At 38.8% G+C, this 119,469-nt stretch overlaps 8 protein-coding genes and 1 pseudogene across 9 annotated transcripts; 5 read left to right on the top strand and 4 right to left on the bottom strand.

Moving 5' to 3' along the window:
- The first annotated feature begins 5,780 nt into the window (after positions 1 to 5,780).
- On the top strand, positions 5,781 to 6,767 carry LOC131330376 (protein FAR1-RELATED SEQUENCE 5-like). Its single transcript, XM_058363929.1, has one exon. The coding sequence runs from the start codon at positions 5,781 to 5,783 to the stop codon at positions 6,765 to 6,767; it is 987 nt and encodes a 328-aa protein (XP_058219912.1).
- Positions 6,768 to 14,197: 7,430 nt separating this feature from the next.
- LOC131322578 (uncharacterized) lies at positions 14,198 to 16,274 on the top strand. Its single transcript, XM_058353940.1, has 3 exons — positions 14,198 to 14,528; positions 14,797 to 14,864; positions 15,089 to 16,274. Exons 1-3 carry the CDS (start codon positions 14,337 to 14,339, stop codon positions 15,711 to 15,713), a joined length of 885 nt encoding a protein of 294 aa, XP_058209923.1. The 5' UTR covers positions 14,198 to 14,336; the 3' UTR covers positions 15,714 to 16,274.
- Positions 16,275 to 30,869: 14,595 nt separating this feature from the next.
- LOC131330364 (protein FAR1-RELATED SEQUENCE 5-like) lies at positions 30,870 to 33,113 on the top strand. Its single transcript, XM_058363921.1, has 3 exons — positions 30,870 to 31,030; positions 31,163 to 31,745; positions 31,869 to 33,113. Exons 1-3 carry the CDS (start codon positions 30,870 to 30,872, stop codon positions 33,111 to 33,113), a joined length of 1,989 nt encoding a protein of 662 aa, XP_058219904.1.
- Positions 33,114 to 43,438: 10,325 nt separating this feature from the next.
- Positions 43,439 to 47,700, bottom strand: LOC131336018 (syntaxin-71-like; annotated as a pseudogene).
- A 4,036-nt stretch (positions 47,701 to 51,736) lies between these two features.
- On the bottom strand, positions 51,737 to 53,068 carry LOC131330357 (uncharacterized). Its single transcript, XM_058363911.1, has 4 exons — positions 52,996 to 53,068; positions 52,527 to 52,941; positions 51,988 to 52,420; positions 51,737 to 51,883 (listed from the first exon to the last, which is right to left on the bottom strand). Exons 1-4 carry the CDS (start codon positions 53,066 to 53,068, stop codon positions 51,737 to 51,739), a joined length of 1,068 nt encoding a protein of 355 aa, XP_058219894.1.
- Positions 53,069 to 55,825: 2,757 nt separating this feature from the next.
- Positions 55,826 to 63,933, top strand: LOC131298007 (uncharacterized). 2 transcript variants are annotated; one of them, XM_058323273.1, is made up of 7 exons: positions 55,826 to 56,078; positions 56,207 to 56,334; positions 56,433 to 56,485; positions 58,789 to 58,847; positions 59,969 to 60,048; positions 61,524 to 61,600; positions 63,498 to 63,933. In XM_058323273.1, the coding sequence occupies exons 2-7, from the start codon at positions 56,251 to 56,253 to the stop codon at positions 63,499 to 63,501; spliced, it is 357 nt and encodes a 118-aa protein (XP_058179256.1). In that variant the 5' UTR covers positions 55,826 to 56,078; positions 56,207 to 56,250; the 3' UTR covers positions 63,502 to 63,933. The 2 variants fall into 2 exon arrangements, with proteins under 2 accessions (XP_058179256.1, XP_058179248.1); XM_058323265.1 differs by having other exon boundaries at positions 56,202 to 56,334.
- Positions 63,934 to 68,249: 4,316 nt separating this feature from the next.
- Positions 68,250 to 69,823, top strand: LOC131330350 (uncharacterized). Its single transcript, XM_058363901.1, has 3 exons — positions 68,250 to 69,065; positions 69,183 to 69,291; positions 69,687 to 69,823. Exons 1-3 carry the CDS (start codon positions 68,250 to 68,252, stop codon positions 69,821 to 69,823), a joined length of 1,062 nt encoding a protein of 353 aa, XP_058219884.1.
- Positions 69,824 to 95,869: 26,046 nt separating this feature from the next.
- LOC131330314 (uncharacterized) lies at positions 95,870 to 97,508 on the bottom strand. The gene is made up of 3 exons (XM_058363854.1): positions 96,937 to 97,508; positions 96,549 to 96,714; positions 95,870 to 96,448 (listed from the first exon to the last, which is right to left on the bottom strand). Exons 1-3 carry the CDS (start codon positions 97,506 to 97,508, stop codon positions 95,870 to 95,872), a joined length of 1,317 nt encoding a protein of 438 aa, XP_058219837.1.
- An 817-nt stretch (positions 97,509 to 98,325) lies between these two features.
- On the bottom strand, positions 98,326 to 99,629 carry LOC131330306 (uncharacterized). Its single transcript, XM_058363849.1, has 2 exons — positions 98,964 to 99,629; positions 98,326 to 98,409 (listed from the first exon to the last, which is right to left on the bottom strand). The coding sequence occupies exons 1-2, from the start codon at positions 99,627 to 99,629 to the stop codon at positions 98,326 to 98,328; spliced, it is 750 nt and encodes a 249-aa protein (XP_058219832.1).
- Between the last annotated feature and the right edge of the window lie 19,840 nt (positions 99,630 to 119,469).

The following is a 119,469-nucleotide window of genomic DNA, read 5'->3' as shown; positions in this document are numbered from 1 at the left end:
TATAAAGTTAGTGTAGATTTTTCTATTGGACTAGTGTAACTCAACCTTTCATATTTCAGAGATAAATCAGGTCAGTTACATGAAATATTGTGCATGCATTTGAACGTTCTTTTGAAAGCTGACAAGAGGAGTTACTTATGTTGTGTTTGGATAGGTTTTTGAGAAATTTTTTATGAGAATAATGATTGGAATAGGGATAACGAGTGGAGAGAGATGGAGAGAGAAATAAGAATAATGATTGGAGATAAGGGTAATGAGTGATAATTATTGAAAGTAGCGGTAATGAGTATTTTTTGAGTTGAATTTTTTTTTTCAAAAAGGAAAACGAACAAGGCATTAGCATCTTTTGTAAATCATATTTTGAAGATATAATGTAACTTCACTTTTGATTTATTTTGACTATGGATGATTGTAACCCAGTTAACTCTTCTTTCTCATTCGGTACTGATGAAAAATTGGGCCGTGGTGCCTTTAAATGTAACCCTTTTGAACTTGGTGAATTAGCATGGAAATCTTTGCGGATATAATAGCTATTAGAGAGGGTATTTTATTTATGAAAAACTATTATTATTTATGTTAAAAATCGATGACATGGCATATTGTGTAGCTTTTGTAGTACGTTACTATGTTGTATATGATGTTTTGTTTTTTGATCTACAATTGCTACGTTCATGTGTGATTATTTTCGTTTATGAAAAAATTAAGAAAGTTTCACATCGCAATGTAGAATAATTTTAATTTTTGACTAGATCAAATCAAAATTATTTAGATTTTTATACATTTTTGTACTACTTATATAAGTACTAGTTATATTGTATATAATATTAGTAAAATTATAAAATTTGGGGGTGGCCGGGGCCCCTCTAGGCCCCTATGCACTCCGCCATTGAAAACTTGGCAACCTTTTAGAATTAGGACGTAAAAGAAATTTTTTATGAACCTTTGAGTCTTGCCTTTAACCAAACCGAGGAGGAGAATAGGCAAGTGCGCGAGAGCTTGTTGGAACAACACGTACCGTCAAATAAAAAAATAAAAAAAAACTAAACGGCCCACACCACATGCTTTCCACATCTTTATCACACTTGCGCGTGAACTTTTCGCCATTGTTATTCAAACCATATCCTTCTCTCTTGCTGCAGTAGCAAGAAAAATTACTAGGTGAAACGCAGACATTGAATAACTACTCCAAAAGTTGAATTTAATGTTTGTTTCAATACTTTTGTTTGTCGTTAGTACGAATTTTTTGTTAGATTCGTCAATATTTTAGATTGATCTTTCGTCTCAATGTCTTTCGTCTCAATGAGCGGAGTTTAAAAAGTAACAGATTAAAACCAAAAGAAAATTATAATTCACTAAAGACCCAATAAAATTTGAAATTAGTTGTCCTTTATCTTTAGTGTTGTATTATCTGAACAATTAGCAACGTCGATTCATTTTTGTAAACTTTGATTTCTCTTGTCGAGATGAATGAATGATGAAAAACTAAAAAAAATTATCTCTTAAAAATAGTTGTGTTCCTTTTGGGTTTTTAGACCCAACTCTTTTGCTCTATCCACGGTCTCTAATAAGTTTTTTCTCCAATTAATAATACTCTCATTTCTCGATCTATTGCTCTTCACCCATTACTGCAAAAACCTCCTGCAAAACCACATCGAACAAAGCGGCATCCGTTGTTAAATAAATCCTTTTTTTTTATAGGCAAAAAAAAAATGTTTTAAATAAATCTTTAACATAAATAAATCCACTCAAAACTCATAGATCATAGATGCCAAACTCATAGATCATATGGTGGCGTACACTTTCATCTAGGATTGCTAAATGAAGCAAGTTACTTGAGTCTGAGCTCGTGTTCATTTGTTAAAAGCTTGTTTAAGAGTGGTTTGTCATATAATCAAAATCAATTAAGCTTTAAGATTTTTTAAAACTTGTTAAGATTTCAAACCAAACTTGAACACATTATATATTACTTGGCTCATTCGGCTTATTATGTATAGAAAATTCAAACTATTTGAGATCGGCTCATGTTTAGCTCGATTATAGATCATTTGAGATCAGCTTGACTATAAGAAACCAGGTAATAGGTGACGAAATTGATTTTCATCACAAATAGTACACATTTTGTCGCCACAATTGGCGGCAAATGTAATAAATTGGCGACGAAATTACTTTTTTCTCGCCAAATGTACCAAACCAGCGACCAATTTGTCCAATTTGGCGACGACAAATTTCGTCACCAATTTTGTTACAATGGCAACAAAATTAGACCTTCGGCAACGACATATTTCGTCCCTAATTTTGTTACAATGGTGATGAATTTTTTTGTCGCCAAAAGAATTAATTGGTGACGATTTTTTTTTTCATCGCCAATTTTGTTACACAAATTTTTTTTCATCAATCTAAGGCTCTCTTAGGACTCTCATTGAAAGCCTTAGAGCCAAAAAAATAATTATGCCCCTATAGGATAAAATGATTAAAAAAATAAAATCTTCGCACCGATTCAAACAGATTAAAAATTAGAGCACTTAATTTTTTAACCATAATTTCACTTACAAAACAAATAGACAAAAGACATTGAAAACAAAAGAAAAAACAAAAAAGACAGTAATCATCTTTTAATAGGTCAATTTTTTTCTCATTTTTCCAAACCCAAGTCCGAATATTGATGGATTTCGATTATTTTGTCAAAACAATCAATTGTAAGTTAATTTTTTTGCTTAACGTGTATTTTTTTTTCCTAACATGTATATTAATGGTAATGGTATCAGATGAGTTGCACCAATACTAATTTTTTATGTTTTAAAATTAATTAAAAACATAACAAATTAAAAAATAATAGATCTCCTCTTAGTTATCACATTTGATAGTACTGAAATCAAAAAATACTAAAAATAAATATTGATCATATATTTTATATATTAAATATTCCCAAATTATTATGAAATGTATTTCTAGAGAAGTTGGTAAGATGATTGCGCGCATGGGTTTGGTTGATCAAAAGGCCTAGGTTCAAAACCCAGGAGGTGCAAGGAGTGGGAATTTTTTTACATATCAAAATGGCATTAGCGACGATTTTATTTTTTTTGGTCACGAAATTTTTCGTCTAAATTTCATCACCAAATGTAACAATTGGCGACGAATTTTTTAGTCGCCAAAAGGAATAATTGGTGACAATTTTTTTTTTTGTCGCCAGGCTCTTCTGCAACCAACCTTTGCCGACAAATTTTTCGTCGCCAATCTATTTGGTGAGGAAATCTGACCTTTTGAGACAAAAAATTTTCGTCACCTTTTACATATTTTCTTATAGTGTATATATAATTAATGGACTTCAAGTTGGTTTTGTGCAGTTAGTAGGGCTGTCCATGGGCCCGACCCGACCCGACCCGACCCGAAAATAGACACAACGGACGGTTCTGATTAGTCATTCGGGTTGGATTCGGGTTAAATTAGTCGGGTTTCACATTTAGTCAGTCGGGTGTCGGATGCACCAGATCATTTCTCGGGTGACCCGACCCGAACCGACCGACTAATTTTATTATAAAACTAAAAAATAAACCCTATTATCTCCATTTCCACTTTCCCATCCCGACTCCCAGCGCACACCACTCCTCCACTCCTCCATTTCACCGGCCACTCCTCCACCCAACGAATGGCGTTCTCCTCCATCTTCCACCCAACGAATGGCGTTCTCCTCCATCCTCCACCCGCCGAACGGCGGCGTCTCCACCTCTTCCTATACGGCGTCCTTATTGCAGTTGTTCCCAGACATCGAGAAAGAGAAGAACGAAAATTTGTAGATCTGTAAAAGAACGAAGGTTTTTAGAAGGAGAGAGAATAAAGGTTTGCAATTATTTTCTGTAATCCATGAAACAAGCTCCACAATGATTCTTAGGACCGAAAGACTTCCTCGTCGAAGTACTGTTCAAACTTCAAAACCTTCTTCAGTCCTCTTATTTTTCTGAACCGTTCTTCGATTATTTTCAAACACTATTAATCTTTTTTTCGTTCTCATTTTCTTGTAGATCTATGATTGTTAACGTGATTTTGTAATATTTTGCTGTTAATTGTGATTGTGATCTGGTCTGTGATTTGGATTTCTAAATCTGTGATTGAGTTTGTGACTCCGTACAAACCCGTCGTCCGACCGAACCCGACCCGAACCAATGAGCAATCGGTTCGGTTGGAACCCAACAAGTATTTCGGTCGGGCTCGGGTGACCATTTTAACAATCCGACTAAAGTCGGGCCAGGTTGGACCCGACCCGAACCCGAAAAAACCCGACCGATGGACAACCCTAGCAGTTAGGTGCACAACACCGTGCTACGCGCCTCTGAGCCGTCAGATCGTGCATCCGACGACTAGGATCCCATCTTGGCAACCAATGATCGAGAGCCGTTTATTGTCAAGATGAGATCCAAGCCTCGGATGCACAATCCGACGGCTCGAAGGTATGCAGCATCGTGCTGCGCATACCACACTGCATTGCACCATCCCCCATTCGATAATTAATTGTCTCCAAAATAAGATAAGCATGAACATGCATATTTTTTTGAAACTCGTTAAGTTATCAAACTAATCTTTGATCAACTATTTGTTTGGCTCGTTAACTTGTTTATTATCCCTACTTTTATCTGAACTAATGAAAGTATATTCAACCAATATCAGGTCGAACACTCAAGTAAAGGAACATAATATATTTTGCTGGATCAAATATATATATATATATATATATATATATATATAGTTGTTTTCGGGTCCAGTCGCCCGGATTTTCTTATAGTCTGGATTTTCTGTCTAAGTCTTTGGATCTAATCCAAAGGGAAAAAAGGGGATTTCGCTACATACACCCCCGAGGCCCTTCCCAATTCCTCGTTCCAGAGAGAGAGAGAGAGAGAGAGAGAGAGAGAGAGAGAGAGAGAGAGAGAGAGAGAGAGAGAGAGAGAGACACCTTAGGGCTCGTAGCTCTAACGTTCGTCGTCTTCGATCTCAGCTTGGGTTCTTCGTATATCGTCGCCTCCTCTATTCTCTCTCTCTCTCTCTCTCTCTCTCTCTCTCTCTCGTTCTCTGTGATTTTCGAAACCCTTAAAGAAGAACTTCAATCTTCGATTTTCGAAACCCTAAAAGAAGAATATGGGCTGATTTTTGTGATTTTTTTGTGTGGTTTTCGAAACCCTTCGATGTGACTGATTTTCGAATGGGGTTTTCTACATAAATGAGAACCTAATTTCTTTTTCTTTTTTTTGTAATCTCTAGTTCAAAAGAAGAACAAGTTGATTGGTAGGTTACCCATAAGTGAAGAAATGTAGCTTATATTTGCTATATAGTTGGTAATGGTTATTCCTTCTAAATACATGCAGATTCCAGTAGCTCACAATTTGATAAAATGGAAGAACAAGATCGAACCAACGTTGATCCAACACCCTTGTTTCGAGCACCACCATCGAGGTATCTGTCTCCCTCTCTCAAAAATTTGTTGCATATTATAGCAAAAAGGGAGACACATAGATTGGTATTCATCCTTTTTTTTTTTTTTTTGCATTTTAGTAATTTTTTTCTATTTTGGTTTTTAGAACATAGTCTTTGGATGACATAGCACTATCACCGTCACCATCCCAACCGTGTCAATCATCTACAAATTCTTGTGAAGAAATTACACTCCTCAAATTAAAAATGAAGTAATACCGAAAATTAAACAAGAATTTCTCAACTTAGACGAGGTTTTGAAATTTTACAACAATTATGCTAGAAAAGCTGGATTTAGTGTGCGAATCAATTCTAGTAGGATGGGTCGGAATGGTCAAGTAATGAGGAAGGAGTACGCTTGTTACAAAGAAGGGGCGAGGAGAAATTCTGAGGCCACTTCACGGCTTCAGGGTTTAACTAGAGAAGGTTGTGATGCAAAACTTGTTGTCGTGAGAAAACGTGAAGTGTTTGTTGTATCCAAATTTGTCAAGGGTCATAACAACGAGCTTACGACGCCAAGAAAGGTGCATTTGTTGAAATCTCATCTTCAAGTGTCAGTTGCACAAAAAGCTTTAACGCAACAATTATCAGCTGCTAATGTGTCAACTTACCAACAAATAAGTATTTTTGAGTTGCAAGTTGGGGGTCTTGAAAATGTTGAATTTTTACCACAAGACCTTTATAATGATAAAAGAGATATGAAGAATGTAGTACATGGACATGACGTGAACATGTTGTATGAGCATTTCGAGAATGAACAACAAAAGAATCCAGGCTTTAGGTTTACATTCGAGAGAGATGACAAGGATAGAATGACTCATTGTTTTAGGGCGGATGCGACCTCTAGAAAGTCATATCAATATTTTGGGGACGTGGTAGTATTTGATACTACATACTACACAAACAAATATTTTTTGATTTTTGCACCTATATTGGGGGTCAATCACCACAGGAAGACACCATTTATTGGGTGTGCATTCTTGAGTGACGAAAAAACTGATTCGTTTGTGTGGTTTTTCAATGAATGGTCAAAAGCGATGCCAGGTGGACCACCCAAAATGATCATAACTGATCAAGATCCGGCAATGACAAAAGCAAATGCTTGTGATCTTCCGAATATGTTTCATAGATATTGCATTTGGCATATTATAAGTAAATTTTCTGAAAAATTGGGTGCACTGTCATATAAGGAACATTATGATGAGTTGAAGAAATGTATATGGAATTCTGAAACACCTGGAGAGTTCGATGCAAGATGGGCTAATATTGTAGGAAACTCTAAATTGTCCAACAATAAATGGTTGTAGGACATGTACGAAATTCGTGATAGATGGGTTCTTGCATATACGAACCACACTTTTTCTACCCACATGACTAGTAGTCAACGAGTTGAAACTTCTTATTCATTTTTCAAGAGGTATGTGTCTAAAGAAAATTTAATGATGGATTTTGTGATGCGGTTCAATATGGCACTTGCCAAAGTCCAACATAATGAATTCGATTTAGATCACAAAGATGTAAATGAGAAGCCTCTCTTGAAAACCTCGTGGTTGATGGAAAAGAAAATGAGTGAAATATATACATGAAGCATATTTGAAAGGTTTTAAGAGGAAATCTTTCAAATTAATGCGTATGTGGTTACGTTAATACGCAAGAATGAACATCGGTGTTTGTGGAATGTTCAGAGGGAAGAAATGGAAGGTTTGAGAAGTCGTGAGATTTCGGTGGACAAGTCATCGAACCATGTGAGCTGTAGTTGTAAGATGTTTGAATTCGACAAAATTCCATGTCAACACCTGTTGATGTATTTGTTAATTAGAATGCAAATTAGGAAACTTCCTACTGAATACATCTTGTAAAAGTGGACGAAAACAGCATAAGCGGACAGAGTTATGGATGACTTAGGTAGTGGTGTGAAAGAAATATGTAACAATTCACTTCTTGTGAGGCGACAAGGTCTCTTCCAACTTGCTTGTACAGTTATTGATGTTGTATTAGATGAAGAAAAAAGTGAAGTTGTGCGAGAAGCTTTGGAATCTAGTCAAAAGAAGATTGCATTGATGAGGAGTTCTTGCAAAGATGGTTCAACGAGTCGTATCCAAGTGCCTATTTCTCTTGGAAGCCAACATAGTTTGAAATAACCACTTCAAGTTAGGGCAAAGGGTTGTGGCAAGCGTTTGAAAGGAGAAAAAGAGAAGGCCTTCAAGAAGAGAACGAGGCAGTCGCATGACAAAAAGAATTGTCCAAAGTTTATGAGCATGTAAGTGGATGTTAATTTGTACTATGAATTTCATTGTTTATACATGGAATACATCTTAATTGTTGTCTTATTTTATTAGGTCTTCACAAGATGTTAGGTTGAGTGATGACGAGGACGATGACGATGAGTGTAAGCGTTTGTGGTATATCTAAGTTTAATTATTTAGTTGTTCTTGTCTTTTGTTTCGTCTATTGATGTTATTAACTATTTGGGTTGCAGGATGGATTAGTGAATCAAAGAGAGCATATGTAGTGCGACAGCGTGTTGAGGAACTTTTGAAGTGTTTCTGGCCTGACAGCTCAGGTGAGAGTTTAGACCTAATAAAAAACTAATATGTTTACCATTGTTGCTACCAAATGCATAGTCTACACGATAAATTCCAATTTTTTGTACTTCTAGCACCGGGAAGAATTCTCTATGATATGTCATAGTTTCCATACTGAAAGTTGATACTTACTCTAAATTAGATCAATTAGCCATTTTCAATCCTGTTTTGGTCTTGCAATATTTCTGTGGAGGATCAAAAATTTGTATAGCATTTCTACCGGATAAAGAAATTAATAGATTTTGTACCAGATTATTTATTTTACCTTTTTTACCAAATTAATGGTCTTGCAATGTTTTGTGCATGTTTCTGCTGACCTAAAGTACTAAAATATTAAGTTCCAATATGAGCAAGTTAATGTAATTACAAAGTTGTACAACTTTATCCACTTCCTATGGCTCAACGAGGCACCCGTTGGAGAGTTGCAGTAAGGATATATGCATCAGTTCAAGTACGTTATTGACATGCAAAATGGACAAGGGGCAGTCATTGATTCTAGTGCCCTTGGAGCAGCTCCTTCAAACAAATTAGTGTTTCAGTATGTCCCTTGTGTGTAAAGTGAATGATTATGTAGAAGGTGAATGTGTTAATCTGAGGATATTGTTGCTTTGGATGTACACTTGGTTAATTGGAGTTGGTTGACTTATGAACAGGTTTTGGATAGTGTTGCTTTTAATGTGCACTTGGTAAACAGAGACAATGGGTTCTGAAGTTGAGATTGGATTTTTTAATGCGATGACAAACTAAGTAAAATGATACGATCTAAAATGATTGCGCTCTAATTTTCACTTGTAAATGGGGAGTTAACTGCCCACCTACAAGTCTGAATACCAACCTCTCTGCGTATTTTGATTGAATTGCTTCATTAGACGATTTGCAAACAATCTGTTCCCCTAAAGAAGCACATTGGGCAATGCTGTCCTGAAAGAAGCACTTTGGGCAGGTGTGCTTCGATGTGCCTGATGTTGATCAGAAAAGGAAAGAAAAATGGAGGCTGTTTTGGTCCAAAAAGCACACTGGGCAATTCTATTTTTGAATGTAGTGTGTATTTCGATACTTATTGGTGTTCATTAATAGTTTTAATCCATCAAACTACACCCTCCAAAACTTTTATTTCCTTCCAAAATGCTCTTCCAAACCCCATGACAACCAAGGAACTTACTACAGTTAGAAACTTTGACATTCTTAATATCATTGCTGAGACAAATGCAAACAACCAAACCATCTTATGATCCAAACACTGCACTATATTTTGGTTTAGTTCAGTGGACATTGTCTTCAAAGCCCGACCAAATCGAACCATTAACAAACGTAGATTTCATGCAAGAACTAGATTTCATACAAACGTATAATACAATATCTGCCATCACATTCTACCAGTTACAACAAATTCCAACGAATACATACCACTACCAAGGCTAGCCCACTTAAGAATTGAAAGACAATCACCATGTGTTTTAAATTAGCCACAGTGACTTCAATGACTTCAACACGTGCATCATTCTTTAGTAGTTTCACCTCTGGTACAGCATCTGGGTTGGGTTCGTGACACCCAATTTGATAGTACCACTCCTAGTACTCGCATTTTTCTTTATCATTTGAATTCTTTGGACACCTATAGCAGAGCCTTTCAGGATTCTTTTCTGACTCTGAAATATGCACAGCAGCTCTCAATCCACACCAACACGTCTTGTTTTGAAATGTAGGGTAACGAGATTGAATGCTACTCCTATTGCTTGAATTGGACATGACTTTTTTAACATAATTACTGCACACACTCACACAATGTCTACACACACTCATACAAATGTCCAACACAACTAAAAACTAGAAGTAACTCATATAAAAAATTTAGAGAAGAAGTTTTGACTCAGAAATTTTTCATCATAGCCAAATAAAGTGGCTCAGATAAATGAAATGTTCAAGACACCACTTTTTTAAGGCACTAAGGCGACAACATTAGTTGCCAATTGACCATCTAATGTTTCCAGGCCTAAGTACACATTGCGTGTTAATTTATATATATTCAGTTGTTTTTAGATCCAGTCGCCCAGATTTTCTTATGGTCCAGATTTTCTGTCTAAGCCGTTCTAATCCAACGGCTATGAAATAAAAAGGGAAATTCACTACATACACCCCTGAGGCCCTTCCCCATTCTTCGTTCCAGCGAGAGAGAGAGAGAGAGAGAGAGAGAGAGAGAGAGAGAGAGAGAGAGGAGGCGACGATATACGAAGAACCAAAGCTGAGATCAAAGACGACGAACGATCAGAACTACGATCAACCCTAAGGTCCAACACAGCTAAAAACTAGAAGTAACTGATATAAAAAAATTTAGAGAGGTGGTTTTAGCTCAGAAATTTTTCATCATAACCAAATAAAATGGCTCAGATAAATAAAATATTCAAGATACCACTTTTTTAAGGCACTAAGGCGGCAACACCATCTAATGTTTTCAGGCCTAAGTACACATTGCATATTAATTTATCATCATAGCCAACAGATAGGGGAAAACAAATCTGGAAATAGGAGCCAACTCTCCCAACGGCTTAGAGCAAAAATTCAGACCATAATAAAGTGGCTCAGATAAATGAAATGTTCAAGACACCACTTTTTTAAGGTACTAAGGTGGCAACATTAGTTGCCAATTGACCATCTAATGTTTCCAGGCCTAAGTACACATTGCATGTTAATTTATTATCATAGCCAACAAAAAGGGGCAAACAAATCTGGAAATTAGGGCAACTCTCCCAACGACTTAGAGCAAAAATCTAGACCATAAGAAAATCCGGGCGACTGGACCTAAAAACAACTGATATATAGCGGTGATCAAGTGAACACTGATATACAGGCCTGAACATTAATGATACACTGATAACACTGCACACAGTAACACCAAAAAGATACCACCTCAAAACTGAAAGTAAATAATTTCGGAGAGGGGCCTTTGGCTCAAAAAATTGTCATCATAACCATTAATTAGGGGCAAAACAATCAAGAAACTAATTTGTGACGTGTGTCGTAACCAAGAATTAGCAAAATTTGTGTGTAGTGTTATCATTCTCTGGCCAAAATCAGCATAAGTCACACACGAAAACCAGTCCAAATAGCAACGGATCGAAAGTATTATGGTTCATAAAATCCATAATTCTGGTATTAAAACTTTAGGGTTTCCAAAAATGCCCCAAATCGGATATCATAGATACAAGCCCAAAATATTGTTAGGGTTTCGAAAATCAGTCAATCAGTAGAAATCAGTCATCCCGAGATCGAAGGGTTTCGAAAACCACACAATAAAATCATAGAAATCAGCCCATACTCTTCATTTAGGGTTTCAAAAATTGAAGATCGAAGTTCTTCTTTAAGGGTTTCGAAAATTAGAGAGAGAGAGAGAGAGAGAGAGAGAGAGACCTTAAGGCTGATCGTAGCTTTGACGTTCGTCGTCTTCGATCTTAGCTTGGGTTCTTCGTATATCGTCGCCTCCTTCTCTCTCTCTCTCTCTCTCTCTCTCTCTCTGTGTGGCTAGAGCAAGGAATTGGGAAGGGCCTTAGAGGTATATGTAGCGAAATTCCCTTTCTATTTCACAGCCATTGGATTAGATCCAACGGCTTAGACAGAAAATCCGGACCATAAAAAAAAATCCGGGCAACTGGACCTGAAAACAACTCTGTGTGTGTATATATATATTGCATTTTTCTAGGAAACTAAATTGTATGTTTTGAAATGCTTGTTTTAACAAATACAATTCCAAGTGTCCGAACCAGTTAATTACAAATGACTTGATTAATTTTTCAAGGCCCAATCCCATCTTCCATTAATAGAAAATCTACGGGACAAAATTCCTTTACCTCCATTAAAATTGACATATAGCACACCTAAAATGAATGAGGGCTAGTTACCATTTGCTCGAAACATTCACTACAAGAAAATCGAAATCTAATAACGGTCAAAAGTGTCACTAAAAAATACAAATAGCGTTGCTAAAGGCTATACGAACGGTTTACCAACCATCAACCAAACTGTCACGAGATATTAGTCGGTGTAGAGGTATAGCGACGGTTTTGACGAGTATTGGTACAGATTTTTTGAATAATCGTTGCTAAAGGCAAGTTTTTTTTTAAATCTTGGTACAGTATGGCATGGCGGCCACATGACCTCCATGTGTTGTCTGCATGGCCCTGACGTGGCCTCCACTTGGCGCTGGGGTGGCACACGTGTTGCCTATGTGGCACCCGCATGGCAGCGCAACAATTTTTACTCCTCCTCGGAATCGAACCCACGCGCGCGAACCAGCTAGGCTAGCCCAGCACTTGTGTAATTTCAAGGACCTACTAATATTTATATTATACAAACCGGATTTTTCTTAATCCAATTTTTTAAATTCGGTTTATACTATACAAACACCTACTATTTTTTTTTTCCCGATTGGAACCGTCTATTTTTTACATAGTAAAGAGTACATCCTTCATACCAAGATTGAAATTAATCGGGTATCGTTACACACTTGATCGGGCAAAAATTTTTATTTTACTAATGAAATTTTGTCTCAATAAAGAAGTTTTTAAAACTCAATCAAACTAAATTTTTACGAGAATGATTTAATCAACAAGAAAAACAAAATCAATGGTCTCGATCATCACGGTTGTGTCGTGGTCGAGTGGCTATTGTACATTCAAGTACAACACAAGACGTAGTTTGTTATGAATTACATTGAACATATATATTTTAAATGTAATTACAAACTCAATTTTTACAATCGTCAATCTAAACCATGGGGATTTCACATCTCACTAATTCCATCACTGTCACCAATATCGAAGATTGTCGGATATCGGCGATCGCCTTATTGGACCACATTTGATGCATCCCGAGACATTAAAGTATTCGATTGTAAGACCCGACCCCCACCTGAGTCATTTTTTTCCCAATCGGAACCGTCTATCTTTTACATATTAACGAGTACCTCATTCGTAACAAAAATAAAGTTATCGGGTTTCACTAAACACTTGATCAGATAAAAAAAACTCATTTTGTTAATGTAATTGTGTCTCGATAAAGAAGTATTCTAAACCCGATTGAGTCAAATTTTTACGAGAATGATTTAATCAACATAGTAAAAAAGTCAACCGTCTCGATCGTTAGTTCGAGTTCTAAAAACCGATCGCATGAAAGAAAATTGGTTTTGACGGTGTAAAAATCTACTAATGGTTAATGAAAACCGTCGCTATAGTCCGGTATATAGTAACGGTTATTGGAACCGTCGCTATAGTCCAGTTTTTAGTAACGGTTATTAAAAACCGTCGATATAGTCTTGTAATCTAGTAACGGTTGCATGAAAACCGTCTCTATAGTCCTATTTTTAATAATTTTTTGCAAACCGTTACTATACACCATCTATACCGACGATTTTTTCAAGCATTACTAAAAAAATTGTTGGGAGATCCTAAATTTCTTGTAGTGATTTTAGATTTTAGAACCATAACAATTACTATCACGTTAGCATTTGTTTGAAGTTACATTTGTTGGGAACTCCATTTTATGTACGAATGTGGAGTAATATTTACCGCCCAAATTAATATAACTCTCCTAAGTGAAAACATTGGATATAATCGTCCCAATCTATTTGTTACTAAATTTTAGAACTGCAACTTATTAAGACGGCACATTGGTTGCTATGGGAAGATATCCAAATAAGTAAATTAGAACAACAAATACATCTACAAATATTTGAACACAAGATGCGCGTGGTCCACTTGCTAGAGGTGCAACGGATGGGTCTCACTCATTCACTATGTATGTGTGCACAAATCTAAGTGCGTGAAAGTTGCTCGGACACCTTTTATCATTGCAATTTCAAAATGCAAAAGAGATCACTAATGTCCGTGTTTTATTTTTTATTTTTTTTCTGGAAGTGATGCTATTTTGAATAGACCTTATCTCCCTTTTAATGCTACTCCATTGCTAGGAGTATTTAAGATAAAGTTAGAACACGTAGGAAAGGAAATTGACCTACCGGTAATAACACGAGAATCCAAAGGGTGAGGACGTAATCTCAAATACCTAATTGTTAAAAACACATGAAAGGCCGAGAGTAATTAATAACCAACGAAATTTAAAAAAAGAAAAGAAAAGAAAACCTTCCTGTCTATCGAGTTCTGTGAGATCTACTGCAAACAGTCGTAAAAACAATACACAGAATATACATATAGAGCGACAAAAAACTGTCGGGGAGAGAGAAAGAGAGAGAGAGAGGAAACCAAATTTAAGGACGCCCGATCTCCCTACTCCGCCGCCATGAGAATCAGAAAACACGCCAAGCTCGCCGGCCTCTCGTTAACCGCCACTTCTCCCAGCGGCTTCGCCTCTGATCTCACACCTCACGGTAGCAGTTATCGCTCCCACTGTCCTCATCACATTTGCCAGCTCAATCAGTCGCCGTGGGACGTTCTATCCTTCCCTCCAGATTCACCTTCTTCTCCTTTCCAAGTAAGTCACCCTCTCTCCTCCTCTCTCTCCTCAACTAATCTCCGCATAAAAAAAATTATAAATCTCTTCGTTTCATCTGTGCATTTCCTCCTCCATTTTAGGGTTTTCCGAAAACCCTAAATCACTTCATTTCGCATCGTTCCTTCACTCTTAAAATACTCGATTACCCGAATCCGCTATCCCCTTGCGTTTCTTTTCCGCTAAAATGAACTGTATGGAAATATTATCCTCGGTTTTGATTCGATTATCGTCTATTTATTTTATGCAGGTGGATGGAGAAGAGAGTAATTATTCTGCTAATGGAAGCTCAGCAAATTCCCTCGGAGCCGTCGAGAGGTAAATCCGGAAACCGATTCGAATACTTGCGCAAATTTGAGCTGACTTTATTATTATTTTTTTGTCCCTCTGTCGGAAATATTAGGGTTTATATTTTGTCAAACTTGCGTTCGTAATTTATTTCCCTAATAATACATACTAGGCGTTTGATTAGTCGAAATTACATCGTAATAAGTAGATTAGTATTAGTTCCTTTGAAATAGTGGAAATACTCTTGGCTGCAGTGTGGCGTCCATGAGAATATCTATGGACAAGGAGGATAAAAACGTCAACCACAATAAAAACGGGATTGGGCTAGGGTTCGGAAATGGCGGGACGATTTCGTGCTGTAAAACCGTTGGAAAGGGCTTGAAATGTAAAATGGAAGCGTGGAAAGGGCATTCTCTTTGCCAACACCATTTGCCTCATCAGTTGAGAGTTTACGACAGCTTGTCTGCCCACCCTTCTGCAGCTGCAAAGAAATTGGAGAAGCCCGTCACTGGCCCGATCCGCCGCCGAGGTCGTCCCAGAAAAGTACAAGTACCGCCCCCTCCCCCTCCCACAGTGGTGAACCCGTACGAATTTTACTACTATTCTGGGTTTGGGCCGCGGTGGGGCAGGAAGAGAGGCGTGTCGCATATAGCAAAATCTGAAAGAGTGGAGGAGATGGAGAAGGAGATTAATGTTAGGGAAAGAGTCCCACATTCCTCCATATTACTATCATCTTCTGAAATGGCCAGTGACGAATTTGATTGTGTTGAAGACAAGAAGGAGGACGAGGAAAATAATGCGAATGCGAAGAAGAAGAAGAAGATGATGAGAAGAGGGAGGAAACCGATCAAGGCTAGGTCGCTCAAGTCTCTCATGTGAAGGAAGGAGGAGTGTGCTAGGCTCTGTGTGGATCTGTTTGTTTTTTGGGAAAATTAAAAAAATGTGTTGTTGGTTTTGTGTTTGTTGAAAAAAAAAAAGAAAAAAAGAAAAAAAAAAGAGTACTTTAATGTTAGGGTATCCAAAGTTATTACTAGTATTTAATTTGTTACTCCATTTCGGGATTATGTGAGTTTTGTGGTCGGTGAGGATAAAATTTCCCCGTGTAGCATCATGACACAGTAGAGGAGATAAGTAGGGTGTGTATGTGATGTAGGCCTAAGCTAGTTGTTTCTTATCTTATGTTTAATATAGTCCCTGTCGTTGTTTAAGTTGAAGGGTAGTTCTGTAATTTGAACTGTGATTCAATAAATGTGAAGGTGGGGACGAAGGGGGAGAGAGAGAGAGAGAGAGAGAGAGAGAGAGAGAGAGAGAGAGAGGAATGATTTGGGCTTTGGGGTTGGTTTCAATATGGTAAGTAAATGTTGCTTTAAGTTTTGGTGTATGTTAAAGTATTGGTAGGGTAAAGTTAATTTTACATTTATTTACGTTTGGCTTCTGTAATTTTCGGTGGGTGAGGTTAATATTCCCCGTATCATGGAAAAACTATTTAGTAATCTTGGGTAATCCCTTCACATTTCTCACCACCCATCTCTAACACACAAATTTGTAAGACACACTACCAAACGTATAGAATCCATATAAGTATGCGTGGTGGAGAAAAGTGTCAGGACATCACGTAACAAGGTGCCTGTTTCATGACCTCAATGGGCACGTGGACCTAATTGTTTCGTCTTCTCTTTCCTTTTTTTCTTTCTTCGTCTTTTTGAAGTTTACATCATCTAGTTGTTTGTTACGTATGTTACGGTAGTTCGAACCCAGGGCGTGCTTTGTAATGTCAGTTTGTTTATTTAAACAGAGATGATATTGGTACAGACATATCAGCACATACCCCGCGTACAAATCAGTTTTGAGTCCGTTTTGGGTCTTTAAAATATGATCCAAATTGCTTATTTTATTTAAAATATTTTGTTCAAGGTTCCTGCAAAAAATAAGTAAATCGAATATCGGTCGAGGCATTTTCGATGCATCCAATTTTGTCCCAGAATTCAAGGTAGAATTTTGAAGCAAAATTGGATAATCGCAAGCACCCTTAATGCTATCCGGTTTAGCTAATTTTTTTGCAAAGACTAGTATGCTTCGTAGACAAGACTTGTTCCGTACTTGACCCTAAATAAAGTATTTCAAACAAATGAGCGGATTAAATTATTTTTTCGGAACTCAAAATGGGCTCAAAACTAATTTGTACACACCATGGTACAAATTAAAATCTGCACCTTTATCATTTCTATTATTTAAAACAATTTTGCTGTCTAAAAAGACTATTTTTTTCTTCTTCTCATCTTTTCATTCAAAAGACATGACCCAAAAAAAGCTTCCTATGTAACGCCAAAACGGTGTTAATATTGTTGCTTGTTTTCTCTATTTCAAGTGAAATACAAATTTGCCCCCATTGAACAATTTTTCTTTCTAAAAAATTAGCAGTTTTGTTAAATAGAACGAAATATGATGCCTTTTAGAGGAGGCAATCTGATCAATAAGAGCATTTCTAACCTTGGTTACAAACTTGAAGATGTCCAACCATGTTAGTCTTTGAAAGAAATTTGTCATTCACAAGATCTTTTATCTCCAACTATAAATTGCCAAAATTTTCTGTAGTCCAAAAACGAAAGCAACCAAAACAGTCTCAAATCTTTTTTTGGTCAAATGGTCATATTTCCAAATTAGGTAGTAAGGCAAACGCAGTTCATGCCAACTCCCCCGAGTTACTCTTATAATGGCAAAAGAATAGTAATAAAATTTAAAGGAAAAAAAGAAAAAGAAAAAGGATAAGCCTTAAAAGCCCACAGGATGCTGAGTGCCTGTTGGGATGGGTCGGAGCCATAAAGCCCACGTTTTTGCTCAATGGGCCTTCAGCTTCTTCTTGTATTCTGGACAAAAAAAATTTGTCATTTATTTCGGGTAATTAAACAAGTCATTTACACTATTTTATTTTATTTTTGACTCGAGTCATTCACACTATAGATACCGAAAGAATTTTTTATTTTTTTTACCATCCAAAAAATGCAGATATTATAAATAAGAAAATAGTATAATAAAAGCGGACACTATCGATCCAAAAATATAAAAACAAAAAAGAAAAGTCGTCTGGAACCACGACGCCGGACCCAGACCCGTCGAACACACTTGTGAAGAGGGGTTGGAGAGGCCGAAGTTAAGAGGCTAGGTATGAACAAAAAGCAGACCCTCCTGGCATGGATGACTCACCACACCAACTCGAACTCGTTCCACTGCAAACTGAAGGCAGCAGACGACGTCTTCATCGCCAGTGAACTGATTCCAATAAACCAGACCTAGAACCCTAGATTTGGCTCTTGAGTTCACAAATAATTGGGAGAGTGGAAGGTCTTATCTCCCGAATGAGAGAGCCTCAACCATCTCACAACCATAGGCGTAGAGGAAAACAAGAATAGAGCAGAAGTCTAAAGATGAGAGATTGAAAGAGAAGATGGATGAAAGTGCAGGAAAAGGGGGAAAAAAGGAAGGAGCGGGGGGATCCACGCAGAGCTTCTCTCTCTAGAAGCGTTCTTTCTACACTTCCTTCCTGCTCTATTTTAGAAGTACCGATAGAATTGGAACAGATGGGTTACCAACGAGGCTTGTGGGCCCACTCCACGTCCTGCATAGATGATTCGAGCCATTCAATAATTTAAAAAAATTCGAGTTGGCTCGTGAAAAATCGGCTCAATCCTATATATATAGATGCTCAATTGAATCTTTTATTTTTTCATTCAGATTTCAGGAAAGATTGGATCGAGCACTTATGCATATCGGATTGAGCTGATTTTTTGTGGGTCCACCTATTTTTTAAAAAATTATTGAACGGCTCGAATTATCTGTGCGAGATCCGAAATGGGCCCCGCAAACCTATCAGTACCCCATCGGTTCTAATTCTATCAGTACCTAATGCCATGGCAGCCTGGCAGGCCTCTCAAATACAGTAAATATAACTTCTCGTGCGGTAGTAACTAGTAAATGCCAATGGATCTAAAACGTATTCAAATTTCGATGATAGGATTTGAAACTTATTTTTATATTGTTTGTAGAATGAGATAGGGAAACTTAAATAGGGATCATTCTTTATATAAATACTTAAGTCCTCATCTAAGTAGGTTTAAAAACTTATATTTCCATCCTCAAATTCAAGTAAATCCTAAACTACCCTTTATCTCCTAAACTTTATAGTTTTTCACCCTCATTATCTTTTCTAATTTATCTCATTCTCTCTTCTATATTTCTCTCCTAATCTTCTCTCACCTAAAATTTAAAAACAACATTAAAAATGAAACTAACATCTTAGTAGGTTTAAAAACTTATATTTCCATCATCAAATTCAAGTAAATCCTAAACTACCCTTTCTCTCCTAAACTTTATAATTTTTCACCCTCCTTATCTTTCCTAATTTATCTCATTCTCTCTTCTATATTTCTCTCATAATCTTCTCTCACCTAAAATCTAAAAACAACATTAAAAATAAAACTAACATCTACCAAACATGAAAACGAATACGTATTAATGATATATTACTTGAAATCCTACGTGAATTTGTTATGAATACGCATCATATAAAATCGTCCTTACGAAATTACATTAAATCAAAATCATGACAAAATTTGAAGAAATCAAAACCCAAATACTAAAATTATGACAAAATTTGTGAATATCACTATAAAATAGAAAATATCATGAGTACGCATCATAAAATTGTGCCGATGAAACTACACTAAACCAAAAAAATTCGAAAAAATTGAAACACACATACCGAAATCATGACAAATTTTGTGAAATCACCATAAAACATAAAAAAAAATCATGAACACGTATCGTAAAAATGTGCCGAAAAACTACACTAAACCGAAAATAATGATAAAATTCGGAGAAACCGAAATACATACCGAAATCATGACAAAATTGGTGAAATCACCATAAAAAATAAAAAATAAAACATGAAACACTTATCGTAAAATTGTCTTGACTCAACTACAATAAACAGAAATCGTGACAAAATTTGGATAAATCAAAACTCATACACCAAAATTATAACAAAAAGTAGTGGCTTATCTGCCGATCTTCGAAATGGTGGGCGTGAATGGATCTAGATCCAGATCTAGCCATGTCCTCCTCGACAACATCGAGGCACACTACCGTTGATGAAGCGTTGGGGCCTTCCGTCGTCAAATTGCCGATGTGAAAAGAGATCTGACCATTTCAGTTCTAACAAGCATTTAAATCAGAAAATATAAACGCAGAGAATGACAACCATTCTTTCTTTGGAACCCAGAAAGCAAAATTACGATTTTAACAGGTAATATGCTCCAAAGTGACCAGTGGTTTAAGGGGGGGTGGCAGCGAATGGTGGTGTTGGCGGCTGTTGCAGTTTTCCTAGGGTTGGGGTTTTTCTTTTTAGGTTTTGTTAATTTGTTTGACCCAGTTGTTTTGGGTTGAGGTTTTGGGTTGGATTAGTTTCTTACCAATTTTAGAAATGTTTTAGAGTTCTTCTTTCTGATTTGAGCTCAGTTTGTTGGACTTAAATCAATTCCACAGTGTGATTTGGAGAAGAGAGTTTTCGGTGATTAGGCCGGTATATCCAAATTCCTATTATCTCTTTTTGAGTTAATAAAATTTATTGTTTTTGTTGGAAAAAAAAAAGTGACCAGTTCATTAAAGATATCAAACAAATCGATGGAAAAGAAAAGGGACTAACTGATTGCCTAAGCTTATCTCACTCTCAGTGTCTCACATCACCCACCAATTTAAGTAATAATCTAATTAAAAAATTGCAGATATTGAAAGCCCACCACGATGATAACCCACAAACCGCATAAATGATGAAAGAGAGTGTCACGCTAGTCCTGAAATCGGTGGAGCCAACGTTGACACCAGAGGGAAATGTGACTGGAGCTGTAATGCCCCGAATTTTGAGTACGTTAAATAGACAATTTTATTGAAAACTTCAAAATCGAGTTTGGCTCATTATTACATCACAACTTCCATAAGATTACTTTCATTACATAAGGGAGGAAACTAGAATTCCTATCTACAGCTCCGCCTGCTCTTCCATCATAACCAGCTCCTCGGCTCCGAAAGCCTCCAAGGTGTAGAGTTCATCATACTCATCTACAAGATCTGACACATTATACCGGCGCCGCCCCCAGTATAATATGTCAGGGTTACAACAGTAACACCATGAGCTATAAAGGCTCAACAAAATAATCCTATACCCACTAACCCATAACTTACACATAGCAGGTCTTAGATACAGTACACTAACTCATGATTGTCACACAACTCACGTATATTCAATATAACAATGACAATGACACATCCACATTCCCTAATTTAACGTTGGTGTCGGTGATATCTGTGTTTCTCCTACACAACTCATCGTAGACTGTGTCTAGTTTTCATTTTTTCAAAAAACATTTTTAACACACCCAACCTCGATTCCGTCGCTCCGGATTTCCGAGTATCCTCACAATGGTTCTGCTGCTCTGAGTTCCCATTGGCACACAAAAATATTAAATTTGGCATTGGCTCCTCTCTACGGATAACCAATCCATAATTCAAAACCCTCGATTCCGCCGCTTCGGGTTCCCGAGTATCTCACAATGGTTCCGCCGGTCCGAATTCCCATTTGGATTTTCAAAAATCATTAAAACAATTGTGTTGGCTTCTCTCCGCGGATAACCAAACTACAATTCATCCCTCGGTTCCGCCGCTCTAGGTTCCCGAGTATACCACAATGGTTCCACCGCTTTGGGTTTCCATTGGGTTTTCGAAAAACACACACACACCACACAATGAGCAAGTCCGGCCACACTGCGGTTTCAAAACCATACCTTATCTTTAACACACCCTAGGTGTCATGTTTCTACTTTCTCAATTTCTGTGTCTCGTTACATGCTTGGACTCCGCGGTAGTACTCTTCACATACGTACACATAAATCATTTATTATAATCTTGAGATCAAAAACTTGTAAGATCATCCAACTCTATATTACTTATCATGCTCATATTATCACGTAGTCATACTCAAATATTTAGCATACAATATAAAGCATAGTGTCACATGGACGAACACCTTTGAAGTGGATACCACTTTTGCTTTATCAAACATCAAACAAGTAATCTAAGTAATTACATATACATGCTCATAACTATCCTTAAGATCAAAATACGAATACTTCCATTCAAGTCTATGTTTCCAAAATCCGTTCTCTCTTCCTTTTTGAAAAGTTCAAAACAACATATTTTTCCGGAAAGTAAAGTCGAGTTATTCAAAATAGTCATATTTTCTTTCAAACCTTTAGTAAAATACTTTTCAAGTTCTCATGCATTTCAAACAATACAACGATATACATATTTTTGTTTATTTATATTTAGAGGTATGGGGTAAGAATATTCTACTTATACTTAGTGTTAGAGAGTAAGGACATTCTACCGTTCTTCTTGGCGGTAAGACAGTTACGGAAAGGTAAGTCGACTATCGGACAAAGTAACTTCCTATTGTAAGCTTCCGATAGTTTCGAAAGAGAAAGGTTTCTCTCGAAACTAATTCTTGACTAAACTACTAAACTTTTTGGATCGAGAGGGTGGTCGAATGGTGGTTTAGTAGCGGCCTTGAATGAGTTTCTTGAAGAACTCAAGAACAAAGCAAGAACACAAAGATTTCTAGAGAGAGAAGTTGAAGGGTGAAGGTGTGAGTTGAATGGCATGAGGGGGATCCTATTTATAGCAAAAACTTGGCTCCCTCTCCCTCTCTTTGGCCGGCCTCCCTTTCTCTCTCTATCTCCCACGGATTTGGTCCATAGTCTTGTCAAATCAAGCATTCCAAGCATGTCATGACTTCTCTTTTCCATATTAGGTGTAAGACTAGGTAATCATGAAGATTTTTTAAGGTTTAAAGCAATCCTAGGTGATTATAACCTAGGTTGGCAAGTCTTACAAGTCTAAGAGGTTAGCCTTCCATGTTTAGTCAATTCTAGGTCTAGGTTGTAGTCAAAATCTAGGGTAATTAAAAGCTACGTTCTAGAATGATTAAATGCTAGATTTGGTGCTTGAAGTAGTCTAAGAATGAGTTGTAAAGTAGTGTTAGGGTTGTGTGTAAGAATGGACTAAAGGGTAGCTTGTGTAAGTGTACAAACATATGCACACACCTAGAGGTGGCAATTCTAACCCATATTTCTTAATTCGCCCAAATCCGTCATCTTATAAGCCAACCCAATCTGCCCATATTGTGTAATAGGTTGATATTGGTTCAATCTATGTCAACCCATATTTTTATGGGTTTAGATGGGTTGATAGTGGATTTAATATGGGTTAGAATTAAAAATGGTTCAACACCCCTTTTTCTCTCTTGCTCGCACTGTCTCCCGACTTCTCTGATTTACTGACTACAATCAATCCAATTCACCCATCTCTCTCTCTCTCTCTCTCTCTCTCTCTCTCTCTCTCTCTCTAACTATTTCGGCAACAAAAAGACAAAAATAATATAATTACAAGACCAATCATTTGAGCTCCTCTCCCTCTTTTGGGCTCTTTTTTTTTGTCCTTATTCAACTTTTTTGCTTTTATCGTTTTGCGACAAGTATTTTACGATTTTTGATTTGCTCCAATCAAAAAAGTAAAAAATTATGACTTTTACCCAAATATTTTTAAATATATCCAAGATAAAGCCCAAAAAATCAGTTGTTGGGGTTTATTTTGAATATTACAAAAAATATTAGGGTAAAAGTAAAAAAAAATTATTTTTTCGATTCTCTCGTCAAGACAAACTAATAGGGATAAAAATTTTATCGCAAAACAAACAAATACAAAAAAAATTTGAATAGAAACCAAAAAAAAAAGTCACTTGACTTTTTAATCCAAACCTAAGCGGTGGTTTCGGCGAACACAACGAAGACCGAAACTGTACAATCGGTGCAATCATCGCCCTCCAAACAATTCTCTAATGCGGCCTCTGACTCATCGTCGAAGTTACGTTACTGTTTGGAAATGGAAAAAAAAAAAAAAAAAAAAACCTAAATTTTTAAAGCTTTTTCAGCCTCTAATTGTTTCATTTTTATTCAAAAAAAAATTAAATTTTAATCATAAAATTTTACTTTTTTGAATCCTCGACAAATCAGAGAAGGGGGGAAGAAGAGAGGGGAAGAGGAAAAAAAGAAAAGAAAGGGAAAACGGGTCGGATTTGTCGGGTTTGGGTTTGGCTTGACTCATATTCGACCCGACCCGTTTTAACCCGTTTACTTTTTGACCAATATTTGACCTGCCCATATTTGACCAACGACCCATTTCAACCCGCCCAAACCCGCCTGTTTGCCACCTCTACACACACCTCACCATCTCTCTCTCACTCTTGGCCTCTCTCTCTCTCTTTCCTCTCTGCATCTCTCTCTCCCTCTCCCCCCCCCTCTCTCTCTCTCTCTCTCTCTCTCTCTCTCTCTTTCTCTCTCTCCCTCCCCATGTGTGTTTAGATATATATATATATATATATATATATATACTAGCGCATGCCCGTGCCTGAAGGCAAGGCTCAGACATTTAGCACACCAAATAAATACTGAACATCAAATTCAACCAACTAAGATGCATAGAACAAACTCAAACTCATAAAACTTGATCAAATCAAAAAACACCATCCAAAACACCAATGAAAATAAAAAACAATACACATTAACGAAAATGTGTGCCTCGAGGAGACATCTAAAAGGAAAACATGAAACATGTCAGGTCTAAAAATCTTCAAGACTATTATTGATCATTTTGAGCTTTGAGGCTTCTCAATCCTAATCCTAAAAGAGAATGATATGTCAATAGAAACCGAGTTAGTATACCAAGTCATTTGTTTAAGGGATGATATATAATAACACCGGAAAACTTATTTATAATACTCTGCAACTCATTCCAAAATGATATATTATATCAAAAATCCCATTCTAACATTTCAATATTTCAATTGGACGAAAGCCTTATTAAACTTAAATTGAGATGCATATAGCAAGTGGGGGTGGTATTATCCCCTCAAAATCAATTGAGATCCACGTAAGCTGGTCCGATCACCTTGAGTACATTACAAAGCAAACCAAATTAAATAATCTCTTGATTTATTTTCCTACGGTTTAAAAAAAGAAGCTTATACCAAAATTTATGGCACAAATTGGATGCTTCACATCAGTGCCAACAACTACATGGGACATTCAGTGCATTCGATTGCCACTTTCAATCTGCTTAGAACCATTGAGAATTGGAAAAAGTAATTAAAAGACAATAATGATCAATAGATTGGGCACATTTTAAAATAGTGCTATATGTTTAAAATTTGTCGGGTATTGGCATCTTGTATTGACTATTTCTACCTGGAATTAAAATGGCCAAAAATTAAGCTCCATTAACAACTCTAAAGATGATTTCCGATGTTACGGCAACAAAGAGCATAATGCATGTAATACCAAAATTAGGGTAATGCCTTTCATTCAAGAAAACTCCGGATTCCTTTCAATAAATAAAAAGAAAAAAAAAGGGCAAGAAAGAATGTAGTTCGTCATATCACCTAAATTGCACAATTTGTAGTCAATTTTCGCTAGAACTCCATGAACAACAAAGAGGATGTACATGCATGAGACATATTTTATAGAAACAATTGGCAACAACAAAATACAATTAGAAGGAGAACTTCGATTTGAGTAGAGAGAACATACATAGATTAAGAGAGTCAAATTTTAAAATGATACATATAGGATAGGGGAGTAGATGAAAACGTCAAAATAATAAGATATCAGATTTATAGCTTGATATGGCCTTCAAAACACTCAAATTTCATTGCATTGGCAATCCAAAGTCGGAAATGTTTGATTGAACCCAATCAAAATTTTCCTTCTTGTGAGACCATACCATGAATTGAAATTTTCCTTCCTATGAGACCAAAATTTGGTTTATTACCATAATTAGTCAATTAAAAAAAGATATGTATTAGTCGATTACCACCGAGTATTATATTACCATAATCAGTCTCACCAAGTATCAAATTTCCGAAATATTAATGAGAAATTTCTGGAATATTAGCACATTATTAGCAAATTTCCGGAATATTAGTGAAGGGTGGCTAATTATAGCAAAAAAGAAAGGGTTTAGGATAGCTTAATTAATTATAAATATTACCATGATTACTCTCAAATTTACGGAAAATTTTCGTAGAGATTATGATTGATAGCTTATTTAATTATAGATATTACCATAATTACTCTCAAATTTACGGAAAATTTTTGTATCTAATTTCCGGAATATTAGGCATGATTGATTCAAAGTCATGTAAAAGGATTCAAAGGCATATATTTTCAATCCAACGGTTGAAAAATATGTACCAATCCAACGGTGAAAAATATATACCACCCTCCCATATTATATAGATACACACACACACACACACTCTACTAGGGGTATGATAGGCAATAACGCATTTTCAGGGTGTAAACATAAGTATTCAAACTCATATAGATATGCACCTAAATAAGTCCTCCATATAGGATGCCTATTTAATTTATTCAATAAGATAAGAAAACAAATAGGAGATTCAACTTATGTAAAATCTTCCATCTAATTTCCTTTTTAGTATTGAGGCCTAGTTTTCCAAACTATCCAGGTTTTTTTTGTTTTGTCCTTATTCATATTTTTTTCACATTTGTTAATTTTAAGTCAAAATTTTGTGGATTATAACTTTTACCCATTTTGTTTTTAGCCAAAAAAGGTGAGCTAAAACTTGGATATTTTCAAAAAAAAAAAAAGGGTAAAAAACATACTACTTTTTTTTATTCCTCCAGTCGAGACGAACCAATAATTCACAAAAAAACAATTTGAATAAGGACAAAACAAAAAAAAAACCAAGCTTATTTTGGGAAACTAGGTATGATTTTAGATTTTGTTCCAAATGGAGGATATACTAGAGGTGTATGTATAGTGTTATATAGAGTAAATAAATAAAGCAAAACAAAAAAAAAATATTGAGAGAAAGCAATACCAAAATAAATGAGGCCTTCCAGTTTGAAAATGCATTTTCTGATTATTATATGTTTCTATTTTCTTTCCATGAACAAATGTTTTGATCTTTTTTTTTTTTTTGAAGAACAAATGTTTTGATCAAAACACAAGACATGGGCCAATTCTGAATATATTGGTTTTATGGATGCTAAACGATGGATCAAGTAACCAACAAGGACAATGGTTAAAGAGAATGAGAGAGATAAGGGAAAGGAAGAGTTGAATAAGGAAGAGGGCATTGAGGATCTTTGCTTCCTAAATTTGACACTATTTAAGTAAGGTTAGCTGTAAGGGGAAATCTATAGAATATTTTCAAAAGCAAGGGAGAGCAGTGATATTTTAGAAACTTTGGGGGAGGTTTCTGAATTTGTTAAAACCTCAGGGGATTTCAGTGAAATTTTCCCAATTTATTATAAAGTGGATTACTTTCATTTATAATCTCTTTTTTTAAAGTAAGTAGAAATAAGGTTACTAATCTTTCGCAATAAATAAGGTACCAACTTTACATATATAGAAACAGAATAATCCATTACGAAAAGCATTAAAGATAAATTAATATAGAAGTATAATAGTAAGGTATGGTCCTTAAGATAATTCGGTATTGATGGAATGTAAAAAAGAAAAGAAAAGAAGGTAAACTAAAACGTGAATATCTTATAATTGATCTCTTACAATTCCAGTTTCTTGTTTTTGTATGTTTTTATGTGATCAACAAGAACGACAATGCGATTAGTAAAGATGCAGCAACACTTCTACGACCTGACATGTTTCATTTGATCTAACATGAACAATTTTCAATTGATCTAACATAAACACTTCTAACTTGACATGCTTCATTTGATCTACAAAATAGAAAGTCTGTACAATTATCCATTTCATCTTGTCGATTTTTTTCTTACTTCCTTTCTTTTTAAAAACAAAGATACTCCATAAAAGTACCATAAAGAAATATCTAAGATTGTCCCATAGAGAGAGCTATCTGCATCTTTTTTGTTTTATTATTAAAAATGCTAAAAATATTGGTAAACTTTACTAATTTATTTTCTCAAAATAAACCTTAAACAAGAGTTCCTTGTTATAAGGAAGCTCATCTATTTCGCAATTACTGGATTATCTTTCATTGCTAGTAAGAAAGTTCAGATATAATAACAAGGATAGTGCTTCAGTGTCTTCCTCCGTTTTGGAGACACCGTAAAAAATGGCATGACAAAATCATTTGAAGTATAACTAAAATCATTTAATGTATAACTAAGGTATAACAAAAAAACTTGTTACCTAAAGAACCGGTAAAAAAACAAAAAACCTTTTACCCCCCTCCACCCCCACTCCCTTAACCACGGTTAACAATATTATGTTGTACGTCTCATCTTCTCTTGTTTACAACTCGATCTATCTTTACAATTCCTTTATCTCCACGTTCATCTCTTCTCTCTTCCTAGACATTCAACCATTCAACTTCATCCATCTCCATCCAACTCTTCTCTTCCTTCGTCACACGTTACATCCACCTGTACGTCGGCACCTCCCTCACCAGCAACCAGCAACACCAACGACGATGCCCCCATCAACAACTCCTTCGATCCAGACCGCAACCTAGGTTCGACGAAAAGAAGGCCGACACATCTCGTGGACCTCAACCCAATATTTGAGTTTGGGTAAAAATTTATTCCCTGTTTTTAAGAAGTAATTTATTTACATTAGTTAGAATCTGATATTTTGTGTTAGATCTATTAGATCTATTTGTTGAAATTAAATTCTTTCACTGGCCATTTTTGTTGGAATCTGAAATATTGACTGCCCATTTTTTTTACTGCACATTTATTTTCCCATTAGATATTGTATTTGTTGAAATTTAAAATTTGTGTTTGATCTTTTATTTTTACTGCCCATGTTGGAACATTGTCCACATTGAGTTAGGAAGTTAAGATTTTGTTCTTGTGGTATTGATATGTGTAGTTGTTAAGTGGATTTGTTTTACTGAATTGGATTCATCAGTATTTATTTTTAGAACATATGGAATGATGAATGTAGATTTTTGAGATGTTGTGGTTGTGTGGATTGTATGTTGTCCCTTGTATGTTTGATAGTTCAGAGGTGGTTTACATCCCTTATGATTACAATTTTTGCATATGCTGAATTCCTCTTTTGTGAGGTATATTTTTCAGAATTTGTGGTTTGTGGGTCAGTGTATTTGGTGTATGGAGGAGGAATTGTTTGGTTGATAGATAAGCTATTAAACTTTTTGGAATAACTGGCATACATGAATTGGAGGATAACTTGATGATTGATGATGGTGTTACTCTTTCGCTTTGGATGTTTCCTGTAGCTACTCATTGAGTGGTCTAAACCCTTTCAAAGAATGACTTAGGAATTGGCTACTTTATAATCATTGCCCTAGTTGTCTATGTAATTGATTTGTTCAATTTGACTGGTCCTTTCATGTGAGTTCATGGGTTATGCATTTAATTAGACATTGATAAGGCTTTTTTGATTTTGGTGTTTGTAGGGGAAATCGGTTTGTGTAGTATGGAAAAATAGCATGAAACATCAGGAATTTGTAAATTAGTTGATTTTGGGTGTAATCAATAAGAGGATCAATTCCGCTGAGTTTTGGGTCTATATATGCTAAGTTCCTTTATTGGTGGATTTGTGTAGTATGAAAATATAGCATGAAATATAAGGAATTTGTAAATTAGTTGGTTTTGGGTGTAACCAATAAGAGGATCAATTCCGCTGGGTTTTGGGTCTATATATGTTATGTTCCTTTATTGGTGGGTTTGTGTAGTATGGAAAAATAGCATGAAATATCAAGAATTTGTAAATTAGTTGATTTTGGGTGTAATCAACAAGAGGATCAATTCCGCTGGGTTTTGGGTCTATATATGCTAAGTTCCTTTATTAGTGGCTTTGAATGGCTATGAAAATTAATTTACCCAATGTTTAAGAATAATTACCCGGTGGTCTTTGGAAATTGGATTGTGTGGCCATTGTTGTGGGTAACTTGAAGAATTTCTTAAGTTCGATTCCTATTTGCGTATAGATTTTTGGGTTTAGTCCGATTCGTAGCATGTGTCTTTGGCTCTTTGCCCTTAATTTTTGTGTAATAGATAGTACTTTTCACTTTCTATAGTAGATTGTTGTTTCCATTATGTGATTTGGTGATTGTGGCGAAGTGTGGTAACTATTCCTGCTTGATTGATACTCTTCAAAGTTTGAAATGGATGTGTGGCTGCTATTAAGTCCCTTAAATAAGCTAGCAGTGCTGTGATAGAGTAGGCTTCAGCTCTCTATTTTAGGATTGCGAACCTTTGACACCGTTCTTTTGCAGTAAAACATTTGCCTACACGCGAAGTCACTTCCCAAGAGTTCATTGTCGACATTATTTTCTAGCAGAAGAGATACCCTTAGGTGAGGCCCCTAAGCCCTTATGACATCTTATATTATTATTTTAAGATGCATCCTTGACAAAGGTGTTTACTGGTGCTTCTCCTGCTCTTGCTCTCAGTTTGTCATGACTATTTTTAAATTTTTATGAGATAAGAGATAGAACAAGTCTCTCTCTATACAGATCCTCCCTCTCATAGCCATCGCTCACCTCACAAAATCTTGCATGTGTTTTCTGGATGAACATTGTTTCTATTTCTCTTCCTGTTTCTAAAAACATAACCAGATGCCCATTTAGGTTCTTCGTGCATTTGGCTTGAGTGTAAGAGAGACCATGTGGTCCATGTGCGTACAAATTTACAAATTCTTGCAATATCCAATACGTTGATAAGATTTGATAACAATAGTTTAAACATTTAACGATTGTTTATGTGTTTCAAAGCTATTTAGTAGTACTATGGAGTCTTCATTTCTTCCGCCAAAAGCCATAGCTTTTTGATAGTACATGGTGTTGGGCTAAGTTTTTGGTTGTGGTCTCTACCACTTACTTGGCTTATTTATAGTTTTAGCTAAATGGGATGCTTTTATGCTTAGGCTTCCTTAACTATTTTCAATGTATAAATGGTAAACCTTTTAAGTCTTATAAATGATAAATGTTTTTCTGACCATTTTGTATCCATTTGTTTGGACTCGAGCTTGCATCTTTTTCCAAGTTTGGCGATCACTTTTGTTACCTCTCATTTGTATGCAACATATGTCACCCCTATAAGTGGTCTTGTGGAGTAAAACTTGTAGCAATGTGGTTTGTGGTATTATTATTTAGGTGCGATGGAAACTCCCAATAGGAGTACCAATAGCAAGGGGGTGTCGTATGATTGAGAATCCAATTCTGAGTCTTAACTCTTGTCTAGTAGGGAAGATTCTCACAGTAATACATTTGGAGATAATGATGTTGAAGGGGAAGAGGAAAGGTCAGTTTTCAGTGTAGATGATAGTCTTCGTTTGCTGAATGATACGGAGATTGTGCAAATGAAATTTGTTTATGAAGAAGAGGCTGGTCTATTCTACAATGCATATGCCAAGGCAATGGGTTTTAGTATACGCAAATTTAAAAGTAAACCACATAGAGGCAATGAAGTGTATGTAAAGTGGAGGGCTTGGGTTTGTTCTAGGATAGGTAAAAGAAACAAGAAGCACTTAGAACGCACTGAACGGAAACGACGTCATAGAGCTGAAACAAGAATTGGTTGTGGTGCTAAATTTCGGGTCTGTTGTAAGAGCAATACCATCCAAAATTATGTTGTTACAGAGTTTGTGAGTACCCACAACCATCCCTTAGCAGCACCGCATTGTGTTCCATTTCTTCGATCGCACAGACACATGGGTGATGCAGATGTAGCTCAAGTAATGGCCATGCGGAATGTAGGCATGAAGCCATCCCAAATTATGGACAATATGACAAGGCAGTCGGGGGGTTTCCAAAATGTGGGGTTCACTGTTTTAGATTTGCACAACAAATTACATAAGGATCATACATAAGAAATAAGAAATGGGGACACTGAGGGTGCAGTGGGATACTTATCCGCTCAAGTAAGCACTGATTCACTATTTTTCTTCAAGTACACCGTTGATGAGGATGATCGGTTGGAGAAACTCTTCAGGACAGATGAGAGGTCTCAGATGGATTATACCGCATTCAGAGATATGTTAGTTTTCGACACGACCTATTGGACCAATGTTTACAAGAAGCCATTTGTCATATTGGCGGGTGTGAGTAATAACTTTATGACGACCATATTTGGCTGTGCGTTGTTGTTGAAGGAGACAGAGGAGACGTACAACTGGGTTCTTGCAACGTTTTTGGAGGCCATGGATGGTAAACGGCCCATCTCTGTGGTCAGAGATGGTGGTTTTGTGATGCGCAATGCAATTAGGAACATTTTCCCAGATGTAAGGCATCGCTTATGTTCGTGGCATTTGGAGCGAAATGCCGCTAAAAATGTTCATAGGCCGGAATTCGTGTTTGACTTTACCAAGTTGATTCAAATGGAACGTGAGGTTGAAGAATTTAAGAGTCTTTGGGCTAACTTGCTTTCACACTATGGCCTAGAGACAAATGATTGGGTGCTAGAGATGTATAGGGGCCACGAAAGATGGGCGGAGGCATATCTCCTCGGCCATTTCTTTGCCGGGATGAGGACGACTCAGCGATGTGAAGGTATGAACTATTATTTGAATCAGTTCTTAAAAGTACGGCCACGACTTTTTGAATTTGTCCAACAGTACCACCGTGGTTTGGCTAGGATGCGAGCTGCCGAAGCAGGGGCTGAGACAGTAACGAAGCACAGTACCCTTGTCTTGATCACGCAATTGAAAAGCTTAGAGAAGAACGGAACCGAGGTGTACACACGATACATATTTAGATTGTTTCGGGATGAAATACAGCTCACGTCTGCATTGATTGTGGCGCGTCGCGTTGATGAGGTGGAGTGTTGGTTGTACTTTATTGAAATGTACTCCCATCTAGAATCCAATTGGACGGTTGAGTATTATCCAATTCGTAGCAAAATGAATTGTTCTTGCTTGATGTTTGAGTCATTCGGTCTACCTTGTTGCCACATGATTGTGGTCATAAAATATGAACATATATCGACCATTCCCCCAAGTTTAGTCATGCGAAGATGGACAAGGTATGCTCGGCCTGCAGCCCAACAACCAAATGTTGGCCAAATCTCTCGCACTATATCCCACATGGCTAGGTATGGGATATTGAGTTCGGGTTACAAATTGATGTCATTCTATGCGTCGCATGCCCAGAACTCATTTGAAGATACTAGGCAAGTGGAGCACGAAATGACATCCTAGATGAGGAAGCGTTGGGAGATGAGAAAGAATAAGAACTGCAATACAAAGATTGGTGAAACAAGTGATGGCGAAACTTTTTTTGGTGTGGGCGATCCACTTGTGGTAAAGATCAAAGGTAACCCAGGGAAGAACTCCTCTACCCAACATTCTCAAAATCCTAGGAAATGTAGCCACTGTAAGTGCCGAGGTCGTGATAAGAGGACATGTCCAAAGTTATCATCAAAGCATCCAATTGATGACTATTTAGTGATATTTTTATATTTGGCTGAAGTTGACGTAAAACTATATTGTTCATGAAACTTATAAACTTAAGGCCTCATTGTTTGACCAGCAATATCCTGAATTTATTCACTTTTGTCTTGTAGTAGTAGTAGTTAGTAAGTTCAATTACTAAGTTCTGTTGGAATATTCGTATTGTAGATGTTCAGATGTTCATACAAGTCATATTATTAATTTGTTATAAATTATCACTTACATGTCATACGATACGATATTTTGTGGTTACATCTCAAATAGAATGTTTCATACGCTGACTGTTATTTTATTAGTCATTTTCTTTGGGCTAGTTGATTTTGATTTCGACTAGTTGACTTTGTGTGATATATGTGAGTGTCTTTCTTAATCTGGTCAATTGGTTTAATCTCTTACTTGTCTTTGTTACTTGACATTGTGCCCCATTAACCTTTTCTAACTTTTAAGGCATCATTTGTATTATTCCACCCCAGGTATGCTTGCAATTTGTATAAATTCAACAGCTTAAACATATGGGTTCGACTGATTAAATCTATTTGATATTGTTGTTTTGCAGCATCTTCAAATGACGGCTACGAAAAGGAAAATTCTCTCTTTGTCTCCTCCTCCTACTTTACGTAGATCGAAACGACTTGCTGAGTGTAAAGATGCACCACCAATATCAGTTGGCCAATCCAACGATGGGGGGGACAATGAGGAAATGAATGTCGGCTCTACTACTGACTCTGATGAGGAGATGAGTAAGAGTTTATCGCACGGTGATAGTGAGAGTGATAAATAGACTGATGGTCAGAATGATGGTGAGACTGAGAGTGATGCTGAGACTGATGGTGAGAGTGAGAGTGATTGTCACTCGGGACCAATCAAGCTTCCGAACTTGTCCAACTTTGTATCACGGCCAGTAATTGAGGAGAGGAGTTTGGCGCTTGGGAAGTTGAAGAAAATTATGCGCGTTCCCGACCTTTTAAAAGATTCAGGCTTAAATCCTATTTACATGTACAGGGGAAGACAAATTGGACCTTTGTTCGGGAGTTCTTTGCAGGAATAGATCCGTTCAATATTGACAAGGAAAAAATGATAATGGTGTCCAAAGTACGGGGGCATACTATTAAAGTAACTCCGGACAAGCTTGCGGAATATAAACACATAGCCCGACCTCTTGAGACAAAAAAACAATACCCCTATCTTCCTAGCGTTGAAACCCCAAGTTATCATGACGTTTAGAAGACCTTATGCCATGGCAGTTGGCCATCTGAGGACAATCCCAACATCCTTTTGAACGGCTTGAAGAAAGACTTTGTTCTCCTCCACCATATCTTTTGATGGAATGTGAAGCCTAAGTCCCCACGTCGTGAGCTTAATTCTAAGCAGGCGATGTTGCTACATGCTGTATACAATGGGTTCAAGCCAGATATTGCAAGTATGTGGTGGGACACAATATATGAAGCTTGGTCCAACAACCATCCCAAAGCATCCCTCCTGCTTGGCCACTTGCTCATCGAATTTGTGCATCAGGGACGGAAATTACCTGACCTAATGCAGGACAAGTTTAGAAAAGAAGCTACAGTTATAGGTCATGGTACAATAGGCAAATCCGAAGGCCAAAGCAAGTGGCATCGAAAGGCTAAGAACCCTGCTACTTTGGAAGACATTCATGAATTGCTGGAAAGTGTGATTGAAAATCAATTTGATATCTATGGGAAGTTGAAAAAGCAGGAGCGCGCTGTGTGTCCTCCTTCTCATGTACATGAAGATGCAGGCAATTTCAATAATGAATGATGGTGACGGGCCTGACAAGTTTGTTGACATAATTGGTTTTCATTTTGTCACTTAACAAAACTTAATCCAAACTTTTAACTTTTCGGAGTATTGGTGTTTTCCTGGGATGACTACGTTGGTTAGCTACTAAGTTTAGACTTTATTAAGTAGTATGTGGTATTATGTAGTATGTGGTATGGTATTGATGGATGCAATTATGTGTTAAGGTGGAACTAAACTATCAGGCAGGGTTGTTGGCTACTTCATGTCCATTATGAAGTTCTGTTATGCATTTTGGAATGTTAAACTACTAAATTTCGTTCTTGTTTCAGTTCTGAGCTTATAGGGCTGTTAAACAACTTAGTTGATGTGTTTGTTTAGGACCTTTGACTTTGTTATTATGGTTAATGGGTGTCGAATTTCTGCGTCAGTTTTTATGGGTGTCGAATTGTTGCCTCGGTAGGGTTGTTTAATTTACTTGGAAAATTTTCTTTCAACTTATGTATGACTGATTGGGTTATCGATTGTGGTAGTAGGTCCTATTCATTTTTTTGAACGTATTTCCCGTACACATCGATTGTGCTACCACTTTTACGTTGAAGAGGTATAAATGATTCTAAGATAGAAAGTACATATTCAATCACTGGTTCTTGAAGTTTTGTAGTACAAATTTTAAAGTTACTCCAAACCGATTCGTGTCATATCCTAAGTTCAGGCTGGTGATTGAAGAACATCTATCCCTGTTGGTAGTTAAGTATTGCATTCATTCATATGTTCAAATGAAGAATGAATAGAAAGAATTTACAGATTAAAAACATTTTGTGAAATAAATAAAATATTACAATAAATGGATAATCCTCAAGTGACATATTGTGAATTATAATAAATGGATTTACAGCTTAATGTGAAGCAGTTGGATAATCTTGAAGTGACATATTGAAGAAGATCCTTAAATGGACTTACAACGTCATGCGAAGTGGTTGGAAAATCCTCAAGTCACATATTGTGAATTACAATAAATGGATTTACCGCTTAATAATTGTAATTAGATAATCGTCAAGTGACATATTGAAAAAGATCCTTAAATGGATTTACAGCTTCATTCGAAGCGGTTGGATAATCCTCGAGTCAAATATTGTCAATTACAATAAATGGCTTTCATGGTTTTCACACTTATATAGAACTCGATTTTCGAAGTTGTGAGATATGCTCAAAATGGGAGGTCTTGGGGAGGACCTAAGCAGTAATCCCATTATTGAGCAAATGAAAAAAAACCGCCTCCTTTCCATACCAAATGAATCGTGCAACGCTTTTGAGCATAGAATTGAATGAACAACTCGTTTAGGCCGACACGTCCATGCTGCTCAGTAGGTCGCATGTCACCATTAACCAAACCCTGCAATATAATATAATGTTACCAATTCAACAGACATAGATAGAGAGCAAATATCTCATAATTAATGTATAGACCAAATAAAAATGGCCCATGCAAATTAAGTAAGCAGCTTATAAAGTAGTCGGGAATTTTTAAGGATACGGATAGAGTCATGGGAATTTTTTTTATGTCATTTGGTTGGATTTGGTTTAGTTTGTAGCTGGGGAGACGCCACCCACATGAAGACAATAAGTCGTCCTTTACTCGGGAAGAGTATACTTGTCCAGAGTTCTCAGTTGTCTTCTTCATGCAGGCCACGTTGGTCATAAAGGATAAGCCCTATGACCGATTGAACAACCGATGGAGATCCAATTGTTTGTACAGATCAAGACAAATACGTTGAAAAGGACCTCGAATCCACTTTATATGTGCTTTAATTTATCATTATATTGCACGGGTGTCGACAAATCGTCTTTTAGTTGGCCAATTTTTTTACTTCATTGTGTATTTTAGAATTTCATCGTGTTGCAGGCCAATAATTTGACCTTTACATGGGAAGATACTGTACTAGTGTGATTTCAAATGATGACATTGCATTCCAATAATTCGTCCTTCATTTGGGAAGATAGTGTACATTTTATATCATTTATTTTATGCAATACATGCTTAGACAGTGTATTTTAATGAGTAAAAGTAATTTTATTACTTGTTTCAATTTATATTTTAATAAGCTACCTCCGTACCATGCGGACGCCCTCGGTGGCTTTTCGGCAGAGTTGGCATGGCATAGAGAGCGCGAGAGAGAGACAAGAAGGAGTACTATGAAAGCAAAAATTCAAATAATACTCAACTAAAATATTTATGGAAATGATGTTGCCACTCCTTTTTTTTTTTATTAACGCCACTCCTCTGTAAGTATATTTTTGCACCAAAAATATATTTGCAGGGGAGTGACGTTAACAAAAAAATGAGTTGCAAAATCAGCAACCAATATTTATTTACTACATTTCATAAGTTGCCAACATATAATTTCGTGGGAGTGGAGAGTTTAGCTTACCCTCAGGTCAAGATTGAACGGAGCACTAGACATGAGAACTACGATGGTCCAATTGACTTAACATGAGAACTACGATGGTCCAACTGCGGATCACCACCCCTTAACCATATCAAACTTAGTGATTATACTATAATGGTACGTCTTCAATGAATGGAATACTATGGGGTTTTCTTTTATTTGAGAGATAAAGGTAAAAACTATGGTGTACTAATAGTATGGGCTTTGAGAGAGAGACAGAGGGAGGGAGATAGAGGGTGTTGTAATGTGTACAATATGTTGAAGTCCCAATGGTATTAATAGGCAGAATGTTCTCAGATTTGATCAACTATATTTGTAAATACCACGTGACTCAATGGGGTCCACCCCACATGAACTTTGACAACATCCCTCCCTCTTCACAGTAGCCCCATAGTGTACTCTTGCCCTTTATGATCGATTGAATGATCGATTAAATGCCAACTCATGAGATAGGGACAAAGACGGAAGACAACAAATTTCTGGTTCCCACTTTGGCAATAATGCCCTAGATGTATTTGGACCAAAGTCTAGTCCTTTTCTTTCCTTTTGTGCAGCCAAAGTTCATAGGTTTAATTTTTATTTTTCTTTCTCCAGCAACTTGCCAATAATGGCTCTTTTCACTTTGGACATTATTGTAGTCGTGTCATACCTTTACTGTATTTACAGGCCAAAATTGGCCAAAAATGACTCTTTCCCCTATGACCAATTGATCGATCGATTCAAATTTCATCTTTTAGTTCTGTCTTGTAGTTTACATGACTCAATAATTCCACTTGTACTCAATTATGCACGGGTCAAGTTCACAATTCAATAATTCATAGTTTCATAATTACTCCCCCAACCCAAATGCCAAGTAGTATAAGTAGGGGGTCAGGGTTGTTTGTGATGAAGCAACCCATACAACCATGGCCACTTATTCTTCTCTTCAAATCCCCTTCGGAAAGTTCTTCTATTGGCTTGTGTGGGTTGTGACAATATTCATATATTTTGGTGCAAGGGTTGTTATAATCGAAATGAGAGGTTTTGGGGAATACAACAAGGGAACTAGCGGGCTTGTGATCAATCAAATAAGGTGATTGCTGCCAGCTAGTTAATGTAGATGGTGGAAAACCACCTATCCGGTTCTTGGAGTTATAGTCACGTCATGACCTAACTTTCTCAAAGGGTCCTGACTTACTTCAACCCTGGCCTATTTACTTTAGTCGTTGCATTTCACATTTTTAATAGTATTAACATAAGTGGTGTTACTGAATTGTCACGTCCGACCAAGAGTACTGTAATGAAGAAAACACTTTAATGTTACATTGTTTATGTTTTCTGTAAATTGTGCTACTCGAGTGTGGGAATAGCAGACTTGTATTTAATTAAAGATTGGCTTTTCAGCATTTTTTAGGTGACAGGGCCCAAGGCTATATTTACATGTCGTCAATTTTATATCTCAATTATATTACATTAAGCTACAAGGTATAAATTAGACATTTCACATGATAGTATATTCAGGAATTTGGGAAGAGTATAAATTCTATACGGAGGGTCCGTTTAGAATGAAATGAGCGCCAAACCAATGTAGATGGTGACAGGTAACTATTTAGCATAAGGGATCCAGTTGTCATAAAAATTCAAATAAGTTTTGTTTACAAACAACAAACAAGTAAATTTATTTCCCAACCACATATTGCACGTAAATACGAACAACATATCATTAGGCATTAGGCATTAGGCATTAGGCATTCGGCATTGCGTTCCAAACATGTGCCATATAATAATATACAAAATGGAACAACGACTATACGTAACATAACAATGCTACTTCATAACCAAAAACATCCATCAACCATACCAACTGCAAAGGCCCGCAAATTACTCAATCGATCGTAATAAAAAATATGATCACAATTGCAGCATGTAAACACCAAACCAATCCACGAGTTATAGTTTTCATGACCCGAGCGTGCTATTCGAGCATCTCAACATTTGTTTGAAGAACAACAACATGGGGTTCATTGCTCGTACTAACTTCAGCGTATTCGGATATGGGCAAACACCACCTAAAGAATTGACACCTTCCAAATTTTTTTGAACACGAAAAGTACAAGCCCCTCGCGTGTTTCGAGTTAGGCCCTACAATCCTCAAGTTACCCACATCCCACAATCATAGTTTGGTGTTGTTAGGTCATAAAGAGGATCCCAAAGATTGTCACCAACATCACCCCTGTTATTAGTGCTCGAACAAGACATTTGGGCGCTACAATTGTAAGACAAACGTATAAAAATTATTCACCAAATAAGCCCACAAGTTGGTGGAGTTACTTAATGTCGAACAACTATTGTATAATATTGAACAGCAAAGCCAAGTTTTGCTGAAAACTACCGCAAAACCATTTAACACATGTCAAATCGAATGTTCAATCGATCATAAAATATTACATTACGAAAGGCATAATAGATATACTTGACAGAAAAGAGGTAGTGTTGGCCACCAAAATGAGAAAAGAGGTTGTTTTGGCCAGACAAGGGAAAATTATTTCACCCAATAGATAACAATACGTACGTGTTTCATACCTGGTAATGAGGCTACCGTTATGCGATGTTATGCGGATGGCGGTGAAAGCCGAAAGGCTACCTGGAACTGGAAGTGTATTCTTTGAGAGAGAGAGAGAGAGAGAGAGAGAGAGAGAGAGAGGGGTATTGATAAGTGGGGTATAGATTTCAAAATTTAAATGTACGGCAGGAAAAATTTTATTTATCGGGGGAGTTTTTAGTGGGCGTAGTACAAGGGAAGTTCCCAAATGCCATTATGGCGGGACTACTAGGTGAATACTTATGTATATTAGTAACTGTTTTCTTTCTAAATCTATGATTTAATGGGATTTAATAAATACGGAGTACATATAAATATGAATCATAAATACATATGATGAATATATAATACGAAAGTTTTTTTTTTAAAATTATTATTGGTGAGCACCATTTGGTGGGAGGGTTAAATATGAGATTTACGATTCTGAACGTTCGGATGTGAGTATTGGCATGGTCATAGGTTAAAAAAAATTCCCAAATACTTTAATAAAACAATATGTACACTACACTAAATTCAAATGTACAATATAATTATTTTACATTATACTTAATAATGTGACTCCATTAAATGTTGGTCCTTAAATGTTTGTCTTCATTCGTTTCCGTCATTGCCATTGTAAAGCATTCCGACAATATTGAAAACGTTACTACGAACTTTGCAAGTCTAGTGGGGTGGTGGAAGGATTTTACATGACGAGTTTGACGATGTTAACAACATTAGGCATCTACCTATCTTTGCTAGAAAAATTTGCCATACTTACAACGCGACAATCAGTACGTGAATCAATCGTAAAGTCAAACGAAATCCCAACAAAGAGTTCCATTTAAATTTGCCCAAATTAACCACAACTACAAAAGTGGGTCTAGCACGGCACGATTCTAGATGGGTACGAAAGGGCATGGCATACCAAATGGAGTACTAATTTAAATACAAAAAATATTAATTTCTTATTTTATATTGTAAAATTTTACATTTATTTGTCGATATTTTTCTTTCCAATGAAACTCGGTTGAAGATGTAAAAAATATTTATCTTTTGCGTAGTCAGGAATTTCACTTGGTGGGGGCACCATTGAACACTTTTTGGAGTAGAAATTTCTTGTCTTTTTATTTCTTTTGATAAACCGGATGTTCAAACTAGCTTATGCCACATCGACTAATTCCAGGGCCATGAAATCAGTGGCCAACAAACTCTCCAGTGATCTCAAGGTTTATAATTTGCTATATTTTGAGTACTTACAATAAACAACAATAATGTAAAAAATTAAGTTAAAACGTAAAATTTGCTACCATGCATGTATAGATAACATATCCTTATATAAAACAAATAATTTAAAAGGGTTTGCCTAGTGGCCAAGGCTTTGAACTTAGGGGTTTGTTCATTCCTAAGGTATCAGGTTCAAAATCTCCTAGGTGCTATCAATTTCTTTGGGGTCAAGTTATAGACAACTTTGCCGTGACTTAATTGGGATCCCTGCAAATGGGCGGTGGGATGGGCCCTCAGGATTAGTCAAGGTGTGCAAAAGCTGGCCCGAACACCTGAGTTATAGAAAATGTGAAATTATTGGAAATAGTAGTGGGGGCCGTGCCCCCACTCGTCCCATGCTGCCTCCGCCACTGGGCACAACATGGCACGACCCAATTAAATAAACCTGCCACCAAGGCACATGTTTAAAAAATGGCACGACACGACATGATAAATAAACGGGCCGGCACGGCACGATAAATAAACGGACCGGCACGGCACAAAGCACAATTGGCACGGAGTAAAATGGGCCGAGCTGGCATGGCACATCTCGTTTGACACCTCTACCTTGTATATATTCTGGTACACCATTGGTTGTTCAATGAACCCAATGTCAACTGCCGTGCCAGGCAATGACATTCCGTATAACCTTGATGTGATTTCGAAAAGAATCGAGCAATTTGTGATTAGGCTTGAGCTATTTGTGAACAGGCTTGAGCTTGGATTTTAAAAACAATACACACAACTCTACTTGACTAGTTTTGGTCTATTTATTCCTAACTAGGTGGTTTCACAAACTATTTTTATGCGTATCCGTCTTCCCCATATAGCCTCCCCTACTTGGCCATGAAGCCAAAGCCTATATTGCTTTTGATTCTATACTCGACCTATTGGCTTTTCTGATCTCAACTAACGCAAATCTATTGGCAAATTCGCAATTGGGAGCGAACTTGCTCCAATTGCGAATTTGCAGAGCGAGAGTGCTCAAGAGTTCATCCATAAATATGTTCAAACTCGAAACGGTATGGTAGTGAAGATGTAATGCAAGGATTTGGCGACTTATATAAATAAAAGCCAAATAGGAGTGAAGGAAAACAATAGACCAAGCATTGCCGATATATATACATCTACATATAAATGGACCAAGCATGTTAATAGTAAGTCCCAAGACCCGATTTTTTATCAACAGTATGCATGAAATTGTTATATAGAAATACAGTCAACGCTGGTACTCTCTAAACACCAATCCAGAGAACATCACAACTTGAACCCAAATTTAAACTATCATGACACAAAATTCTACTTCCTCCTGATACGTGAAGCAAAGATGAAACTGAGATCCTAAGGATTTTGTATTATACAAAAGCGAAGCAAAAAATGGTATCATTCTTGTGCCTCCCGAAAAAGTAAAAATGGTATCAATCTTGTGCCATCCAAAAAAGTAGAGATGGTGAGCCGTGGAAGCAATTGCCAAAACCCTAGTTTTACTTCAGTACACTGCAACATAGAAGCATTTTTCTGAGAACACGCATTTTTCTGAGAACACGCAATTACCTTGTCGCCACTTAGTTTATGAATACCAACAGACAGAAGTATGCACTTCTCTATTTGAAATAACAATTTCAAAAACTGGTCTAATTGACAAGAGCGTTGACATGGGGACACCAACCAAGGCAAGCTGCCAGTAGAGAGAATATGCACTTTTCTATTTGAACTTACACTTCTAAAAAATGGTCTAATTTTCAAGCTCATTTGACAAGGAGACACAAACCCAAGCCAAGCTACAATGCTAATTTCCAGCGTTTAGAACAAGAAGTCATCGTGTATAATCATTTCTTCAAAATCCAAACATGGGTCTGTGTGTGTCTGTGTGTGTATGTGTGTCGAGATTTATTTGGAAAAGTACTCATCTCGTACAAAACTGACTGAATCCCAGATGTGCTCAGATTTGCAATTTCAGGTCAATTAGGCAGAGAAGGAACAATTCTATTTATTTTTTGTTTCTTATAGGCTATGGCGATTGAAATAGAAGAGCGGGCTTACTTGTATAAATATGCAGCAATTCCCAAGTTATACACAACAGGATGATATCAATGCAGAAGTTGCGACTGGACCTCAGCTGAAACATCACAATGCAAAAATTAAAGGCAATTAAGAACCAAGTATATGCCTCCAAATGTTAATCTCTTCCACTCTGCATATATACCTTTGTCACCGTATCCTTGAGTCTCACATTAGTATTTTTAAGGTCTGAAGTTGCCCTGTCAACCTGGAATTAAGTGTAGACAAACACATTTTAGAGCTAAAACTTCAATGAAGATTTCATGTTCAGCTTTTCTTAATAAACAAAAAGAACATGGATTTCCTTGACAAATTTTTCGAGAGATGCTAGGTGCACTACATACTTACACTACATCTTATGTGGGGCCCACTCCGGGTCCCACAAAAATATAGAAAAAATTTCATAAATTTTAAAATATCATTTTATGAGGCCTTGTAAAAAATCAACTCAAACGGATATCAGTAAGTATTATTTCTGGATTTGTCATTTTCAATGCACCATTGAAAAAAAGGAAAATTCTACTTCATTTTCTCCTTCCAGTTTCTTTGGCCTCCAAAACTGTTGGTCTGGAAGGGTATTGTGGCCTTTTTTCCCTCAACTAATGACATATCTCCTGTTGGTGGAAAGAGAATAAGCTGGTCAAAAGACAGAAGGACTAACCTTGTCATCTATTTCATCCATCAGTGGCACTTGCCTATCCAATTCCTGTCACAAGTGAAAAAAATAAAAAATTTAGACCCAACAAGATATGCAGAAGAATATTTGTGTTAATTGTACTTAGAAAGCAAACCTCATTCAAGTCATTAGCCATGTTTTTCAGTGTATCCAATCCTTCTGCTATAACATCCAACCCTTCATCCTGCATGAAGTGAGAACTATCCCAAACATGAGAATCTTCAATTTAAGAAATCTAGTAAAGATTCCAACCAATAGCACCCATTCAATTTCATCCACCATCACTTTTGTTCATTTAGATTCTGTCTACTCCAACCAGTTCTAGAAGCTGACAAAGGAGACTTAATTTTCCAAACCAGTACAAATATGGATTCAAAGGCTCACAAGGAAAACATGATCGTGCGGGGATATTAAACTGGACCCTTTCATTCATGTTAAGAAAAAGCAAAATCGTCACTAGTTTGAAAGTCAGATTGCCCCCAAAAGAAAAAGAAGTAAACGCATTTAGCACGGTCGTTGTGAAACATACTGTCCATGCATGACACAGTGGAAAAGAAGCATCTCATTCAGAGTTGGTTCACACAAAGGGAAGTTAGGATCTGCCATAGAGCTAAATAAAGCGCACACTTGCTAACTTGAATGTGTGAGGCGACAACTTTTGTGAAGGCCCCAAAACACACTAACATTTGGATTGGAAAAAAGTATATTCGGTCTCATAAAATATATATGAAGGCAAAGAACATCATTAAGGCCTCTCCATGGAAATAGACATGCAGACGCAAAGTAATAGAAGGCTAATAAAGAGAGAAAGCAACAACATAGCTCAAGTAGAGTGTAAAAACACCAGCCTGTCTCATTTTCGTCATTTCATACTCCTGCCTAAAATTGTTTGATTCCTCGGATTGTTGAAAGTACTCATTGTCAAATCTTCTATTTGATATAATCTCCAAATGATGTTACAAATAAAAAATATAGTGCCAGGAACTACTCTTGAATCAACGTTCAACACATTTCATAGCTCACTCGAAGTTGTGTTGAATCTAATTCCTGTGCTTGATGCAGAAGCTGCCCAGCCGCCAGTTTGTTGAGATCCATTACTAGTAGTGGACCCATCAGGTATAGCTTTAATCCTCTCTTTCAGCACAGAAACTAAATCAATTCGAGCCTCCAGTTCCTCTCTTGAAAGCCCTTTGACCTGAAAAAACCAATCACTATAACTGCAAATGGGCATATCTAAGGGACATAGGGTTCCTGTCCCTATCCTTTTCCCATAACCTCTTGCCCATCAATTGACGAGATGGCATTACACAACGCATGAGGCAAAGGATAAGAAAGACAAGGGGTAGGGGCCAACGGATGCATGCCCGGGGAAGTAAATTAACGCGAATAAGTACATTAAATCACTCAATGACCATATAGGCAATTAGACAAGTATTAATTCAAAATTTGAAAACTTTTCAAGAAGCTTCAAAATGATTGAGCGCAAAATAAAATTTTGAAAGAGAAGAAGCTTTCAGAATTTCACCACAACTACAGGAGGCACGATCGTTCAAAAAAAAATAGTACAATGATTTTTGCGACAAGATTTCAGAATTTCAAGGCTTTTTTGTGAGCTTAAACCCTAAACTCCCCTAGAATATATATAAAAAAAAAAGGGTCGAGCTATTTGCAACCACAAATTTTCTTTACGTAGCCTGTTTTAAAATAAAACATTTTCGGACAAAAATGCCCTTAAAAAATTGACAAAAATACCCCCAATGAAATGACGTCGTTTTTGATCATCCATCATCTTCCTTCCCCTCTTCTTCCCCAACCCACATCCCACTGTACAAAACCAGCTGTTGTTTTTCAAAATCGTATGAAACTTGATTCGGTTAAATTCTCAGATGGAGACGGAGCATAGTACTGGTTTCTCGTATCCTTGTCCAACCCAGTGGGCCTAACAGCCTCCGACACCCAGCCAAGACACGACTGCGATTGATACATTTCTGAACGAGATGTTCACGATGTTCAACCCCCGAAGACGACGATGACGAACCATAAGACGACGACGAGTTCCCTTTGTAAAAATAGTCCATCACGCATTACCATAAAGCGTGATATGTCAATCGCGCATTCACAAAATGCATTTTACGGAGCATGACGCATTCTAAAAATGTGTTTTCACCGTTCAGATATCAAAATCCGAAATTTCCCAGATTTTCATGTATTAGGATCCGAATTTTGCAAACATTTTCGAGTTTAAAAATCCTAAATTTTCTAAATTTTTCAAGAATATGTATCGACCATGTCAGCAAAAAAAAAATTGAAGGAAGTGGTGTTGCCTAGTGCAGAGGAGGCGGTGATGGCAGGTCTGGTGGTGATGGAGTGATTGGTGGTTGTGGTGATGTGGTGTGCTGGTGGTAGAGGATTGGTATTGATGTTGTTGTACATAGAAGGGAGAATAGGGGAGGAGAGAGAGAGAAAAGTAGAGGGAGAGATACAGTCCAACATCTAGGTTTGATCTTTTACTTAGATTCTCTCAATTTGAGCATCTAGGTTTCACCCAAAGTTGAGTTTTTAAGCTCTAAATCTGGCTACCACTTTGGCAGGTGGTGGAGGTGGAAATTGTGGCCGAAGACGGTGGTGATGAAGGCTACATGTGGTGGTGGTGTGGTGTTGTGTTCTGGTGATGATGGTGCATAAGGGTATTTTGGGGAGTTCATGGATTTTTGTTAGGTTGCATTTAGAAAATTGTTATAAGCTTTGTGGGTTAGGTTTAGAACAGGTTACGTTTAGGGAATTTGTGGTTGCAAATATCTCGCCCATAAAAATAAAAATAAAAAACCTAACCCCCATGTTCTCAAACCCCATCTTATAATCGTCTACGAGATAGAAAAACTAAAAGCTCCAGTAAACTAAAGCCTGATACAAAATCATTCCATAATAAATTCCATATTTTCATCTTGCTCAAAAGGAACCCAAAAACAGGGCTTCAAATGCAAAATTAACTCTATTCTTCAGAAACACATATGTAGCTAAAACACATATGTAGCTAAAACAGTCGAGAAATGACCTTTTTATGAGCTAGTTGCTGCAATTTGGGAACTTCCTCCAGCAGACGAGCCTTGATCCATCTAATCTCGGCGTTTATAGCCACGACCGTCGCCCTATTTTTCGTTGTCGCCGCAGACTCTGATTTCTGCGCATATAACCACGAAATTGAATGAGAAAATAGAAAAACACCTAAACCTAGAAAAAAAAAACACTTAGAGAGAGAGAGAGAGAGAAGGGAGGACCTGAAGGGCTTGATCGAGGTTGGACTCGAAGGCGGCGTAGAGACGAGCGAAAGCATCGTCGCCGGAGACGTTGACTTCCTTGTGCTTGTCGACGTCGTACTTTTTATATTTCTGGCATATGGCGTCCACTCTCGTGATCAAATCGATCATGCTCATCTTCTACTCTCTCTCTCTCTTTTTCTGTACATATTCTGTATGTACAGTATGTATTTACTAGCGTATACTGTGAGTTTGCTGTAGGTTTTCCAGTTACTAAAAAGTGATTGTCTTCTAGTGGCGGACCGCGAGGATGGAGGAGACGACGAAGTTTCTTCTTATTCCGTTATATTACTATAGTTTGTTTTATCTGGAGGAAGATTCTCCCCGGCCCACCCCGCCCCATCTAGCCCGTTGTCTATTGATGAGTGACATCGTTTCATTTTTAGGGTGAGTCAACTGTATTGTCTAAACAATTAGTACTGGTATTTTCGATATTGATGAGACACCGTTTCATTTTTAGGGTGAAGTGCACTCTATTGTCTAAACAATTACTACTAGCATTTTCGAGAATCCCGGTGTTTTAGTTCAAAAATACCTATTATCCATAGACCGAGAGTAAAGGGAGAGAAAACCAAATTGGCATGGCTGTTTTTTCAGTCCGATTTTTCCAATTGGACCCTTCCAATCGAGAGCCTCATGCCTAAATGGTGAGGGCAGCATCGTCTTTTCAATGGAAAGAGGTGCCAATGTTTGGCACTGTTTACGCCATTTGAAAATTACTTTAAGGGATTTTTGGACTTCTTTGTTTTTTTGTTTGTGTCCCAAATTTCAGTTCAAGTTTTTTTGGTTTTGTCTCCGGATTTTTTGCAAGGACACCCCCTCAACTATCACGTTTTTTTAACATGACCCCCCATCTTCAAAACTCGGCAAATTGACCCCCCCAACTATCAAAACTCGTCAACTTTACCCCTTCTGTCCAATTATGTTTAAAAATGTTAACTTTTTAGGGTAATTTGGATCGAAAGATTTTGAAAAATAAAATTTGAGACTAAAATGCCCTTCCCTTGCCTTGGGCGGAAAAAAGAAAGAGAACTAGCCCTTTATCTTGCTCTCTCTCCTCTCACTCATCTCTCACTCTGCCCTCTCCCTCTCTCTCTCCCTCTCTCCATCTCTGAACTCTCTCCATCTCCTCATTTCTTCCCCCCACCCAGAAACCTCCAATCCAAACCAGCCAGCCACTCATTCTCTCTCCCAACCCCATCATATTTAAAACCCAAAAACATTCAAAACCCTCAATTTGAAATACAAAAAAAAAACACAGATTTTCAACAAAAATCTCTCTGTCATCTCTCTTCTTCTTTTCTTCTCCTCTCCATCCCATCTCCTTCTCCTCTCCCATCTCCTACATAGAAACGCAAAATCCAAAACCAGAAACATGAGCAGCAGCTCTAGCACCAATTGTTCTCAGTACAAAGGAGAAGAAAGATGCATATGTGGACGTAGGGCTGTGATGCGAACATCATTGACCGTGAAAAATCTAGGAAGCAGATTCCTAGGGTGTATCAACTACAAGGTATTCCATTTTTTGCAAGAATATGCAAATGATCTTTCTTTTGTACATTTGAATAAAGAGTAATAATTGAGAACATTTTGTGTTGATTTTCAGAAACACATTGACTGCAATTTCTTTGTGTGGGTAGACCCAAAAACTTGCCCTAGAGGATTGGAATATGCCAGGAGAATGCAAGCCATAAAGATGAACTTGAGAGACAAGTTGAAAAGTTGAAGATGATGAATGATGGATTGGAAAGAGAAAAGCAAATGGTGGAAGAAGAAAATGATGCCCTTGTTGTCAAACTAGCAGACTTGACAGAGATGAATATCAACCTAACAACTACTAATGAAGCTCTACAAGCACAAATTCAAGGGAGGAAGAAGTTTGGAGCAATTTTTTTTTTTTTTTGTTGAAAATCACAATAGTGGTAGTCCTACTGTTTGTTGTCTTTGCGACTGGTGTGCTTGTGTCAAGAATTGTGAACCACTCCCCTAAGAAAAAACCTTTGTATTTGCATTGAATATGAATGTAAAACTTTGGTTGACTGTTATGAAATGAAGTGTATGAAGTGTTTAAGTTTAAACGAGGACCAGCAATCCAGCCACCTCTTTCTAAAAATAAGTGAACTATGGTATTTTACCAGAAATTACCTCTTTCTGGAAAGCAGGAGAACCGTGCCAGCCAGCAGCACTTGTCCATAAACCTAGAAAACCAAACCACATGGAAAGGTTTTGCATCACTAACACAAGCCAGAAATGCAAACAATTTGTATATGTACTGCCATATCAAACACCAAACCAAACCATGTGCTACAAACATGACAAACAAACCAAACCATGAAACAAGTTTCCATTGCCATTACCAAAAAAAAAAACATTACGTTCAATACTGACATTACAACCATTGGCAACATTCCAAGATTACACATAACCACCAAACTACTGGCAACCAACTTATTGCCATGGCAACCAAGCTAAAGTACTGGAAACCACAAAAAATATTACATTTTGTACTGGGAACCAACAAAAAGATAAAGTACTTGTTCCATTGGGTACAACAAACCCATTACACAATGGGAAATTTCATCCTAAACCATTCTCTAAACCATATTCAAATGGCAGATTTTTGTGTTGAACTTGGGGTTGAAGTTGCTCCTTGGGAGTCTAGCCTGGGGATTGGAGTTATGGCATTGTAGCACTGTCATTTCCACTACCACTGGCACATGATTCAGTAGATGAACTTGATGACTTACTCCAAAAAATTGCATTCCCTATCCTACTGGATCTCCTCCATCCCTACATTCACAGCATGTAATAAAAGCTGATAAATATGTCATGCACATCTTATAGTATGGACTATAAACTTAACTAAATCCATGAGATTACTTTAGTTTTATACCTGTGGGTTTGGTAGACCAACACTTGGGGCAACAGTTCCTGCACCTCAAAACCTTAGAATTGGTACTTTTGGCTTTTGCAATAACTGGTTCTTTACCTTTCCCATTGTTTCCACCATTTTGTTCACTTCTCTCTTTGATAACAACTCCAGGAAGTGTTCCACATCTTCCTCTTCCAATTTCTCTACCTCCAACCACCATTTGTCCTTTCTTTGCAGCAGGGTCACCACCTCTACCAGTCCCTCCAACCACCATTGTGCCACCTCTACTAGTTTTTTGTGCACCACCTCCTCTACCACCAACCTTTCCTCTCCCTCCTCTACCCCTTGTTCCTTTTCCTCTTCCTCCACTAGCAGTCTTCCCTCCTCTTGCTCCCCTACCACTCCCAGCGTTGCTGTCTTTTTCCCTTCCATTAGTCGTGCATGGAACCAGTCAGCTTTCCTCTACAATTATCATTTCCTCTACCATTATCATTTCCAAGTCCTCTGCCATTGCCATTTCCGATCCAAAAAAGATGGTATACATTTGACACAAGGAAACAAAATAAATAAATAAATAAATACCAATGGTGAATAAGTGATTTAAGCTCTTACTTGTTCAAGAGTTATGTTTGTTGGTTTTTGAGGACATGTCCTGGAATTGTGGCCTGCTTGCAAATTCTACATTTGAGGCATGTGTAATACTTCTTCACTCCTTTTAAAGGACCTCCTATTGGATTCTTTGGTTCATCAGGGTCTTTCCTCCTATTCTTTTTTGGTCTACCACTCTTGACCTAAAAAGAGGAGGTTGTATAGGTTCTAAGTCCTTATGAACCCACATTGTTTGGTTAGGAATTGGCTTGATGGTGAAGTCATATGTCTTGGCAAAAGTAGTAATATGGAAGCACTCATCAACAAAGTCTTCAGGAATAGATTTATCAGTAATGATTACTGCCATTCCATGTTGACATGGTATCCCACACACATCCCATTTCCTGGATGTGCAGGTTCTCTTATTTAAGTCCACAACAAATGTCCTGAGTACAGTTAATACTTCATAAATCTTGTCACCACTGTAAATAACCTGACATTACCCCATCAACTTGCAAGTTTTCTCAACCCTTTTCCTAATCCTTGGACATAAGGTACCCTCCCAGCCCATGCACATTTGCCTCCTAATGTGCAACCTTCTCATGAGATACCTTATAATACTTTTCAACATGGTTAGAATTGGTTCATCCCTTGCATCTTTGATTGCTTGATTGAAAGCCTCACTAGTGTTGTTGTCCATTCTATTGCATTTTGACCTTAATCCATACATGCACCTAGCCCATGTCTTAGGGTCTTCACTCATCAAGTACTCATATGCACCCTCATCAATTTCTTTAATGGCATTCATATGGTACTTAATCTCTTAAACTGTGTACACTAATGCTGCCTTCCACATTATGTCTTTCCATTCTTTACCCTTATACACTTTTGAGAAATTTGAGAACATATGCCTAACGCAATACCTATGTTCAACATTAGGGTAGAACTCTGCAAATGTTTGTGTCAAGCCCTAAGTGAAAAAAATAAAATAAAAACAGATGTTCAGTAAACATAAACAAAAAACAAGATTGCAGTTATTTAAGTAAGAAAATGCAGTAATTACAAACAAAGTACCTTCTGCCTATCAGAGACAAAGCACCACCCTCTTTCTGCTGGATCTCCTATCATATTTACAAGCAACCCCATGAACCAAGTCCAGTTAGCTTTTGTTTCAGACTCCACAACAACAAATGCTAAAGGAAACATCTGATTGTTGGCATCTCTTGCAACTGCATGCATCAATTGGCCTCCAAAGGGACCTTTCAAAAAATAGGCATCTAACCCAATTATATGTCTGCAACCTGATAGAAATCCCCTCAATTGTCCATCATAACTTATGAAAATCCTCTCAAACACTGGCCCTACCTCTGGCAAGGATTCTGTATCCACCTTAATCTTAGCAGTACTACTTGGATTCTGAATTCTAACCATCTCACAATAATCCCACAACTTGGCATACTGCCCTCTATGATCTCCCCTTATCAGTTCCAGTACCTTTCTTTTTGCCCTGTACACTTTGTGCTCTGAAACATTCAACAACCATTCCGTCCCTAACAGTTTTGTTCATTGAATTGATATTAGTCTTAGGGGCATCACTAAGTTTTGCTCAGTACCTTTGGGAAAGCCAAGATGAGGTTGCATCATTATTAGTGTACTTCCAGGTACATGAATGTTGTTGATCTATCTTTTTTATTTGGAAAGATCTCTCTTCATACATGGGAGAGGCATGAAGTCTAAAACCACAATCATGTGCACACTTTACAGTCACCATCCTAAACTCATTCTTTAAAAATTTGAATTCATAGCTCTCTTTTATGTGGTATTCCCTCAATAATTTCCTAAAAGTTACCACATTAGGAAATTTCATCCCTTCTATTAATTGAGGTTTGTTCATGTAACTCTCTTTGAACTCAGGAAAAATAGGCCTCCCATTTTCATCAAACTCATGTGTAATGTTGTCATCATCACTGTCAGAACTACCATCATTTTCTTGTTCACCTAAACTCCTAAGTAAGCTTTTCCCTAAACCTACCAAGGGAATACTTTCCTCTTATTCCTCATCAGAAGACTCCTCTGCCCCACTAAAAGAGGCAGTGGAAGTAGAGCTATCATCATAGGGCAACCACTCAGTGTCTAAGCTATCATCATCATCCATTTCACCAGTTTTATTTGCATCCACACGTTCAACTCCAACTCTTACTCCTACTTCTCCATCTTGATCACCACCTCCCTGTCCTTCTCATTCTCCTATTCCTACTTCTCCATCTTCATCACCACCTCCCTGTCCTTCTCCTTCTACTACTTGTTGGTCACCTCTCAACTCAGTTATGTAACCTTGGTCTACACCTATCACCTCCTCATCCTCTGAATCAACCACGTTAGGACAGTCAACATAAATATCAATAGAGAAATACTTAATACCATTCAACAAATGTGCTGCAAACATGTTAATCATATCATCATGATTTCTCAATGCAACAAACCCATTGTTGATGTTAGGTAGTGTATAATACACACTAATGTTATCTTCTTGAACTGTATATCCTATCCCCCTAATTACATCCATTAACTCATAAAAGGTGAAGGAATCTAGATCTACCTTCATTTCAACAGTAACCCCATCTTTGTATTCCCAATGGGCCCCTCTGACTAGCTTACCACCAACACGAGCTAACAAAGTACACCTCAAGTCAAGTCCTCCATTTCTATCTGCAACAAAAGAGTTGTATTAAAAAAAGCCTCACATTTGCATGGAAACCAAACAAATACTTAGGGAAATAAAAGGATGTCAAGTTAAAGTCAACAAAAACACCTCTAGTAGCTTTATAAAATGGAACATTTTCATGAAAACCATACAAACACTTTATTAATCAAAGGAATTAAACTTGAGACTTATAAAAACTCCATGGAAAGTAGGAAAGCATACAAACACTTATAAAATTTCGAATGTCAACTGAAACTTAAAAAAAAAAAGAAGCATGGAAAGCATACAAAGAGGGACCACTCAATCTAGATTTTCGGGAAAGGGGCTCTACTATTTTACTAAAAACTTAAAAATTCCAACTTTTTTTTAATACCCCTAATGTCGTCAGATCTAATAATGTGAAAAAAAAGGAGAGACTTCAATGTATTAAAGAATCAGTGTAGTATTTTAATTTGTAGTTACTGATTAAAATAAAATTTCCCCAAAATTTCTACTTTTTAACTTTTCAAAAACTCCAATCGAAGTTTTAGGGTTCCTCCAATCGAAGTTTCAGTGTAGTATTTTACAGCCGTAAATCTCGTATTTCAGGGTATACAACATTAAAAAACTCCAATCGAAATTTTAGGGTTCCAAATCTCCCCCAAAACGTATGATTTTTTAGGGTTCAAAATCTCCCCCTCATGATGTTAATCATATCATCATGATTTCTCAATGCAACAAACCCATTGTTGATGTTAGGTAGTGTATAATACACACTAATGTTATCTTCTTGAACTGTATATCCTATCCCCCTAATTACATCCATTAACTCATAAAAGGTGAAGGAATCTAGATCTACCTTCATTTCAACAGTAACCCCATCTTTGTATTCCCAATGGGCCCCTTTGACTAGCTTACCACCAACACGAGCCAACAAAGTACACCTCAAGTCAAGTCCTCCATTTCTATCTGCAACAAAAGAGTTGTATTAAAAAAAGCCTCACATTTGCATGGAAACCAAACAAATACTTAGGGAAATAAAAGGATGTCAAGTTAAAGTCAACAAAAACACCTCTAGTAGCTTTATAAAATGGAACATTTTCATGAAAACCATACAAACACTTTATTAATCAGAGGAATTAAACTTGAGACTTATAAAAACTCCATGGAAAGTAGGAAAGCATACAAACACTTATAAAATTTCGAATGTCAACTGAAACTTAAAAAAAAAAAAAAGCATGGAAAGCATACAAAGAGGGACCACTCAATCTAGATTTTCGGGAAAGGGGCTCTACTATTTTACTAAAAACTTAAAAATTCCAACTTTTTTTTAATACCCCTAATGTCGTCAGATCTAATAATGTGAAAAAAAAGGAGAGACTTCAATGTATTAAAGAATCAGTGTAGTATTTTAATTTGTAGTTACTGATTAAAATAAAATTTCCCCAAAATTTCTACTTTTTAACTTTTCAAAAACTCCAATCGAAGTTTTAGGGTTCCTCCAATCAAAGTTTCAGTGTAGTATTTTACAGCCGTAAATCTCGTATTTCAGGGTATACAACATTAAAAAACTCCAATCGAAATTTTAGGGTTCCAAATCTCCCCCAAAACGTATGATTTTTTAGGGTTCAAAATCTCCCCCCCCACCCCCCCCACAAAAAAAAAAAAAAAACGTTTGATTTTATAGCCTAAAGTTATGGATGAGGAACTTACAACTTATGATGATTTTGAACGAGGAGATTAGAGTTTCCAATGCTTGAACTTGTATGGTCTGGAACTAGGTTTGGAACTGAGTGAACGAGAAAGACGAAATTCGGTTTAAGGTTTCGAATGTGAGTGATGGAGACGAGGATTAGGTTTTTGATGTTGGTTCGGTTCCATGTCGAGGAGAGAAAGAGAAGAGAGAGAGCGGGGGAAGAGGAGAGGAGGCGTGGTGTTATGTTCCAAATCCCAAACCCTACTTCTTTTTTTAACAGACGAAAAGAAAAAAGGGTAATTTTGTCCTTTCGTCTGTTTCCGTCCAATTTTTAAATGGAATTATGGGAAGGGGGTGTAGTTGATGAGTTTTGATAGTTAGGTGGGTCAGTTTGCCGAGTTTTGAAGATGGGGGGGTCATGTTGGAAAAAGTGATAGTTGGGGGGTGTCCTTGCAAATAACCCTTTGTCTCCTTGTGCGGGGTTATTTCCGTAAAAGTGACTCGTGGTGGGGGGGCTCCTTCCGCCCCAAAATTCTGCAACCGCTTTTCTCTCTCCTTCTTCCATCTACGAAACTGAGACAAATACAATCTGCCATTTCAAAGGGCATTTCATAACCCTAACTGAGACGTGATCTGAGATCAGTGATGAAATCCAAATTTTCCTCTCTCTCTCTCTCTCTCTCTCCATTTTTCTCTCCCAAAGACGTCATCGACGAAATCCCTGATCTCCACCGTGCCATGGTAGCCGTCGGCAAAATCGAACAATGTTAGCAGCTCCGGCAACAGGTATGTAGGTCACGCCTCTCTCTCTCTCTTTCTCTCTCTGAGTATTTTTTCAGTTACAGATATTAATCAACCTTTTCACAATCTTGTTGGGTTCATTTCAACTACAAAAAATTCCGATTGAAGGACAGACAAATTGTGAGCATACCCGTGTCTGAGCTTTGGTGCTTTCCGAATGGGTCCCTTTTTGTGCCCTTATTTTGGCGCATTATTGAGGGATGCATCTGAGATGCTCAGGCCTGTGGGTTGTACGGCGCAGGTGATGGACGGTTTGGGTAGCGTCTTCGTGTAATTTGCTTTTACTTCTTCTCCTTCCTTCTGTCGAACTCTCGATATGATATTGTTTCTCTTTTGCAGCACAAATTGGTTGGGTCTGTCTCTTGTTCTGGCTTCGGGAGCAGCGTAGATCGGTGAGTTTGTTTTTTGTTCAGGATTTGGGTTCTGTGGTGTAAGAATTTGTATTCACAGAATTATGGCTCTCCTATTTTGATGTTTGTTTCCGTGCTTCACGATGAGAATCTTTGAAGGTTTTTGAATTGTGATTTAGTTGGGTTCCACACGTTTGATTATGGTAGCCCTTTCTTGTCTTGTAGTAGAATGTTGGGTTCCGATTACAATGCAAAAAAAGGGGTATATAGGGTTGGAATATTATGCTAGGACGGTTAGTATCAAGATTTTAGCTGTTGGGATTCATATGGGTTTGCTTGAATCTGGTATGTCAGTTTCTAGCATTGCTAAGAAGGTTAAGGAATTTAAGGAAAAGTTATGAGGGCAAAATTGTGGTGTTGGGTGTGGATGATATGGATATATTTAGAGGTATCAGTTTGAAGTTTTGGACAATGGAAATTTGTTAGAAGAGCATGTAGAGGGGGAAGGTGGTTTTGGTTCAAATTGTTAATTCGGCTAAGAGCCGGGCCAAGGATATTCAGGAAGTTCAAAGATGGGATCAATAACTTTGCAAACGAGGTTAACTTGAAGTATGGTGGACTGGATTATGACTCTATTTTGCATGTTATTTTTCTTTTCGGTTTTGAATTTTGTGCTAATTAATTGGTTTGGTGGGATGGGTTTGTGTTGATATTGTAGAGAGAGAGAGAGAGAGAGAGAAGTCGATGTCTAAGATTCGGTTTGGTTTCTTTAGTTAGTGCATTAGGGTAGGATTTTTACCTTTTTCCTTAGCCGATTTCGGTTAGTGCATTAGGATAGGATTTTTACCATTTTTGGTAACCGATACAGAGGTATTATTTTGGTGAATAAAAGTGTTGTGTACATATGTTTCCATCTGACTTGAGGTTCATAATTTTCAAGTGAGAGAGAGATGAAGTCAGAGCATAAAGGTTTGATTTCTGCAATTTGTATTCCTAGATTCGTGTATAAATGTTTGCTTTCTATTGATTGGAGTGATGTATGCTTGTGTATTTATCTGTGTTGGGTTTAATGATCTTCAGTTGTTCTAAAACTCGGAAATACTTGGCGAGTACTCGCCGAGTACTCGGTGCCTAGCCAAGGAGAGTTAGGGCTACTCGGTGGGAATTACTCGGCCAGCCGATTACTCGGCATTACTCAGCGAGTAACCGGCGAGTAGTGATTGCTTGGTAAAACGAGATTACTCGGAAGTGGAGAGAAAATCGAAAAAAAACTGAAAAAATGGGGTAAAATTCATAATATGTTAAATTTGAAGGGTCGTTAGTGTAATTTCAGTATAGTTTTATACTTACCCTAATAGAGTAAACACACCAATCAAGCTACTGCTGCTGTTCGAAGCGACTGCTGCTGTTCATTTGGTTTGAACGTTGAACTTTGTAATTGACTATTAATTTCGTACTTGGTTTCAATTGGTTTGAACGTTAAACTTTGCAATGGACTAGTAATTTTGTACTTGGTTTGAACTATGAACATTGAACTTCTGATTATGCATTATGAATATCATTTGGGGACCATATAAAAAAATAATAATCCAAGTAATTTCTACTCGCCGAGTACTCGGCCTCCAAGGTACAAGGTGGCCGGCGAGCGAGTACCAAGTACCGAGTTTTAGAACATTTATTCTTTACCTATAGAGAGATGATGGATCAAGTCAATAAAGGCGTAGACTTTAGGAAAAAGTATTAAGTGAATGTGGAAACAAAATCATTTTTCCGCTTTAGTTTAGTTTAGTTTTGCTAAATCGTCGTTTTTTTCAGAGAGAATCTCTAGGTTGACAATCAGTCCCCAATTCCGCGTAAGTTTAAGTCTTATGTCTATGCTTCTATTCAAATTTATGGGAGACCAACTTTTTTTTTTTTTTTTTTTTTTGGGGGGGGGGGGGCTAGTGGTTTGATAAGGAAAAGAATTTCTGCTAACTTGAGTAAACATCACAACAAGGTAATAAGGATTTTAGGTCAAAAAACATCATAGCCATGAAAGCAATACCAAGTTACCATTTAATTAAGGCTTATTGGTTTTGCGATTAATTATCGGACTTAAGGGCTTAGAGACAGCAAATTTGAAACAGAAAGAAAAAGCAAAGATTGTTGCAAAAGGAAAGGAACAGGAAAGATAGCCTAAAAAAAGGGGAAAAAAAAAATAGGCAACATGAAACATGAAATTGTTCCTCATTTGCAATCATCATTCCTTTTTCTTTCCTTTTGCGGTGGTCTTTCTGGCGATTGATACGGTTTTGAAGTGTTGGATGATTAGCCAGATTTTTTCGTATGCATATGTTTTGGTCTAGGTTGGGTTCGATCGTCTTCAACCAGAGAGAGTGGGAGAGTCTCAAGTCAGTTCATAAAGGTTCGATTTTTGCGATTTTTATTCATAGATTTGTGTATAAATGTTTGATTTATGTCGATTGGAGTGATATATGTGTATGTATTCATCTGGGTTGGGTTTGATCATCTTTACCCAGAGATCATGTATAAAGGCAATAAAGGCGTCAACTTTAGTAAAAAGTACCAAAATGGAGGTGGAAACAAAGATCATTTTTCTACTGGAGTTGAGGTTGTGTTTCGTTTAGTCTTTGTTTTTTTAAGGAGAATCTCTATGTTGACAATCAGTCACAAATTCCGTGTGAGTTCAAATCTTATTCATCGTCTACGCTTCCATCTCCATCAATAGAAGACATGTCCCAAAAAAGTACCCATAATTTTATGGATGTTATGTATACCAACTATTCGTTTGAAATTTCCAAGCATATTGGAGTGTTGAATTTAAGGGGTTTCTTCTCCCTTATGGCAAAGTGACCACAAAGTTGACAATTTTATTTGCAATTTCTATTTGAGTTTGTGTTCGGGTTGAGCAGCCTCGATTCCTTTTCTCCAAATTCACAACAAATACTGATGTGTTCATGTTAGTCTTACCTTGTGATCGAATGAATCTACCATTTTAGATCAAATGATGTGGGTTTTAGTACCATTTGCTGCCCTACCAATCTAGGTCCAACTGAAAACTTCAATTGGGGATTTTGCAGCCCTACAAAACTTGAACTACATGTGTTAATGTTTCCCAATTATTAATCATTACAATTTCCATTGCTTTGATGTATTGCTTTAATTTAGAGAAGAGGACTCTGCTGAACTTGACCTGTTTGGAATTGTTGACTGTTCACCAATCAGGCATTGAAGATGTGATGCCTAAAGACCCTATGCCTAATAAATTATGACCAATCACCACCCATTGGAAGATTAGGTTGCCATCTTCAGAGTGTGGGTCCCTGACTTCCTATCCAATTACTCCTACTATTTTGCTGTTGTTCGTTACCTTGGTGGCTCGAACGACTACTAGATATTGCCTTGCTTTGTATTGACACTATATTCTCCAACTACTAGATATGTGACCTTAATCCATTGAAATTTTATAGTATTTTCCAAGTGCACTTAGATATGGGAATCTGAAGAATTTGAAATTATTTGTAGGTTGCTTCCAAGTTTCCAGTGGATCTCCAGGTCACTTTCAAATGGATGTCCTTCTTGCTTCACTTTACGAGGTACATAAAGTTTCAAGCCTTTCCATTTTCTTATTCATGTTTTAGGCTATAAGAGGAAGAGTAATGGGTATACCCGTTATCTAATGGAAATTACAAGCTATTCTATACCGTAACATACGATTTTATATGTTTGCAAAAATGTATTGGATTAGTTCCTGTCATTCCCCTTTTTGGTCCAAGGATCATTGTTTCAGCCGGAAGAACTAATTAAACCTGAAACTCTCGAAAGAGGAGTTGAAGAAGTGGAACAAGAAATAGTAGGTTGCTAGGAGAGTGGAGACGTAAAAACTGAGAGTTGTATTGCGTACATTAGGAGTTTGGATGAGATTTGACATTGGTTGTTCGTGGTCTTACATAGTGGCAGTAGGGAAAGTGGAATTTGGGAGCACATGGAGGATTTTGGTTGGAAATAAGTTGTGGCAAAAGGTTAGGGGCCTGTGTAAGTATATACATTGACAAAAGTATTCATTGTTTCTCCTAAAAAACAGAGTTAATTCGATTCGTGATGGTGGTAGAAAGTTTTTGGACAATCAAAGAGATGTTGAATGGGGAACTTACTCTGGCCTACTTTTAGGGAAGGCCAACAATTACATTTATCAGCTGAAAAGTAGTAGGTTGTTGGATAGATGTTAGAATGAATCACTATAAGAAGAATACCACACTACGGTGCAAATTCAGTGGGAATGAAGGGAAGGGAAGGGAAGGGAAGGGGAGTGTATGTAGGAGGGGAAGGGAATCTAATAGAATGCTTTTTGGATCAGAAAAGGAAAGCAAAAAGGGTGGAAAAAGGAAAGAAAGGGAGAGGAGTGATGCAAGGAATATGATGATAATTCGATGTCTCAAGACTCTCAACTAGAGAATGGAATTCACTTTTTGTTTGAGAAGTCGGGGAATAAATCATTTTACAAAATGCTAGGGTATAAGTGAATGCCCTTTTTAAAAAATTCTACGAAAGGCAGATTGACATGTAGTAAGGAGTGGGTACTAAAACATCATACGAGGATAATATAAAGAAAAGTGTGGAATTTAGTACGGTAAGATTTCAATTTGCATGTTATGGACTGGAAAAATTGAGTCATAATATGCCGGCTTAGTTATTCATGTGGCTTCAATGTGGTGATCTAGCCTCTGAAGTCTGAACGGTGTCTGCCAATAGGTTGAAGCCTTTTGGGTCTGTTATTGCCATTTGGCTTGACCATCATCTTTGCCGAGCCCAACCGATTTTCATCTTTTCAAGGAAGGAATTCGCCTGTTGTTGGAAGTAAAGATTAGATTAGATGTAGACTGAGTATTTTGGTCGTGCTAATTAATCATGACTATAGATTGTTGCAAAAAAAGGAGAGAGCATAAAGTTCTTTATCCTTCCCTTGGTTTGCCTTTCACGAGATAGAAGCTTATTGGATAAATGTTTAAGTTTTAAGTAGGCCCTCAACATAAGTAACTTTTTCTTTTTTCTTTTTCGCTTTTTCTTTTCCTTTTGTTAGGATTCAGCTAACTGCAGTGATGGAAAATGGATAATACGAATCAAGAAGACTATCTCTGGTCGCTCTTGGAAGATTTGGCAAGGGCAAATCATCTTGTAGTTTTGTTAGATGACAGAATGGATTCAATGTTTTTTGTCAATATTTTCCATTCCTTTAGGTAGACTGGGATGATACCTTAAGATATCTCCCACCTCAATGTCATATTAATTTGTGGATTTTTGTGGCGTTTGTCAATTCTGGGGATTTACAATATATATATATATATATATATATATATATATATATATATATATATATATATATATAGAGGAATTTTCAAGTGAGGGATTCCTCATTTTTTTTAAAATGAGGGACTTTCATTTTCCTATCAAATTTTGAAAATCCGAACCGTTCAATGTGTGCAGAACGTAATTTTAAGGGTCCCCGCGAGAAATCAGCAAAAAAAATGACCGGGAAGGGCATCATCCGAGTAGTTTTTTTTTGAATCGTTCAATGAAAACTGCTCGGATGAAGCCCTTGCCGGTCATTTTTTTTGCTGATTTTTCACGGGGACCCTTAAAATCACGTTTTGATAACTTTGAGCGGCTCGGATCATCGAAATTCAATCAGGAAGGGGAGTCCCGCATTTTAATAAAATGAGGGATCCCTCACCGGAACCTAACTCTATATATATATATATATATATATACACACAAATTATCAAGTGAGGTATCCCTCACTTTGTTAAAATGCGGGACTTTCATTTCCCGATCAAATTTTGAAAATCCGAACCGTTCAATGTGTGCAGAACGTGATTTTAAGGGTCCACGCGAGAAACCAGCGAAAAAAATGACCGGGAAGGGCTTCATCCGAGCAGTTTTTTTTGAACCGTTCAATGAAAACTGCTCGGATGAAGCCCTTTCCGGTCATTTTTTTTGCTGATTTGGTTCAAAAAAAACTGCTCGGATGAAGCCCTTCCCGGTCATTTTTTTTGCTGATTTCTCGCGGGGACCCTTAAAATCACGTTCTGATCACTTTGAGCGGCTCAGATCATCGAAATTCAATCGAGAAGGGGAGTCCCGCATTTTAAAAAAATGCGGAATCCCTCACCGGAACCCGACTGATAACACAGTCATTTTCAAATGAGGAGGTCCTAATTTGGACCTTACTTCCAGAATACATTTTTCAGGGCTTTGTTCCCTTGATTGGATAAAGTAGTGGAATTGATCCTAAACTCGAGGTTTATGATCTTTATTTCCCCCTAAGTAATGTGTTTCAATCCCCGTACTTGAGACACATAACGTTTGTTTTATGGGGGATGTTCCTGTAGGTTCTAGCATTGGTGGGAGACTAACATGATTATGGTGATGATATATGTGGCCCGGTACTACGCATTCGGTTCATTGAGGACATATTAAGCGTGTGAAATCACAATGCATCTGATCAACACATCAGTTTCTGCTTATGCTACTTGTGTTTTTCCCAAACTTTAACCTTAAATGGTAGTTAATTTGGGGAATAGGGAGAAAGACGGTGGAAAGATAGAGAGCTGAAACGATATTCTGTCCGTATCTAGAGTTTTCAAAATCCCAAATAAAAGGTAACCCAATGTGTAATTTCTTAGTAACCTTGTCCCTACTTAGCATACTTCTGTTTGGTGTTAGTCACGACTCATGACAAATATTTGAGCAGATGATCTGTTTACGTATGAGTTATTTTCTCCTTTTTTAGATTTAGTCCTTGTTCTTTGACATGGTAGCAAGTTGTTTTTCTCGACACATTTGAACAAATGCACACATGCATTTGCATTCTACTTGAAAAGCATAGTCTTCCATTATTTGGTTCTAACTTCTCGATTCTACAGTTGCCCTCACATGCGGCGGATCTAATTTCAATGGAACTTCAAATATCCCAAATGGTTTTTACCTGCATTTCTTTATTTTTCTGCTAAGATTGAGTCAAGTCTTTGTTTCCCCTTGGTCATTCCTTTTGCAGGTAAAAGAACACCTGAGCAACCCCTGAAGAAAGCGTGCAAAGAACTTTTCAAAATGGATAGCTCGTCAACTTCAATAGCACTTGAAGATGCTCACATGCAACTAACACCACAAGAAGAGCACCAGACTCTTGGGTAAAAAAAAAAAGAAGACGGATAGCCATGAAGAATCATCAACTTTTTGGGAAGAAGGGAAGCTTAGTACCAGACCGAAATGTTCAGCTTTTGGGAATGAACAATGATCTACTTGATCTTTCCTCTTATCTTTGTAATATTTTCCTTCCCTACCAAACTTAAATTTCTAATCTATGTAATTTTTAAATCGTACCAATGTTTGCAGGTCAATTTGCCCGGGAACTTAACTCTGCTTGTTCACCTCATCCAATAACTATATGTATTTGCAAATTTCCAAGGAACACTATAAATCTTTTTAATGCACTATGCATTTCAAATTTTAATCAACCATATTACCTTCAACATTATTCTAATTTTACTAACAAACAAAATATATATTTAAAATAATCAAATTGACGGGCATCATAATCGTGCATTGCACGTGGCATTATTACTAGTGTAAGACAAACAACTCATTTCTCTTAATTTTGTTGTCTAAATTGTAATTTTGGTATTTTTAGTATAAGTGGTTTCTCTCAATCTTGGGGGGGGGGGGGGGGGGAGGTCGGGATGGTTGATGGTGGTGGTTGCTATGGAGGTGGGCAGGTGATGGTGCTAGAGATGGTGGCGGTAGAGTGGATTTGTGGATCGGGTTTCTTGTCAAATTATATTGTATGTGTAGAAAACATATTTGTGTATATCAATCAACCAATAGCTTATGCAAATGTGTTTGATCTCCCAAATCCTCCAATATTTAATTCCTAGATTCACTTTTTTAAACAAGAAAAAATCCGCCATGTTACATGTGTCTCATCCAGAGACCAAATGGAAGAAAGGGGGAAAAAAAAAAAGCATGTCCGACTTCCACCGAAGGCCAGATGGGGGAAAAAACAAACTAAACCCATACGTCCTCCTCCACCCAAAAAGGCAAGATAAAAAAAAAAAGGTTACCCAAGCCACTAACCAAGGCTGTAAATGAAACGAGCAGCTCGCGAGCTCAGCTCGTTAAGGCTCAGCTCGGCTAGTTTACTGAGCTCGAGCTTGAGTTTTTGGCTCATTTACTAAACGAGCCGAGTGGAGCTCGGCTCACTTGACAAAAGCTCGACTCGTTAAGGGAGGCTTAACTTGATTAAAAAGGCATGTTTAGTAAATAACTAAGTTCGGCTCGTTAAGGCTCGAGCCGAGCTCGAGCTCGAGTTTTTGGCGCGTTTACTAAACGAGCCAAGCTCGAGCTCGCCGAAGCTCCGTTCGGCTCGGCTCGACTCGTGTACACCCCTACCAATAACTGAACTTATCCCCTCACCGAACCCACGTCAATAACTGACTTCTCCCCACTTTTTAACCCTCCTTATGCAACTCCACCCCACATTGCCATGCAACTCCTCCTCACTTTTCCTCTTCTTCCACTCTTTTAACTCTCACCATTTTTGTACTCATGAAAAACGAAAAGATGCCATCAATTTCTATGAAGCCAAAAGGGGAAGATTAATATAAATTTTTTGATAAGGTAAGTCCACCATGTAACACCTTGACTTTTAAAAAATACAAATACGACAATAAAAACGGAGTACTACTATTTGCACCGATTGTTACCGTAGGGAAACCGTACCGACGGCCACCGGACGGCCGATCCGAGCCGTCCAAAAACTTTTTAAAAAAAATCCAAGGGGCCCTTAGCGGGAATCAATGGCATCCGATGTGTGTAGGGTGCTTGATCTGAACACTCATATATAAACGAAAAAAGAGTGTTCAGATCAAACACCCTACACACATCGGATGCCATTGATTCCCGCGTACGCCCCCTCGGTTTTTTTTTTTTAAATTTTTGGACGGCTCGGATCGGCCGTCCGGTGGCCGGAGACGGCCACGCGTGGCCGTCGGTACGGTTTCCCTACGGAAACCATCGGTGCAAATAGCTTTTTCGATAAAAATGATACAAATAAAATAAGAAAAAGTTAACATTTAACATGCCGTTTACCGTTAAGATTTAGATAAAAAATATATATTTTTTGAGTATATTTTTTTAAGAGATTTTTAGATATCGTACCAACCTTGCTAACGATGCACCATAGCATTAGATTGTTGCACGAGTCACCACGAAACGTAGCGTTGTGGGGTTTTAAGAAGAATAATTTGAGAAAAAATATTCTAGGTATCCCTAGATTTTATCCTAAGCATCAAAAGAATATTCTCGGCATCAAACCCTAAATTTTATTATTGTAAGAATATTCTCGGCATCAAACCCCTATATTTTATTATTCTAGGAATATGCTTGGGTACAAAAGAATATCCTTAGAATTATTCCACATAAGGTTAATTAAGGAAGGAATATGCTTCGGTTATTCTCTTAACCCTTCTACTATAAATACCACACTCACATAAACACACACCTCACACAACACAACACACACACGGCACACACCACCACTAGCAAATAAATAGAAGGAAAAAGAGAGGGAAGGAGAGGGGGAAAAGAAATAGGGGAGAGAGGGAAAAAAAAAGAAAGAGGAAGGGAATTGCCAAGAGGACTAGTACGATTCAATAGATCTTACCATTAATTTCAGAATCAAAGAGGTGAGTTATGAATTATCTCTGTCACATGAATTTTTGTAAAGGTTATGTTTTTTGATTTTCCAAAGTACGGTTATTTAACATTTGAATTCTTTTGTAGCAAATATACCATGGAATTATAATATTTTGAACAGTTCATGGAAAAAGTATTATCGATACATCCGAACGATGTCCCTGGAATCTAAGGGACGTTAAAGATACTAGTCGGAATGGTGTTATAAGGGCAGAATGGAAAGGAGCACATCCGGGTGTCCGACTGAATTGATCAATTATCTGTATACGCATTGGGGGTCGCTCCCTCAGTACCGGCGGTAATCGTTGGATGGTATCATATTATTATGTTATGATATGTTATGATATATACAGAATTGTTTTGGTTACAACTTAAGTCATGAAAAGCTGAAGTTATGATTTTGGTTACAGTTCCAGCCATGAAAAAACTGAAGTTATGGTTCCTGTTTCTCTTTGATAAAAAGAATTTCATGGTAGCTCATGTAACTCCGATAGTTTATAATCTCACATGGCAGTGGCTTATGTTTGTTGAAAATTTTCCTTTTCAGGTAATCCGAAATAGTAGAAGGTCGGGCCGAGTATCTATACCGTTAAGCTTATGTCGCGGTTATTTAGTGGAAGGAAAAAGAAAAAATGTAGCTCATGTTTCCATTATTAAAAAGAAAATCTAGTGACTTTTATTTTATAGATCGCTTCCGCAAATGCTAAGTTTGTTTCTACTATCTTTAAAAAAAAAAGGCAATAGAGGCCTTTGGTGAGACGGACTCACTAGGCCGGTCATGATATTCAAATCCGCTGGATTTGGGTCGTGACAGAGTTTGTATCAGAGCTAGGTTAATTAATAGTAATAGGTAAATGTATATATATGGGAAATACTATTTTTAGTAGCTATTATAGCAGTAGATAATTTTTTGACGTAGAGTCTCCTCAGAATAAAAAATTGAAGGCTTGAATCTTAATTTGGAAAGTTAGTTAGTATAAATTGAGCAATTTAATTAGTTGCACTTAATGTTTAAGTAGAGTTTCTAGTTTCAAAAGTCTGATTCGATTTCTTTTCTAGTAACTGAAGAGTGCTATTTAGGAATTCTTGAACTTCTAGATACTGTTAAAATAAGTAGATATATAGAATAAAAAACAATCTAACTAAATAAATGACTGTTAGCAAGTTTTACTTAATTCATTAATTTTTCTTTTGGGTTAGTGTTAGGATTGGAAGTTTTTACTTTTAATAGTTGGGTTAATATTAGATCTACCTCACATGTGTCTGTTGTTACTAGTTTTTTTTTAGGAAAACGGTTGACATCGACGACACTTGAGAGAGATTATGGGATGCATTGATTTTTATTTATCACTAATCATGAGGACTAAACTTTTAAAATAAATTGTAGAGTAAGCCATGACAAATGTTGATCAACCCGAGACAGAAAATGCCCGTTTAGATCGCCTCGAGCGATTGATCATTGAGGTACTACAAAATCAGCGACAACAACAAGCCCCTCCACCTCCGCTAAATCAATCAATAGGAGGAGTTTCACGCCAATCACCCGAAGAACAGTCGACGGAGAATCCGAATCACAATCAGCAAAATGGATTCATCCTAGTCGCACTCGTGGAGGAGCTAAATATAAGAGAATCTTAAAATTGAAGCCGTCAACATTCGACGGTGGTATGGACCCTACTCGAGCCAACGGTTGGATAGAGTCCATCAAAAAGATTTTCAAGGTGAAGTGTTGTCGCGAGACCCAAAAGGTGGATTTAGCCAGTTACCAATTTGAGGGTGAAGCATACAGTTGGTGGATAATGAAAGATGAAGAGGAACCGAGAATGGTCTGGACTCGATTTTTAGTGGTGTTTCGAGAAAAGTATGTTCCGCAGTCACTGTAAGATGCCAAATGCACCGAGTTCCAACAACTCAAGCAGAAGGGCCAGAAAACCATGTCAGAATATGAAGCTGAATTTACTAATTTGGCTGAGTATGCTCCTCACATGGTAGCAACGGAGAATCGGAAAGCCCGCAAATTTGAGGATGGCTTGAAGCCTAAAATTCGAAAGGTGGTATGCCCGAGGAGGCTTCCCACCTATGCCACAAAGTTGTTGATCGGGCCCTATTAGTCGAACAAGAAAACGAGGAGTCCAAAAGGCTCTTCGAGAATCGAAAGCGTCAAAGGTTCAATAGTGGGAAGAAATCCGAAGGGGGAAGCTTTAAGAAACAAAATACTAGAAATGAAGTTGGGAAACCAAGCAACAACCAGCTGCCGCCATGTGCAACGTGCGGGAAACCCCACTTAGGCGTTTGTATGAAGGCAACAAGTGGATGTTTCAATTGTGGCAAAGTTGGACATCTAAAAAAGGATTGCCCAAATCTCAGGCCCGGAATAATAAATGTGCAAAACTCGGGACAGTCAATGGGGCAGAGGCAAAGACAAACAACTCCAGCACAACGAAACGATGGTAGACAAAGGCAAGGGAAGGCATTTGCTCTAATGCCAGGAGACCCACGAAACACTGAAGAAGTTGTAGCAGGTAATGTATCAATTTGTTTGATACTAGCCTATGCTCTAATTGACTTGGGTTCAACACACTCATTTATTTCACCACAACTCGCCACAAAGTTATTCAACATAGCAAAACCCCTCGGTTATGACTTGTTGGTGTCGCAGCCAATGAGTAGAGGTGTAGTTTGCACGACAATTTGTAAGAACTGTGATGTGCGTTTTGACAATATATGCTTGCATGCGAATCTGATACCTCTTGAGATAAATCATTTTGATGCAAATTTTGGCATGGATTGGCTCGCTGCCAACCACGCCACAATCAACTGTACTAACAAATGTGTCGAGTTCCGTAGTCCAGAACAAGAAAATATTCGATTTGTAGGAGTCGGAGTGTCCTCGCCTCCATACTTAGTATTCGCAACTCATGCTCAACGACTGCTAAGGAAAGGATGTCGGGGATTCTTCTGCAACGTCATATCAACCCCAACGAGCTAGGAAGTGGCAGATATTCTAGTAGTCCGAGAGTTTCCGAAAGTTTTTCCGGATGACTTACCAGGGACTCCAATAGACCGGGAGATCGAGTTCAAGATAGAGGTCATACCAGGTACCTAGCCAATATCGAAGGCCCCATACCATATGGCTCCAGCCAAGCTTAAAAAGTTAAAGACCCAACTGCAGGAACTATTGGATACAGGCCAAGTACATCGCCATGGGGAGCACCTGTGCTCTTCGTTAAAAAGAAGGATGGCACACTGAGGCTATGTATCGACTACATGGAGCTAAATAAGGTAACACTTGAGAACAAATATCCCTTACCAAGGATAGATGATTTGTTTGATCAATTACAAGGAGCTCGCGTGTTCTTGAAGATTGATTTACGTTCGGGGTACCATCAGCTAAACCTGAAAACAAACAACGTAGAGAATATGGCGTTCCGAACTTGATATGGACATTACGAGTTTCTGGTCATGCCCTTTGGGGTAACTAACGCACCAGCAGCTTTTATGGACCTGATGAACTGGGTATTTAAGCAATACCTGGATGAATTTGTAATAGTCTTCATCGATGATATCCTCATCTACTCCAAAAATGAAGAAGAACATGCGGACATTTACGAATCGTTCTACGAACACTGAAAGACCAAATGTTGTATGCCAAATTCAAGAAATGTGAATTTTGGTTGAATGAGGTGGTCTTCCTTGGACACGTCATCAGCGGTGAAGGAATTGTGGTGGATCCTCAGAAGCTGGAAGCAATAGTAAACTAGCCAAGACCGACTATAGTGACAGAAGTTTGTAGTTTTTTGGACTTGGCCGGATATTATTGAAGATTTGTTCAAGATTTTTCCAAAATTGCTGCTCCATTAACAGAGCTGAGTCGGACAGGGGAGCCTTTCGTGTGTTTGGAAAAGCATGAACAAAGTTTTCAGAAGCTAAAGTGGAGACTAACAACAGCACCCATTCTTACACTGCCAGAAGGAACCGAAGGATTTGCAACTACAGTGACGCATCCTGGCAAGGATTGGGATGCGTATTAATGCAACCTTAAAAGGTCATAGCCTAAGCTTCTCGACAATTAGCCTCACAAAAAGAACTACCCTACACACAACCTGGAGTTAGCTGCAATAATTTTTGCCTTGAAGATTTGGCGACATTACTTGTATGGAGTATCATGTGAAATTTATACAAATCATAAGAGTTTTAAATACATCTTTACGCAGAAAGAGTTGAATTTGAGACAGCACCGTTGGTTGGAATTGCTTAAAGACTACGATGTTGCCATCTAGTACCATCTAGTAAAAGCCAACTTTGTTGCAGATGCCTTGAGCCGTAAGACAACAGGAGCTTTAAACTACATTATCACAGGGCAACCACTTTTATTGGAAGAAATGGATCGAATGGGTCTCGAAATGGTAATTCAAAGATCCAATGCTATTTGTATGGCTATCATTGCCCTACCGGCAATATTTGAGGAAATAAAACTAAAGCAGAAAGACGATCCAAAGTTGCAGAAAATCTACGAACAACTTGAAGCAGCATCGCATCCAAGCTTCGAGATAGTAGATAATATGCCGAAATTTCAAAGTCGAATCTGTGTTCCTGATGTTTCAGATACTAAGCAACGGATTTTGGAAGAAAGTCATAACTCAAAGCTTTCCATCCATCCAGGAGACATGAAGATGTATCAGGATTTAAAAAAAGTCTTTTAGTGGATCGGCATGAAGATAGACGTTGCTGACTTTGTAAGTTGGTGCCTTTTGTGTCAACAGATTAAGGTTGTAAGCCAAAAGCTTGCAGGATTGTTGCAACCTTTGCCTATACCAAAATGGAACTAGGAGCACCTCATAATGGATTTTGTAGTTGGATTGCCCCGCTCACAGAATGGTAATAATTCAATCTGGGTGATCGTGGATCGACTTACGAAGATGGCACACTTCCTACTAGTATGGACAACTCATTCGGTGGATAAGTTGGCTACTCTTTATGTTCGAGAGATTGTTCGATTGCATGGAGTACCAGTCACTATAATTTCAGATCGAGACCCAAGATTTGTATCCAGATTTTGGAAAAGCTTTCAAAAGGCCATAGGCACGGAGTTATGATTCAGTACGACATTCCACCCGCAGACTGATGGGCAATCTGAGCGGACAATTCAAACTTTGGAAGATCTATTGCACGCTTGCGTGATGGACAACCAAGGGAGATGGGAGGAACATTTACCTTTAGCTGAGTTCACCTACAATAATAGTTATCAAGCAAGCATTGGTATGGCTCCTTACGAAGCTTTATATGGCAAGCAATGTAGGTTCCCAACTTGTTAGATAGAGGTAGGAGAAACACAGTTACCTGGTCCCGATATCGTCCAGGACACGACGGAAAAGATTAAACTCGTTCAAGAAAGATTAGAAGTTGTACAAAGTCGTGAGAAAAATTACCTAGATGCCGGGAAAAGAGAGATGGAATTTCAAGAGGAGATTGGGTATTTCTAAAAATTTCGCCCATGAAAGGGATATTGTGCTTCAGAAAGAAAGGAAAATTAAACCCCAGATATGTTGGACCATTTGAGATCCTAGAAAAGGTAGAACCGATAGCTTACCGATTAGCCTTGACTCCCGAGCTCGCCAACATCCACGACGTTTTCCACGTATCAATGCTAAAGCCCTATGTGTCAGACCCGGCGTACATATTAGCCTTGCTACCAATAGAACTAAAGTAGGACCTCACTTATGAAGAGCGACCAGTTAGGATCATGGATCGTCAAGAAAAACAACTAAGAAATAAAATAATTCCACTTGTTACAGTCTGGTGGGATAACCATTCCGGTGGAGAAGCCACGTGGGAAAAAGAGGATACATGAGAGCATGATACCCGAAGCTTTTTGAGTAAGGTATGATCACACTACGTTCAACTCCTAAGTTTCACAAAGTTTGGAGGACCAAAATTCTTAAGGTAAGGAGGATGTAACACCCCGACTTTTAAAAAATACAAATAAGACAATAAAAATGATACAAATAAAATAAGAAAAGGTTAACATTTAGCAGGCCGTTTACCGTTAAGATTTAGATAAACAAAAAAATTCCGAGTATGTTTTTATAAGAGATTTTTAGATATCGTACCAACCTTGCTAACGACGCACCACAACGTTAGATTGTGGCACAAGTCGCCACGAAACGTAGCGTCGTGGGGTTTTAAGAAGAATAATCCGGAGAAAGAATATTCTAGGTATCCCTAGATTTTATTCTAAGCATCAAAAAAATATTCTCGTCATCAAACCCTAGATTTTATTATTGTAATAATATTCTTGGCATCAAACCCCTAGATTTTATTATTCTAGGAATATGCTTGGGCACAAAAGAATATCTTTAGAATTATTCCACGTAAGGTTAATTAAGAAAGGAATATGCTTGGGTTATTCTCTTAACCCTTCTACTATAAATACCACACACATCAACACAGATCTTACACAACACAACACACACGGCACACATCACCACTAGCAAATAAATAGAAGGAAAAAGAGAGGGAAGGAGAGAAGGAGAGGGGGAAAAGAAATAGGGGAGAGAGGAAAAAAAAAGAAAAAGAAAAAGGAAGGGAATTGCCAGGAGGACTAGTACGATTCAATAGATCTTACCATTAATTTTAGAATCAAAGAGGTGAGTTATGAATTATCTTTGTTACATGAATTTTATAAAGGTTTTGTTTTTTGACTTACCAAAGTACGGTTATTTAACATTTGAATTCTTTTGTAGCAAATATACCATGGAATTATGATATTTTGAATAGTTTATGGAAAAAGTATTATCGATACAACCGAACGATGTCCCTGGAATCTAGGGGACGTTAAAAATACTAGTTGGAACGGTGTTATAAGGGCGGAATGGAAAGGGGCACAATCGGGTGTCCGACTGAATTGATCAATTCACTGTATACGCATTGGGGGTCGCTCCCTCAGTACTTGCGATAATCGTTGGATGGTATCATATTATTATGTTATGATATGTTATGCTATACACAGAATTATTTTGGCTACTGCTTAAGCCATGAAAAGCTGAAGTTATGATTTTGGTTACAGTTCCAACCATGAAAAATTGAAGTTATGGTTCCTGTTTCTCTTTGATAAAAAGAATTCCATGGTATCTCATGTAACTCCGATAGTTCATAATCTCACACAAGCAGTGGCTTGTATTTGTTAAAATCTTTCCTTTTCAGGTAATCCGAAATAGTAGAAGGTCGAGCTGAGTATCTATACCATTATGCTTATATCGCGGTTATGTAGTGGAAGGGAAAAGGAAAAATGTAGCTCATGTTTTAGATATTAAAAAGAAAATCTAGTGACTTTTATTTTATAGATTGCTTCCACAAATGTTAAGTTTGTTTCTACTATCTTTAAAAAAAAAAGAAGCAATAGAGGCCTTTGGTGACACAAACTCACTGGTCGGTCACGATATTCAAATCCGCTGGATTTGCTTCGTGACACACCACCCTATCTTCGCCATGTATCTTCATTTTTTTTCCCACATTCGATCCCTCTCCTAATTAATCGTGTTTCGACAGAGATGGTTGATGGTGGTGGTTGCTATGGAGGTGGGAAGGTGATGGTGCTAGAGATGGTGGTGGTGGAGTGGATTTATGGATCGGGTTTCTTTGTCAATCTATATTGTATGTGTAGAAAATATATTGTGTATATCAATCAACCAATAGCTTATGCAAATGTGTTTGAGCCCCCAAATCCTCCAATCTTTAATTCCTAGATTTTCACTTTTTTAAACAGAAAAAAACCCACCATGTTACATGTGTCTCATCCAGAGACAAAACGAAAGAAAGGGGGGAAAAAAAAAAAACCACATGTTCGACTTTTACTGAAGGCCAGATGGAAAAAAAAAAAAAAAACCAAAGCCATACGTCCTCCCCCACCCAAAAAGGCAAGATAAAAAAAATAAGAGATAAAAAAAAAAAGTTACCCAGGCCACTAACCAGGGCTGTAAATGAACCGAGCAACTCGCGAACTCGGCTCGTTAAGGCTCAGCTCGGCTAGTTTGCTGAGCTCGAGCTTGAGTTTTCGGCTCGTTTGCTAAACGAGCCGAGTGGAGATCGGCTCGCTCGACAAAAACTTGACTCGTTAAGGGAGGCTCGACTCGATTAAAGAGGCTTGTTTAGTAAATAACTAAGCTCGGCTCATTAAGGGCTCGACTCGTTAAGGCTCGAGCCGAGCTCGAGTACGAGTTTTTGGCTCATTTATTAAATGAGCCAAGCTCAAGCTAGCCGAAGCTCGGCTCGGCTCAGCTTGTTTACACCCCTACCTGTAACTGAACTTATCCCCTCACGGAACCCACGTCAATAACTGACTTCTCCCCACTTTTTAACCCTCCTTATGCAACTCCTCCCCACATTTGCCATGCAACTCCTCACTTTTCCTCTTCTTCCACTCTTTTAACTCTCACCATTTCTGTACTCATGAAAAAAGAAAAGAAGCCATCAATTTCTATGAAGCCAAAAAGGGGAAGATAAATATGAAATTCCCGATAAGGTAAGTCCACCACCCTATCTTTGTCATGTATCTTCACGTACTTTTTTTTCCCGCATTCGATCCCTCTCCTAATTATCAATTTTTTCTCCTGAAATTGAATTCCTCGTATTCAATTCCCTATATTCAATATGAAATATTGAATAGGCAAGCTTTCCCTATTGAATTCTTGTATTCAATGAGAAGACTCCTCTTACAACTACATAAAGGGGGTCCTTGGCATTGTTTCTACATACGATAACCGAGCTTCACTTCCTCTATTATAATTAGCAATTGTTCTTCTTTGAGAGAGAGAGAGAGAGAGAGAGAGAGAGTACAGACATAAGTATGTTCAACGAGCAGTCTATGGCGGTGCCCCGGTAACTGAGTGGGAACCGAGTCAACCCTGGGAGACAAACACCGACACAACCTCCAGCACTGGTGAGGTGACGAATTTGGCTTAAGGGCACCATGGAGTAACGCGAGTCTCGGTTTGCAATTTCTTTTTCCTTACTTATAGTTTATGTTTCATATTTTGTAATTTCAATTTCATGTAATTTTTTGTTCTATTGTAAATTTTAAGAAATTAGTAATATTGTTTATTGTTTTCCGCACTGATTTTCCTACATAAAGTAATTAAAAGTTGGGTTCATCAACATTTGGTTTCAGTGCTCAGAGGTCCACTGTTTAAAGATTCACTGCTCAAAGGTCAGTTCTAATATAAGTTGCATCCACATGTCATTACATTATGTTCGCATAAGTCAAAAAATTTGCAATTTTTCTTCCTCCGTTTCTACCCATATAAAATCTGGACGTGAGTTCGCTTGTTTTGTCCTAATAATTATGTTAGGTATATAGTATAGTAATAGGTAAAATATATTACAAAAGTGTAGGAAATTTTCGGAATAAAGTAAAATTCATACAGCTTCAAAGAAAACTTTTACTCGCACCTAAATATCTAATCCCTGCCGTCGGTGCCGAAGCAGTAAAAAACTTGGCATCAAAATCACCACAAGTAACGATTGAAAGGAAAAGAATAAGAATATTGCTTTACATTGGGTCGTGAGGCAGTGAGCAGGCGGAGGGCTGGAGACTATGGGGTGAATTGGGGGACGTGGTTAGTGGTAGTTTTGTTGAAAAAGTGTAGTGGGCCAAAATAATCAAGGTTCGAAAGGTTCAAAAGGTTCGAGCAAAGGCAAAGAGATAACCCGCTATACAGTTGTCTCAGTTCGTTTATGGTGACGTTTCGTAGGGTTTATTCATACTGTTCCACCGAGCGTTTGTATATTCACATAGTTTCTGCCGAGCGATTATGTATCTTCATCGGCGTGCCGAGTGTTTCACTTACCTTTTGTGCCTTCATCAATTTTATGTTTGGATACACCTATAATCGTTCGGCTAACATTTGGAAGTATATCGTTCGGAAGCGTATTGTTCAGAAGATGTGTTTGTTCGGAAACTGCCGGGCTCGACAATCAGTATGCTCGTCTACGGTCATTCAACGGTCTTCAATGTCAGTAGGAAGTGACCACTCTGCCTGAAGTGACGTTTCTATCTGATGTGATGTCTCTGTAACGCCCCCAATTTTGGGTACGTTAAAAAGACAATTTCATTGATAAAACCAAATGGAGTCTGGCTCGTTATTACAACAAAACTCCCACAAGAGTTCAATATTTATACAATGAAGGGGTTCTAGGGTTCCTAACTACAGCTCCACCTGCTCCTCCATACTAGCCAGCTCCTCAGCTCCCAAAGCCTCCAAGGTGTACTGTTCATCTTGATCATCTACAAGGTCTGACACATTATACCAGCGTCGCCACCGATATAATATGTCAGGGTCACCAAAGGTAACACCGTGAGCTACGAAAGCTCAGCAGAATAATCCCATACCCGCTAACCCATAACTTACAAACAACAGGTCATAGATATAGCACACAAACTCATGATTGTCACATAACTCATGCATAAATGAATAACAATGACACATCCACATTTGCTATCTTCCTAGCGTTGGTGTCCATGACTTTCTGGGTTTCTCCTACGGGACTCATCGTAAACTGTGTCTCGTTTTCCTCATTTCCTAACCCATTCATTATTTCAAAAACCCATTTTTAACACACCCAACCTCGGTTCCGCCGTTCCGGGTTTCCGAGTATCCTCACAATGGTTCCGTCGTCCCAGGTTCCCAATTGGCACACATTGCATTGGCTCCTCTCCACAGATAACCAAGCCATACCTCACCATGGTTCCACCGGTCCGGGTTCCCATGGGAACGCACACAACCTCACAATGGTTCCGCTATTCCGGATTTTCATTGGAACACACACAAAATCCACACCACACAATGGGCTACCACGTCCGGCCACATTGCGGTTTCAAAACTTTTTCTCCTTTTCAAAACACGCCTTGTCATTAACACATCCTAGGCGTCATGTTTCTACTTTCTTGATTTTCGTGTCTCGTTCTCATGCATAGACTCCGTGGTAGGACAAAAGTAAGCATGAAACATTCTAACAAGATCGTCCAACTCTATAATATACCACAAGTAACACAATCGATTCATGTATGCAAGCTCATACTCCTTGAAATATCAAAATACGAATACTTCGATTCAAATAGTAACGTTTTAACTTTCGAAAACCGTTCTTTCTCAAAGATCAACAACATACGTTTTACTTGGAATAAATAAGTAAGTAAGTAAGTAAGTAAGGATTTCCTTACCGTTCTTCTAGGCGGTAGTAACGGCTTACGGACGGTAATCGGCGGTCGGACGGAGTAACTTCCTACGGGAGCTTCCGGTAGCTTTGAAAGAGAAAGGTTTCTCTTGAAACTTGACCTTGGCTATTACTACTACTACTTTTGGATCGAGAGGGTGGTCGAGTGGCGGTCTAGTGGCGGCTTTGGATGAGTTTCTTGAAGAACTCAAGAACAAGAAGAACAAAGCAAGAACAAAGGATTTCTAGAGAGAGAAGTTGAGGAATGGGAAGGTGTGAGTTGAATGGCATGGAATGGCTTGCTATTTATAGGCAAAACCTTGGCTTTCTCTCCTCTCTCAAGGCCCCCCCCCCCCCCCCCCCCCCCCCCTCTCTCCATAGCTCAAAATTTGACACTTGTCATGAAATCTTGGAAGATCAAAGCCTAACCCTAGGCTTGCATGGCTAAGATTTGTACCAAGGATTTAGTTATGGAAGATTTTGGAAGATTTGATGGAGAGAAAGGATAAATTGTACAAAATTTGGTCTTAAACAATTATAGAAGTACAATGGAGAGGTAGATTTTTTGTAACGACCCTGATTTTTGATAAATAAAAATTTCGTTAAATATTTAAATTTTATTTTAATTACTTGGATTTGCTACAAAAAAAATTTCTTTTTAATTTTTATAATCCGTCATAATTAGATTTGAGACTTATAAAATTATATCTTTCACGCCGAGCAATCTAGTCATTTTCTAAAAACAAGTATGCTTATGAAAGCACTTGTATATTTTCCTAAGAGTTAGATAAAATCTTTATATTATATTTCTTGGCTAGAAATCCTACTTGGCAAGTAGAGTTAGTTTCCAACCGATTAGTTAGAGGAACCGGACCACTGATTCACCTAGTTACATTACCCTAACCCTAATTGGACTTTTTTGACCGTCTTGGAGCCTTTTGAACCCCCCGAACCCTAATTGAACCCTTAGACTTTTAGGGGTAATCATTATACCCCATGACAAGTCATTTCAAACCCTAATTATTACCAATATTCTTTTACCCCTTGGTCCATAATTGTTAGGGGAATTTTTGTCCCTTGGTTAATAGACCTTTGACTTGCCAATAAGCATGACAAGACAAGTCATACTTGGAATCTCATCATTTTTTTGGAAGCAAGGCTAGCTTTGCCATGCATGCACACATATGTCCTAGCCTTAAGCCTAACTATCTTAGGTTTTACTTTCCTAGATGAATATATACATGTACTTATATATATACCTATATATGTCTATACATAGAGCGAGAGAGAGAGAGAGAGAGAGAGAGAGAGAGACCGAATGGGAGAGGGAGGTGGAGTGTGTGATTGTGTTTTGGACACTTACACAAGTAACCTTAATAGCCCTAAGCCTATTTACTACATGCCAACCCATTCTAGTCTTCCAAAGTACAATGATTTTGTGCTTTCTTGCAAGAAACCTCCCCATAGACTTGACAAGCCAAAAACCCTTCATGATGGCCTAAGATTTGGCCTACAAATGGAAGTGACAAGTCATGGAAGGCTTTGACTTGATTGAAAGGCTTGAAGTGACCACTCAATGGGGCAAATCCATGGGAGAAAGGAGAGAGGGGGGGGGGCCGGCCATAGAGGAGGGAGGAGGAGCTCAAGTGTTGGCTATAAATAGCACCCCATGCCTTCCATTCAACTCACACCTTCACTCACTTTTCTCTAGAAACCATTTCCATTTTCCAGACAGCTTACTGCCCTTCACAAATCTTCATTTTTCTCCTGCTTAAAGTAGTTTTTGGAACCAACTCCCTTCGGAAAAGTTGTAGAGCACTTCGAAACCTTCAAGTTAGACCCAAGAACCACCCCAATCGGTGAAGAAATGACAAAGATATTGGCATCCGAAGTTCAGTAAAAATCTCGGATTTCCATTTTCAGACAGCATACTGTCTCTTCCTTTATCACCATTTTTCTCCTACCTAAAGTAGTTTCTAGGATCAACTTCTTTCACGAAAGTTGTAGAGCACTTTGAGAGCTTCAGTTTCGACCCAAGAATGATCATATTCGGCCAAATATTGACCGAGTTACTGCCATCCAAAGTTTGGTCCAGATTTGCGAGTTTCACCGCCCGTAGAAAACTTCCAACTAGCTTATTTGGCCCCGACTAGTTTCGGATTAAGGTAGATAAATCTCTACTCATTCTCCCTAGTATAACTTTAGTTATTTTTGTTTATGATAAGGCAAGTTAAAGTATTAGGAATAATTAGCAATCTCGTTTTACAAAATCTTAAAATGACATTACGATCATGTAGATTTTCTCTACTCACTTCCCTAAGTATAAGTAGAGTCCCTCGTCCACTAACTCAACGTATAGTATGTTAAAAAGTATATAAGGTTATCTGTTGTCTGCTAAAGTTATCTGTCATAAGTATATAAGGTTATCTGTTGCCTGAAATGTTAGAATTTCATGAAATACTTGAATGGAGTTTTCTTTAAAAAGATGAAAAGGAAGGGGAATATGTTGAATTAATCAACTTGTTACTCGAAATAAACATATGTTGCTTAGAATTTCTCAAAAGAAAGAAAGAATGGTTTTCAAAAGATAGAATTTGACACTTGAATAGAAGTATTCGTATTTTGATATTTAGGATGGTTATGAGCATGATTATTAATATAGAATTGGATGATCTTGCTAGTTTAGTTTCAAGATTACAATGAATAATTTATGTTTGTAAAAAGTCCTACCGCGGAGTCTTTGCATGTAACGAGACACGAGAATCGAGAAAGTAGAAACATGACACCTAGGGTGTGATTAATGAAAGAAAATGTTTTTCGAGAAAGGAAATATTTTGAAACTACATAATGACCGGTTTTGGGAGGCATTATGTGAGTTGTGTGCGTGTGCAAAAGTAAGATTTGTGAAAAACCCAATGAGAACCAGGAGCGGCGGAACCGAGGGTTTAGATTTCGAAAACCCCAAATGGGAACCCGGAGCGGCGGAACCATTGTGGGATACTCGGGAACCTGGAGCGGCGGAACCGAGGGTTTTGAATTGTGTGCGTTCCCATGGGAACCCGGAGCGGCGGAACCATGGTGAGGTATGGCTTGGTTATCCGCGATACAGAGCCAATGCAATCGTGTGCCAATGGAAACCCGGTGTGGCGGAACCATTGTGAGGATACTCGGGAGACCGGAACGGCGGAACCGAAGTTGGGTGTGTTAAAAACGGATTTTGAAAATGTTGATTTGGTTATGAAAAGTGAAAATGGAGACACGGTCTACGATGAGTCGCGTAGGAGAAACTCAGAAAATCACCGACACCAACGCTAAGAAGATAGCGAATGTGGATGTGTCATTGTTATTCATTTATGCATGAGTTATGTGACAATCATGAGTTGTGTGCTATATCCTGCTATTTGTAAGTTAAGGGTTGGTGGGTATAGGATTATTCTATTGAGCTTTTGTAAGCTCACGGTGTTACCTTTGGTGACCCTGACATATTATATTAGTGGCGACGCCGGTATAATGTGTCAGACCTCATAGATGAACAGGGTGAACACTATACCTTGGAAACTTTCGGAGCCGAGGAGCTGGCCAGAATAGAAGAAGAGGCGGAGCAGTAGATAGAAACCCTAGTCTACCCTCCTTTTGTTTAATAAAGTACTCTTGGGAGAATTATGTTGTAATATTGAGCTAGACTCCATTTAGTTTTTCAATGAAATTGCCTATTTAACGTTCTCAAAATTGGGGGCGTTACATTTTTGGCTAGGAAGAAAGATACACCCATGGATTTGAAAGATGTAAGAAGATCATGGTGATCAAAGGTGGTACAACCAAATCTCTCTCTTTCTTCCTTCCTCTCTCTCTCTCTCCCCCTCTCTCTCGGCATTTCTCTCTCTCTCTCTCTCTCTCTCTCTCTCTCTCTCTCTCTCTCTCTCTCAAGTACACTATATATATATATATATATACACACACACATATAATAACATAAAAGTACAAAAGTACTAGATTTTCAAATCCAAATACCCCATTAAAGAAATCTAATTAGGCACATGTTTGATTAAACTAATAGATATTATACTTTTTTGCAAATCTAGGGTATTGATACACATGTACAAATGCCCAATATTCAAATATAAAAGTGGTACCAAGTACCCCAATTAAATAATAGGCTAGGATTCTCCACAATAAAGTACTTGTACTATTTTATTTAATAAAGTACTTTGGAAATCTAGGATTTAGATATACCCCAATATTTTAATGCATAAAAGTACATGAAAAATCCAAATCTTGATTATTAAAACAAAGCCTTGTACCTTGTTGAAAGATTGGGGCTATTACCCAATGGGTAATAATTCCCCTTGTGGTTAATAACCAATGGACAAAAGAAATAAGGAGATTTTTCATATTATAATAACCAAAATGTCCTTTAAGCATGCATAGAAATCTATTTTTTACTATATATTAGTACTTAACCAAATCTAGCAATGAATACCCTAAATATAAAATTTAGGGTTTTTATTATCCAATGGATAAAAATTTTCCTAACTTTTATTGTCCAATGGTTAAAGAAGAAAACTAAAATAAATAAAGAAAATAAATAATGATTTTCCAGTCTAGGGTTGGAAAGGTTCACAAAGCTCAAAGATGGTCAAAAAGGTCCATCTAGTAACTATGTGAGTTTGGTTGCTCGGTTCCTCCAAGTAGTCGGTTGGAATCTAATTCGATTGACCCCGAAGGACTAGAATCTAATTATGACGGATTACTGAAAGTAAAAATAAGTAATTCAAATAAAATTTAAATATTTAACGAAATTTTTATTGACCAAAAATCAGGACTGTTACAGTCTCTGACATTAACTAATGTGGTTCTGCAAACCTCGAAGGGTGGCGTTCATTAAATGATTATGACACATGACGTCAGTCGAACAGTGCGACGCACGTGGAAGGAGCAATAAGCTTGTTTGGTACTCCAAGGTTTGCCTATGAATAAAGGACTCCCTCTCCAGGTTTGTGGATCTTCTACATAACTTCTTCCCCAAACAAATACTTTCTTTCTTCTTTCACCTACTAACTAGGTTGTCGGAGCTTCTTCCCGGAGGTACATTTCCCTCCGTTTTCAGGTATTCAGTTCAATACCGTTCAACTTCTTCGTTCAAGTCAAACGAAGGAAAATGTTCAAAGTGGAATTCACCCCCACAAAAAGGAATACAGAAAAAAGAAGGAAAAAAATTAGGTGGTTTAATTATTGCAGTTACAGCAATGTTTCAACATTCAAATCCGAAAAACTAAAATGATCCCATCATTTCTTCGATTGTTTTTTTTTTAATGGCAAAAGAGAGATTTTATTAATCTTTGAAAAAGATACAAAGATCAATAGGACAATGAGACAACGAAAAGTCTAATCCGATATCCAAACTCTTGATTGGTAAGATGTCAACCAAAACAACATCCAAAGGAAACAAAACAAAGCCTCAACACCTAAAGGTCTAGAAACCCAGATAAAACAATTAAAGCAAATGATACACAATCCAAAACATCCAAGAGGCCTAAAGCCCAAATAACATGAGACAAGCCCAACTAGTAAAGCTCAAATAAACTCAACCCTAGCTACACAATCACAACCCGTAACACCACGGAAGTCCCACCGCCAATCACCGCTAACCACCACAAGCAGACAACCATGCACCGACGCCCGCTGGCGTCTCGCAAGCCATTAGGCAAAGATCCGATCGAACACTGGAGTAGAATCGGCGGAGGTGCGTGACTTCACCCTCAAAGCCACGGAGAATAGCCTCACCGTTAGGCAAAACTGACTGTCCCAACAGAAGCAACCGGCGGCCGAAACTAAGGATGGGGAGAGGAAGCCAGGTGGAGACGGCGACCCCCAAGCAGGAACATCAACCGGAAAAGAGGTATGATGATGAGAGCATCAACGACAACATCAGGTGAGAAGGAGTGATGGGGTGCGTGACACAATTGCTGGCGAGAGCCCCACCGCGAGAATCGAGATGTCGTGGATTGTACGCCCCCCCCCCCCCAAGAAACTCCGGCAAAAGCTCCATCAACAGAACTACCACCAACACCATCGCTGCCGGCATACTTGAAAAAGAAAAAGAAAAATAAGGTGGAAGGGAGGAGCCTATGGGAGGAGGGTGGAGATCCCCCGGCGGCGGAAACGAGGTCGAGGCTAGGGGTTGGGGTTTTTAGAGAGAGAATAGGCGAGCCATTTCTTCGTATGTTATAGTATAGTTTGAATACTTTTTCTTTATTTATTACTTATAGTTAGGTGTCAATTTATTTAGGGAAATGATAATGCCAAAACCGTTTTTATTGGTGTCAAAATCATTTTTGTTGGTGCCAAAACTCTAATGCACAAAAGGCTTGTACCATTTGCAATGTACAAGACTTTTATGCTCTGGAGTTTTGGCACCAACAAAAACGGTTCTGTTAGATATATTATGCTCTATGATTTTGGTCAACATGCTACAGATTATGCCATGTACACATATTGGGTGTGCTGCGTGTGCATGTCAATCTTGCCCATGCATGTAAGTTTTGCTCGTGCATAGAACTAGTTGAACGCTAGTAATATGTTAAAATAATAATGTTAATGTGGTTTGAATAGCCTAAAAATGCTAGACTATTACGTAGTGCAAACATTTTGGGGCTAGCTAAAGTATATAGTAGCACTTTTTATAGGCAATTTGCTTAGGATTGCATTGAGGCCGTTGGAGATGCACTTATGATAACAAGATATATATATCGGTTGATATATGTTGAGAAAGTGGGCCGATTTAATAGTGTCTCAAACTTTGTTTTTTCCCCTATATTTTACACTATAGATGTGTTTTGTAAAATATCAAACGATAAATGAACGATATGATCTTTGTTGTGATTGATTTGTTCTGCAAGGTCCATATAATGAAAGATTATGATTATTGGAGTGGGCCGAGATAGGCCAGAAATGGATCATACTGTAGGTTCCAATCACTTTATCTATTACGTTTTCATATTTTTAGTTTTGCTAATGTATAGTGTAATTAAGTAAATTAACGCTTCATCTAAAAATGCGAGTTTGGAGATTAGCCTCTATAGTACTACTTATAAGAACTAATAGTCAACTCGTGCTATGCGTGATTATTTATCTTTCATTAATTTATAACTTTATTATTTGCAAAACTATAATAATAGAAAAATTCGAGTATGATTACAAAAAAAATATGAATGAGACAAAAACAAAAAGAAAAAGTTAAAAGAGGCATGTGGTTTTGGTGGTAACTCCTGGAATTCCCGAGTTAGTAATCAAACTTGTTGATGGCCTAATGGGTAAACTGTTAGCTTTTATCGTAAACCAAAAGGTACAAATTAAGTTGTGTTTCATTTGGTGTATAATTTTTAATAAGCTACAGAGAAAAATAGAGATGTCACACTCTTCATATATTTATTCTCTCTGAAAGTAGGCCCTATTTTCATTACACATATACAAATTTACTACCTAAAATTATGGACCAAATGTGGATAGGTAGTTATCGATGATTATGGTAGCTCTATTTTTCAAAATTTAAGAAACTAATAGTATATCTATTCAAAAGTTAAGAAAAATGTTACTCCGTTAACAAGACCAGATCCAACTTTATTGAATAAAGCATAACTTGTACGCCCTCGATTATTAAACATAACATTAATAAATTTCTCATAAATAAACTTTCGTCCTTCTCCATATATATATATATATATATATATATATATATATATATATATATACTAGTGCTAGCCCGTGCCTACGGCACTACGCATCCTAGTTGGAATGGAATGACAGTTTTGTGATTTAGGTGAAAACCATGGGTACTTAACCGGGAAATGGGAGGATGCTCTACAGCCTTTGGATCAAAAGAATCTAAGCCGTTCCAACAAACTTGTCCCCACATCCTTCTGTTTTATAATAGAGATATATATATACGGGATGGTTCAAGGGACACTCAAAAAAACACCTAAAAAAATACCCCAAATCTCAATCTCATAGTTTCCGATCAAATTTTTATGATCCGAACCGTTCAATGTGTGCAGAATGTGATTTTAAGGGTGCACGCAAGAAATGAGCAAAAAAAATGACCAGGAAAGGTTTAATTTGAACAGTTTTTATTTGAACCGTTCAATAAAAAACTGTTCGAAACTGTTCGGATCAAGCCCTTCCCGGTCATTTTTTTGCTGATTTTTTGTGAGTACCCTTAAAATCACGTTCTGATCACATTGAGCGGCTTAGATCATCAAAATTTGATCGGAAACTATGAGGTGTTTTTTAGGTGTTTTTTTGGGTGTCCCCGGAACCGCCCCGATATATATATATATATATATATATATATATATATATATATATATATATATATATATATATATATATACATACATACAATCATTTTCAAATGAAGAGGTCCTTATTTTAGTTAAAATAAGGACCTCTCCATTTCTCCCATTTTCCGTTCGAATTTCGATAATTTGAGCCGCTCAATGTGTTTAGAACGTGATTTTAAAAGTACTCGTGAGGAATCAGCAAAAAAAATGACCGGGAATGGCTTCATACGAACAGTTTTTATTTGAACCGTTCGATAAAAAACAAACAAAAACTGCTCGGATGAAGCCTTTTCGATCTTTTTTTTTTTTGTTGATTTCTCGCGTGTACCCTTAAAATCACGTTCTGAACACATTGAGCGGCTTGGATCATCGAAATTCGAACGGGAAAGGAAGGTCCTTATTTTATTAAGTTAAGGTGGTCCTTAGGAGAAGAGGACTCTCTCTCTCTCTCTCTATATACACACACACACACACACACACACACACACACATACTGATGAATCAGCTTTGTCGTCAGCTCCGACCTGATCCTGCAAAACAAAACAAGAGCTTATCTCACCATTGTGGTGGCTTGCCAACCACCCTCCGATGCCTAAATCAGTAGAGTATTTGCTATATGGTGAGAGAATTGAGATTCTCGATTATGGGTTGTGTACCTCTTGTTGGAGTTCTACCGTCACTTTTATAGGCATTTTGATAGGAGGTTAAGTCCTTGTAGGACTGCATCTCCTAGATCCTGGATTACCTCCTTGAGGAGTGTTGAGTCCTTAGCTAGGAATGAATGTGCATCCCACCTTAGTTAGTGATCCTTATCCGTCTTTGATTATGCATATATTACTAACGCTTTATGCTTATTGTAACGCCCCCAATTTTGGGTACGTTAAAGAAGGCAATTTCATTGAAAATCTAAATAGAGTCTAGCTCAATATTACAACAAAATTCTCCCAAGAGTGCTTTATTAAACAAAAGGAGGGTAGACTAGGGTTCCTATCTACTGCTCCGCCTCTTCTTCCATTCTGGCCAGCTCCTCGGCTCCGAAAGCTTCCAAGGTATAATGTTCACCATGTTCATCTATGAGGTCTGACACATTATACCAGCGTCGCCACCTATATAATATGTCAGGGTCACCAAAAGGTAACACCGTGAGCTACAACGCTCAATAGAACAATCCCATACCTACTAACCCATAACTTATAAACAACAGGTTATAATAAAACATCGATTTTCACATGATACGTGTATACACAGCTACAAAAGACAATATCAATAACACATCCGCAATCGCTATGTAACTATCGTTGGTGTCCAAGATTTTCTGAGTTTCTCCTACGCGACTCATCGTAGACCGTGTCAACATTTTCACATACCAATCCATCTTTCAAAAATCATTTGTTTAACACACCCAACCTCGGTTCCGCCGTTCCGGGTTCCCGAGTATCCTCACAATGGTTCCGCCGCACCGGGTTCCCATTGGCACACGATTGCATTGGCTCCGTACTGCGGTTCCGGGTTCCCGAGTATCCTCACAATGGTTCCGCCGCACCGGGTTCCCATTGGCACACGATTGCATTGGCTCCGTACCGCGGATAACCAAGCCATACCTCATCATGGTTCCGCCGCACCAGGTTCCCATGGGAACACACACAATTCAAAACCCTCGGTTCCGCTGCTCCGGGTTCCCGAGTATCCCACAATGGTTCCACCGCTCCGGGTTTCCATTTGGGGTTTTCGAAATCTAAACTCTCGGTTCCGCCGCTCCGGGTTCTCATTGGGTTTTTCACAAATCTTACTTTTGCACACGCACACAACTCACATAATGCCACCCAAAATCGGTCATTATGTAGTTTCAAAATATTTCCATCATCGGAATACATTTTTCTTGTTAACCACACTCTAGGTGTCATGTTTCTATTTTCTCGATTTCCGTGTCTCGTTCTCATGCATAGACTCCGCGGTAGGACTTTTTACATACGCAACCATAAATCATTCATTGTAATCTAACAAGATCATCCAATTCTATATTGTTACTCATGCTCAAAACCATCTTAAAGGTCAAAATACGAATACTTCTATTCAAGTGTCAAATTCTATCTTTCGAAAACCATTCTTTCTTTCTTTTGAGAAATTCTAAGCAACATATGTTTATTTCGAGTAACAAGTTGATTAATTCAACATATTCCCCTTCCTTTTCATCTTTTTAAAGAAAACTTCATTTAAGTATTTCATGAAATTCTAACATTTCGGGCAACAGATAACCTTATATACTTATGACAGATAACTTTAGTAGACAACAGATAACCTTATATACTTTTTAACATACGGTGCTATACGTTGAGTTAGTGGACGAGGGACTCTACTCATACTTAGGGAAGTGAGTAGAGAAAATCTACATGATCGTAATGTCATTTCAAGATTTTGTAAAACGAGCTTGCTAATTATTCCTAATACTTTAACTTGCCTTATCATAAACAAAAATAACTAAAGTTATACTAGGGAGAATGAGTAGAGATTTATCTACATGATCGTAATGTTATTTCAAGATTTTGTAAAACGAGCTTGCTAATTATTCCTAATACTTTAACTTGCATTATCATAAACAAAAATAACTAAAGTTATACTAGGGAGAATGAGTAGAGATTTATCTACATGATCGTAATGTTATTTTAAGATTTTGTAAAACGAGCTTGCTAATTATTCCTAATACTTTAACTTGCCTTATCATAAACAAAAATAACTAAAGTTATACTAGGGAGAATGAGTAGAGATTTATCTACCTTGATCCGAAACTAGTCGGGGCCGAATAAGCTAGTTGGAAGTTTTCTACGGCGGTGAAACTCGCAAATCTGGACCAAACTTTGGATGGCAGTAACTCGGTCAATATTTGGCCGAATATGATCGTTCTTGGGTCGAAACTGAAGCTCTCGAAGTGCTCTACAACTTTCGTGAAGGAAGTTGATCCTAGAAACTACTTTAGGTAGGAGAAAAATGGTGATAAAGGAGAAGACAGTATGCTGTCTGGAAATAGGAATCCGAGATTTTTACTGAACTTTGGATGCCAATATCTTTGTCATTTCTTCACCGATTGGGATGGTTCTTGGGTCTAACTTGAAGGTTTCGAAGTGCTCTACAACTTTTCCGAAGGGAGTTGGTTCTAAAAACTAATTTGAGCAGGAGAAAAATGAAGATTTGTGGAGGGCAGTAAGCTGTCTGGAAAATGGAAATGGCAAATGAGTGAAGGTGTGAGTTGAATGGAAGGCATGGGGTGCTATTTATAGCCAACACTTGAGCTCCTTCTCCCTCCATATGGCCGGCCCCCCTCCCTCTCCATTTTCCCATGGATTTTGCTCCATTGAGTGGTCATTTCAAGCCTTTCAATCAAGTCATAGCCTTCCATGACTTGTCTTTTCCAATTTAGGCCAAATCTTAGGCCATCATGAAGGGTTTTTGACTTGTCAAGTCTATGGGAAGGTTGCTTGTAAGAAAGAATAAAATCATTGGTTAACTTTGTACTTTGAAAGACTAGAAATGGGTTGGCAAGTGGTCAAAAATAGGCTTAAGGCTATAAATGTTGCTTGTGTAAGTAATCAAAACTCATGCACACACTCCACCCCACTCTCTCACTCTCGGCCTCTCTCTCCCTCCTAGGTACATATGTCTAGAATTATTAGGTTTAAGTCTAGAACATAGGTGTGCATGCATGACAAAGCTAGCCTTGCTTCCTTTGGAAGCAAAATGATGAGATTCCATGTATGACTTGTCTTGTCATGCATATTGGCAAGTCAAAGGTCTATTAACCAAGGGATAAAAATTCCCCTAACAATTATGGGCCAAGGGGTAAAGGAATATTGGTAATAATTAGGGTTTGAAATGACTTGTCATGGGAGTAAAAATGATTACTCCTATGGTCTAATGGTCCTATAGGGTTTGGAGGGGTTCATAAGGCTCAAAGATGGTCTAAAAGGTCTAATTAGGGTTAGGGTATTGTAACTAGGTGAATCGGTGGTTCGGGTCCTCCAACTAATCGGTTGGAAACTAACTCTACTTGCCAAGTAGGATTTCTAGCCAAGAAATATAATTTAAAGATTTTATCTAACTCGTTAGGAAAATATACAAGTGCTTTTATAAGCATACTTGTTTTTAGAAAATGACTAGATTGCTCGGCGTGAAAGATATAATTTTATAAGTCTCAAATCTAATTATGAAGGATTATAAAAATTAAAAAGAAATTTTTAGTAGCAAATCCAAGTAATTAAAATAAAATTTAAATATTTAACGAAATTTTTTATTTACCAAAAATCAGGGTCGTTACACTTATCCTGTCGACGGCATTCTTTTATCCCTTAGGATTTTGGTTTCTTAGTGTGGTCTTTTTATTGGAATAGGTATATTCCATGGAATCCATTCTGCCACAGTTAGGGGCCAGAGCTGGTCCTTGGACCTTATGACAGCTTCGTCTAATGAGCGGAGCTAGCACGCCCTGACTTTATTCCAAGTAGATTTCCAGAAAGGTTCAGATGAGGCTGGTTTATACTCATCAGGTTTGTAATTCTCGTAGTGCGACCTTCTTAGGTCTACCATACTTATCAGGTACACCCCTGTTTCCAAGGTCTAGCTTTTCCGTGGAGGTTGGGGACATAGACTAGACCTAAGTGGCCGTTACCGCTCTTTTTCCTTTTATTGAGGGTTTTAAACGCGTGGGTCACATCATGGGATAGGTGGCAAAATCCCTGCTACTCACGTGTTTTGAGGTGGATGACAAAGATTAAGGAGGATTTCTCGAGATTGAAGCGAGGCTCTTAAGCTTCTTCTTGTTCCAATCAACCTTAAGCAGAGAAACGTTCGAATCTATCCAGGCAATTTGCTCCAAGTGAATTTTCTTCATCAATCTTTTTCGTCGTTCTCTTAGAGCCCGTTCCCTTTAGGTACGTCTTCGTTTCCTGGCTATTCTTTCTGTTGTTTTTAAGCTGGATTCTCCTTCAAGCGTTGAGGTTATAGACCCAGTGTGGTCCGTTCCAGGGGAGTTTATCCATTCTAGGTTAGACGATTTTGTTTCTGTCAACCTTCACTCTCCTGTTATAGAAGATTTCACCCCCTATTCCATTTTTCTTCAAAATAGGGTCTTTCGAGACCTCTTACATTTGCCTGTTGCTTCATACTCTATATTCTCCGTCGGAACCCCAATGTCGGAAGAGTTCATTAATTTCTCCTCTATTTTGAACGTTGAGGAGTCGTTCAAAGAGGAAGAAGTTTCGATGCATCGTAGCGGTAATGTTAGGGTTCCACCTGACAGAGGTCAACTGAGTAGTGTCAGACCCTCATCGCCTCTGGCTTCTTCGTCTAGGGGTTCCCGTGGGAGTCCCATTTTTTCTGCTATAAATATCCCTTCAACTATTTCTAATGAGGAATTGGCCGTTCTCAGAGTTCAATATTCGATTCCGGCCTCTATTTCCCTTAGGAGACCATCTGATTCTGAATGGGCTTGTTCTCTAGTTGAAAATGAAACTTGTCTTTACACTGGTGTCTTAGAAGGAGGTCTGCGCCTGCCTTTCCCCACCGTGGTGAGGGATGTCTTGAGTTTCCTCGGTTTGGCTCCTGGCCAAATCGTACCCAACTCTTAGCACCTCTTGATAGGTTGTGCAGTGCTTTGGGGCGCAATGTCGGATGGGAAGACTCCTCTGACTAAGGGGCCTTTCCTGCATCAATTTTCTATTAAGGAAGCCCTAGGTGGTGTTGGGTGGTACTATTTTACAAAGAGGCCTAGCGAGGGGGAGCTAATCACGGAGCTCCCTGCTGTAAATAAGAACTGGAAGGACAAATTGTTTTTTGTTGGTGGAGATGGTTGGGAGCTCCCTAATTGGGAGATTGTGACTTATACCCCTCGAATTACTAGTATATGAAGGGTCCCCATCACAAATTGTAAGCTATTGTTTTTCTTTAACTTTACAATTTCATAATTTATTCAGTATCCTTAGGAATCCTTCTATATTTTTGTAGCTTGTGCTCCATATCCTTTGAGTCCCGTCATATAAGTTGAACTCAGACAAGCTAGAAGCTACGTAGTCCGTAGCTGGGAGCTACTTGTAACTCCAAAATCGTTGGCTGTTTATTTGTTGGGTCCAGAAACTACTCGTGAGGCTTTAGCTCTCTCTAGAGATATTTTTTGCTTGTTTTATTTAGTGCTTTGCCATTAGCTGACTTTTACATTGTTTCTATTTCTTTTCTTTTCAGAAGAAGAAAGCGAAGACAAGAGTATGGCACCAAAAATGGACAAGGCTTTCCTGGCTCAACTCACGGCTAAAAGGATAAAACAATCTTCTGGAGCCATGGCTCCCAAAAGGAAGGGCTCTCGTCTCCAGAAAGAACTGAATGTTGATAGTTTCCTGGATGCCAATCATCCTATTGACCCCCACTCTTGACATGGTGATTGAAAAAATCACTGAAGAGGAGGTAGAGAGATTAAAAAAAAGGCAAAGGGAGCAGTTTCAGGAGAGACCCCTGCTGCTAAGAAAGCCAAGGCCTCTGCTGGTCCTTCTATTTTGGGTAATTGCCAAGAGGCTTTAGAGCGGGTTTCTAGGCTGCTAGGTGCAACAGATAAGGAGTTGATGGCTGAGATGTCTCTTCAAGCCGTGGCAGAGCAGATGCTTGTTGAGTTGGCCATGGTATGCTTTATTTTGTTTTGACAACTTCTTGATTGTTGTTGCTCTCCTTGTTAATTCTTTCTTCTTTTTTGTAGGCTGCAGCTCGTGGCCACTATCTTACCTCTCAAAGTCATAGCCTGGGGAAGCAGGTGGTCGCCCTTACTAAGGCTAACATGAAGCTCACAAAGCAAGGTTCCTCCATGATGGCTGAGCTTAAAAAGGTTTCTGATGAGAGGGATGTTGCTCTTTAGTCGAGGAGGGGGTTAGAAGAGGAGAGAGATGTTGCCATGGTGACTACTAGGAGTTTGGAGTAGAAAATTCTGGAGTGGGATGGTGAGCTCGAGAAATGTAAGACCATAGGTCAAGGGATGGTGGAAAAAATGAGGAGTGCCCGTATGGATGCTATTTCGGTCTTCCTATAGTCCCCTGAGTATCGTTAAGACATAACCCAGCAGTACTTTGATGGGTTTGAAGCAATGAGGAGCCGTGCTGTCTTGGCTTACCCTAATTTGAACTTTTCCAAATTTAAGGTTGATGATGATGGGCTCTCCAGTTTGGAAGGGGGTAGGAAGGAAGATGATCAAGGTGACGATGCCACTTCCTTTGAAAGGGACACAACCATCCCGAGCTCCTCAATTGCTTCCCTTCTTAAAACCCCAGAAAAGGTAACTCTCCCGATTGAAGTTCAAACTTCTGAAGCTATCCCTTCTGGCCCTCCTCATGGTGATGGGCAAGCAGTTGATGTTTCCACCCCTGGCCTTTGAATGGCCAAAAACATTTAATTCTTGGGTCTGTAACTAAATACTTTCGTACTTAACTGTCTTTTTTTTAGGAGTGGTCTTTTGATTTGACCTCCACTCTTACTTGGTTAGTTAGCTTTGAACTCATTCTTCCTGATAACTTGTAGGGTGATCTTGGTGAGATCACATTTGTTGGCCTTTTGTTATGAATATGACAGGTATAATGAAGGCGTACCCCATTTTTTGCCAAGTTATGGCAGATTTAACCGTCTTTGTGCATGTTATGATTGTGCTATGCATACTGACTTTTGTGGATTTTCCAATTTTTGCTTCTGTCATAGATATGCCAAGCACTTTGAGCTCGGTCTTACATATCTTAACTGTGCCAATTTTTAGAGCTCAAAAATTTTCCTGAGCTTTTATATGTTGCATAGCTGTGCTACATCTTTGAGCTTGGAAATTTCCTAAGCTTCTTTTATTGCATAGCTGTGCTACGTCTTTGAGCTTCAAAATTTTCCTAATCTTCTTTTATTGCATAGCTGTGCTACATCTTTGAGCTTGGAAATTTTCCTAAGCTTCTTTTAATTTAGGGTTGTAGTAGTCCTACTCCCCTAAGTGTGTACGTAACTTGCGTCCAAACAATTAAAACACTTATTTGATTCTCCCTTGGGATATCTAAATTCTGTGGTGACCTGTAATTCCATAGAATGTTGTATTTGTGTAACACATGTGGGGTTGGCCCTGAGGGTCCAAATCTTTGCATTAAGTAAAAGAAATTGCTTCAACTACCCGAGATAGAAACAATTGTTTCAATTGCTCGAGGTCATCGGATGTGTAACTTCTCATTACTTTATGCAGTTATGGTAGCGGTTTTAATTTTAGCTTTGAATAGATTCGTGCTGATTGGATTAATAAGCGGTTAACGAACCGCCTAGAGTTTGTGCTATAAAAGCCAGCAGGTGTGATAGATCACTCCCCATTCCACATTCAGTTTTGAGTTGCAAATGGCTAACAATGATCGAGTTTCCAAGTTGTACCAAGAATTGCAGAGCCTGAAGGCAGCCATCAACGGGCTGTCTGTGAAGATGGACGCCATGGCGGAATCACTTTCTGTCATGGAGAAGACCGTTCGCATGGTGCTAATAGCCAACTGGGACCAGTTGGAGGCTTTCCAAGGGCAACCGGCACCTCAAGTTCCCTCTCCTCCGAGGGAGGGAGGTAGTGGCTAGGTTGCAACTTTGTGGGCTTTACCCACAAAGTACTTTTATGTAAAAGGTTTCTACACCCTTTCAAGTGTGGAATATAAATAAATAATCATTAAATAATTTTTATATTTGCATGTCATTTCCATTTCAAATTTATAAGAGACATTGAATGATCCACCCTCTTGGAGAGATTTATTGGCCACTGTAGCTAACGAGAAAAAAGAACACATAGTCCTAATAGAGATAACTTCATTGCCAAGTTTTATTGAAAACGAAAGGTTTCCTAAAAACAGAAATAAATTTTTACTGCAAGCACCTACTTGTAATACTTCTTGAGACGCTCTGCATTCCACGAATTGGGCAGCTCTTTTCCCCTTAGGGTTGAAAGCCTGTACGCACCTACCTTGACATGGTGCAAGACTTGGTATGGTCCTTCCCAATTTGGGCTAAGCTTGCCTACTTTCTTTCCAGTTGGATCAACCTTTCTGAGGACTAGATCACCAGCACAAAAATCTCTTGGCTTGACCTGTGCTTCATGGTACTTAACCATTCTTTTCTAGTATACGACTGCCTTAGTCATTACTGTTGCCCTTTTCTCTTCCAAGAGATCTAGCTTGGCTCTGAGGTCTTCCTGGTTTTCTTGGTCATCGATACTCGCTGTTCTATAGTTGAGGAGCTCAACTTCAATAGGAACTACTACTTCAGCCCCGAAAGCTAGAGAGTATGGAGTTTCCCCAGTTGCAGTTCGGGGGGTTGTACGATATGCCCATATCACATTATATAGCTCATCTGGCCAAGCTCCTTTAGCCTCACGCAACCTCTTTTTTGTTCCTTTCTTGATAGTCCGATTTGTGACTTCCACTTGTTCATTGGCTTTCGGATGAGCCTTGGATGCATAATGTACATGTATTTCCTTGGAAATATAGTAAGCTTTGAATTGAGCATTGTCAAATTTCTTTCCTCAGTCTGTGACTATCACTCGTGGTAATCCAAAATGGTTGATGATTAATTTCCATAAGAAATCAATTGTAACCTTTGCAGTGATTGTGGCTATTGCCTTAGCTTCGACCCATTTCGTAAAATAATCCATAGCTACAATAGCATCCTGGACTTGGCCTACTGCCATAGGAAGTGGGCCAATTAGGTCCATTCCCCATTGGGCAAACGGCCAAGGTCCTCTCATTGAGTTTATGATTGTAAGGCATCCATGAGTGATGTTTGCAAACTGCTGGCACTTCTCACATTTTTGGACCATGGAGTAGCATTCCTTTTGCATACTTGGCCAATAGTAGCCCAACCTAAGGAGCTTGTAAGCCAACATACGGCCACCTTGGTGATCTCCACATACTCCCTGGTGGACCTCCTCCATAGCCCGTGTAGATTCCACCGTGGTCAAACATTTGAGGTATGGTAGCGAGAAGCTCCTTCTATATAGCACATCTCCCATTATCAGGTACTTTACAACTCTGATTTTGAGTTGTCTAGCTGTGACCTTATCGTCTGGCAAAGTTCCATTTGTTATGTATTCAACTATAGGGCTTGTTCATGAATTGTTGTAGTCAATAGCTTGAACCTGTATGTCTAGAGCTAAAATGCTTGGTAACTCTAAGTATCGAACTAGTGCATTCCGTGGAATGCCATCTTCTTTGGTCGTGGCCAATTTTGCTAAATAATCAGCCTCAATATTTTCCTCTCTTGGAATCCTGACAGTACCAAAGCTTTGAAGCTTTGCAACTTGGGTCTTCACTTTATCTAAGTATTTCTGCATTACGTCTTCCTTTACCGTATACTCCCCAAGAACCTGACCCACAACCAACTGTGAGTCTCTTTTTGCCAATAAATGTTTAACACCTACGACTTTAGCTAATTCCAACCCAACCACAATAGCTTTGTATTCAGCCTCATTGTTAGTTGCTTTGAACTCAAACCTAAATGCGTAGCTCAGGCGTTGTCCTTTTGGGGATGTTAAAATCAAACCAGCTCCACTTGCTTCTCTGTTTGTTGATCCATCAACTTGAAGGACCCATGGTTTAGGTTCTTCTTTGGCGGGCTCTTCTGGTTCTGGATATGTATATTCTGCAAGGAAATCTGCAGGCACTTGTGCTTTGATGGCAATCCGTGGCTTATATATCAAACTCGCCAAGCTCAATCGACCATTAAATTAACCGGCCTGATGTTTCTGGGCAGTGGAGAATCCTTCGAAGTGGTTGATCTATTAACACCTTTATTGAGTGAGCCTGAAAGTATGGTCGTAGCCGTCTAGCTGCTATCACCATTGCAAAGGCTATCTTTTCTGCTCTAGGATATCTTAACTCAGCTCCTCTCAATGCCCTACTGGTGTAGTATACTGGGAGCTGTGTCCTTTGCTCCTCCCTAATCAAGATCGCGCTGACGGCATGGGGGAAGACAACAAGGTAAAGAAATAAATCCTCTCCTTCTTAGGTCCTGCTAAGCAATGGTGGGGATGCCATGTATTCCTTTAGCTAGATGAAAGCTTCCTCCTCTGTGATAGTCCATTCAAAAGCTTTTTTCAAAACTTTGAAGAATGTTTGGCATTTGTCAGTCGCACGAGAGATAAATCTACTCAGTGCCGCAACTCGTCATGTTAACTTCTGGACCTCTTTGATGCTTTGGGGTGAATGCATGTTGAGTATAGCCTGAATCTTTTCAGGATTCGCCTCGATGCCTCTTTGGGGTACCATAAATCCAAAAAACTTTCCAGAGGAGATCCCAAAAGCACATTTCGTTGAATTGAGCTTCATTTGGTATTTCCTAAGTACTTCAAAGGTTTCTTCCAAATCTGTAACATGGTTTCGCGCCTTGGTACTTTTGACTAGCATGTCATCTACGTATACTTCTACGTTGCGTCCAATTTGTTGCTTGAACATCTTGTTGACCAGCCTTTGATACGTTGCTCCTACCTTCTTAAAACCGAACTGCATTACCTTGTAATAATACAACCCCCTGTTAGTAATGAACAAGGTTTTCTCTTGATCTCCTTCGTGCATTTGGATTTGGTTATATCTTGAAAATGCATCCATGAAGCTGAGGAGCTCATGTCCAGCAGTATAATCTACCAAGGAGTCAATCCTTGGTAAGGGAAAGCTATCCTTTGGACATGCTTTATTGAGATCGGTGAAGTCTACACACATCCTCCATTTGCCATTGGCTTTCTTCACCATAACCACGTTAGCTAACCAATCTGGATAGAGGACTTCGCGGATGGATTCCGCTTGTACAAGTTTATCTACCTCCTTGGTTGCAGCTTTATTTCATTCTGGAGCAAATGTCCTCTTCTTCTGTTTGACAGGACGCATGGTGGGATCTACATTCAATTTATGGGATATGACCCTTGGATCAATCCTGGGATGTCCTCGTGGGACCATGCAAAAGCATCCATATTCTTTCTTAAGAATTTTAGTAGCTCCGCTCGTGTAGCCACGCTCAATCCCGTCCCAATTCTTACCGTTCTTTCCTGTTGCCCTGGTTCCAAAGGTTCTTCTATGAGCTCTTCCACTGGCTCTCCATGTTGGAGCTTCTCTTCGTCACGTGTGTCAAGACTTTCAATGCTCATTGTGATGTTAGCTCCTCTGAGTGAGGTGACATAACATTCTCGAGCTGCTTTCTGATCTCCTCTTACTCAACCAATTCCTTCTGGTGTTGGGAATTTTACCATCAAATGATGCGTGGAGATTATCGTCCCAATTTTATTCAGGGTTGTTCTTCCTAGTATTGCATTGTATGCCGAAGGGCAGTCAACTACTATGAAGTCTATTATACATGTAGTTTGCCTTCCTTCTTCTCCAATGGTGACCGGAAGGGCTATTTGCCCTGTTGGGTAAGTTGGAGTACCCGCAAATCCAACTGGTGGTGACGTCATTGGCCTTAGCCTCTCTCATCCAATTTTCAGTTGGTCATAAGCGTGGAGGTAGAGGATGTTTGCTAAGCTCCCGCCGTCAATCAATACTCTTCTCGTGAGGTAGTTTGCCACGACAATAGTTATATAACCAGGGGGTCATCATGAGGGATTTGGACTCCCATAATGTCTTCTTCTAAAAAGATGATGGGTACTTCCTCCTTTTTCTGAAATTTGTTGGGATGGCCAATTGTGTTGACTTCTAAGTGTTCCTTAGTTCTTAACTTTCTCAGGTGTACTTTCCTAGCATTGCTAGATTCTCCTCCTCTCCCCCGTGAATAACTTTGATTTCTCCTACGGGGCCTGTTCGGGGTGTTGTACCATCGCCAACCTCTTTGTTTGTATCTTCCTTTTTGAAGGGTTTCTAGTGCTTCTTCGTTACAAAATGTTGAAGTCTACCTCGTTGAATTAGCTCCTCGATCTGCTGCTTTAGGTCAATACAGTCATTTGTGTTATGACCATGATCTTTGTGGAACCTGCAATATTTATCCTTAGCTCTTCTGTTAGGATCGAATCTCAACTTCCCAGGCCATTGAGGTCCGAGTCATCTTGTAGATTGCTAAGGATTTGCTCTGTCGTAGCTATGAGCGGAGTAAACTGCCTATACCTGCCTTGGGGGAGGACATATGGGTTTGGTTTTTTTTTTTTGGTTCTTTGGTTCGCCTCCCGTCTTGCGGGTGGCTTTTCTTCTTTTCTTGTTTGGCGGAGGAAATTCGCCAACCTGTGATGGCCCTGCTTGGAGATCAAAGCTATCACGTGAACGTTTTGCGTAGACAGCTTCCTCTGCATTCATGTGTTTCTGAGCTCTGAGCATAAGCTCTGCCAGAGTTTTAGGTGGTTCCTGAGACACGAGGTATAGGAATTGTCCTGAATATAGTCCAGCTATGTATGCAGTTATGCTCACGTTATCGCCGGCTTCATCTATTTGGACCACCTCCTTGTTGAACCTTATGGTGTAATCCCTTAATGACTCCCATCTTACTTGTTTTACTGTTAGGAGATGTGTTGCTGGTTTGCCATAGCGTTGGCCAGCAATAAAGTAGCTTACAAAACTTGTGCTAAGCTCTTTGAAGCTACGTATGCTTCTCGGCGGGAGTTTATTGAACCATGCTCGAGCACTTCTTTTGAGGAGAACTGGGAATGCCCGGCACATTACTTCATCTGGTACTGCTTGTAGATGCATTAGGGACTTATATGTTTCCAAGTGATCTAATGGGTCCGTGGAGCCGTTGAATGTTTCTAACTGCAGCATCTTGAATTTCCTTGGGAGGGGCAGCCCCATGACCTCAGCTGTAAAGGGTGAATCTGTATTTTGCACCAACTCTTCTACCGTAGCAGGAGTTTGTGCTTTAATATGTTTTATCAGCCCCTCAATCTGATCCTGCATTTTAAACAGTACTTCTTGTTCGTGGGGCGTCCTTTCTAGAGGTAGTTTGCTACGCTTCCTCCGATTTTGGCTTTCCTTTTCACTGGATTCGCCTTCTTCTTTGTCATCTTCTTCTTCATGTTGACTATGGTGTAGATTTAGGATGCTTGGCTTCGAGATCTGTTTTCGAAGATCTATATTCTCCTACATCGCAGTCTGTAACCACCCTTTGGGTTAATGTTTTTATTTGCTCTTGCAAGAGAGCAAATGCTTCTGGGGTCATTTTAGCACCTCCAGTCTTGCTTGCGGCGGTGGCCTTGGCAGCTTTTGCAGCTTTGGCAGTTTCGGCGGCCTTGGCCGCAGCAGTGGCCTTCGTGGCGTCATCGATGCCCATTTATGGGGGGTCTGAAGCCATTGTTGTTTTGCTCGATCAGGTTTCTACCATACAAAGCTATTCATCGTAAGGAAAAAGTCGTTTCCCACAAACGGCTCTAGCTGATGGATAAGCTTTGTCGTCAGCTCCGCCTAATCCTGTAAAACAAAGCAATAGCTTATGTCACCGGTGTGGTGGCTTGCCAACCACCCTCCGATGCCTAAATTAGTAGAGTATTTGCTATATGGTGAGAGAATTAAGATTCTCGATTATGGGTTGTGTACCTCTTGTTGGAGTTCTACCGTCACTTTTATAGACATTTTGATAGGAGGTTGAGTCCTTGTAGGACTGCATCTCGTAGATTCTGGATTACCTCCTTGAGGAGTGTTGAGTCCTGCCTTATCTAGGAATGAATGTCCATCCCGCCTTAGTTAGGGATCCTTATCTGTCTTTGATTATGCATATCACTAACGCTTTATGTTTATCCTGTCAACGGCATTCCTTTATCCCTTAGGATTTTGGTTTCTTAGTGTGGTCTTTTTATTGGAATAGTTATATTCCATGGATAATATTATGAATATTATCCATTCTGCCATAGTTAGGGGCCGGAGCTGGTCCTTGGACCTTATGATAGCTTCGTCTAACGAGCGGAGCTGGCACGCCCTGACTTTATTCCAGGTAGATTTCCAATGAAGTTCAGATGAGGCTGGTTTATACTCCTCAGGTTTGTAATTCTCATAGTGCTGACCTTCTTAGGTCTACCAAACTTATCACATACCCATACATGACATGCCAAATTACAACACAAATATCCATTTCAAAGGTGCATCTCGTTAGATTACAACTCAACATTTCATAAGTGTTGAAATCAATTGACTTATACATAGGTTACACTTTTCATTTTCAAAACATAACTCAATAAAATGATCAAGAAGCTCTCTCTTTCTCTTTCTCTATATATAGCCTTCAAACGCATCCGGCAATGCACCCCGGCACTCCATGCTATACACCTTGAATGATACCTGAAAATGAAGGGTTAAGCAAACACGCGCCCAGTAAGAAAATCTCTAACTAACTCTATGTGCTTATAAAAAAAATAAGTGCCAAGGAAAAACATTTTAATAACAAAAACAATAGCATTTTGACTAGGAGTAAAATATGTGACTCAATCTCAACACTTAACAACAAAAGCAAAATTTACATAGATCTATATCTCATACATGTCAATCTTCTTAACCTCTCACTTAAAACCTCTATTCGCCATCATCAGTATCATATCTCAATATTACTCTTCTCTTTCAATGACTTAGCTAGACACATTTCGTGTTCTTTAACGACCTTCTTCTCTTTCTTACCTCACTTCAATAATCCACATCTCATCTAAGTATACATACTACGTATAAAGAAGAGAAATATAAGGCGAACATGGACATTTCAAACCCAACCCCAACATGACATCAAAGAACACACTCGACTACCCAGTTTAATCTTCTAACTAACAGGTTAACACTTATTGTATCCTCCTTCGTGTCCCCTTTATCAAGTTTTCATATTAGTGTCACTTTCTCGCCCATGACTTATATTCCAGTCTCAACTTATCACCTATACCAAGGTTCTTTTACATCAAATTTCTTTTTATGAGTTTGACATGCAAATACCCTTTATACACCTCTCACAATGCATCACATAAACGTTCATACCAAAGAAGTCACAAGTTACTATCCATTTTATCCTCATCCATTACCCTTATCGTCATACTTCCTATTTCAACATCAACCTAACATGAGTAACTAGCAATCGCATGTATGCACATCTTTCATTCAAACTGGCACCTGAACAAAGAGCCCAATGATTAAAAGTCCATGAGATACGAACCCAAGTTCAAGGTTCATTGTTTTCCATTTGGATATTCGATTTTGTCTCAATTCTAAATTATTGGTTATCAAACCATTTTCATATAAAACCATCATTTTTTTTATCGCAAAATGGTGTAGGGTATACAAAACTAGTATGAGTCAAACGTTGTTGATTCGAGCTTAAATACCGGAGTCCATTGATTCGAGCTTGAATACCAAAGTCCGTTGATTCGCTCAAGAATGCCAGAGGATTTTATTGTTAAAATCCTTTTCTTTTTAATCAAGGAATTTCAATTGTTTTTCTCAACATTAGCTAGTCACAATCGCTTGGGTCACCCCGGGTCTTTTCCCTCGAGCATTAGGGTCACCCCGAGTCTGTTCCCCTCAATCACAAGAACTTGGGTCACCTTATGTCTTTTCCCTTAAGCGTAGGGTCACCCTGAGTCTGTTCCCTCAATCACAACCAATTATTATCCTTGTTAGTTTTCCTATCACAGTAGGTTGACAAGTGTATTTCATTTATCATACCACACTTGTCCAACAAATATCCAAACCTCTACCTCATGCATACACATTCAAAGCAATCTAATATAAGTGAATCAACAATTACGACATTATGGAACTCAACAACCCACATTACCTATCTATTGGTTGTACCACGAAGCATCAACTCGTCATTCAATAGCCCAACTTCATGCAAATAATTAGAAATAGTTTTACCTTTCAATTCATAATTTAGTAGAAAAGAATAATAGTTGTACCACACGTTACCATTTCATAAACTTAATTAATCATCACTATTCAAGTATTTCCATTTCAATTTTAATACACGATCACCCCTCGCACCTCACATTTTCCTATGTGTCAACGAACATTTTCCAAGTGTGATAGCCTACCACCTAAACCTCGTTAGACCATTCAAATAACTAAACAAACCTAGGACTATCTGTGTCTCACTCGAATGATTCTAAGGGATGTGTCTACTTCAAACATTTAGAAGTATACTCATTCGCGCGTAAAGCTCGAATGCAATATAACCTCAAAATTCGGTATGGAGTCTAACAACCAATCTATTGTATTGTAGCTATAAATTTTTTTTATAGGTTCATAATTTGATCATGAGACTACCACCATTGGAGAGTAGATTTTCTATACATCAATTTCTATATATAATATGCCTCAAATGGAGTCCAGACGATAAAGTTATGTTTGTCCGAAGTTTTAAAAAATTCTGCCTTAAGGCCCTTGGTATCGATACCAATTGACTAGCAAGATTCCAGAGGCAAGGATATTGATACCATTGCAAAAATGTATTGATACCAATCGATTTCGAGCAGTGATTTTCCAGATTTTTCAAAGATAAACACCCAATTTTAAACAACCATACAAGGCACGATTCAAGCAAAATATCAACACATAAACACATAATAGAAGTGAGAAATTCCTACCTCAAACTTAGAAAGCGAGATTGAACGAACCTTAGACCCCGAAAGTTGAAACCGAGTGAAATACGCCTCTCCGAGCTCCAACCAACGAGATTCAACGTCCAAATCATGAGTAAATGGCGGATTTGAGGTTGATACTCATGGGTTTTGAGTTATTGGGTGTGATTTTGGGTGAGAGAGATGGAGAGCTGAGTGAGAGAAGAGAATCGGACAAAGAGAGAGAGAGAGAGAGAGAGAGAGAGAGAGAGAGGAAAAAGAGGACTGTGTGGTTCTCACACACCCACACACCCATATATATATATATATATATATTACACTTGCGCCATAAACTTCCAAATCTTTGCACAAAGAACCCTCAAACACATTCTCCACATTATTATACACAAAATTTGCAATCCAGGCATTTATTAAACATCAAAATTATTAAAATTTAGGGCATGTTTGGATGGAGTAAAAATCGGGGGGGGGGGGGGGGGGGGGGGGAATAATAGGGGGTAAATGGGGTGGGGCTCACTGTTTTGCCCTTGTTTGGGAACCAAATTTGGATGGGTCTTAGTTTTCACCCCTTCTTCTTTTTCACCAATTTCAAGGATTCACCGGTATAATTTTTGGGCACCTCTTGGCCTCCCTAAATTTAATCCGGCTGTAGAGGGGAGGAATGGGGAGGAATTTGGACGAAATCACCCCTGCTTATCCCCTTTCTCCAACCCGAAAGACTCCTTATTTAGTTTCAAGGCTCTATTAGGGTGCTCATTGAAAGGTCTTAGAACCAAAAATCCATTATGACCATTTAAGATAAAATGATCAGAAAAATAAGATCTTCGCACTGGTTCAAACGGATTGAAAATTGGAATACTTATTTTTTTTACACCATTTATATATTAAAAAATATAGTTAAAAAATTAAGTGTTCCAATTTTCAATCCGTTTGAACCGATGCGAAGATCATATTTTTCTAATCATTTTATCTTAAATGGTCATAATGGATTTTTGGTTCTAAGACCTTTCAACGAGCACCCGAAGACTCCTTATTTTGTTTCAGGGCTCTCATTGAGAGGCTTTAGAGCCAAAAATCTATTATGACCATTTAAGATAAAATTATCAGAAAAATAAGATCTTCGCACCGGTTCAAACGGATTGAAAATCGGAACACTTAATTTTTTAACTATATTTTTTAATATATAAATGGTGTAAAAACTTTTTTAATATAAAATTTTTAGAATAGACATTTTTTTAATATTAATTTTTGAATTTATATACTTATTTTAATACATAATCAAATTTAACACTGCACATGGACAAAATAGTCATTTAACAGCTTTTCTCACCATCCACCCCTTCTTATCCCCCCATTCTATAAACCATCCAAACAAAGTCAAATTTTATCCCCCTATTTAATACTCCATCCAAACCACATACTATTTTATCCCCTATTCATAAACCATCAAAATTAATACCCCCTACTATCTTATCAATCTTCATATTTTTTACCCCCAATATTTTACCTGCTTCCAAACAGGCCCTTAGCATGGGTCTCTACATAACTATATCGGGATGTCTTATCTTACTGTGCGAATACAACATTTCTTTTGGCCATGTGTTTACACCCATTTTGTAACAACCCTAATTTTTGGTAAGTAAAAATTTCGTTAAAAATTTAAATTTTTTTTTTTTATACTTGGATTTGCTTCCAAAATTCCTTTTAATAATCCGTCGTCAGTTGATTCTAGTCCTTCGTGGCAAATCAAATTAGTTTCCAACCGATTAGTTGGAGGAACCAAACTACCATTTCTCCTAGTTACAAATTCCTAACCCTAGATGAACCTTTTTGACCGTCTTTGAGTCTTATGAACCTTTTTAACCTTTACCCATTGGATAATAAAAGTTAGAGAAATCATTGTCCATTGGACAATAAGAAAACTATATTTTCTATCAAAGATATTTTGTACTAGAATTGTTAAGTACAATTATATAGTTATATATAGGTTTATATGCTCATGCTTAAAGGACAAATAGGCATTATTTTAATTGGATATCCCCTCACCCCCATTATCCATTGGTCATTAACCGCAAGGAAAATTATTACCCATTGGGTAATAAAACCAATCTTCCAACTAAGTACAATGATCTATTAAATAATCAAAATTTGGATTTCCCATGTGATTCCAAGTACTTTTAGTACTATTATAGTACTAGTACTTTATGATTATTTTAATGGGAGAATCCTAGCCTTTTTATTTAATTTGATACTTGATACTTCATATTTAAATATGGGACATATATACTATATTATATAAATACCCTAGATTTGTCCAAGTACAAAATCCAATATTTTAATAAGAACATGTGAAAAATTGGATTATTTTAATAAAAAATCTTGATCTTGTAATTTTTTATTGGATATTGGAAATCTACCTAGATTTTTTGGTACATATATATATATATATATAAGTATACTTATTTTATTATAAAGTACCATGTGTTTATTAGAATAGTTTAATATGAAAATCTTTACCCATTGGACAATAATTGCTAGGGAAAATTTTACTCATTGGGTAATAGCCAAGACTTTTGCTATAAATAGCACCCTTGTCCAAGCATTCAACTCACACCTTCCATTCTTCAACTTCTCTCTCTAGAAAGCTTGTGTTGTTCTTCCTTGCTCTTGGTGTTCTTGAGTTCTTCTTGTGTTCTTCAAGAAACCCATCCAAGACCGCCACTAAACCTCCCCTCAATCACCCTTCGATCCAAAAATAAGTAGTTTAGTCAAGATCTAGTTTCGTGAGAAATCTTTCTCTTTCGAAGCTATCGGAAGCCTACGGTAGGAAGTCACTCCGTCCGATTATCAACTTACATTTCGTAGTCGTCACTACCGCCTAGAAGAACGGTAGAATACCTTTACTCACTTCCCTAAATATAAGTAGATTATCCTTAACGGATTTTGAAGGATAGAACTTATCGTTTGTTTAGAAGTATTTGTATTTTGATCTTTAAGATAATTATGAGCATGCATATATGAATTGCTTGTAAAAGCATAAGTGATTTTCACTCCAAAGGCGTCCGTACATGTGGCGTTATGCTTTAAGTATTGATTAAGCATGATTGACAATATAGAGTTGGATGATCTTGCTAGTTTAATTTCAAGATTACAATGAATGATTTATGATTTCGTATGTGAAAAGTCCTACCGCGGAGTCTATGCATGAAAACGTGACACAAAAATCAAGGAAGTAGAAACATGGCACCTAGGGTGTGGATAATGATGAGATGTGTTTTGAAACCGCAATGTGACCGGACTTGGTAGCCCATTGTGTGTATGGAAACCCGCGATGTTGCCGGACTTGGTAGCCCATCGTGTGGATTGTGAAAACCGCAACGTGGCCGGACTTGGTAGCCCGTTGTGTGTATGAAAACTCGTAATGTGGCCGGACTTGGTAGCCCATTGCGTGGATTGTGAAAACCACAATGTGGCCGGACTTGGTAGCCCATTGTGAAGATTGCCAATACGGCCGGACGTGGTAGCCTCATTGGTAATGTGGCTTGGTTATCCGCGGAGAGGAGCCAATGCAAGTTTTGTGTGCCAATGGGAACCCAGTGCGGCGGAACCATTGTGAAGATACTCGGGAACCCGGAACGGCGGAACCGAGGTTGGGTGTGTAAAAATGATTTTTGGAAATGATGATATGGTATACGAGAAATGGAAAATGGTGACACGGTCTACGACGAGTCACGTAGGAGAAACTCAAAAAATCATTGACACCAACGATAGTTTGAATAGCGAATGTGGATGTGTTATTGTTACTGTCTGTTGTATATGATCTATTGTTTGTAAGTTATGGGTTAGCGAGTATGGGTTTGTTCTGCTGAGCTTTCGTAACTCATGGTGTTACCTTTGGTGACCCTGACATATTATACTGATGGCGACGTCGGTATAATGTGTCAGACTTTGTAGATGAACAGGGTAAGTTGTGCACCTTGGAGGCTTTCGGAGCCGAAGAGCTTATGGAGGAGCAGGCAGAGCTGTAGTTAGGAACCTTAGTTACCCACCCTTGTGTAATAAAAGTACTCTTGTGAGTATTATGATGTAATAAGAGCCAAACTCTATTTTGAAGTTGCAATAAAATTGTCTATTTAACGTACCCAAAATTGGGGGCGTTACACGTTTTTGGCACCCAATCCCGGGCAAGCGTTAGAGGGCCATTTAATTGTTGCTTAATTAAATTGGGCCAAAAAGTAGAGATGTATTGGATTAAAATTAATGGGCCAAGATGGTTTTGATTGGGCCCAGTTAGTTTTAATCCAATCTGGTTATGCTTTGAAATCAGGGACCATGGGTCGTATTAATTATAAGCTCAAGTCAAGGCCCAATCAGTGAATTAGGCTTTGTATTCACAAGGCCCATTATCATTTATTTTGTATCTGATAAAGACCCATGAGGAGCAAAAGAACGAAGAAATGGGAATGGCTGCCACATGGCTATTTGACTTGGTCAAATTAGCCCATTATTCGTTAATGCGCACAGAAAAAGGGAATGAGGTGGCCCATGATCTTTGTTAACTCCCAGTAACTTCCCACGATAAAGAGAATTACATGGGCAACTTACAGCAACTGCCCATTATCCCATGAAATGCACAAGTGGAGGAGTTACATGGGACACGTGTCATCACGAGAAGAAGACCAGCAAATCCTTTTGCATGCAATGCCGTGGCCTATAAACACTAGAAGCAAAGAAGAAAAAAAGGTTCCCGCACCAATCAAGCTCAACGCTTAAAACCAAAGCCTTCCTAGCGAAGCAATTATCTCATTTCTATCTCATTTCTATCTCTCTTGTACCCCCAATTTTGTTATTACGACATAACAAAGTTATTCCTATCTCCCTTGTATCCCCAACTTTATTATTATGATATAATAAAGTTATTCTACGTTGTTATTTCTTTTCCTACACGGTTAGAAAATTATTAAGTCCTCGCTCGTAGAGGCAAAATCATGAACCAACACTGCAATCCAGCCTTTAGGTTTGCAGCACTTTCGCTCTTAGGGTTAAGAAGTCAGAAAAGGGGCACTCAGTCCTTTACATTGAACGCGACAAGTCTTGGCACGCCCGCTCAGTCCTTGAGCCACTTCGGAGCCGAAACAGTTTTTGGCACGCCCAGTGGGACCCTAATCGTCTAAGGGTTTTATTATGGAAAGGAAGCAACAGCAGCAACAATCGGATCCACCCATCCCGGATCCACCACAGAGTCCTGAGGGAGTGGCAGTCGACGTGCCATTAATCGAGGAGGCTGGTCCTCAAATCAGCACCCAAGATCTTAGCGACGCTACCGACAACGTCAAAAATTATATGTTTTTGGCAGGACGTGAGATCTCCCGCGACGTAACACACTCAATTTCACAATTGTTCTCTCTGTCCTTGGAACCTCTGACCATAGCAATCAATAAAATGGTTGCTACGCTTACAGAGAGGCTACCGCTCGCTCCTCAGCAGTAGGGCTTTCCACAGTTTGGTGTTTATGGCAACGATCAAGACAAGCTGGCTTATTGGGGGTACCTCCCCCTCCTCAAACATTCTATCACGCTACATCATCCAGCAGCCCTGCACTCAGGGGCCAAAAGGAAAAGGGAGTCGTAATTGGAGGAGCCCAGTCGCCTCCAGTAAATGACGATTAAAGGTTTGTTTTGGTTGAAGATCTGAACAAACCTGACAAGACGGACAGAAGGCCTTTGCAAGGAGGCCAAGGCTCTAGAAAGGACAAAGGAGTTGCTCATACTCCTTAAAGCTCTGATACTCGGGGGGCAAGTCCAGCCAAGAACAAACAAGCATAAGAGGCATACCCGCAGCCGCCTCCTGTGCCAGACCTAGCTATGGGAAGGGACCAAGTCCTGAACTTGCTCCAGGAGCAGTTAGGGCCTGGTTTCAGACCTTTGGGAAGGCCAATGTATAGGAAGCCTCATACCGAGGAGGTGGACAATACACCTTTCCCAAAGGGCTATAGAGTTCCAGAATTTCAGACCTTTAATGGTGAAAGCGCGCAGTCAACAGTGGAGCACATTGCCAGGTTTCAAGTTCAATGTGGAGAGGCTGGAACCATTGATGCTCTAAAGTTGAGACTCTTTCCCAATTCTCTTACAGGGACAAACTTTACTTGGCACATCAACTTGCCGCCTAACTCCGTGCAGACCTGGGCATAGTTGGAGGAGATGTTCCACCAGCAGTTCTACAGGGTAGAACCAGAAGTGACGTTGGCAGACCTGTCGTGTTATCGTCAAACTCATTTAGAATCCATGGAGTCCTACCTCTTACATTTCGAGACTGCTCAATTCAAGTGCAAGATAGTCCTTCCAAAAGCCGAATACGTGCGTATAGCATTAAACAGCTTAGGCTTTGAAATGAAGAAGAAGTTCTATGGGACGGAATTCAGAGACTTGTTTGAATTGTCCTCTAAGGCCTCTCATTATGAAAAGTCCTTGGCAGAAGAGCAGGACAGAAAGATAGCATCCAAGGGAATGTATTACCGTGACCCTAATTATGAGGTTGCTGCAGTTGAAGCAGAGGCAGACCCAGACGTGGCAGTGGCTGAAATCATTAACAGAAAGCCATACATTTGCAAGGCCTTTGTCAAGATGGAGCCCACAAAGCAGCCAATCCAAAACACCTTTAATAGGCCAACCAGGGCCTATACTTTCGATGTTGGTAGGGCTGAAGCTATCTTTGATCAACTCCTGGCCGACAAGCTGCTCAAACTACCCTTTGGTCACAAGATTCCAACTCCGGAAGAACTGAAGGGCAAAGAGTATTGTAAGTACCACAATTCTTGGAGTCATACAACTAATAACTGCATAGTATTTAGAAATGATATCCAGGACAAAATTGACCGGGGGGAGTTCAAGTTTCCTGAAAAGGACAAGCAGCTCATAGGGGTCGATGGCAATCCTTTTCCCTCAGGGCTGAGTACAAATATGGTCTCTGTAGACATGAAAAGAGTGCCTAAGTCTGTTCCTAGGCAAAAGATAAGTTTGGGAGCACCTTCTAGAGCAGCTTACAAGTCCAACCCGGGCAGGTACTGGGATATCCTTATTATGACGAAAGAGATTTCAGGACTGAACGGGTCAGGAGGTTTGAAAAGCAGAATTCATGGTGGTCAAGACCTACAGGGGTGAAGAAACCAGAAAGGCCAACTTGTTCCATGATATGCACGGAGTGCGGTCATCATGCCAGTCTTAGCAAACCAGCCTTGAAGAGCATTATCGTGGGAAGGACTGAACCAAGGTCTGAGGAGTCACACAAGTCTAAAGGAAGAAGGGTTGTACGTGAATCTGTGTTCAACCGAATTCAGCCAGGGTTGGTTGAAGTTGAAGAAGAGCTGGGCAATTTGAGGATTTCTACTCCTTCCAAGGGCAAGCCAAGGCTTGTGAGACCTCCAGTCACTCCTCCAGATGAGTGGCATAGGGTTGAACATCCAAAGTTTCCCTCTGAACCTCTGCCTTTGTCCAAATCTCAGAAGAGACGCCGCCAACAATTCAGACAAGCAGCTAGAAGGGCTGAGGAAGAGACAAACCTAGTTGAAGACCCCATGAATGAAAACGACCCCATGAATGAAGATGATCCCAAGGGGAAGACGAAGATGGAGATCCCAGTGGAAGAGCCTATGGTCGAAAAACCTAAGGCTAAAAGAGTATACAAGCCTTTGGAAAGGACTATGGAAGAGGCTATCGTTGAGCCTCCTCCAAGGACTTTACCACAGAAGCAAATCCCGTTCAAGAAGACGTACAAAGAGGCCATTACCAAACCACCTCCAAAATAAGCAACTGTATCCAAGAAACAAACTCTCTTGGAAAGAACTCTTATGAGGCTAGGATTCAGCCTCCACCAAGATAAGTCACTTTGCTCCAGAAGATAGTCCTTGAACCCACAAGGTCGGACTCGAGGGGCAAGTCGAATCTGAATCCACAGGCCAAGGAGTTCAAGCCTGGACAGGGTTCTAATATGCAATGCAACATGATTGTGATCCTACCAACAGATCTGGAAGCCAAGGACAACACTCCAACAGCCATGGATGGAGATGTTGTGGAGATGGGGCAGACTGCTGAAATTCTAAACGAGTCCTTCTCTGTAGGACTGAATGGGCCTTCAGTGATTGTGCTAAAGGATGAGACTGAAGGGAAGACTGACGATCAGGCAGCTAGTGTGATCTTTGAAAGACCAAGTCTCAAGATGAATAAACACATCAAGCCCTTGTACATCACAAGTTGTCTTGATCGAATGCCAGTCAATCGTCTCCTAGTGGATAATGGGTCAGCAGCCAATCTCATTCCTAGGTTTATGATGTAGAAGCTTGGGAAGATTGATTAAGACCTAGTCTCCTACACTTCAACCTTGATTGATTTCACTAGGAAGGAGACAGCTTGTCAAGTTCCTTCAACCCTTCACCAATGCCTTATTTTCTAGAATTAAGACGATGTGGAGGTGATATGGGCTGACCGCAGACCTTTCCAGGCCTCTACGAATCATGCTGAGGCACATTTATATGATGAAGGGGTGGGTCTGATGAAAGTGGCAGGCCTTGACAAGTATGGCTGCCACAAGATAGCTCATATACACGGCAACAAGTCAGCGGAAGAAGTAAAGGCACTTTTTCAAGAGTTAATCGGTCCAATGATCACAGAGTCAAGTAGGCCGATTACGACTTCATTCAAACGCCCTTCTCAATGTCAATAAACCCTTCAGAAGAAGAAAGGAGTGGCCCTTCACGCCACACTGTCAAAGTTTGAAGTCTACTTGCTTGAAAGAAGGCTGATGGGTGTTCAAGAATCAGATGAAGATCATTCGACCTGTACGGCTGAAGTAATCAATGAAGATGAAAACCTGGTTGAAGATCTGGACAAAATCCGACTGGAAGACCTTGAAGCAGCCCCAGCCAAGTTGGATGATCTAAAAGCTGACGTGCAAAATCCTTTGGAAGAAGTTAACTTGGGAGATTCAGAGAATTCCAAACCTGTATATATTAGCCAATTTCTCCTAGAAGATGTCAAGAAAAGGTTCATCCAGCACTTAAGGGAGTTCAAGTCTTGTTTTGCCTGGACTTATGAGGAACTTCCAGGTCTGTCCAGAGATTTAGTGGAGCACAAGCTGCCTACTCAACCAGAATTCAGACCTTTCAAGCAACCTCCAAGGAGGATGTCCAATGAGGTCTATTTGCAGGTCAAAGATGAGATCAAACGACTCTTCAACGCTGTTCATACGCACGGCCAGGTATGTTACTTGGCTCTATAATATTGTGTCAGTCCTTAAGAAGAACGGCAAGGTCAGAGTATGTGTGGACTTCAGAAATTTGAATTTGGCATCTCCAAAGGACGAGTACCCAATGCCAGTTGTGGATCAGTTAGTAGATGGAGCTTCAGGTCACAAGATTTTGTCCTTCATGGATGGACATTCTGGCTACAATCAGATCTTCATCGACGAAGCCGATACAGCTAAGACTGCTTTTAGGTGTCCTGGAGCCCTAGGGACCTTTGAGTGGGTCGTGATGCCCTTCGGCCTGAAAAATGCAGGCGCTTCGTTTCAATGGGCAATGAACGCCATATTTTATGATTTCATTGGCCATTTTATGGAGATCTACATCGATGATATCGTGGTCAAGTCTCAGTCCTATGACAAACATTTGGAACACTTGAGAAAGTCGTTCTTGAGAATGCAACAGTTTGATTTGAAAGTAAACCCCTTAAAGTGTGCCTTCAGAGTATCCGCAGGCAAATTCCTTGGATTTCTGGTCCACAATAGAGGAATTGAGGTTGACAAGAACAAAGCCAAAGCAATTATGGAAACAAAGCCTCCTACCACCAAGAAGGAGTTACAGAAGCTCTTAGGTTCATTCAACTTCTTGAGAAAATTCATCTCAAACCTAGCTGGAAGGGTCCAGGTCTTTTCTCAACTCTTGAAGCTGAAGGACCATGACACTTTTGTTTCGGAGGCGAGCCATCAGAAGGCCTTTGATGAGATCAAAAGCTACTTAGCAACGGTTCCAGTCCTTATGCCTCCCATAAAAAATAAGCCGTTGAAACTCTACATCTCAGCGGCTGAAGGCTCTATTGAAGGCCTTTTAGCTTAAGACAACGCTCAAGGAAAGGAACAAGCGATTTATTATTTAAGTAGGTTGTTGACTCCTTGTGCGAGGAGATACACCCCTAATGAAAAGATCTGTCTTGCCTTGTACTTTTTAGCAATAAAGTTGAGGCACTATATGCTTCCTGTTTTGGTTTACATTATGAGTAAAACAAACCTAGTCAAATACTTGCTTTCTCGGCCAATTATGAGGGGCCGAATTGGCAAGTGGTCTTTAGCTTTAATGGAATTCAGTTTTCAATATATCCCTCAAAAAGCCGTGAAGGGCCAAGCCTTAGCGAATTTTCTCGCTAATCATCCATGCGTGGATATTGATGACGAACCTGAACAAGGACTGAACGCTCTTGAAATATCACTCACTCCTTGGACGCTGCTTTTTGATGGATCAAGGACTCAAGAGGTCTCAAGCTATGGAGTAATTATCATCTCTCCCTAAGGCCAGAGGACCGAATTGTCTTTTCAATTTGATTTCCCGTGTACAAACAATCAAGCCAAATATGAAGCGGTTGTTATAGGCCTTCAAATTCTTAGGGATCTAGAGGCCAGAAAAGTGCAAGTTATTAGGGATTCAAACCTTGTTATCAATCACTTGGCAGGACATTCAAATGCTATAGTGAGGACTTAGCCCCCTATTATATGGCAGCCATGCAATTAATCCAAGATTTTGATAATGTCACGGTCAAACGCGTCTCAAGGAGTATGAACACTAAAGCCAACAGCTTGGCTCAGGCCTCTGCAGGCCTGAGGTTAGCTCCAGAAACTATTCACAAGATTATCACAGTCCAAAAGAGATTGTTATCTTCTGTAAAGAGAAGAGGTCTAGGATTGGAGGTATTTACTTCTGATTTCACGGGAGAAGAGTCAGACGATGAGCCCGAGAACGATTGGCGTACACCTATTATTTCTTTCCTCAAGTGGCCCCATCATAGAGCCTCTAGGAAAGTAAGGAGAAGGGGTATGAGTTATGTCCTCGTGGGTGATGAATTATACAAGAAAAGCTTTGAGGACGACTTACTTTTAAGGTGTTCAGGGCACCCCGAGGCCATGAGGGTCATGAGCGAGGTCCATGAAGGAATTTGTGGAGCTCATCAATCAGGGATAAAGATGAGATGGCTAATCAGGAGGTATGGATACTATTGGCCAACAATTTTAGAGGATTGCATTCATTTTTCTAAAGGATGTCAACCTTGTCAAGCCCATGGCCCAATTCAGCGTGTTCCTGCAGCTGATTATCATGCTGTGGTCAAACCTTGGCCATTTAGAGGTTGGGCCCTTGACGTAATTGGAAAAATTTATCCGCCCTCTTCGGGAAATCATACTTATATCTTGGTAGCCATGGACTATTTTACTAAGTGGGCAGAAGCGGTGCCATTAAAGTCTGTGGATCAACAAGAAGTAATCAAGGAAAGAATCATCCATAGATTTGGACTGCCTGAACACTTGGTTGCAGATAGGGGTACAATATTTATGGGAGAACAAGTAGCCAACTTTGCTGCCCAGCAAAACATCATCATGTCCAACTCTGCTCCTTATTATGCACAAGGAAATGGCCAGGTCGAGTCCACTAATAGGACTTTGGTTAATATTATAGAAAAGATGGTGGAGGACAACCCAAGGGCTTGGCATGAGTTACTTTCTGAGGCTTTATGGGCCTACAGAACTTCAAAGAATGAGGCTATCAATATAACCCCTTATATGTTGGTGTATGGACATGATCCAGTCCTACCAATGGAGGTGGCGGTGAAATCAGCAAGGATAACATATCAACATGGCCTCACTCCTGCAAATTATACTCAGGCTATGTTGGTAGAACTTGAAGACTTAGATGAAATTAAGCTCGCAGCCCTTGACCACATGTTGGTTCAAAATAGAAGAGTTGGTAGATCTTATGACAAACGTGTGAGAAAGAAGAGCTTTTCTGGAGGTGACTTGGTTTGGAAGGCTGTATTTCCTTTAGGGGAAAAGAATTCAAGATATGGCAAGTGGTCCCCGACCTGGGAAGGACCTTATCAGATTGCTCAAGTCCTTAGAGGTAACGTCTATCTTCTTATGGACTTAAGTGGTGGTCTGTTTAAGCATTTAACAAATGGAAAGTACCTAAAGCATCATTATCCTACTATGTGGGAAATGAAAGGTTTTGGGAAAAATATTGTTAATAAACCATAGAAAGATCTGCCAACAAGGCTTGAACGGAGGCCATAGTACCTGTCATGCAAAATTCATAAAGGCCTCAAGTTCAGGCCATATATCATCAAATCAAACCAGTACCCTAGGCCAGTTAAAGGAAAGCTCCAGGCCAGGCACAAAAGGAACAAATTTAAAGTTATTACAGACCCAAATCAAAAGAAGGAGTAAGTTTTAGAGGACAAGACCTACAGGAGGCCTTCGAGGCTGTTCTTGAGCTTCTCCCAGGAGGTGTCGAAGCTAGCAAGTTGGACTTCAAGTGTTTCCCGTTGCCCACGGAGACTTGGAACTTCTTCGACCAGGAGATTCAACTTCATCTTCTGACCTTTTGATCCAGCCTTCGGCTCATCATAATGCTTGGCCAGCTTCTTGGATTCAATCTGAAGTCTGTCCAGTCGACCTTCAGCTTCTGCCAGTTTAGTCTTGAGGTCCTGGATTTCATTGGAAGTTGCAGTGATGTTAGCCTCATTGGTCTTGGCGTCTTCTTTCAGCTGGTTCCATTCAGTACTGAACCTGGTCAGTTCCATGTCAACCACGTCTAATTCGGCCAGCTTACCATTTATCTTGTTGAGCTCATGGGTAGAAGAGTCATGAGACTTAATCATGTTGGGGAATTCCTTTTGAAAATACTGGAGAGAGGTCTCCTCTGTTTCCAAGGCCTTTGCTTTCACCAGCATGTCCATGGCTTTCTTGATATTTGAGGCTCTGGCGGGATGCACGTCTGCCTTAAAGCTTTGAAGGAGGGCCATCCTGAGGGCTGTTTTGGCCTCGTTAACTTCTTCTGGAGTAAACTCAGACTGAGAAGTTGAGCCGAGACCACTACCTGAAGTACCAGATGTGGCTGCCTTTAACAAGTCCTGGGCAGATTTAAACAAAGAATCCAAGTCCTCGTCTTCATCCTCTTCCGGCACATTGACAGACTCAGGCTCGACGATAGGATCAGCCGGCGGTGTGGACTGAATGATTGGAGACCTAGGTTTCTCTGGAGTCCTCGAGGAAGCTTCATGTTCGGGTTCCTGTTCAGGCACGTTTAGTTCTTCATCTGCTGCTTCTGCCTCCTTTTCAAAGTAGTCATCGAGCTCCTGAGGATTGAAAACAAGGGGAAGTTGATGATAATAGGGAGCCATAAATGCTTGAAAAGTCATGTCATAATACATCCTTACGATAGGGTTATGTTCTGTAGCAGACACGGTGTTTTCAGAGTCGACTGGGGCAGAAGTTTTCTTTCTCAGTCTTTTCTTTTTGGTAGGAGCAGACTCAGCTAATCCTTCTTTGATCTTGGAGGTGGCCTGGAAGAAATGGAGTTAATGGAGCATTCAAATAAAGCACGAGGAATGGAGATGAGAGAAGTGTAGACCTTCTCCGAGGGATCGGTTTCAGGAGAACTGGTCTTAGCACTGCTCCTAGTTCTTTTAGCAACCACTGTCTCCGACGCCTGAAAGAGGAATGAAAGTTTTATTGTTTTATTCTGAAGGATTAAGCGAATGGCTAAAGAGTTTATACCTTGGGCCATTGCCTTTTGGCAATTGACTTCAACCTCTTCGATCTTTGAGGAGCCAAGGGGACTGCAGGATCGTCTTTGGGCACGTCTTCCAAACCTGCCATTACAGAGAAGATTTTAGTCCAAGCTTCAGAGTTTCAAAAGGATGATAAAGTAATAAAGAGACTTCAGGTCACCTTTTCTTTTTGTACTCAAGGTTGGCGAGGGACTGATCTGTTGTAAAGGCATGTGAATGCCAGGTTCGGGCGCTCCAGCAGGACCAGGCAGAAGCGTGGTCAGGACCTCCAGGTATGGATTGAAGAAATGCATTCTTGTATAGCCTCCCCACCAGCTGTCAAACTTAGCGCCCTTATCAGTACGCTCAACGTAGGAGTGAAAGTTGAAGTTCTTTCTGAGCTCTAGTAGGGTGTTCCTCACTTTTTCCAGTTCCCTTGGTTGAATCACTGGTCGATCAACGAAATCCTCGTTTAAGGACGGGTATGGGGGCAGGGGTGTAAGCTAGCTCAGGCCAAACTGCCTGGCAAATTGAGCCGCGTTGTAGTATTCAACGCCACACTTGTAGTTTGTGGGACTAAAAGCCATGCCATACATGAAGTCATGAGAAATCAAGAAACTTGTCCATATTGCAAAATGGTCATCAAAGTCATCACCTGGATCTAATGCCCCACGCTTCAACCACCAAGGTACGGTATCTCTAGCAAATGGCATCCAGTTCTTGCCCATACTAACAAGTTCATGATAGAAGAACTTAAAGTAGGTCCTGAATGCATATTTTGGACCACGAGTGTCAACATAATGAAGACCATAACAGGTGTGTTCTAAATTTTTATTCATGGGTGGGGCAAATTTGGGGAAGTAGGACCACAGCCATAGAGTAATGATTCACAGTGGATCGGGGGAAAATATAAACTTGTTGTTTACCAACTCTTTCATACCTCGGTAAAGTTGAGCCAAGACCAAGGGGCCTAGTGTCAGCTTCTGTCCAGAAGCTAGGGCACAGGCCAAGTCGATAAAATCCTTGGTAACCCTATTCGCAGAAACGCAGAAAATGAATTTGTTCAACCAATATAGGAGGAAAGCCACGTGCTCATCCTCCTCGACAGGACCTTTCTTGGCGTAGTGGTTTATGAAATGATTGAAGGACAAAGGCTCTTTGTATTCAAAATAGGGAGTTTTTTGTGATAGAAAATAATTGGCCTCTATCCCATGGGGACGAAGGCCCGTCAGAACGGCAAGATCTTGGAGAGTGGGACTCATGAAGCCTACCTTGAAATGGAATGAATTCGTGGTGACAGACCAGAATTAAGAGGCGGTAAGGAAGAGATGCTTATCCATATCGATCAAGGATCTGCTGAGTAAGATAGCATCCCTGATACCGATCTGCTTCCACAAATCTCCTTTGGCTTCCATTACTCGATTGAGCCATTCAACGTATTTGGCATCAGGTCTGTGCCAAAGTCTGTTTGGTATGTCTGTGGTGAAGCAACTCCAGTCGAGGCTTGGAGATTCAAAGGGAAGGACTTCTTCTGCCAATGGATACATGGGGGCGAGTTGAGGTGGAAACCCCAATTGGAAGGCGGGGCCAAGCCCGACCTGGTCAGCATTGGCCACTACCAAGATGTCGTTGGTAATCGCTATTTTCTCCTCAACCAGAATCTTTCGAATCTGTACTGCACAGCTATTAGGGGTTAGGGTTTGGGGGAGGAGCATTGGCTTTGTGGGTGGCCATTCTTGTTGCAGACCAGAGGATCAAACGGGTACAATGGTGAATTAGGGTTTTCCTGGGTTTACTTCGTGTAAGAAAGGAAGAAACAGAGAGGATGTAGAGAGAGAATGAAAGTTCAAGAGTGGGGTTTTTATGAGGCGTACAAGATTCACGAGGCGCCATTGCTTCTCTCTCTCCTTAATCAAAACCGAAGAATTAACACAAGATTTGGACTTTTGATTGACCCAAAGAAGTCCTGACGGCTGAAAAGACTGCATGCAAGCCAATGCAAGGCCTGGGGTGTTGACACATGTCCCCTAGGCTTAGAGAGGTGATAATTATTGCTATTGACAGGACTCTTCGGTGGGGTTTTTATCTTGGAAACTGTTGAGATTTGTTTTAATTCAAAACGTGGGAGAGTCCCAACCCAATTAGAAGACATATTTGGAGATTTAAAAAGTTGTTAGGCTTAATTAAAGCCTGATCATTTTTTTAAAATTCAAGCATTTGAGAATTTGAAAGGGGTTTTAGGCTAATCTAAGCCTAATTATCTTTTTATTTTTTTCAAATCCACTGATAAGGACTCGTTTGGTTTGCCAAAAACTACACTCTGTCCTAATCGACAGGCCTAGATATTGAACAAGATCAAGGCCGGGGGGGCATTGTTTACACCCATTT

This window comes from Rhododendron vialii, chromosome 1a, assembly GCF_030253575.1.
Source record: "Rhododendron vialii isolate Sample 1 chromosome 1a, ASM3025357v1".
NCBI classification, from domain to species: Eukaryota; Viridiplantae; Streptophyta; class Magnoliopsida; order Ericales; family Ericaceae; genus Rhododendron; species Rhododendron vialii.
This window is presented reverse-complemented; position numbering and strand designations above follow the sequence as displayed.

Coding starts and splice junctions, on each gene's coding strand:
- LOC131330364 (XM_058363921.1), top strand. CDS start 30,870: ATGGTAAACCTTTTAAGTCTTATAAATGATAAATGTTTTTCTGACCAT. Junction 31,031..31,162: donor CCTATAAGTGGTCTTGTGGA/GTAAAACTTGTA, acceptor CTTGTCTAGTAG/GGAAGATTCTCACAGTAATA. Junction 31,746..31,868: donor TCCAAAATGTGGGGTTCACT/GTTTTAGATTTG, acceptor TTTTTCTTCAAG/TACACCGTTGATGAGGATGA.
- LOC131330350 (XM_058363901.1), top strand. CDS start 68,250: ATGCCCGAGGAGGCTTCCCACCTATGCCACAAAGTTGTTGATCGGGCC. Junction 69,066..69,182: donor AACAAGAAAATATTCGATTT/GTAGGAGTCGGA, acceptor CCAACGAGCTAG/GAAGTGGCAGATATTCTAGT. Junction 69,292..69,686: donor CAAGATAGAGGTCATACCAG/GTACCTAGCCAA, acceptor ACGCACCAGCAG/CTTTTATGGACCTGATGAAC.
- LOC131322578 (XM_058353940.1), top strand. CDS start 14,337: ATGAGAATCAGAAAACACGCCAAGCTCGCCGGCCTCTCGTTAACCGCC. Junction 14,529..14,796: donor CACCTTCTTCTCCTTTCCAA/GTAAGTCACCCT, acceptor TATTTTATGCAG/GTGGATGGAGAAGAGAGTAA. Junction 14,865..15,088: donor TCCCTCGGAGCCGTCGAGAG/GTAAATCCGGAA, acceptor TCTTGGCTGCAG/TGTGGCGTCCATGAGAATAT.
- LOC131330376 (XM_058363929.1), top strand. CDS start 5,781: ATGGGTCGGAATGGTCAAGTAATGAGGAAGGAGTACGCTTGTTACAAA.
- LOC131298007 (XM_058323273.1), top strand. CDS start 56,251: ATGGGTCCCTTTTTGTGCCCTTATTTTGGCGCATTATTGAGGGATGCA. Junction 56,335..56,432: donor CTGTGGGTTGTACGGCGCAG/GTGATGGACGGT, acceptor TCTCTTTTGCAG/CACAAATTGGTTGGGTCTGT. Junction 58,848..59,968: donor TCTCAAGTCAGTTCATAAAG/GTTCGATTTTTG, acceptor AATTATTTGTAG/GTTGCTTCCAAGTTTCCAGT.
- LOC131330314 (XM_058363854.1), bottom strand. CDS start 97,508: ATGGTGAAGAAAGCCAATGGCAAATGGAGGATGTGTGTAGACTTCACC. Junction 96,715..96,936: donor AGCATCAAAGAGGTCCAGAA/GTTAACATGACG, acceptor CCATGCCGTCAG/CGCGATCTTGATTAGGGAGG. Junction 96,449..96,548: donor TTCAGGCTCACTCAATAAAG/GTGTTAATAGAT, acceptor TTGATATATAAG/CCACGGATTGCCATCAAAGC.
- LOC131330306 (XM_058363849.1), bottom strand. CDS start 99,629: ATGCAGGATCAGATTGAGGGGCTGATAAAACATATTAAAGCACAAACT. Junction 98,410..98,963: donor TCCAAGCAGGGCCATCACAG/GTTGGCGAATTT, acceptor AACAAATTTCAG/AAAAAGGAGGAAGTACCCAT.
- LOC131330357 (XM_058363911.1), bottom strand. CDS start 53,068: ATGGATGATGATGATAGCTTAGACACTGAGTGGTTGCCCTATGATGAT. Junction 52,942..52,995: donor TACTTCCACTGCCTCTTTTA/GTGGGGCAGAGG, acceptor TTCCCTTGGTAG/GTTTAGGGAAAAGCTTACTT. Junction 51,884..51,987: donor TTGTCTCTGATAGGCAGAAG/GTACTTTGTTTG, acceptor TTTTTCACTTAG/GGCTTGACACAAACATTTGC.